This window comes from Rhineura floridana, chromosome 2 (genome assembly GCF_030035675.1).
Source record: "Rhineura floridana isolate rRhiFlo1 chromosome 2, rRhiFlo1.hap2, whole genome shotgun sequence".
Classification (NCBI taxonomy): domain Eukaryota; kingdom Metazoa; phylum Chordata; class Lepidosauria; order Squamata; family Rhineuridae; genus Rhineura; species Rhineura floridana.
The window spans coordinates 97,254,852-97,367,291 of NC_084481.1; the positions used below are offsets into that span (position 1 = coordinate 97,254,852).

A 112,440-nucleotide genomic window follows, 5' to 3' on the forward strand; every position below is an offset into this window, starting at 1 on the left:
CGAAGTAGGAGCGGAACCACTGCCAAGCAGTGCCCCCGACACCCAACTCCGCGAGTCTCCCCAGAAGGATACCATGGTCGATGGTATCAAACGCCGCTGAGAGATCAAGGAGAATCAACAGAGTCACACTCCCCCTGTCCCTCTCCCGACGAAGGTCATCATACAGGGCGACCAAGGCTGTTTCGGTGCCAAAACCGGGCCTAAAACCGGATTGAAACGGATCTAGATAATCGGTTTCATCCAAGAGCGCCTGGAGCTGGCCGGCAACCACCCGTTCCAAAACCTTGCCCAAAAAAGAGACATTCGCCACCGGTCTATAGTTGTTCAAGTTATCTGGGTTCAAGGAGGGTTTCTTTAAAAGAGGTCTTACTACTGCCTCCTTGAGGCTACCAGGGACTACTCCCTCCCTCAAGGAGGCATTAACCACTTCCTTGGCCCAACCGGTGGTCCCAGCCCTGCCAGCTTTCACTAGCCAAGATGGGCAAGGATCCAGAACAGACGTGGTTGCCCGAACCATTCCAAGCACCTTGTCCACTTCCTCGAGCTGCACCAACTGAAACTCATCCAATAATGAAGGACAAGGCTGTGCTCCGGACACTTCAATGGATTCATCTGTCGCAACATCGGAGTCAAGATCCCTGCGGATACATGCGATCTTATCTTGAAAGTGTCCAGCAATTTCGTTGCAGCGGGCTTCCGATGTTTCCGTAGTATCGTGGGGGCCAGAGTGTAAGAGCCCACGCACGACTTTAAAAAGCTCCGCTGGGCGGCATAGGGATGATCTAATAGAGGCAGCAAAATAAAGCTTCTTTGCTGTCCTTACCGCTTTTGTATACAACTTATTGGTGGCACTTACCAAGGCATGATTGTATCCACTGGGAGTTTTCCTCCATCTGCACTCCAGCCTCCTCCTCTCATGTTTCATCGCTCTCAGCTCCGGGGTATACCACGGAGCTGTATGAGCTCTACAGCGGAGGGGGCGTGTGGGAGCGATCGTGTCAATAGCCCGGGTCATTTCCGTATTCCACAGTGCGACCAGGGCCTCGACAGGAGCACCAGTCCTATCAGCCGGAAAATCTCCCAGAGCCCTCTGAAAACCTGCGGGATCCATCCGGCTCCGGGAGCGGATCAACTTAATAGATCCTCCACCTTTGCAGAGGGAAAGAGCCGCTGTAAGTCTAAATCTCAGCAAGCGGTGATCTGTCCATGACAATGGGGTAGATGAAAAACACCCCACCGCCAGATCACCATCTCCATGTCCAGTAGCGAAGATCAAATCAAGAGTATGTCCCGACACATGCGTTGGGCCAGTAGAAAATTGAGACGGCCCCATTGTTGTCATGGAGGCAATGAAGTCCTGAGCTGCGCCAGATAAGACAGCCTCGGCATGGACGTTGAAATCCCCCAGTACCAAAAGTCTAGGGGATCTCAAGAGCACCTCCAAGACTATCTCTGTCAGCTCAGCTAAGGAAGCTGTTGGGCAGCAAAGTGGACGGTACACCAACAGTATTCCTAGTCTGTCTCCCTGGCCCAATACAAGGTGGAGACATTCCAGACCAGTCGCCATCTGGACAGGGTGCTTGGTGAGAGGGAAAGAACTCCTATAGAACACAGCGACCCCCCCTCCCCGGCCCTCAGATCTACCACAGTGCTGAACCAAATACCCGGGTGGACAAAGCTGGGAAAGAGCAACTCCTCCCTGATCAGCCACCCAGGTTTCGGTTATACATGCCAGGTCGGCACCCTCCTCCAGAATTAAATCATGGACAAGTGAGGTTTTATTATGTACCGACCTGGCATTCAAAAGCAGCACTTGGAGATCCGAGAGCTGGCTGATAGGACAACCAACAAACCTGTGGGTATGAGGAGAACCGGAACAAGGCACAGACACAATTTGTCTGGGACGAGTTCCCCTTACCTGGCCTGTTCTCCTCCTAACGCCATACCTCCCATTACCCGTCACTACGTTAATTGGGGCCCCCGAAAGCCGCCCCACGAAGGATGGAATCTTTTCTCCCAGGCACATGTTAAAAATACACAAACTCACACAGACAAGCAATCATACAATCATTCACCCAACAGTAACGCACACACACACCGAACAAACAACGTTAAAATTAATTAGTCCTCTTCAAACAACAATGGCAGTCTCGGGGCCCCCAGCCAAAAACGAGCCGCCAGCGATGGCACCAGGACAGCAACACAGCCCCAAGCAGCGACAACAGCGCCCACACACGAGCAGAGAAGCGGCGAAGGCAGCGGAGCCGCAGTGGTAATATCCTGGGCAGCGGCACGGTCCTCGGCGATGATGAAAACGCCCGCAACCAGCGGCGGCGATGGCGGCAACACGAGCCACAGTGACGAAGCCCCCGGCAGCAACACGGTCCCAGCAGCAGCGAAAACGCCCCGCGCATGCGCAGGCAAGCGGCGCAGGCCACGGCGCAGAGTCCACCGCAGCGGCACGCCCCACCGCAGCAGCGACAACGCCCGCATGCAAGCGGGCCAACAGCGGCAACGGCGGCGGCGCGGGCCGCGGCGACAGAATCCCCAACAGCGGCACGCCCCCCTGCAGCAGCGACAACGTCCGTATGCAATAGATGGTATCTCTCCTCATAGATGTTCTTGTGGGCTTCTAAAACTGCCGGATGGTCTTCTACTTCTTCCAGCTTCTGCCAGATTTAGTTTAAGATGTAACGGGCGCCTGTAGATGGTCTCTCTCCTCATAGATGTTCTTGTAATCTATAGGTGTCCGTCACTCCCAGGGCCCAGATCTGCAACAGTCAATGAGCATCCGCCAAAGCAGGAAAGTGCAGATACCCCACAGAGTGTCACAGATGCAACTCAGCTAAACACTAGCCGCCACAACACCACAACGTTATTCAATATCAGCTCTCCTGTTGGGCTATATTCAATCAGCATCCTCCTCCACTCAAGACTGTTTGATAGAAATATCTGTTGGCTATAGGTACGTTCTTAAACTGCAAGGCTTTTTGCCTATTAGTGAATTTCTCTGCTTTTTAATCTGGGAGGTAAGAAATGGGAACCTGTGCAAGTTTGCTGAGAATGGATTGATCATTGAGTTCTTACTGAGCATGCCCAATATTATCATTGAGTTCAAGGTAAACTTTCTCAAATTAATTAAAAATCAGCCAGGCATTTTTTTAAACTTTTAAACTGCAGAAGATGAAGGTCAGTGTATGGGGCAAGGTCAGTAATAGGATTACAGGTACTCTGTGACCATGGCTGATTTTTAATTAATTTCAACAAATTATGAGAACTCTGACAGAAAATAGTCCAAAAGGGGTCTGGCTTTTTTCTCTCTTTTTATACTTTGAACTCCAGATTCTCTCTGACTGTTTTCTGTATCACCATGAAAATTTGGAGGGTTGTTAAGCAAGCATTTCTGAGTTCAGGATTATAAATTTTGTAAGGATTTATTTTGAAATGAGCTTATGGGAAGCATCAGAATGGGATGGGAGCATATTTTCAATTTAACATTGTGGAATGCAAACAATCCATGCTGACTATAGTATACACCCACTCTTGTGGCTGTATAATTACTGGCACCCAGATTATGGTACTTCCTCCTGCAAAAGGTTTGGTCCATTCACCCGCTCTTGCAGTTAAGCAAGCTTTCCTCAGTTCAGGACTATAAGTTTTGTAGCATTCTGTTTTGAAATGAACTTATGGGAAGCATCAGAATGGCAAGGAGGGGTATTTTCCATTTAACATTGCGGAATGTGAAAAATCCATGCTGGCTATAGTATACAATCACTCTTGGGGCTATATAATAACGTGGGCTGTTCCTGAAGGGTCAAAGCTGACATGGGATATTCTGTTTGCTTAATGACAGTAGGAACAATAGATCTAGCATAGAAACATTCTGCACCTTTTCCCCTTAGGCTTTGGTTCATCAGTGAGGTATACTCTTATAGTGTTTATTTATTTATTTATTTAATTTCATTTATAAACCGCCCTTAGCCAATGGCTCCCTGGGCGGTGTACAACATACAATAATAACAATAATCAACAACAATCGCAAGATATAAAATACAGATACATAATAAGACTACCTAATGTTAAAGGTAATTAAAACATTAAAATACATAGAAATGAATTAAAATGCCTGGGAGAATAGGAAGGTTTTGGCCTGGCGCCGAAAGGATAACAGCGTAGGCGCCAGGCGTACCTCCTCAGGGATACTATTCCATAATTCAGGGGCCACCACCGAAAAGGCCCTAGATCTTGTCATTACCTCCGAGCTTCTCGATGAGTCGGTACTCGGAGGAGGGCCTTAGATGTCGAACGAAGTGCACGGGTAGGTTCATAGCGGGAGAGGCGTTCCATCTGGTATTGCGGACCCACACCGTGTAAGGCTTTATAGGTCAATACCAGCACCTTGAATCTGGCCCGGAAACAAATCGGCAACCAGTGCAAACGGGCCAGAACAGGTGTAATATGTGAGGACCGATTGGTCCTTGTCAACAGTCTGGCTGCTGCGTTTTGTTTCTTGGCAGTGAATAAGGGCTGAGCAACTCTTACTACAAAATGTACAACTTCCCCGAAGAGCAGCCATGTAGTAGCAAAAACAGCACCCTCAAAAAGATTGTGGCATGAGCTTCTATAGTAGGGGTGGCCACTCTGTGGTTCTCCAGATGCTGCTGGACTACAGTTCCCATCATCCCTGACCATGAGTTGTGTTGGCTGAGACTGATGGGAGCTGTAGTTCAGCAGCATCTGGAGAGCCACAGAGTGGCCACCCCTGTTCTATAGGCAACACACTAATTCACTCAGAACCAATTCTGTAAGCTCGTTCATGTTTAAATAAGCCAGCTCGTAGGATGCAGTTTTGTATTCCCACCATCTTTTATTCTTGGGCTACAAAACCTATGCAACCTACTTAGTACACAAGTTTCTTTGAACTTGGGACTTATTTGCAAGTACATATCTGTAAGACTGGACTATTACCTTGCAAATATGGTATATCATTCTCTGTACCTCAGCTCAGGTATTTATACCTACAGCCTCCTCAAACCAACTTTATACATCTAAGAAGTCAGTGGCTTACAGAACTTCATGTCACATTTAAAACTGTTATATCTCTTAAGTGCCATATCACAACAGTTGCTTATTTCTAATTTTTTTTTTAAAGGAGGGAACAGAAACATAATATGAAAAGTTGCTTTCCATAAGAAACAGGTGCTATTGAGCATATGAAAATATATGCTAAGTGATCATGTGGCTCAATGGTAGAGTATGTGCTTTGCCTGCCACCCAGGTTCAACTCCTGGCATCTCCAGGCAGAACTGAGAGAGACCCCTGACTGAAATGCTGGAAAGCTGTTACCAATGTAGAGTACTGAGCTAGATAAATGAATGGTCTCCCTTGGTATAAGGCAGTTACCTGTGTTCCTAGTTGAAAACAGAATGATGTTAAAAGACTTTGAAAGAAATGGTACTACTATGTATTGAGAGCCAGTGTGGTGTAGTGGTTAGAGAGTTGGACTGGGAACTGGGAGACCCAGGTTCAAATTCCCACTCAGCCATGAAAGTCACAGGGTGACCTTGGGCTGGGCACTGCCTGTCAGCCTAACCTACCTCACAGGGTTGTTGCGAGGATAAAATGGAGATAGGAAAACCATGTACACCACTTTGACCTTGTTGGAGGAAAAGTGGTATCTAAATGTAATTAATAATAATAATTAAAAAACCTTGCGGTTTAAGAACGTACCTACAGCCAACAGATATTTCTGTTTCACTATAGCTCCCCAATTTCCCTGCTTTTTAAAGTTTTAGAAAGATCTGTTGTCTGTAGGTACGTTCTTAAAATCGCAAGGTTTTTTTGCCTATTAGTGAATATCTCTGCTTTTAATCCGGAAGGTAAGAAATGGGAACCTGTGCAAGTTTGCTGACAATGGATTGTTCATTCACATGCTTATTGAGTTCAGTGGGATTTACTCCCCTGCAATCATGCTTAGGATAGGTGAAACTGACCACAGGGGATGTTGTGGGGGGGAGGGGAGGAGGAGGGAGGGGAGGAAGGGCAGAGGGGAGGAGGAGGGGAGGTTTGATCATTTGCATGCTTATTGAGTTCAGTGGGATTTACTACCATGCAATCATGCTTAGGCAAGGTAAAACTGACCATGGGGGAGAAGAGCGAAGGAGGGCAGTCTGGAGTGGGCAGGGAGGAGGAGGAGGAAGGAAGCGGGGAGGGTAGGAAGCGGTAGGAGAAGGGAAGGGGGGAAGGCAGGTCTGATCATTCACATGCTTATTGGGTTCAATGGGATTTACTTCCATACAATCATGGTTAGGATAGGTAAAACACCATGGGGAAGGAGAAGGGGGAGTGGAGTGGATGGAGAAGGAAGAGATTTAAAGAGGAGGGGTAGGGGTGAAAGAATGAGGAGGGAAGGGGCAAAAGGGAGGTAATATTGTTTTTAAGTTGTTGATATATGTTTTTACTTGTATATTGGATGTTTTTATGTTGTGCACCGCCCAGAGAGCTACGGCTATTGGGCGGTATAGAAATGTAATTAATAAAATAAATAAAATAATAATGGAAGGGAGGAGGGGAGGGGAGGTTTGATAATTTCCATGTTTATTGAGTTCAATGAGGTTTACTCCCGTACAATCATGCTTGACATGACAATGGGGGAGGGGATTGGAAGGGGATGGGAGGGATGTGCAAAGGAAGGGAAGGGGAGGGCAGGTTTGATCATTTGCATGCTTTTTGAGTTCGATGGAATTTATTCCTCTGCAATCATGCTTAGGAAAAGTGCAACTGACCTGGGGGAGGGGCAAGAGGAAGAGGGGGAGGAGATTGGGTGGATGAGCACAGGCCAGAGGGGAAGTCCCTTTCCTTTCCTAAAGCAAAACATTGTGAACAGCAGGGCCGGCGCCAAAGGGCAGCCTCCTTAGAGTGTGGTGGTAGTGCTCCCCTTCTGCAATCCTTGGCAGGGTAAACTGTGGACCCTGCCTCAGATCGCAGAGATGAAGCTTCCAGCCGCCGCCCCCACAGAGCATCTGGGCCCACGGCATCCACCTGCTCCACCTAATTCCTTCCTTTTTGTGAATGCTCTGTGCACTGCTTGCACAGCTGCCATCAACCAAGATGGCAGCAGACACTTCTCTAAAGGGCTGATGCCCCTATTGCCATCTTGACTGATGGCAGGCATGTACACGTACACAACGTGTGCACATGCGTGCCATCAATGAAGATTGTGGTGGGCATATCAGCCCTTTAGAGAAGCTTCAAATCTTGGTTAATGGCAGCGACCTGCACACCCAGAGCACAGGAGATTCACAGAGAGAAGAGGTAGGTAGAGCAGTCCCACACAGTCTGTGGGGGGCCTGGGAGCAGAGGGCCCAGGACAGATTGGCACCCAAGGGACCAGTCACACCTGTTGCTGGCCCTGGTCAACAGTATCATTGTTTTTCAGGGTCCCCCCCTTTTTTTCCCTACAGCAGGCACATGTAATCTTCCACCCAAACTTAAACCAAAGTTGTCCAGATCTTTATTCCACTTTAAACTGTAAAGAATCCTGGGAAATGTAGTTAGTGAAGGGTGCTAAGAGTTGCTAGGAGATGCCCTGTTCCTCTCACAGAGCTTCAATCAGAGCAGCTGACTGTTAAACCATGCTGGCCACTGTAGCTCTGTCGGGAATAGAAGTCTCCTCTCAGCACCCTTCACCAGCTCTTACTTCCCAGGATTCTTTAGGGGAAGCCATGACTAAAGTGAAATAAAAGTCTGGTGTGGGTGTGACCCCGATTAGCTAAGCAGCTGTGAGTCTGGGTTTTAGAATACTGACAGCATGCCCAAGCTTATCATTGACTTCAATGCTAAATTTCTTAAATTAATTAAAAATCAGCCAGGCATTTTTTTTAACTTTTAAACTGCAGAAGATGAAGGTCAGAGTATGGGGCAAGGTCAGTAATAGGATTACAGGTACTCTGTGAATATGGCTGATTTTTAATTAATTTCAAAAAATTATGAGAACACTGAGAAAAAGTCCAACATGGGTCTGTTTTTCTCTCTTTGAACTCTCGATTCTCTCTGACTATTTTGTGTATTGCCATGAAAATTTAGAGGGTTGTTAAGGAAGCGTTTATGAGTTTGGGACTATAAATTTTGTAAGGTTTTGTTTTGAAATGAGCTTATGGGGAGCATCAGAATGGCACGGAGGTACTTTCAATTTAACGTTGCAGAATGCAAAAAAAATCCATGCTGGCGATGGTATAGTCGCTGTCGTGTCTGTATAATAATGTTTCAAATGCAACAATGACCTTACAGGTTATCTATCATCCATCTCAATCCCCATATATATATTGCCTCCTTGAAATAACTAGTTCTTGTTCACCTAAGATGTATTTAAAAAAGAGGAACCCTTTCCTTTATTGTGTCTGGTCACTATATATAGTTAGGCAACCCTCACAAATGCAAGCTAAAGTACTTAAATTCTTCCATGGAGACTGCTGCCTGTCAAAAACACAGGGAACATGAAGGCTAGATAAAATAGCCTCTAGGACCAGAGAATAGGCCAGCCATTTGCCTGCCAACATTAGCTATTGTCAAAGCAGTAGCATGGGGTAAGATGCTACAGTTGTGGGGCAACTTGGAAGTAGATGAAACATGCCCCTACTTACTCTTGGCAGCCTATTATGTACATTTCCAGTTAATGGCTTGGGTAAACTTAGCAGACACAAACACAAGGGCCTCAGGAATTTTACATTTTGTGTTGCTTCCAAGTGTGCAAATAGGAATTTGCTGCTGGCTTTAATTGCAAACTTATTTACAGACCCTTGGAGCGCTCCCACTCAATGAGTTCCTAGCATCGCAGGAGATAAGATTCTTCCTTACCAGGTCTCAGCAAAACAATTCAGTGCTTATTCAATTATACCAAAGCAGAAAATGCTGTCTGACTCACAGGTGATTGGAAGATGGCTCTCAAAAGGTTCCCACAGCCATTTTAATGGATGGCAGAGCACCGGTAATCCACGCTAATTGGATCACGGTTCAGTCCCCTAGCTCAAATTAGCTGTCCTGGAAGGAAAAAAAAACCTTCAGGCTGCTTCAACAGTAATGGAGCTAGAAATAAATGCTACCTTCGTACCAATTGCCACCTAGCAGTTAAATCTACAAAAGGTGATGGGCTACAGGGGACTAGAATAATGAAAGAGGGAAAGATAGGAAAGCATAAATAAAAGTGAAGTTTTCAGTGAGAAAGGGGCAAGAGCTATTCCATAGCTGCAAAATTTGGGAGGGATTGAAATCACATGGCCCTCCAAGTGAACAAACCAGACAACAGGATAGACTGAAAGCTCAACTGGGCATGACAGTGGCAGGTGTGTTAAGTATAACATGGCACGCACTCCCCCAATCATGTACAGGAAAGGAGTTCAATGTGAAAAGCAAAAGGAACAAGCACAAGAAATCTTCCCCCACTGGATTGTGGCTTACCTGCCTGCATCAAATATGTCTTCTCCACCATCACCTCTCCCAAAAAGTGATTTTCACGTAGCCAATGTCAGAGCCAAGCTAAGGAGAAAAGCCACAAAAAGGGAAGTGGACTAACCCATGAGCATACAGCACTCTTTACCAATGTGTTCCTTTTGCTTAGACACACCGACACACCTCTTTTTACCCAACTGGAGGGATTATTTGGTTAAATACACTGAACTGCCGCCATCACATCTAGTTTGGCCTTGACACCAATGCAGAACATCACAACTTATTTGCATTTTATATTAAAAAGGGAAATGTGATACTTGGCTTTGATCGCAATCAGAAGGGTTGTTTCTCCATACAGCACTGAGAACTGCAGTAATGCTAAATCTGAAGTTCAAATATTTTAGAATATTGTAAATATCGTGGGAGGGGGAGACATGGAAATATATAAGTACAGAAAGAGATATTCAGTACTAGTACCAGAAAGTCAAACCAGATGTGAATTCAGATGTGACTGGTATCATTGGTTCCATGCAAGTGTCTACATCAATTCACGTCTGCTTCATGTTGGAAAATTCAAATATTCGTATCTTATTGGTGTTCTGCGTATGCAATAAAATTATTCATCTCCTAACTTTAGTATTCCACTTACTGATGGAACTCTAAACCAGAGGAGAGTGGAGGCAATTCCCCTTTCCCCCTGTAGCCTTCAGTGGTGGCACCTCTCTCCCACCCTCCTATGGAGAAACTTGTCAGCAGAACCCCACTCATAGGATGTCTGAATCCAACCCAATATGTGGAAGTTGGAACACAAGGAAAAACATTGAGAACAATATACTGCACTGGATTTTTAATAGGTAAAATCTGTAAATTTTAACCGATTTAACTGAATAAATCAATTTACCTGGGAATAAATCCCATTAAACACAGTGGGGCTTCTGGAGGGAAAAACACTCATGGGATTGAGTTGTCCAGACCAACCAAACTTGGTAACTGATAAGAAAAACTGGTGTAGGAAAGTGAAGGTCAATCTGTTTAAAAGGCAGGTGGTTCACCAACCAAAATTAGGGCAGTAATGTTCAGTCCATTCATTTTAAGCATTTTGACAAAAAGGTGTCTCAGGTGACTTGGGCAGACAACTCAGAAAAACAATCTAACACAAGCATGTATGGCAGATGACATGTCCTCTTAAAAGAGGGACTCCTTCCTGAGTGAGAGAAGGGGGGAAATATGTCCAAAAAGGGATATCTGCTGTATGTGCAAAGTATTTTTCTCTCTAAAATTATTGGGTTTTCATTTACAGATTTAAACTATTAACAAGCTAATGTCATGGTAAATCAGGTGACTGCTCTACCAAAAACTTCTTTGGCTACCCTAATTGAAATGGGTGATATGCAACATTTGAGTATGACTAATGTTAGATATCAAAGTAGACCCATTGAAATAGATAGTTTCAAGTAACTTAAATGCCATTTATTACAATCAGTCTAATTCAAATATAACTTAGTTGGGTATCAGCCTAAAAACATCATCATCCATTTTCTTACTCGGCCTATCTGTCCCTTGCCTGAAACAAGAATGTGTATTTCAACTTGCCTCAGAGGAATGGGATCTACACCCTAACCACCCAGAAGAACCACTTCTGAACAATTATACTTACACTAGCTTTGGAAAATAAAGATTGAAATAAAAGATTAACAGCTTTAACATAAAGAACTACAGAGACCGCCTAAATACTACAGCAAGGGAAAAGTACTCTGTCAGCCACACTCTCAGCAGACAGTTTTAGGATGGATAACTACCTTAAAGCAGCATACTTCAATCATATTTTTTTTCATAGTTCTTGAACACAATAGAGCATTTGTTGTTATATGCCTTCAAGTCAATTATGACTTAATGGCAACCCTATGAATCAGCGACCTTCAATATCATTTGTTATAAACCACCCTGTTCAGATCTTTTAAGTTCAGGTCTGTGGCTTCTCACATTCCATGTTCCTACTATGCACGTCGTACAACTCCAGACTCCCCTTTGCATCTGTGCACATCAGCCTCTGGGCTTCCTTTCGGCTTTGACCCAGCAGCGTCATTAGTCACAGCGCTACTCGTACTTGTCTGTTGTTCTTCCCCAGTAACTTGATTGCCTTCTGACCTGGGGGTCTCATCTTCCAGCACTATCTCGTGTTGCATTTTGGATAGTCTATTCATAGGGCTTTCATGGTAACAGGCATTCAGAGGTGGTTTACCATTGCCTTCCTCTGAGTCTGGATGCATCTTAAGTCTGGTGTCTCAGCTTTGACCATTCCGCCTTGGGTGACCCTGAGAACAGACCATAGAAGCCAGAAAAAACCCAAATATATAAAAATGCTTCTAGATATTCATATTGAGGCCAAATTTGTTTTAGTTAGAGCCAATCCGCGTAACATCACATCAGTTTCAAACCCTTACTCTGAATAAGTAGCCTCTTTTTTCAAGGTTCAGTCTGTTCTGGTTTGGGTCAGAGCAGCGGTGGGAAATCTGTGGCCCTCCAGACATTGCTGGAGTATAACCCCTATAATTCCTGGCCATTGGCCATGCTAGCTGAGGTGATGGGAGTTGGAGTCCAACATCCTGAGGGCCAGAGGTTCCTCGCTCCTGGGTTAAAGCAACAAGTTTCAATTAATTTTTCAAGTTCTATTCTAGTTTGCGAAGGGAAAAAAGTTTGACAGCTCCCAAGTACTCATATAATAGTGGTAGTAGCAGTACAGCCACTAGGAGCTCAGTGTGCATCATTAGAAAATCTAAAACAATTTATATCCTGTACAAAGGTGCAAGTATCTAGCCAGGGAGAAATTAAGTATCAAGTTTCTAAACGTTGCTAGAAGCATACAAGGAGACTGCAGGTCAGCCTAGAAAAAAATAGCAAACTAGAGCAATCAATCATTTATTATGCCACCAAGAGAGAGAGATCTTCTATCATTTGCAGCCTTCAAAATTAGACTAGATGACCTTTCTGAAAGATACACAGCAGTATACATTAAGTGAAATGTCTAAATATTGACAATAGCAAAATCCAGAGTAATTTGGAAAACCTCCAAAAGGATCTCTGTGTTCCAGGACAGGACAAAAGAATTGCAAGTAAGAGTGAAATAAAGAAAAATGCAAGTGAAGTTAGCTTAGTGGTTAAGAGCATGAGCTGCACTAGAAAGTCCCTGGTTCAAATTTCAGCTCAGCCTTGAACTCAGTGAGCAGCCACAATAAGAAAGCCAATCTCTGTCTCTGCACTCCCCTTATAAAACCAGAACGCTGGCTGACCTGAGAGAAGGTAGACTGGCTCACATTTCCATTGTTAGTGTGGTCCTGTACCAGGATACAACACTTTTAGATTAAAGTAGAGATTACTGGACGTATTATCCAGCACCATCTAGTCATTTTTTTAAAAAAAATTGGGCTGTTTTAAATCAAGATTATAATTCCAGAGCTTCAGAAGGATTTAGTTAGCTTCCCTTTACTTCTTATTGCAGATAAATTTCAAACAGCTAAAAGGAGGTGCAGAAAGCCTCCAACAACAGAAAATTGGTACAATGAGATGTGGGAATATTTAATAAAGGACACAATTTTTACACAAATTTTAAGCTTTGATGGACGTTAAGTTTTCAGATACCTTTTTATAAACTAAGTAGGTATAATGAAGTTTATGGCATACAGCAGCTAGGCCATATTGCACGCTAGCTTTGTTGCAAATATGGAGACTTTTAGGAGAGCTTGTCTCCTTTCATGCATAGATGAGGAAGACATATGTGCCCAGCTATTCAGATATAGATTAACATATGTTTTAATTGTAACCTAATAACTGCTTTGGGTTAAGTATATTGAATTGCTGAGATATTTGAGTCCACTAATGATTTGTTTTAGCTCTTAGTAATCCCTTTAATGTATTTTCATTTTTTTAATGTCCAGCAATCCTGTATCAGTCACTTACCTTTTCTGTTTTCCAATTTTACCTGCAGAAATTTGAAAAACTACTTAAAATGTTTTTTAAAAAATAAACATGTGGGTGTGTATTCATGCCATCCTGACCTAGTTAACGCACTTTACGCATTATACATAATTATTTTTCCCAGTGTGAATTATAATGATCTTAAATATACATAAACACAGACTGACGTCTTAATTGGCCGTAACTACTCAGGAAAATAATATGGACTAAAACTTTAAAATGTTACTTGCTAGAAAAAAATAAAAACATAGCAGCTTTCATCACAGTGGCATTGTACAAAAATGTATCACACATGTACATTTAGTGTTGTGTGTGAAGTTCTGGCCACCTCATCAGAAAGGCACAACAGAGCTGTAAAAAAGAAAAAAGGATGAATAAAATTATCACAATGATAGATTACCTTCCTTCCTTGCAAAGAAAGGCTTAATCATCTGAGGATTTTAGGTTAGGGATGGGTGCAGAGGTTGAGATGGGACAAGACTGGTACATCAAGTAGTACAGGAATAAATGCTGAAAACTTGCCCACTCTAAAATTATGTGAGTTCATAGTTATCCATTAGAATATATAAATAGCTGGTTTTAAGACAAATAAAAAGTACTCAATAGAATGCATAATTAGAACACAGAACATACTGCAATGGCCAACAGCATAAATTGCTTTGTAAAATGAAATACAAATGTTAATCATGGGAGTTGCCATTTTGGCTAACAATACAGGATGCAAGAGATGAAACATTAGATTTCAACACCATGTCCTCCTTATGAGTTTCCCAATGGGTTTTTCCTCTGTGTAGGGTAGGGGATACACCTTTGATTTGGCCCAGCATGTCAGTTATAATCTTAATAAAGAGGTAGGTGAATTCTATGGGCTGAGGCAAGAGGTCCAATTCAGTTGTTATTAGTCCCTTCTCATTTTAAAACTACTCATGAATTCCCAGAGAGCCATTTGCAGAGCAGCATCCCTGCCAAGGAAAGAGCCATCAGCAATCCAAGACCAGCCCAAATCCAGCACTATTCCTTCTGTATACACAGTCTCATACATGCCTCCATATTGGTCGATATAAGAAGATCATCCAAATAGAGACGGAAAAAGAAGCTTCCTACAAGGTTCTTTCCTCTTTAAGGAAAAACTAGGCACAAGAGAAGCTCTCGCTTTTTTTGTTTTTTTGAGAGTGCCAGTGGCATCTATTCACAAGCTCAGGGACCAGACACCATCCCAAGTGTTAATATTGGCTATGCTCAAGGACACCGTTATTACTGATGGAGTCTCTTCCACTGCCAGACCTCATCTCTATTGATTGCTTAGTTGCATTAGCCAAGTCCCATCAGCACACAATGGTCCTTTAAACACAATTAGTGCAGCTGCTAATGGAAGATACTACAGCTAAGCCCCTTGCCCAAGACATAAGATGCAGGTCCCAGAGTCCTACAGAAAAATCATCAGCACAGGTTGCACACAGAGGTATTTCCCTGCTGCTGAAGCAGCTCTGTTTTGATTTTCTTCTTCACATGTCTCAGTGTTAGAAAATGTTTCCCATTTCTGTAGACACTACAAAAAACAAGTCCCGTCCAAATTAACTTGATTTTTATTAAATCAGTTAGCCACGACAAACAGAAATGCATAGAGAATATTTAGAAGAAGAAAAAGAAAGAACACCAACTGAATCTGACCAGGGAAGCTGCAGTGTCCTAGCTTCCAACTGCGTGCCACATACCACTGGGCCTGCCATCTTACAGCGCATCTACAACAACATAAAGGCAGAAAAAGGGGGGTGATTGGCTTTCTCTGTCCTCTCTTTTTTCATACAACCCCTTCTCTTCAGATGGGATAACTGGCCCTTACTACTACCTGCAGTACTGGAAGGGAGAACGAGTGAAGCATGGTAGGTACTCCTTTGCGGTGCCAGCTGTCCAGCCTACTTGCCTGGAATAATGTCCACTCAGCCTCACCTCAACAATATAACAACCACAACACCTGTAAGAAGGGTAGGGAACTGGGGTGTTTGTGTGAGTGCTTCTTGTTAATCAGAGCCAGATCCAGACTCTGCTGAGCTTGGGGGGGTGCTGGCGATCTCCTCCTCATCAGAGTCCTGGAAAAAGTAACACAGGGATTGTTAAGAGGAGGAAAAAGATTCAAGATTAGCTGCATGCCTTACAGAGACTACACTAACAGAATCATTTCCGGAAAGAGGAGCTAGGTAATTGATCAGATCAATTAAGCCTCAGCTCAGCAGCCAACTGCAATAAAAAAAGCAAGCAGGATGTTTAAGCTGCATGAAGACAAGGAGATCCACAAAAATGTGCAATGTGCTTATATGGCTCAATTCTTTTACTACACTAGAAGCACACTTCTGTTCACAACACAACCAGAATGGACAGGGCTCAGCAAGTGTCAGTGAACAGACAAGAAAACCTGAAGAAACTAGAAAGGATTGGAAATCATATGATGTATGATTAAAGCAAGATTGTTCCCCAGCTGGTGCACTAAAAGCATCAGCATTTGCTAGGTATTCTTCACGGTTGCAGAGCATAGCAAAACAAATGCATGGGCACAAATGTATATTCCAAAGGCTCAGAAAACAAGGGAGCTTTAAGTAGGCATTTAAAGTTTTCAGAGGTGAGACTTTTACAGACACCGGAAGCCCTTATTCCTCCAATGGTTCCCTATCCATCTTTGCTGCCCCAATATCTTTCCTAATACTTGTCTCCTGACATTGCCCTATAAAACTGCAGACCTTGCAATGTGCTCTCAGTCCTGTAAAATATGAAATACATGTTCAGCAAATTAAACACATAAAGCAATGCAATGTCTCAATAAAAGCAGAAGGATTATGCACTGCTGCGTTCAGGGCTAGAGGTTACTCATCCACTTTTAGGGATTACAAAAGGATCATCTTATACCGTGTGAAGAAAATATAGTAGGGAAACTGGCAGCTCCTCTGTAGCAAGAAGAACTGAACAGGATTCTGACGTGCGTGGAGCATATATTTCTCTCCCTCCTCTCCAGTTCACTGGAAGAGTGTCACTGCCACCACAAAGAACCCACCTCCTTCTTGTCCTCGCCTGAGGAGCTATCATCACTGGAGACAAACTCCTTGCTCTTGAAACTCTCGCCAAGTTGTTTAGAAGGGCTCTTGCTAGCAGAGGTCTTGGCAGGTGCAGTCACCTTCTTCTCTGGTTTGCCTTTCCCTGGCTTCTCTGGCTTTTTCTTCTTCTTGGATTTTTCCCTACCCATTTGGGAGGAAAAAACAAAACAAGCTGCAATGGCAGAATTGGCAGAACCCTTTTGGGGCAGCAGAAGCATTATGGAAATGTAAGTAAGGGAGCCTGCGTTCTTTTTTTGGGGGGGGGAAGGCTGCTACGCACTTCTTGGAGCTGTCCAACTTGCTCCCCTCACTGTAGTCCTTCATGGCCTTCTCATAGTCCCTCCTGGCATCTTCAGCTTTGCGGTCCCATTCCTACATCCAAAAACAGCAAGCTCTACTCATCACTCGCATAAGCCGCATATCCCACAATACGAACACGCCATGCACCATTTCTGCTAACACAAAAGCCAAAACCACGTGTACCCATATTCAAGAGAAACTGAAACCCAAAAACTTAAGCAGTGCAGAATCTTGAGATTTTGTATTAAGTCAACTGTTCTCTTCTTACAGGTCAAGGTTGAAAATCCAGAATGGATTTGGTGATCTAGCGGAAATACACAACAATCAGGAAAAGATTACTGAGCCCTTAAAAAGGATGGCCTTTAACTGTCTGAGAACATTAGGGAGGTCCTGCTGGATCAGACCAAGAATCAATCTGGTTCAGCAACCACTTCCCACAAACAGGAACATAGGAATCTGTCTTATATCAAGACAGACCATTGGTTCATCTATCTAAATATTGTCTACAATTACCGGCGACAGATCTCCAGGATTTCAGGCAGGAATCTTTTCCAATCCCACCTACAGATGGTGGGAACTGAATCCTGACCTCTGGCCTGCAGAACATGTGCTCCACTACTCAACAACAACCCTTCCAAGATGCTTCTGGGAAGGTCACAAACACAGCATGAAGGTAATAATCTAATCCCACTGTTTGCCCTCCAGCAGCTGGCAGTCACATGAACAATTCATAAACCTTTATTTTGTCTTCCCACCCACCCCTCCTTCTGCTGTAGCCTTTTTTCTAAAGCAGACAACTCCAAACATTCATAGGCACATTGCATAAAAGTATGTAACTTTATATTAAAGTAGTCAAAATTTTGATTTGTGGTACAATCTACCTAGCATCCTCATTCAAGACCCTTTCCAGAGAACACATAACCTACACTCCCTCACCTACACAAAGTATCACCCACCTCTTTCTTCTCTTTTGACATCCCTTTCCAGAGTTCTCCAGCCTTCTTGGACACATCAGTGACACTCATGCCAGGACTATCTGACCTGATCTTGTCACGATTAGCATTGAGCCAGAGCATGTAGGCAGATAAAGGCCTCTTTGGGGCATTGGGGTCTTTCCCTTTCTTACTCTGTGGAGCGGGAATGGGGGAGGGGGAGAAGAGAGAAAAAACAAAACACTCCATCTTATGATAAAGACAAGCTCTGTCCTGTACATCCCACAGATTCCTCCACAGAAATCCCTCTTGCCTTCTAATGCCATGTGCATAAAGACCTAACTTGATTTTTGGCTACAAATAAGAGATTGGGATAGAGAGCCACAGGCCAATCTGTCACTCTCCAAATTGCCATACATTGCTTTTGATCCATGTCCACCTCTACTGGCTGGGGAAAATAGAACGATAGAGTTTCTAAGAAGTGCTGATAGAGCAAAACCTAGGAAAGCAAAATCAACATTGGGAACTTGGGTGTGCCCCTTTTTTCCTTATGTTCCCAAGACCAGGTTTCATTTTCACTCCACTAAGAAGCACTGACCAACTCGGCCCCCCATCCCACAGCAGCTCCTGTGTGAGCAGATTCTCAGGGACAAGGCCCCTTTAACCTCTCCCTACCATCAGCATGTGAACAGAGGTTTTGGCAGAGCCCTCTCCTTAGGTACCCTCAACAGCTCTACCAAAGTCCATCACTGTTTGTATGGGCATGAGTGTCTTAAAACAGTCCTTGCCCCTGTCTCAGCTAGCATAGAAGAAAGTTAATGCTGGTGGTCCTGATCCAGTTCAAAATATGCCCGCTGTTAACCATCAACCGCTGATGATAGCTGAGGAGTGTAGAAGACTAAGGCAGAGATCTAAAGAGACCCCTTTAAGCATACAGTATGCAAGAGCATGCCCAAGCAATTGCAGTCCACTGTTCTTTTCTTCCAGTACCTTGCACTGTTTTGGAGGCAGCCTATCTCGTCTGAGAGCGGCTTCTGGAAATGGATGGGGAAAGAGGCACAGAAGCCTTTCTGAGTGCATAGAAATCACCTTTGAATTGGGGGTCAATGTGTGTGCCTGTGTATGCTTGCAAAGTAAGGACAGGAGAAAGGTGGGGGGGGGAGAGAGAAGGAGAACTGGCATGACTAAAAAGGGAGGCATGTCTGCATGTGCAAGTACAAGTACTTGCAGGTGTGTGGGTACATCCTGCTGGCCAATTTAGAACTGGCCATGTGGCTCCCAATGATGAGGTTTCATAGTCCTGTTATATATGTCTATTATAATTCTTGATCATGGTTCTGAAGGCCCCAGAAAATTAAAGCTCACCATATTCTATGCAGTCTGTTCCAAAGGTTAATCACCCTCACAAAAATAAAATATTCAGTAATACTGGAATGTGTTCAGTTATAGTTTCTAGTCATTACATTTTGACTAGGGAGCTTCTATCTTCATCCAACTAATCTTGCTGATGTTAAGCACAACAGACTCCTTTAAAACCCCAGAAAGACAATGCTAAAGCCATTCTCTGAAGCCACATACAGGAAAGTTACAACATCAAGCCAAACAATCAACTTGGGAGAGCCACACATGAAGGTTCCCCTAAGAACAGGTGATGACAGCTCACACACAAAGTGGCTCTTGGTAGGTTTCTGAGCAATGGAAGAATATATTCCCCAGTACAACATAACACCAGTTCTACTGGCACTACTGGATGATCTTGCACAACACAGATACAGATGCCTTTCCAGTTGTAAGCAGCTCCTTGCATGCCGTGATGCACCTGCGCAAGGCACTTTTAAAAATAGTTTACTTGTTTGCCTTCTCTCAGGCACTCCCAGACCTAACTGGAAGACCTAAGAATGCTCTCCCCGTGCCCTAAAAAGGCAGGAAGAGAGGGGCCTTGAATCCATCAGTCTCCAGGTCCTGGTTGCCCTCACCTCAGACTGCTTCTTGCGGGGCTTGCGTTCTTTCACAATTTTGGCTTTTTTGGCAGGTTTCTTCTTCTCATCACTGTCTCCTTCATTGCTAGATGAGCTGGCTGAGGCATTACTGTCAAACCTGTCCCAAGGAAAAGACACTCAGGAGAGGTGGGTTCACAGCTTCATAGCCCCAACCAGTTTGTAAATAAGTATATACACACACACACACACAAGCTGGAGAAATATCCTTTATCACATTTCTTGTGTCTAACTCCCATACCTTCCAAGACTGACTTTTATACCACAGGTTCATTAAATCAAGAACAAAAATAATAAATATACTAGACTAAATTAGTAAGCATTAAACTTACAAGCATTGGAAGCCCTACCCCGACTGCTAATATTTGTTAGACATACAACATGGGACCAAGATAAACAGCTGTATAGATCTTGTCACAAATCATTTTAGCAAGAGCACACTGAGCAGGAGGTATTAATCAACGGTTAACCATTACATGCAAAGATTAAAAAATGAACAACTGGCTTTTGTAGTCTTCATCCGTCCAACTTGCCTAAACATTCATACTTCAAAGGCCAACAGACAAGCCTCTTAAATAAGCTGAAGTTCACAAACATTCAAGATAGAATGGGTCCATTGTCATGATTGCTCCCTTGAAGGTGTTCTCCAACAGTTTAAGTGAAAGCATGCCCAGATTACTAGCTCCCAACATTTTCCCAAAGACTTAATTCTCTGTGTTCACTATTAGCCTGATGCAAGGACAGCATTATTTCACAGATGAAAATGAAAAGCATAAGACAGTCAGAGTGAGCCACAAAGTGGCACCTTAATTTTAAGGCTGGCATTTCCCCAATCATTTTAATAACCAGTGGGTGCATCCATTGGTGCCGCTACACAAATGGAAAAGACTTTCCACTTATGCAACAGGACTCCCCCCACACACAATGTCTGATGGCACACCCTCAAAATCTGCTCCATGGGGTTCAGGGACCCTCCTGAGCAGATTTTGGGCCTGCACAAGGGAGAAAACAGGAAGTCCTGCCACCCGAGTGAAAATCTGCTCATGCAGCACTGAATACAAATCCAGCTTTCCAGTTCCCCCGGCTGATCCTCACAACATTGCTGCTCTCCTTAATCCTGTTACTGCAATCACTCCAATATACATATCTAACTTTCTTCTGTTGGAAGTCTCCTATTCCTGTTGTTTGCCTGCTTCCACACAACCATATTCAAGACTCCAAGAGATCCAGTCACACAGTGCTCCAGATTTTATTGCAAGCTTCAATGTTATACCAGTCCCCTCCAAGAGCACAGCTTTTCTTAGCTTTTATAAAAAATATTGAAATTCTGCCTTTTGAATCCTCATAGGGCTCTCAATACCATATTCAACTACAGTGGATTGTATTCACTTAGTGCTAAGGTAAATGTTCCATCAATGCAAGGCTTTCTCCTTGCGCAACAAAACTTTCTCTCCCCCCCACCTTTCTCCCCCTAAATCTGTTCTGGGGGTCCTCCCAACCCTCTGGAGCAGAACCGGTCCACGTTGGGGAGGAGAAGGGGAATCCCATTGCGCTAGCACAAGTATGTTGCTGAATATTGCCCAGTATCTCTAGCAGACTAAAACATTTTACTTACTCTTCTGCCACATCCTCTTCCTCTTCCACAGGATTGAATGATTCATCTGGAAAAAGAAAATCCTCATTTCTAACCCAAAGATACGAGGGAAAATGCAAAACAGGGGAGGTAAGTGGGAATAGGCTTGGCTGCAAACCAAGAGCATTTTGGAAGAATATCTCCAGGCTGGAGAAAATGGCTCACCTGTCTCCTCTCCAGAGTCTTCACTGCTGTCATTTGCATGCTCCTCACGGATCTTGCCCTCCTCCTTCATACGCTCCAAGTAGGCATCATGTGAGTCCTCATCCGAACCGGCATAGTCATCATAGGGCACACTCTTCATTCCCTAGAAACACAAAGAAGGGATCCCACAGGAGTTGGCACAAGACTTCCCAACTGCAGTACTTGAGCAGAGTCTCTCTCAAGTTTCCACACCCAAAGCATACAGAGATTCTAAAACTACAACTCCCAGCATGCTCCACAGCACACATACTGCACAGAAAAGGTTTCTCACATACATATACACACACAGCAGATTCCTCGAGAACCAAGTACATGCTGTCTTTCAGGTCTTCTAGAACACACTTTCTCTCCCCACGGGAAAGGAGGAACCATGCTAGTAACTTTAAGGTGGATTAGGTGTAAGTCACTTCTTAAGCAAAGCAGGCTACTGTCTTTCCCTGTGGTTCATGCAAGGTTATACTATGGTGATTAGGAATGTTCACTGCAGCCATGCAGAGGAGACCTGAACCAGGAGGAGGAGGAGGAAGAGGAGGGGACAATCGCACAGACCTTTTTCTTCTACAAGGAGAGAACAGAAATTGAGAAGGAAGAAAGCTCTGGAGAGAGAGAGAAACCCCCATCCCACCCTAGTAAATCAGGAATAGGACTAGACAGTAACTGCCTTTCCCTGTCCCCTCTTGTGCCCACCCTCCTGTAACTGGTACCTCCTTGAGTCCTCGGTTCTTGATGTTCAGCTTCTTGGTATTTACAAAGTCAAACAGTTTGCCATATTCTTCTCTGCAGGGAAGAGAAGCCATAGATAGAATCATCTAGCAAAGACCAATATTCACTTGCCTATGGCAAAACTTAGTAGGATAGCAGTGACCCTGCTGCCCTGAGGGAAAATAGGTCTACGACCTGGGAGACCAGGGTTCGAATCCCCACATAGCCATGAAACTCACTGGGTGACCTTGGGCCAGTCACTGCCTCTCAGCCTCATGAAAACCCTGTTAATAGGGTCGCCATAAGTCGGAATCGACTTGAAGGCAGTACATTTTTTTTATTATTGTGGTAGGAGATAGTGGAGAGGAGGAACTGGAGGACAGAATATTTAACAGGATCAGGGCAAGATAAGGATATAAAAATGAAAAACATCTAGACGTTACAGGTCACAAGTAGGCAGACAGCATAGAGCTATATTTTAGAATGAAAAAGGTTCAAAGGTGGTGGCAGTTCTGCCCCCTTCCACCACAATGGAAGATGCTCTACATTCAAAGCGCTGGGATGGATGGATGGTTGGCGAGCACACATGAGCTTCCCTGGTTCTGCTAGGTTTGGTTCACTCACCTCTCTATGCTGCTGAAAGTGTATTGCGTTCCCTGCTTAGTTTCTATTTCAAAGTCAAAGGAGCGTGTCGTCGTGGTCCCACGGGCAAAGTTTACAAAAGCAATCTCATCAAAGCGAATGTGAACGGGTGGCTTATGTACATAGATGAAACCGCGCTCCAAAGGATACAGGAGCCCTGAACTGGCCTTGTAGGAACAAGTAATGCACTGTGCCCCGGAATGCCTGTAATAGGAAAAGAAACATCATGCTAACCTCCTTCATCCTTCTTCTCATTCATGCCCCAGTCAAACAATGGTTTATGATTTCTCTAACCCAGCATCGAGGCATTCCTCACCCCTGGAAGTTGCCAGGCACTGTGATCTTGCGGTTGACAAGAGCTTTCATGACACGACTGACCATTTCATACAGGGAGCCAGACATATTCTTGGTGAGCCGACCCTCAAAGCGCTTCTCTACCTCATCCCTGTAAACAAAGAGAATCCAAGTCAAAACAGAGTCAGACTCCAATACGTTTGTAATCCGCAAACAGGGTACTGTTATTTGACTTTCCATAATTTTAATTTTTCCCCATGGTTCTTGTTTGTGGGTTTTTTGTTTATTTTTTCAACAAAAAAGCTTTCCAAAAACAGACAGGGCCAAATTCCTGGGGCCATTAAGATGGTTGATGTTTTGTGTGTGCACGTGCAAGGGGGAGTTGGGGAAGGTGACAAAAGGGAGTAGGTGAAGACACTTGTCAGTCTTAAGGTTTAAACGTTGCACTTGAATCCAGTTCAGGAACTCAACAGTCACCTTGTGCAAGCCAGTCTCTTTCTCTCTCCATGCATGCTGACTGAACAAGTCTGACAGAAATGGAAATGCAAGGGCCTCCAAAGTTTATTACAACACCAATAACTTGCAACAGCCTGTGGAACTGGGACCTGTCGATATCTCTAGAAAATAAAGCACTTGGACATGGCCACGAGAGTCAAGCTTAGAAGCTGGAACTGGAAGGCATCTGGTGGAGTCAGATACATTGTAATGAATATAATATAGTGAACAATACACACTCATTCATGTTGAGGGTCAAGGAGATGTCCTCATCCTTTGAGAAGAGTAGGATAAGAAAGTGGTAGCGTGTTTGGCCTTGCTTTATAGGAGGGTCTAAGCTGATCTGGAAGGAAGCAGAGACAATCATCATCTTCAGCATGAGCCCGGATCCAGAAGCACCATTCCCACAGCACCCAACGACAATGATGACAACACCACCACCAAACACGCACTTCCTTTCTCATAAGGGACAGCCTACCCATCACACAGTCCTTCTGCTCCAAGTTAGTAACAGAAATCCAGATTTCATCTTAGACACAGCAGCTATCTCCAGAGACTCAACTGGGAGAATACTTCACTTATTTTAAGCAATCTACAACTTTGGATTGATACATCAAGCTGAGTATAGTTCTCACACATCCTTTCAAAAATGTTAAAAGCTAAATTGTATTTTTCAGAAAAAAACTCAGATACATAGAACGTCGCTATACTAGCCTCACCACAAACAGCATGATCTAGATTTAGAAATCGCCACTCCCCTAGAGCTGCAGCTGCTCACAGCTCAACGTATCAGTGGCAAATCTGCCCAAGCTGTATATGCAGCTGCTCTGCTCCCAAGAGCATATCAGACCTTTGCACTACCATGCCAGGCTGGACATGCAAGCTCTTCCTTCTGCCTTAAGGGCCAGTGGCCCTCTCAAGGAACAAGAACATGGCCAAGCATGCAGTCTGGCATGGCAGTCACCAGTACAAGCATGCAGCCACCGGATCATCTTGCTGCTTTATAAGAAGAATGACTGTACTTTCTCTCCATCTGATAGGAAGGGAAGAATGGGCAAGTTAGCTATGCAACATTGAGGGAGAGGCTCTTACATCTCTCCCCTCACTTTCCACAGATAGAACGAAGAGACACACAAGGCCAAACACCTTTACACAGTGCTGAAGCAACAGGCCAGCTCCTCCATGCTTGAAACACTCACAAGGAGGGAGGAGCTGAGGCAGAGAATAACAGGAAGGAGCAGGATAGAGAACAACCCCTGAAATATTATCTGGAACGCTGACCTGATATATAGGGGAAGATCACTTCTAGATTCTTCTCTCCCAGTTGTAGCATAACATGGATAAATTGCTTTACTTCTGGTTTTCAAATTAGCATCATAAAAGTTAAAGCTACTGACCTCTTTCATAAAGCACAAGGGGAGAAGGAGTAAAGACCTATGAATTGAGCCTTCCGCAAGGAACAACCCATAACTATTACTCCTAACAGGAAACCCGCTCCCAAAGACTTCGCAGCTGCTCACCACGAAGAACATCTGGCGTTGGTCTTTATGGGGCAGCAGGAAAAGTCGCAGAACGGTGGTATAAGGGATCTTATAGTCAAACGTCTTGCCGTGGAGATGCAGAAAGGTGGGGTAGATGCGGATGTCATATCGACCACGAGGTGTCAAGCACTGCAGCTCTCGGAAGATGCAGATGGCATCTCCAGTAGCCTGGATAACGTCTGCCTTAGATAGCACATTTTGGGCAAATGCCTGCAGGAAATATTGGAATGAGTTTATATGAACTAATGCTCCCTCTCCCCATTCACCACCATCACCTCTACTCAACCCACACTCACCTCCACAGGGTCCACGCCATCTTCTTGAGTGGGCGGCACGTAGAAGCGCACCTCCATAAGCGACACCTCAGCATCATCATTCTGGTGGAACTCCAGCGTCACTTCATTCTTGCCAGTTGTACACTGGGACACGTTACTGAGTGGGATCTCAAAAACTGGCTGCTCTCCAATGTCAAAAGAGAGGAGCTGCCCTGCAAAAGATCAACATAGTATCTTCTGAGAGACAATAACAATATACTCTCACAGATCATCTCTCCCCAAAGGAAAAGAGCCTCCTTCATTCCTTTATACTAGCTCAGCCTCCTAGACTCCAGTTCCATGTGAAAGTTTCCCATAGGATACTATCCACCCCACTCAAACTTACCTCCAAACTTCACTGTGCCCCAGTTCCACCCCTTCACACACAAGTCTTTTTCGGCAAGCTCTAAGTGGTAGTGGGTCTTGAAGAAATCTGAGAGTTTGTCAAACTCCTAAGGAAAGAAAATGCTTCATCAGGGACAAGACAAGCAACTAACTAGTAAGACGATGGCATACAGAGTAGCCATTTACTGTGCACCTGGAAAGAACTATTTAAACTACGCCCTGGTTATTAAAACAAGTCACACACCACAGACCAAAGGAAAATAAGTGCAACACTAACAAGCATTTTTTTAAAAAGCAAGTGAACCATAAAAACCATTAAGAATTGCATGCCTTGCCAGCATCGCTTCCTACAATAGATGCATGACACTAGAAACTCAGTATAGAACTAGCAGCTCCTCTGTAAGAACCTGAAACTAAAACAAGCCATGAACACAAGGAAAAAGCCACATCTGCATGATCGACCTGGATATGCACCTGTGGAATTTCAGACAACAACACACACTCAATGGCAGCTTCCATAAGGTATCAAGCTGCCTTGATGCTTAGTACTAGAAACTGTTCACCCCATCAAGTCCTGAAGAAGGCTCTACTGAATCATGTTCAGAAGCACACTGATACCAAAAGAGATCTTACCGTCTCTCTGAACCCATCATATTTGTAGACATGCCCATTCTTTGTAAGTAGTTTGAGACCATGGCCCAATGCCACTCTCCGCCAGATGCCCTCTGCCAACTCCGAGGCCTGAATATTGTCCACTTTCCCTGTTTTGCTGTTCTTGAAAATCACACCTTGACGGCTCAGTCGCAGACGACCATCATTCTAACAAAAAAAGAGACAAAGAATGCTAGCAACAAAGCAATGGGTGCTTGAGCACCATGGCCTCTAATCTAACAAAAGAAGATAATTCCAAAGAAAACATTGCATAGAAAAGGCAGAAACCCTGAAAACATGAACGCTTGATGGGCTCTTCTATACATTTTCATTCATTCATCCAATCACCAAATGCCCTTTTAAAATACCATTCAGAATCACTTGGACAACACGTATGAAGTGGTGTTCATAGCAGCTGTCCTATGACAATAGGAATTCCTTGACCTAGCATTGTTGTTTCTTCCCAAACATTTGGGATGGGCAGGCTACAAGTCCAAATACTTTTCATATCTAGTTACATACTCATGATCCCATTTGGACTGAACACAGAGCAGCTAGCACCCAGTTGAAACCCAGGTTGTAGAAAGGTATTACCCACTGCTGAGTTAACTATCAGGCTCAGCAATCTTTGTCAACCAGGTGCCCTTCAGATGTTTTGGACTACAACTCCAAGTCATGTAATTTTGTCCTGTTAAAAGTATTTAAAAAGCCCTTCTTTTCCAACAACTTGACATGAGTAAAGGTTTACATTCTCTCTGGTTGTATCCCACCTTAATGCTTGTAACCTCTTTTTTGACCTTCTACATCATAGCCCTCTCACTTCCATCTAAAACGCCAAAATCATTCTTCTCTCTCATCATACGTACCCTGGGATATCCCTTTTAAAAAAACAACAGGGTTCCTGTTCACTCCCAGATGCAGCACAAACTTCTCATCCTTACTTTGAAAGTCCTTTGTGGCCTAATCTTGCCCCCCCCCCATTTCTCTGCCATCGCATCCCAGGATATTATCGCCTACAACTTTCACACTCAGCCATCTGAAGATTTCCTGCTCTCTTAAACAACTCTGTCCTTTCTCCCTTGTTACCCCTTATGTCTGCGATTGTTTTTCCACAACTATTATGCAAGATCACCTCCACATTTTTAGATGCCTCCTTGAAATTCTTCTGTGAAGCCTTTGGCATAACCCTTTAGTCCTCATCCCCTACTAAACTAAGCATGTGTAAGTTAATGCATACTCTCCCTCTATTAATTTGTCTTTCATCTTGTTTTTGTCCCCTCTCTTGCCTCCACCCATTTCAAATTTGGGAGGTAACCTCAGAGTAGGGACCCATCTTACTGTTATTCTGTAAGGCACCATACATACTGATGTTGCTATATAAACAGGCATTTTCCTGTTTCATCAAACATTTCCTGTATAACTGTATGGGCACGTGCCCGTCAGTTCACCTCCATTCTCCAGATTAGTAATAAATGTGTTCAGGATTAAGGAGAGTAAGAATACTATGGTGGCAGAGCAACATTTAGGATTAAAGTTAATGAGCAGGAAATCACATTAACACCAGAACTGCAATAGAGAGACAGAAAACACAAATCACCCAGTAAAGCAGTGGTGAGGAACTTTCAGCCCACAGACCTACTTAGGCCCACCAGGCCTCCCCATTTGGCCTCCAAGGCCATTTCAGTCCACCTGCCCTACACCTGAAGATATGACATCAGGTATGGGGAAGGTAAAGTCACAACTGTGCTGAAAGGGGGCTTGCAGGCACCAACAATCATTGGTGCCTAAAAAGCCCTGTGCTTTGCAAACGTGGAGGATCAGCTGATCATCAGACCTTGCACAGTGCTGTGCCTTTGCCCACAAGGTCTGCTCCACGAGCTAGAGGGAGCCCCAGCTGACAAAGCGTCAAGGCGAGTTAAGCAGCAGAGCAAGTTCGGCAGCAGGGCGAGGAGGCCAGGGCCCCCCACTCTGCCCGTCTGTTCCCTGACCTCAACTAAACCGCAGTCTCCAACCCATTGACATAATAAACCTTAAACAAAACTATGCAGGTAAGAAGCCAGCAGGGGTGTGGGGGCTTTCCAGTGTTTTGCACCGCCTGCAGCATGTACGACTATCTGCCTGTTGGACAGAAGTCGTGGGTGTGCTCTCGGTGCAATGAGCTCCTGGCTCTCCGGGAACGACTTCATTTCCTTGAGGCCAAGGTGGCGGACCTGGAAAAGCTGAGAGAGGCAGAGAGGTGTGTGGAGGAGGCCTTCAGGGATGTTATAGCTGTGTCCCACTCCAACGATGATAGCTCTCCTGCTATCATGGAGAACGATGGTCTCGGGGAAGGAGAGCATCCAGCTGAGGAAGAGGGAAACGATCCCTTAGAAGGGACCCATTCCTTGGGGGATGAACAGCTATCCTCTCGTGCCGAGGATATATCTCCAGGGGCTGGAGGGATCCTTGTAGTGGGTGATTTGATCATTAGGAACATAGACAGTGGGGTGTGTGATGGGCGTGTAGACCGCAAGGTGTTTTGCCTGCCTGGTGCGAAGGTTGCGGATATCACCCGTCGTTTAGATAGTTTGGTAGACAGTGCTGGGAAGGAGTCAGTGGTCGTCGTGCACGTTGGCACCAAAGACATGGGGAAATGCAGCCGTGAGGTCCTGGAAGCAAAATTTAGGTTGCTAGGTAGGATGCTGAAAGCCAGGACCTCCAAGGTGGCTTTCTCTGAAATGCTACCGGTTCCACACGCAGGCCCAGCCAGACAGGCCCAGCTTCGCAGTCTCAATGCGTGGATGAGACAATGGTGTCGGGTAGAAGGGTTTGGATTTGTTAGGCACTGGGGAACTTTTTGGGACAAGCCGGGCCTGTACAAAAGGGACAGGCTCCACTTGAACCAGAATGGAACCAGACTGCTGGCACTTAAAATTAAAAAGGTAGCAGAGCAGCTTTTAAACTGACTGAGGGGGGAAACCCGACAGGAGCTGAGAAAGGTCCGGTTCGGAATAAACCTCCCCCCTGGGATAAAAACCAAGGAAATGATGAAATTTTAAAAGGGGTAGGCCTAGAAGTAGGCATTGTGAGAGCAGGGGCACAGGATATAAATTCAGAAGAGCAAAATTACCACAGGCCTAACCACAAGTGCCAAAGACACTTGAAGAGAGACACTGCTTACAAGTGCCTGTATGCTAATGCTAGGAGCCTGCGAACCAAGATGGGAGAACTGGAGTGCTTGGTCTTAGAGGAGAGCATTGATATAGTGAGCATAACGGAGACCTGGTGGAATGGAGAAAACCAGTGGGATACGGTTATCCCTGGATATAAACTATATCGGAAGGACAGGGAAGGACGTATTGGTGGCGGAGTCGCTCTATACGTGAAAGAAGGCATTGAATCCAGCAAGCTCGAAACCCCAAAAGAGGCAGACTCCTCCACAGAATCGTTGTGGGTGGTGATACCATGCCCCAGGAGGGACTTAATACTGGGAACGATCTATCGTCCCCCTGATCAAAATGCTCAGGGAGACCTGGAGATGAGATATGAAATTGAGGAAGCATCCAAACTAGGAAATGTGGTAGTAATGGGTGACTTCAACTACCCGGACATAGACTGGCTGCATATGTGTTCCAGTCATGACAAAGAAGCAAAGTTTCTAGATATTCTAAATGACTATTCCCTAGACCAGTTGGTCATGGAACCGACCAGAGGGACGGCAACCCTGGACTTAATCCTCAGTGGGGACCGGGACCTGGTGCAAGATGTAAGTGTTGTTGAACCGATTGGGAGCAGTGACCACAGTGCTATTAAATTAAACATACATGTAACTGGCCAATTGCCAAGAAAATCCAACACGGTCACATTTGACTTCAAAAGAGGAAACTTCACAAAAATGAGGGGATTGGTAAAAAGAAAGCTGAAAAACAAAGTCCAGAGGGTCACATCACTCAAAAATGCTTGGAAGTTGTTTAAAAACACTATATTAGAAGCTCAACTGGAGTGCATACCGCAGATCAGAAAAGGTACCGCCAGGGCCAAGAAGATGCCAGCATGGTTAACGAGCAAAGTCAAGGAAGCTCTTAGAGGCAAAAAGTCTTCCTTCAAAAAATGGAAGTCTTGTCCAAATGAAGAAAATAAAAAAGAACACAAACTCTGGCAAAAGAAATGTAAGAAGACAATAAGGGATGCTAAAAAAGAATTTGAGGAGCACATTGCTAAGAACATAAAAACCAACAACAAAAAATTCTATAAATACATTCAAAGCAGGAGACCATCTAGGGAGACGATTGGACCCTTGGATGATAAGGGAGTCAAAGGTGTACTAAAGAACGATAAGGAGATTGCAGAGAAGCTAAATGAATTCTTTGCATCTGTCTTCACAGTGGAAGATATAGGGCAGATCCCTGAACCTGAACTAACATTTGCAGGAAGGGATTCTGAGGAACTGAGACAAATAGTGGTAACGAGAGAGGAAGTTCTAAGCTTAATGGACAATATAAAAACTGACAAATCACCGGGCCCGGATGGCATCCACCCGAGAGTTCTCAAAGAACTCAAAGGTGAAATTGCTGATCTGCTAACTAAAATATGTAACTTGTCCCTTGGGTCCTCCTCCGTGCCTGAGGACTGGAAAGTGGCAAATGTAACGCCAATCTTCAAAAAGGGATCCAGAGGGGATCCCGGAAATTACAGGCCAGTTAGCTTAACTTCTGTCCCTGGAAAACTGGTAGAAAGTATTATTAAAGCTAGATTCACTAAGCACATAGAAGAACAAGCCTTGCTGAAGCAGAGCCAGCATGGCTTCTGCAAGGGAAAGTCCTGTCTCAGTAACCTATTAGAATTCTTTGAGAGTGTCAACAAGCATATAGATCGAGGTGATCCAGTGGACATAGTGTACTTAGACTTTCAAAAAGCGTTTGACAAGGTACCTCACCAAAGGCTTCTGAGGAAGCTTAGCAGTCATGGAATAAGAGGAGAGATCCTCTTGTGGATAAGAAATTGGTTAAGAAGCAGAAAGCAGAGAGTAGGAATAAACGGACAGTTCTCCCAATGGAGGGCTGTAGAAAGTGGAGTCCCTCAAGGATCGGTATTGGGACCTGTACTTTTCAACTTGTTCATTAATGACCTAGAATTAGGAGTGAGCAGTGAAGTGGCCAAGTTTGCTGATGACACTAAATTGTTCAGGGTTGTAAAAACAAAAAGGGATTGCGAAGAGCTCCAAAAAGACCTCTCCAAACTGAGTGAATGGGCAGAAAAATGGCAAATGCAATTCAATATAAACAAGTGTAAAATTATGCATATTGGAGCAAAAAATCTTAATTTCACATATACGCTCATGGGGTCTGAACTGGCGGTGACCGACCAGGAGAGAGACCTCGGGGTTGTAGTGGACAGCACGATGAAAATGTTGACCCAGTGTGCGGCAGCTGTGAAAAAGGCAAATTCCATGCTAGCGATAATTAGGAAAGGTATTGAAAATAAAACAGCCGATATCATAATGCCGTTGTATAAATCTATGGTGCGGCCGCATTTGGAATACTGTGTACAGTTCTGGTCGCCTCATCTCAAAAAGAATATTATAGAGTTGGAAAAGGTTCAGAAGAGGGCAACCAGAATGATCAAGGGGATGGAGCGACTCCCTTACGAGGAAAGGTTGCAGCATTTGGAGCTTTTTAGTTTAGAGAAAAGGCGGGTCAGAGGAGACATGATAGAAGTGTATAAAATTATGCATGGCATTGAGAAAGTGGATAGAGAAAAGTTCTTCTCCCTCTCTCATAATACTAGAACTCGTGGACATTCAAAGAAGCTGAATGTTGGAAGATTCAGGACAGACAAAAGGAAGTACTTCTTTACTCAGCGCATAGTTAAACTATGGAATTTGCTCCCACAAGATGCAGTAATGGCCACCAGCTTGGACAGCTTTAAAAGAAGATTAGACGAATTCATGGAGGACAGGGCTATCAATGGCTACTAGCCGCGATGTCTGTGCTCTGCCACCCTAGTCAGAGGCAGCATGCTTCTGAAAACCAGTTGCCGGAAGCCTCAGGAGGGGAGAGTGTTCTTGCACTCGGGTCCTGCTTGCGGGCTTCCCCCAGGCACCTGGTTGGCCACTGTGAGAACAGGATGCTGGACTAGATGGGCCACTGGCCTGATCCAGCAGGCTCTTCTTATGTTCTTATGTTCTTAAGCAATGCAGGCAAACACAGGTTATCTGACATCATTGTAATGTCAAGTGACTGACAGGTGGGGTGGTTCTGTCCACCTGTCAAACTTGGCCCACGGAGTTGGGGAAGATTAGGATCTGGTCTGCCAGTTGAATGCAGTTCCCCACTCTCGCAGTAACGCCTCCAGACACTTGGCTTTCTAAGGTGTTTTACAGCAGAATCATAACCATTTTTACTCAGAAGTAAAGCCCTACTTAATTCAGTGGGCCTTACTCCCATGTAAATGGGGTTAAGAGGACTGCAGCCTTACAAGCTTACATCACATTCAGCTGCAGATTAAGCAAAGATACATACTTAGAAATAAGGTGTCACACATATAGATCTCTTTCACGCGTTTGATAAAATGGATGTAGCCTATAAAAGCTGATACCATAATGTATTTGTTAGTCTTTAAGGTGCCACAAGAGTCTTTTTTTCATCCAGAAATAGTCCCAAGTGATATACAACCAGCCTGCTAAGTAATTCGCCCCCAGTGGCACTAACAACACTGAATAATAAAAAGGCTTGAAAGCAAATTTCATGTCCAGCTGAAGTCAGAAGAATTTGCTACCCCAGAAAAGTTATGTCTCCAAAATCCTAAACACTCCAAAGAAATAAGGTGGGCTTCAAAGATTTGTGCTTCAAAAAAAAAATCCCTTTGCATTTTTTAACCCAAATAATCTATTCTCAGAGGCCCACAGCTCTTTAACCTTAAGTAGTCAGCCCACTGAATCCTTAAGAAGCAGGAAACTATTATTTCTTACTCTCTTTTAAAATATGGGACACCAGAAGACCACAATGAATCTGTGGTAGAACACTCGGGTCCTCTCCGTTTTCTAAAGTGGCAAGCTAGCATCCTATCTAGCAGGCCAACTCTCCCCCAACCATACAGCTTCTTCCCTGCACAGCACTGTAACACATACTTTACATTTCTCCTTTGAAATTTCCGACTCCCCCTCCCAGTCACTCACCATAGATCCTTTCACCTCCTGATATATTTCATTGAATTCCAACGTATCTGCCATGTTGACAGCTCCTCCCAACCCCTCACCCCACTGCAGCAGGGGTCGAGGACACACCAGCCAAAGGTGCTGTAGTAGGAAGTTTTGTGGTGTTCTGGAAAGTTTTCTGAACAAAAGCAGACAGGAAAACAAGATGTCTTAATCCTTCCTTGAACGCGATATAGTCTCCATCTAGTTCCAACAGAAGCTAAAGTGACACCGAGAATAAGAAACACTCGAAAAGAACCTGGGAACAAATCAGAAAGACAAAACATTTACACAGAGAGACACTTCACAAGCTGCGAGACAAGGGTCTGCTGTTTACCCAACGCGACACAGCAAACCCAGACCCAAGCTGCCTACCGAGTACCCCAGGTGGGGGGGGTGTATCTCAGAACGGCTTCACACAGGAGCCCCCAGCCAACATCATGCTCGATCCTACCACAACAAACTGCATGCACGCGTTGTCTACCTGAGGGAGCCAAAACTCACCTCCTTAAGAAGTCAAGACAGACAGAGGCAGACACACCAGTTACCACCACTAGAGTCATCCATACTCCCACCTCTGGTTCGTTTCTCCAGCCACGCTTAAACCGTCGTTTCCCCACCCCCTTACCCTCACCCCCTTACCCTCACCCCTCTCACCAGATACTTTCCCGCCTGCGCAACACGAGTCACATCTCCCCGGAAGCCCAACCTCACTTCCTCCTTCCGAGACCGGTTGTGCACAGAGAGAAAGAGAACAAAAAACTTGGCGCTTCCTCCACTCTCCGTTTTAAAAAAAATGGAAGGCATAACTCTGAATATAGAGTAGCGCCGCTCTGTCGCATAGCACCTCTATGGTGGAACTCATATGCTTTGCATGGAAAGTTAGCGTGGAAAACGCGCTCAATAACAGCCCGGAAATGCTGATAAGGGCGTGCGGTGGAACGGGGGGGGGCGTGCGGTGGAACGGGGGGGGCGTGCGGTGGGGGTTAAGGAGAAGTAGATGTGAGGAGTTTTGGATTTCTTTGTAAGTGCTTGGAAAGGGCCGACCTTTCCTCTCCCCATCTCTATGGCTGGGTGGGGCGACTGGGACTTGATTGGTTAACGCAGGCTAGGATGTGATGTTCTGAGTCCAGAGTCTGGGGGCTGTAGCTGAAATATGCTTTTGCTTATGAAAGCTCGAGTCGCAGTGCAGGCTGCTTGCTATTCAAAGGTATAAGGAGGACCTGGGCTAGCAGATCCATTATCACCAGGCTTCTTGCGCATGTTTGTTTTCCCTTCCTCGTGTACAGAGTTAAAAGTATCAGCTGTCCATACAAAAAAGAAAGGCGAAATCTAATGTCGCCCAAACACATCCAAGAAAGTGGAAGTAAAGATGGAAATGTACGCTTTTCCGCGCTCGGGTCTATACTCACTCTTGGGAAATGTGCATTTATTTATTTAATTAGTTTGTTAGTGGGGGTTATGTCTTGTTAGTGTTTCCTGCACTAGGAGGAAGGTATTAACTATTCAATATTCTTTTCCCCATAGAAACCCTAGAGAGCCATTCGTTGTCAGGCACAGCCGACGATGGGCTAGATGGACTAATGGACTTGATCGTTATGTTGTATTATCACCACGGATGTTGTTGAAATATAATCTGTTCATCAGGTGTTTTTCTGAATTCTGTTTGACTCTGTGGGGATTAGAAAAGTGGTAATCTCAGAACCAACACATTTGGAGAGTGAGAAACACTTAAAAGCCCAAGAACTTCGTCTTTAGAGTCCATAAAGTCCCATGTTCCAAAATACTGCTATAATTTACTAATGAGAGTTCTTCCCAATTCAGTTGATCAATAATAGTAATTAAAAATCATGATGTCAAATATAACCACTCAATTGGAGGTTGGCTCCACCCAGTCAGAATAGCTTCAGCTATGTACACATTACCATCTTAAAATGCAACTGGGTTATTTTTTTCCAGTTCAGATTAAAGCTGGTTCAGGGATAAATGCATCAAAACACAGCATTTCATAAGAAACAATTTGATAGATAAGGATTGTGGCTAATGTGAGTAAACCACTTCCCAAGCCAGCACTCTGGATGCAGAGTAAATGGGAATGTGTACACAGCCTTCGTTATAGTGATTTAATTCTAAAACGTTTTGTGTCTATTTTTCTTATACATTTCAATACCACTCCAGTAAAAGATGTCTCCTTGTATATTTTCACTTTGGGTATATATCCTTTCTAATTTACAGTGCAGTGCTATACATATTAATTGGACATAAGTGCGTTCAGTGGAGCTAGTGAGTATGTTTTGGATTGCAGCCTTTGTGGAAGACCAAGTTATTTGATATGATTTTGTGGGTTTGTGGTGATTTAAGGTGCAATTCTGTAGCCAGGATCTTCCGCCTGAGAGGCAGCAGAAGTCCTGTTTCAGTGGTAGAATGCCAGATATGCCACTACAGTGATATATATGCCAGCAGAACATATCAGATAAGGCAGTGGAATGGCTAAAGTAGAGCAGAGAGAAGCACATACTTTACCCTTTTAATCATGCCCACACTCTTGTCAACAGTACAGCTTTATACCAGCTCCCCTAGCCCTGGTGCAAGAAATTTCCTCTCGTTGACTTCGATTGGGGAGGGAGCTAAAAAATAGTTGTCCTGCATCAATGATCTCTCCCTCCACAACAGAGCATGCACATAGGACTGGGCCCCTGGGCACCGGCCTGCCCCAGGCCCATGGTGCTGTAGCCCAACCAGCTTCCATACAAGCAGCGCAGGGCCAATAAACCCATGCGCACATCTCACCTACCTTTCATGTTGTGTGAATGATGTGCACACATAGCATGCATGCCTGCCATCCGCCAAGATGGCGGTGGGGGCATTAGCGCTTTAGGGAAACCCCTGCTGCCATCTTTGGTGAGGGCAGGCATGCACACACAGCATTCACACTGACAGGAGAGGTAAGTGGGACGTTTGGGCAGGCTTATTGAAGCCCATGTTGTCTATACTGGGGGGTGTCTGAGAGCTCCCTCTTTGTGATCCATGGCAGGGTCAGGTTGCAGGACCCAATGCTTCTGTGGACCATGGAATGGGAGCACCACCCTCCCACCCTGAGGAGGGGTCCTTCAGGGGCCCTCAGCCATGGTCCAACCCGGCCGCCCTCTGGTGCCAGCCCTGTATACACAATATGGTGTAACTCAACACCCAGTATCAGCATACCAGAAGCAGTATATAATCTACACACACAAGGAGGCAACACTTTGCATGTGCAGCCTACCCCCAGAACTTGACCTCATTCCTGGCACGTTTTATTTTTTTTTAATTTTATTTATTTAACAAAATGTATATACTGCTTGAATGTAAAGACCTCCAAATGGTTCATACAAAACACTTATCAATAATTCTTTGCTTAGAACCCTACAAGGTCCCTTTCTTGGGATCTCAGACACAAACATCCAACACCAGAGTGCACTCCTTACAAGTGGAGGTCTCAGGACAAAGAGGGCTTTTTCAGTAGTGGCCCCCACCCTGTGGAACTCTCTCCCAAATGATCTCCGCCATGCCCCTTCTATGATGAGCTTCCGCTGGGCCTTGAAGACCTGGCTCTTCAGGCAGGCTTTTGGGGTGGGTTAGGTTTTTACTGTTATGGTTTTAAATTTTAACGTTTTAATGTATTGTTTTTTATCTTGTACGTCACCCAGAGTGGCTGGACAACCAGCCAGATGGGCGACTAATAAATTTAATAAATAAAATAAATAAATCCTACGAAGGTAAGCAAGGGAAGAGGAAACATGGTGTAATGCTAGAGTTGCCAACATGGTACCTCTGAGTTTACCCACACCGCTCATTGCTATTTTCATCATGAAGTGGTGAGAGTGGTTCCTCCCCCCCCCCCCAAAAAAAAGTCCTTAAGCTGAAGGAGGAAACTGGAAAAGTGAAGCTCTTTTCCACTTCCTCTGTCCCTCCAATGCTTTTCAAGGCTCAGATCAGCACGTGAGCAGTTGAACTGCAAGTGGAGCAACTGAGAGGGCAGGAGGAGAAGGGAGGTGATCTGGGAAACTGAGGCTTCATACACGTCATTCATGTAAAGCACTTCAATCCCTCCCCCAAAAAACTGGCACCTGTAGTTTACCCCCTCACAGAGCTACAATTCCCAGCACCCTTAACAAGCTACAGTTCCCAGGATTATTTGGGGGGTATGCATTCTAATGGGAGAAAAATAGAGCAACTGGAGGAAATAAAGTGGGGAGAGAGGAGATACACATTCACAGAATGGTATCCTTCTGGGGAGACTGAGTTGGGTATTGAGGGTACCACATTGTGGTGGTTCCATTCCTATTTGCATGGCTAGCCCCAGAAGGTGCTTCTTGGGGGGGGGGACACTGGTCAGCTTCATGGGTTCTCCAGTATGGGGTTCTGCAGGTGTCGGTTCTGTCCTCCATTTTGTTTAACATCGACATGAAACTACTGAGTTGGGGTCATACAGAGTTATAGAGTGGTTTGTCATCGGTAGAAGACAATAGAACAGCATTTATTTCATTAGTCTGTAGACCATAGCAGAATAAAACAAGGTACACAAACTTTCAGCAAAAAAAAGTAGTCACAAAATTAACATTAATAAAATTAGTACATAATATATACCTATATACATATCAAAATAGGCCTTTGCTTATAAAACAAGAAAAGCTTACTGAGAGTGACATTAGAAGATTATGTCAGGATACATTTAATACACTCATATCTCCACGACAATTTAGAAAAACAGAATCCAGGAACTTTTTCCTGCATTTGGCAGCCTTTACTACAAGCAAAGCAACCCTCCAAATCACATACTGGTTTGTTGCTTATAGCAGAAAGCCCAATTTTTCATTTGCCAGTACTTCATTCTCTTTAAAATGCCAGTATGTAACTCGAGGATGTAATGAGCCAAATCCTCCAGTATTGGCTATCCGCAGACACACCTACTTTCTTGGACTGATAATGCCATTAAATCTCCCAAATTGCATCATTGATTCCATTTGTTCAAAACATAATTCAACAAAAACTTTCTAATATTCCATTGTCATGGGAAATAAGTATTTTTCATATTGGTGCTGAAGTTTTACATCTAGTAGCCATTTTGCTGTACTTTAGGATATGAGGGCAGTTATGTCAATTTGTACTCCTTCTAAAACCCTCCATTTAAAAATGTTTCTAGTGACATTTCCCTGTGGATTCAATGCCTATAAAGAGAATCCAAAATATGGAAGTAGCTTTGAGAATTTTTGTAACCAAACCTTCTGTTCCTCTAAACAGATCTTAGGAAACCTGTCATCTGACAGCTGATTTATTCTACACTAATAATTTATCATCCTGAAATAAATTAGACCAGAAATCTTTTCCATATCCAGCTCTGCTCTAAGTAAGCTGGGGTGGATTTTGAAACCCCCAGAATCATATGCAAAAAGTGTCTCTGAACTCTTGATTTTAGTAAGGTCTGCAAAGCTCCACCTTTGCTTTAAAAATATTTAAGATTGGATGTATTGTCCCTGGATATCTAAAATTCAGCAGTCTGCTTAAAGATTGTAAACTGGCAAATGATTTCAATTCATTTTTCTTTATTTGTAAAACCCAAGATTCTGAGGCTGAAAAGATTATGCCATGACACATTACCTGGTTTAACACTTTAGAATTAATAAACCATTTGTGCAGTGTTTTCCTTCTGGCAAAACTTATTACTTTGGATTTGGCATTATTAATAACTAAACAATTTTCTCAGACCGACTTGAGCTGTTCAAAGTAGAATCATGTCATTCACATGAAGTAGTATATTTACTGGTTAATTTAGGATTTGGGGCATATGATAATTCTGGTTGTTCAGAGATACAACAATAACATTAATATAAAAATTAAAAGGAAATGGAGCTAAAATACAGCCTTGACGTACGCCTTTATGTGTCAGAGTCACGTCTGAAAGAGCAAAATTTAAGCCCATTCTGACCTTCAAACCGGTTTCTGAGTAACGAACTTTCGTTAAAAACAAAAGTCTCAGGTCTATATTTGTATTTAGCAGTTTATCCCACAGTCACTGTCTATTTATAGAAACAAAACCTGCACTAAACCAATAAAAGCAGCCCAAAGCTGTCCTTTGACTTCATGCTTAGTTATGAAATGGGATAGCATATAGCAGTTATCTCTAATAGATCTTCCTCTCCTAAATCGAGCCTGTTCTTCAGCTAATATGGAATTTTATTCCACCCAGTTCTCTAATTTTTGCAGAAGATACTTGGCATAAATTTTGGCTGGAATATCAATCAAGCTGATTGGTCTATAATTCCTAGGACTTTGCCGGTTACTTTTCTTAAATGTCAGCATCTGTGGATCTCATATGCATACTCCGACTAATTCACAAACGGTAGTCCAATTCCTTAGCTTTTCTCTTCTTCTTCCCTCTGTGTTTATTAAGCTTCCCAAACCTCTTCTTCTAATTTGTTGTTACTCCAAACAAGAACAAGGGCAAACCATATGATAAAATGAGGGATGGAAAATAATGTGGAGAATGATAAGAGCCGGTATTTTGCAGTAAAGCAGTCTTGGCAGTTTTGCTTTTCAGTAGTTAATAAAAGAAGAAAATAATAAAATACTATTAATAAAAATAGCTGCAAGTAAGCGTTTGCACAAATAGCTATAAATAACTGTGGAGCTCCAAACAAACGCTTCTTAATATGGCACCATCTATGCTGATGGCACGCAGCTCTATACCTCCTTTTTGTCTTCTGTAGGTGAGGAAGTGGATGTGCTGAAACAGTGCTTGGTTGTAATAATGGAGTGAATAAGGGCCAATAATCCAACTTAATCCAGACAAGACTGAGCTGCTGTTGGCGAGTGGTTCATCCATCTGGTTAAGTGGTATGCAGCCTGCTCTAGAAGGGGTCACACTCCCTTTGAAGGAGTGGATTTGTAGTGTGAAGGTTCTCCTTCATCCATTGCTATCACTTGAGGTGCAAATGGCCTTGGTGGCACCGGGTGCCTTCCATCAGTTTAGGCTGGAGGCCCAATTACAACCCTATCTGGACAGGGATAACTTGGCTACAGTAATTTATGCTCTGGGAGCCTCAAGATTGGACTACTGCAATATGCTTTACATGAGGCTGCCTTTGAAAACTGCTTGGAAGCTTCAATTAGTGCAGAATGTGGCTGCCTGATAGTATTGATAGGTTCAAGGCAAACAGATCATATAACACCAATACTGTTACAGTTACACTTGCTACCCAGACACTTCCGAGCCGAATTCAGAGTGCTGGTTTTGATCTGTAAAGCTCTTTATACAATTCAGGACCCCAATATCTTCTGGAATGCCTCTCCTCATATGAACCTACCTAGACCCTCGGATCTTCTCCTGAGGCCTTTCTCCAGGTCCCCCACTGATAGAGGCTTGGAGGGTATGACTAGAGAAGAGGGCCTTTTCAATTGTGACTCCCCTGTCTGTGGAATGCTCTCCCCAGTGTGGTCCACCTTATGCCTTTGCTGACATCTTTTCAGTGCCAGGTAAAGACTTCCCTTTTTTCTGAGGCTTTTGATTGACTGACATGATGTTGTTTTGTTAGTGACATGATAGTGTGCTGCCAAGCTTCCTATGGCTATTATTTGGATCATTTATATGAATAGTAAGTGTTTTGGATGCATTCTTTAAATGGTATAATGTATGAAGAGCCAGTGTGGTATAAAGGGTTAGAGTGTCAGGACTGGGACCTAGGAGACCAGTTCAAATCCCCATTCAGCCATGAAGCTCAGTGGGTAACCTTGGGCCAGTCATGGTCTCTTAGCCTAATCTACTTCACAGGGTTGTTGTGAGCATAAAATCAGGAGGGGGAGAAGCATGTTTGTATGCCACTTTGAGCTCCTTGGAGGAAGGGTGGGATATAAATGTAATAATAAATAAATAATAATAATGCACACATGTCGGATCTAGAAAAATTGATCTGTTTGAAACTATACTATTTTTTCAGTGGGTGACCTGCCCAACCACTATTAAATCAGGTTTCTTTATTTATTTATTTATTATTTGATTTATATCCCACTCTTCCTCCCAGCAGGAGCCCAGGGCGGGATAATATCTGTCTCCTTTGAATCATAAGAACATAAGAAGAGCCTGCTGGATCAGGCCAGTGGCCCATCTAGTCCAGCATCCTGTTCTCACAGTGGCCAACCAGGTGCCTGGGGGAAGCCCACAAGCAGGACCCGAGTGCAAGAACACTCTCCCCTCCTGAGGCTTCGGGCAACTGGTTTTCAGAAGCATGCTGCCTCTGACTAGGGTGGCACAGCACAGCCATCATGGCTAGTAGCCATTGATAGCCCTGTCCTCCATGAATTTGTCTAATCTTCTTTTAAAGCCATCCAAGCTGGTGGCCATTACTGCATCTTGTGGGAGCAAATTCCATAGTTTAACTATGCGCTGAGTAAAGAAGTACTTCCTTTTGTCTGTCCTGAATCTTCCAACATTCAGCTTCTTTGAATGTCCACGAGTTCTAGTATTATGAGAGAGGGAGAAGAACTTTTCTCTATCCACTTTCTCAATGCCATGCATAATTTTATACACTTCTATCATGTCTCCTCTGACCCGCCTTTTCTCTAAACTAAAAAGCCCCAAATGCTGCAACCTTTCCTCATAAGGGAGTCGCTCCATCCCCTTGATCATTCTGGTTGCCCTCTTCTGAACCTTTTCCAACTCTAGAATATCCTTTTTGAGATGAGGCGACCAGAACTGTACACAGTATTCCAAATGCGGCCGCACCATAGATTTATACAACGGCATTATGATATCGGCTGTTTTATTTTCAATACCTTTCCTAATTATCGCTAGCATGGAATTTGCCTTTTTCACAGCTGCCGCACACTGGGTCGACATTTTCATCGTGCTGTCCACTACAACCCCGAGGTCTCTCTCCTGGTCGGTCACCGCCAGTTCAGACCCCATGAGCGTATATGTGAAATTAAGATTTTTTGCTCCAATATGCATAATTTTACACTTGTTTATATTGAATTGCATTTGCCATTTTTCCGCCCATTCACTCAGTTTGGAGAGGTCTTTTTGGAGCTCTTCGCAATCCCTTTTTGTTTTAACAACCCTGAACAATTTAGTGTCGTCAGCAAACTTGGCCACTTCACTGCTCACTCCTAATTCTAGGTCATTAATGAACAAGTTGAAAAGTACAGGTCCCAATACCGATCCTTGAGGGACTCCACTTTCTACAGCCCTTCATTGGGAGAACTGTCCGTTGATTCCTACTCTCTGCTTTCTGCTTCTTAACCAAGCCCTTATCCACAAGAGGACCTCTCCTCTTATTCCATGACTGCTAAGCTTCCTCAGAAGCCTTTGGTGAGGTACCTTGTCAAACGCTTTTTGAAAGTCTAAGTACACTATGTCCACTGGATCACCTCGATCTATATGCTTGTTGACACTCTCAAAGAATTCTAATAGGTTACTGAGACAGGACTTTCCCTTGCAGAAGCCATGCTGGCTCTGCTTCAGCAAGGCTTGTTCTTCTATGTGCTTAGTGAATCTAGCTTTAATAATACTTTCTACCAGTTTTCCAGGGACAGAAGTTAAGCTAACTGGCCTGTAATTTCCGGGATCCCCTCTGGATCCCTTTTTGAAGATTGGCGTTACATTTGCCACTTTCCAGTCCTCAGGCACGGAGGAGGACCCGAGGGACAAGTTACATATTTTAGTTAGCAGATCAGCAATTTCACCTTTGAGTTCTTTGAGAACTCTCGGGTGGATGCCATCCGGGCCCGGTGATTTGTCAGTTTTTATATTGTCCATTAAGCTTAGAACTTCCTCTCTCGTTACCACTATTTGTCTCAGTTCCTCAGAATCCCTTCCTGCAAATGTTAGTTCAGGTTCAGGGATCTGCCCTATATCTTCCACTGTGAAGACAGATGCAAAGAATTCATTTAGCTTCTCTGCAATCTCCTTATCGTTCTTTAGTACACCTTTGACTCCCTTATCATCCAAGGGTCCAATTGTCTCCCTAGATTGTCTCCTGCTTTGAATGTATTTATAGAATTTTTTGTTGTTGGTTTTTATGTTCTTAGCAATGTGCTCCTCAAATTCTTTTTTAGCATCCCTTATTGTCTTCTTGCATTTCTTTTGCCAGAGTTTGTGTTCTTTTTTATTTTCTTCATTCGGACAAGACTTCCATTTTCTGAAGGAAGACTTTTTGCCTCTAAGAGCTTCCTTGACTTTGCTCGTTAACCATGCTGGCATCTTCTTGGCCCTGGCGGTACCTTTTCTGATCTGCGGTATGCACTCCAGTTGAGCTTCTAATATAGTGTTTTTAAACAACTTCCAAGCATTTTCGAGTGATGTGACCCTCTGGACTTTGTTTTTCAGCTTTCTTTTTACCAATCCCCTCATTTTTGTGAAGTTTCCTCTTTTGAAGTCAAATGTGACCGTGTTGGATTTTCTTGGCAATTGGCCAGTTACATGTATGTTTAATTTAATAGCACTGTGGTCACTGCTCCCAATCGGTTCAACAACACTTACATCTCGCACCAGGTCCCAGTCCCCACTGAGGATTAAGTCCAGGGTTGCCGTCCCTCTGGTCGGTTCCATGACCAACTGGTCTAGGGAATAGTCATTTAGAATATCTAGAAACTTTGCTTCTTTGTCATGACTGGAACACATATGCAGCCAGTCTATGTCCGGGTAGTTGAAGTCACCCATTACTACCACATTTCCTAGTTTGGATGCTTCCTCAATTTCATATCTCATCTCAAGGTCTCCCTGAGCATTTTGATCAGGGGGACGATAGATCGTTCCCAGTATTAAGTCCCTCCTGGGGCACGGTATCACCACCCACAACGATTCTGTGGAGGAGTCTGCCTCTTTTGGGGTTTCGAGCTTGCTGGATTCAATGCCTTCTTTCACGTATAGAGCGACTCCGCCACCAATACGTCCTTCCCTGTCCTTCTGATATAGTTTATATCCAGGGATAACCGTATCCCACTGGTTTTCTCCATTCCACCAGGTCTCGGTTATGCTCACTATATCAATGCCCTTCTCTAAGACCAAGCACTCCAGTTCTCCCATCTTGGTTCGGAGGCTCCTAGCATTAGCGTACAGGCACTTGTAAGCAGTCTCTCTCTTCAAGTGTCTTTGGCACTTGTGGTTAGGCCTGTGGTAATTTTGCTCTTCTGAATTTATATCCTGTGCCCCTGCTCTCACAATGCCTACTTCTAGGCCTACCCCTTTTAAAATTTCATCATTTCCTTGGTTTTTATCCCAGGGGGGAGGTTTATTCTGAACCAGACCTTTCTCAGCTCCTGTCGGGTTTCCCCCCTTAGTCAGTTTAAAAGCTGCTCTGCTACCTTTTTAATTTTAAGTGCCAGCAGTCTGGTTCCATTCTGGTTCAAGTGGAGCCCGTCCCTTTTGTACAGGCCCAGCTTGTCCCAAAATGTTCCCCAGTGCCTAACAAATCCGAACCCTTCCACCCAACACCATTGTCTCATCCACGCATTGAGACTGCGAAGCTGGGCCTGTCTGGCTGGTCCTGCGCGTGGAACTGGTAGCATTTCAGAGAAAGCCACCTTGGAGGTCCTGGCTTTCAGCATCCTACCTAGCAACCTAAACACTGTTCTGATCCTTTCTGGCACTGCCATGACACAGAACATGGATTGGAGGCACATATCATTGTGAATGCTCACAATTTTTATGTGTGCTTTCTCTCTTTCTGTTGGGGGGGGGAATGACCTGGTGGCATGGGGAGAGAAGCAACCAGGGTGCACTCCCAAAATTCCAAATATCCCAATGGTCCCCAAAAATGTGGCAACATCTATTATGATATTTCACTGCTGCAACACTCCCCCATGTCTCTCCCCCCTAACTCCCTTTGCTGTATGTGAATACTGTGTTTTGCCTGAACAGTATTGCTCCAACACTCTCCCCTCCCCCACTGGCATGGGGGGAGCAATATCCCCCATACAGGGAAGGGACTTGTTCACACATGCAGCTAAGCTCTCTTTTGGCAAAGGCCAGGCATTACTACTCTAACCATGGTTGCTGCAGTCTCCACCTCTCCGTAGTGGCTGATGCATGAGTGCTGGATTTTTTATTTTATTTTTCCAAAATCTCCCATCAATTCTGATGAGAAATCGTGCTATCACATTGAGAAATTACTATACTACTAAGCTTGGGTCCTAAATGTCCCTTCCGCAAATGGAAGGGCTCCTCCCATTCATGGAAGGCTTGTGACCCAACAGAGGATCCCACTGGCAGAAAGGGACAAAACTTTTGCCCATTTCCCCCACCCCCTGCACCCCTCCCTTGCTTTGGATGGATCCCAGAGCAGGTTTTTAGGGGGTGCACAGAGTTGCAGGAGGAAGGAGGTATTGGCAAAGGTGGCCTTCCCCCACCGCCCACAAGTGTCAATGTCCTGTGAGTGGAACTTAGGCTGTGAGCACACTAGTCACCTACATTGGCCACATCTGGAGGGACAACGGGTTAATCTCCTGATCGGTTGCAAAATCTGTCTGAAGTCAATTTTTAAAAACCTGCACTCATTCTAAACCCACCAAGTTGTACAGTAAAAAGGGGCAGGTTTGACTAGTGTTGTGTGCCCCTGTTTTTAGAAAAGAAAGGTGGAGACACATTGGAACCGGCAGAACAGTGAGTGTGTCTCTACCCTTAGTTCACCGGGTGCTCCCACTAGCAGAAGGGAACACAAGATCCCTTTGTATATAGCGAACTGGTGCAGTCTTACATTATGCGTCGTGTACATCTCTGTATTGTCTCTGAATCTAGAATATCACTTAAGCAAAGCAATGGGCAATAAATAACTTATCTCTGGAGGAGCTGAATACGGACAAGGCTTTTTCCAAGTATTATTCTATGCAAAGTCATTCCGTCACCCTGTAGTTTGCCCTTTTCCAGCCCAGAACTTCCCTTTAATCTTAACTTTCCACACAGGGTCCTGTTCGGGGTATTTAAAACTGTGTATATCACTCTTTTCCTTTTCTCTGGGGCAGTAGTACTCCCCATGTTGTGTGGCATGAGAGAAGTGGGCGCGTGCTGTGAGGAAAGGACAACAAAAGGCTTCTGGGAGCCCAAAGTGCCTGTACTAACATCCGCACCAGACATTTATTCCACTTTAAACAGTCATGGCTTCCCCCAAAGAATCCTGGGAAATGTGGTTTGTGATGGGTGCTGAGAGTTGTCAGGAGATGCCCTATTCCCCTGATAGAGCTCCAGTGGCCAGAGTGGTTTAACAGTCAGCCTCTCTACCCAAGGAATTCTGGGAATTGGAGCTGTGTGAGGGGAATAGGGTGTCTCCTAGCAACTCCCAGCAGCCTTCACAAACTACACTTCCCAAGATTCTTTGGGGGAAACCATGGCTGTTTAATGTGAAATAAATGGACTTGCTGCCTTCCATTCAGGGGAAACATCCAGAACACTGACTTCTTGGGGGGTACTATGCTTTATTTCTGGTCATTCTAAGAATAAATCTTCTTAAGTGTAGCAGTCGAGTGAGCTATGAGAAATTTGGGAAACATGGAGTGAGCAGAAAGTAGATTGAGATCTGCTAGTAGATCTCTGGGTGATTTGTAGTAGATCATCAAGGGTTTCTGAGTCCCAGTTTGTAGAGCAGAGGGCATTTTTTGCCAGTCAAGCTGATCATGCAAGGGTGTAAAAAAGAAAAACTTGGGCATTTGCTGAAATTCTCTTTCCTACACAACTGTTAATGTGAAGGAGCTTCTGTTCTCCTTTGAATCTGGTACATGCCCTCTCTCCCTGTGCTTCTTTAATCTTGCAGAAGAAAACCACAAAGAACAACAACATGAAAGGAAAGTGGCGGTGGTGCAACTGTTTGATCCACCTTTCGTCTGAGTCTCATTCTGACCCACTAGCTGAAAGTGAATACTTTTTAGCCCAACCTTCCTGAAAAAAAGAGACAGCAATAGTTAGCATTTTAGGTTACACCACAGCCACAGTCCCTGATCTTTTTCTGCCCTTATAATAGGAACTACTGGTCTTGAACTCAGGGGCTTCTAGACTTTATGCTAGTGCCTCCCCTGAGGAACTGCCCATGGGCACGATAATGTAGGGATTGCTTCATGTCTTTCCTATGTCTTCTCCGCCTTGGGAATTGGCAAGCAATAAAGGACTCATCTGTTTGCCCTTCCATATGAATAACAGCTACCCAGGTCTCTTTGCACAACAAGCCCCCAGCGGGTTGTTACGGTGATTCCAGCAAATGACTTTGATCCTCTGAGATAACTTCATACTGGCATATAAGAAATCAGACCATTGGTCCATCCAGCTCAGTATTGTTTGCACTAAGCGGCTGCAGCATTCTACGGTTTCACACAGGGGTCTCTCGCAGTCCTACCCGGAGATGCTAGGGACTGAACCTGGGGTCTAGGACGCAGCTCTGAATGGCTACTAGCCATGGTGGCTATGTTCAGTCTTCCCTGTTGGAGGCCATATTTTTCTGAATACTAGATGCTGGAAACAGTAGGAGGGGAGAGTCCTGTTGTACTCAACTCCTGCATCCAGGCTTCCCATAGGCATCTGGTTAGCCACTGTGAGAACAAGATGTTGGACTAGATGGGCCACTGGCCTGATCCAGCAGGTGTCATGCCTCCTTCGGAGGACTCAACAGAAGGGAAGTGGGAGACCTCAGGCCCAGGGAAAGCAGAGAGGCAGCTCAAGACCCTTTGCCATCAGACAAGAACCAGGACCTTGCTGGAACTCTCAAATTCAGGGAGCAACCAGGAAGCTATTTTGATCCTAGCAAAGAGGAGACTCCAATGGATGTTGGAACAACGGAGACAATCAGCCCATTTAAGAACCACAAGCTCTAGAAAGAGGGAAGGCTGATTGCAAACACCTGGCCTCAGACACAGAACTTAAAAGGCCATGAGTGGCTTGGGCTCTTGCTGGAAACAACATTGGACCTCCATGTCAGATCATCTCCAGCCCTGCTCATGATCCCATGCCTTCAACCCTCCCTGCCCAATTGGATCTTTGGTACTTTGACTCCGGAGTGCCCCAAAGACTTGTCTGTACTTTACTATCTTGGCTCAACCAAATCAGTATCCACACTTGCTGTGTTTGCTGGTCACACCTCCTCAATTCAAGCCTGACAGATTTACTGCCCGGCCACTGGCCATTATCGAAAAATTACTTTACTGCAGCTATGAATATTTCAACTCAGCCTGTAGAGACTGACATGTACAAGCTTCTGCATGCAAAGTAGGCACTGTACCACAGAGCTACGTTCCTTTGTTCACTGCCTGCTTGAGCTTGGGCCTGCTCTTATGCTTCTAGCTCTGCCAGGTTTTGTTCTGAAGAGCCACAGGTGATGGGCACTCTGCACTCTACCACAGGGCTGGAGAACCTGTGGCCCTCCAGATGTTGGAGTCCCAACTCCCATCTGTCCCAGCCAGTATCACCAGTGGTCAGGGATGATGGGAGATATAACCCAGCAATATCTGGAGGGCCACATTTTCCCCAGCCCTGCTCTAAGCACATAGCTGCCTTGAGAAATGTCCCCATGTCTTTCTTTGAATAGGTGAATGGGCTTTGGTAAATGAACTTGAACTGTGTGCCTAATAATCCAAAGGGATCTTCTCCAGGAACTTCCTTTTGCGGTTGCTCACACTGTCACTGATTTGGGGTTAGTGGCGGACAGCATATTGTCAGAATGTCCCAATGACACCTCCAAAGGATGATATTCAGCCATCTCCTCCCCCTTCTGATCTCTTCTCCTCCCCACCCTCTTGTCTGATGGTGCAAAGACCTAACGCTGCAGGAGTGTTTTCTGTAGGGCCAGAACACCACTCAAAGGAAATGCAGCAGTTGCGGATTCATTATTTAATGCCAAGATCTCTTCCATCTATGCACTCACTAGAATCCAATTTGTAATTGATGAGCTGGAAAGCCCCTCCTTTCTCTGACTGCATCACCATAGTGTTGGTCGGGGGGGGGAGAAGATCTTATTAAAAGGGGTCTCTGCACTTCATGCTTTCTCAGAGCAGCAGGAGAGAACAACAGGAGGCAGCTCAATGCCTTTCTTAGAAAGCAGCTCCTTGGTGTTCTCTTACTGCAAATCACACCTCAGTGTCTGTCACTCCTAGACCCATCACAGCACCCTTGACGTTCGCCTCTGGTTTGCAGACCATCCTGGATTTGCTTCCTCAGTGCCCAGGCTTTCCTCCAGCATGAACTGTGTGGCAAACTTCTTCACCTATGAAACCACCAAATCTGTGGTGGTGAAGAGTTGGACCATCGGCGTGATCAACCGGGCTGTCCAGTTGCTCATCATTTCCTACTTCATTGGGTGAGGAAAGGCAGGTGAATGGGGAAAATATATCCTCACTTGAAGCGGGGGGGGGGGCTGCCGGGGGAAACCAGGTAAGTGTTTGAACCCCACAAGTCCTATTCATTGGAGAGGTGACAACACAGTGGTGTTGGTAGAAGGGAATGGGGCAAGGAGGATGGTGGGGAGGGGTGGGGAAATGACTGAGTGTTGCTTGTCTGTCTTAAAAATCTAACATTGTTGGGTGTGAGGGGCCAGGTAGGAGAGGCTGCTAAGTGAATGGTTATAAATGCAACTTTTCCTCTTAGGTCTATCTTGAGATACATTAAGATTTACATCTGGATTCTCCAAATTTGGAAAGGTCTGTAAAAAAAAAAACCCGCACATCAAGATACCCATCATTGTCAGCTCTGAAAAAGGAACCTGCAAGTTACACATGGCAGGAAGGGTTGTGTGGTCCCATGGGATGGCAGGCGGTATCTCTTCCTGCTGGTAGGAGCTGGGTAACAGGTAGAAAATTATTCCGTTCTCTCACAGGTCTGTGGTGCTGACACTGGGAAGCTCTTTGGAGAGGCAGAAAAATTGGATTTAGGGCCACATCAAACTGCGAATCCAGTGTTTCCTCATTCCAATGGAGTGGTGTGATAATTCTTGTTTCTTATAGTTATCTCAAAGGAAACCACTTTGGTAGGCAAAGAAGAACTATATATATACTGTGCAGGTTCTTTACTATTTAGCGATTGTGCCATTTGTCTGAGTAGCTGAATGCATATAGGGTCCCACAAGAGACTTTGGACGTTTAATTATGTAGGCAAGTTTGTTCACGTAGTCATCTCTTCTTGCAAAGGAAGATAGGAATTTGGATGGATTCAGATGACTTGTTGCCCTTGAAATCTAAACTGTAGCATCCAGCCACACGAGTGAGGCAAACTTTACCACACCTCCCCTACAAAGGCATGTTAAAATTTGCTTCACCACATGGCCAGATGCTCCTTGTAGTCATTTGAATCCACTCTGCATGTGACTTTCAGGGATGGGTGTTCATGTGGACATGAGCAAAGAAGAGAGATGCTTGCATGTTTGAACCGACAGAAGTGGAAGAACTGTGTATCATTCCTGGAAAAGTAATTGTGGCAGCAGATGAATGTATTGAATGTGGGAGATTTGTATGAATAACTGAACCAAGGTTGTGACTCATAACGCAGTGGTAGAACGCATGATTTGCCTGCAGGAAGTCCCCGGCTCCATCTCTGCACATCTCCAGTTAAAAGGATTAGGTAGCAGGCGATGTAAAAGATCTCCACTTGAAATGAGGCAGAGCCACTGCTAGTCTGACAGGACAATACTGGGGTTGATGGACAAAACCCTCTGACCTGATGTAAGGCAGCTTCCTGTGTTTCACAGAGGAGTTGGGATGGCTTGGGAAATAGAAGCCAATGACAGTTCACTGCTATGGCTTTGGAATGGGTTCTGTGTTTTGTTTTTCCTCCTCAGACCATTTATACCCAAATAGTCTCATTGATTCCAGTCCTGGCAGATCACTTCAAATAAAGCAGTTTCAGGATCTTAGCATACAAAATAAAATTGTATTAGGAGATTACATGCATGGGAAGGAGGGGCAACAATGTGGGGATGACTGAATGGGATGGCGACTCTATAAGAACTGAAGACACATTAGTGGATTGTGAGCAACTTGACCAGCTTTTAACTACCTCAGCTGGAGGCTGTGCATGAGAGAGAGCGGAGGTGTTTATGCACATGGATATAATAGCTGTGGGAAAGAACTATAAGGGTAGTGATCATGAGTAGGGAGGACCTTTGAAAGCCAGCAGCTACCTAGGAGAGGTGACAGTGGCAGTGAAGGCCATCTTGTAGCATAAAAAAGTAACTTGGAAACTGCCATTGCTGCACAGGAGGAATGGGGCATGGAGCATCATTGCTGGGCATCCAAGTGTCCTGGGCTTTACTATATTGATTACTGTTAAAAAGGTCCATCGCTATGGTTTTGCCTTGCGTACAAAAGAATGTTAATGTCTCATAATGGCCAATGGAAGTCTCTTTACAGGAGCTAATTGTTAGAGGATGGTTTCTTGATAACATCTGTCTGGAACAAGAAAGCCCTCTGAGTTGGGGGAAGGCAGTAAACCCTCAGTCCCACCAGGCAAAGGGAGGGGGCTGTTGTACGAGTGTGTGTGTAATAATGAAATAAGCAGATTGATTGACTGAATGAATTTCTATCCTGCCCTTCCTCCCAGAAGGTAGCCTAGTGCGACAAACAAGGGACAAAACTCTGAAAACATCTTAAAAAGAAAACATCTTTAAAAAAAATAAACATCTTGAAAAGCAATTCTAGCAAGCACAGTGGATAAAACAAGGGAACCAGTATCTCTCATTATATATGGGGAAAATAAAAAACATTTGTCATCTAGCAGTAACTTCCTAAAATGTTGGTTTCATTTGGAAAGCTTTGGGACAAAAATAGGACATACTGCTGTGAGACAGCTGGAAGCCTTTTGAGGTGCAGGGTGTCTTGAGATCTGGTGTGAGAACAGGATGCTGGAGTAGATGTGCCACTGGCCATGGGCAGTGCATAGTAACATGTGGGAGCTGCACCAGTGGTTGCTTCCAGATAACCTGTTTGTTGAGCGTTCAGCTTGATTTGTTTGCAGGGAAATTAGATGATGTCAGCTGTTTATTGGGCATTCATTCTGATTTGTTTGTGGGTAGGTTAGATGACATTGCATCAAGCAAATGTTATCCCACACTTTCCAATGCATTTTCCAGAGCTTGGAAGTAATTCGTTACTTGTAATTCATTACTTTTTGAGGAACGAGTGGGTAATTCCTTTACATTTTGATTATAATAGAACTAGGAGTAATTTTATTACTTTTGTGGAGTAATTGTAATGTTTCCAGCATTACCTTTGGGCGTAACTGGGGAAGGGGAAACGGGAAGTTTTCTTCTCTGCTTCGTGGATGAAAATCATGTGCCTCAAACTGGGCTTCTGTGCAGCATCGCTCTTCCCTCGTGCTCTGTGGGTGGGTAGGAGGTGATGGGGGAAGGAGGTGGAGAGTGAGACGGGATGGAGCGGAGAAGACAATTGTTTAAAAAAATGGATGGCGGTGGTGAAGAATGGAGGGGAGGGGAAAAGGAGCCAGAGGACAAGAACATGGATAAAGGTGGAGGAGGAGGCAGCAGCAGAATGGAGATAAAGAAGTGTGGAGGTGGAAGATGACAACATGTGTGTGTGTGCGTGCGTGTGTGCGTGCGTGCACTTGGCCTCCACCACCCTCTCTGGCTGCTGTGCTGCATTTGCAGTATTTTAACTTTTTTGCATCTTAGGGGAAAATGTTTGCTTGGGTGAGTGTCCCTTAGTGGGTGGCAGGGCAGGGTCCGGGAGGTGGTTAAGTAAGAGAGATTATGCTTGCTGGCTGAGTAAGGGTGCGAGGTGGCACTTGGTTTGACATGCAAAGATCTGAGTAGTGGCCTCTGCCTCCCTCCCCACCTCCCTTACCAGCGTAGAGACCACCACTGCTATCTTATGGATAAAAAGAATTATTCTACTACCTCTGTGTGTGTTTATTTTTAATGTTGTTTTAGGCTACTTAGATGTGCAGCAGCCAAGGCCAGCACCTTGTAGGCGTTTTTTTTTAAAAAGTAGCTGAAATGTAATTGTCGTGATTACTTTTGAGGAAAAGTAAAGTAATCGGTTACTTTCAGAGCAATTGTAATTGTGACAGCAATTACTGCTTTTTTGGGCCATGTAATCATAACTGCAATTTATTAGTTTTTTAAAGTAATCTTCCAAGCTCTGGCATTTTCCTATCACTTTTCTTGTTCCAAAAAGTCCCAATTGTGGGGGAGAAGTGGGTTTGTTGTGCAAGATCCCAAATCCACTTTAAATGTGCAACCTGAATTTTCCGATGTATGATTGAATCCCACCTGAAAATAGGCAGTCTGGAAGTGCCCAGTGTCAGAAGAATGGTGAAAGTTCATTTGCTTAAGTAGGTACAGACTTGCTTCCTGGGCATTGTTCCAGAGGATTATGGATTGAGGGGGCTGGTGGCAGGAAATGGTTGCTGCCCTGGCCCCCATTACTCTCCCCCAGCTCTGCTTAAGTGCTTGGACTGAGTGCCCCCCCATCACTGCCTTGATGTTGTTAACCATAGTTCCATTAGTTACTCCCCACCACCCACATACGCCCCTCTTCAAGGGGCATCACAACTTCTTCTCCAGTGCGGCACTGCTGGGGAGATTTATGCTGTAAATCTTGTCTTCCCTCTCTGCTCCCAGGGATCTAATTAATGTTTCAATTCTTCTCCGGGCAATTATTTGACAGTGCAATAAATGTGCAGGCCCCAATTCATCTGAAGTTATCCATGGCTAAGGCTGCAGTCCTAAATACAATTACTAGGGAGTAAGCACCATTCAACACAAGTGCGGCTTACCTCTGATTGAGTAAATATGCATAAAGACCAAGGTGAAACTGTTGAAACTCCCTTCTTGTTTTTGCTACTGTGTTACTACAGGTATAGGATTAACATGTTTTGTTGTATGCTGTCACATTTGTTATTATGCTGCTGTTTTATTATTGCTGTTATGAAATTATTCTTGCAAATGCTGATTTTGATGTATTGCTGTTCTCACTCTAACAGATGTTGCCTCCCCATTAGTCTTCTAGGGGAGGCTTCCCAAAGCCCTAGCTTTGGGGCTCAGCGCAGAGAATAGAGCAAGCCTCTCTGTGTCTTTCCAGCTCCCAGGTCCACACCAGCCTAACACAAACTACCTCCTGCCTCAACCAGGTGAGGGGGGAGGGCTACCCTTGTTCCTATGGCACCACGTTGCTCTCCACTAAGTCTTCAGAAATGTTCATCGACTGAACAGAGACTGGCTTGACCACAACTATTAACTTATGAAAGAAACTGGTGTAACCAGGTCCAGCAGGTCTCTTCAATACAAACCACATCTCTACAGTTGAAAAAAAAAACAGTATGGAAGGGGACCCAAAGACATCATCCAGACCAACCCCTCAATCTTATAACAATACAAATAAAGTGGTGGTGGTGATTAGATTGTGAGGCCGATCTCACTGAAAGCAATGTGGCCTCAATCAGAAGTTGTCTCTTCCACTGGTTTCAATAGGGCTAAGGCTGCAATCCTATGTACACTACTTGGGAGTAGGCCCGTTTAACTCAGTAGGATTTACTTCCGATAAACATACATATGATTGGACTATTAGACATGACTTGCTGTAGTGAGATCAGGGCCATAATATTTTACCCATATGATGTGTGGAGTCCTTGAGAATGCATATCTTCCAAGTACTTAAACTGCAGTACAGTAGGACTCCGCTTAACAGCACTTCGCTTTACGGTGTTTCGCTAGTGTGGCTGTCTCAGTTAGATGCAATTAGACTAAAGCCCCACTCATATGGCGCTTGTTCTGCTTTTACAGTGGTTTTTGGGCATTGTGCGCCATTCTATTCAGTGAGCTCCTCTTTTCAGCAGTTTTTGCTTTTTGGCGGGGGTCCGGAATGTAACCCGCCGTATGAGTGGGGACCTACTGTATGTGGTCACTGGTAAAAAATTTATCCACACACACAGAGTTGTAGCCAGTATTAGCCCTACTCAGAGTATACCCACTGAAATTAATGGGCATGAGTAACTTAAGTCTATTGATTTCAGTGGGTCTACTCTGAGTAAAATTTAATCAACTACAACCCAGTTAGCACAGTTATGGGTCTTGTTGGATTGCGCCTGAAATCTTTCAAGCGGCAAGCAACATAACCATCCTGTTTATTTCTGTGCTGTATTGCAAGTGTTGGACTGCAGATGGTTTATGGGGGGAGGAGGCTCCCAGAGAAGTGAGGACAGTTTGAAAGATAAGTTTCTGCCTTTTACGTGGTTCTCATCCCACTTTCACATGTAGAAATGGGTTTGGGATAGTTTTCTTTGTACTGAAGAGCCCCTTGTTTGTGGCATTTTGATTTGACTGATCTACTTTCACAAGTCACCTTCTCACTATGCCTTTTTAGCTTGGCCTAGCCTTTTAAGCTGGTCTTCAGTTTATCCATATAGTTCAGCTTTCTGAGCCAGAAAGCTCAAAAGCATTCCTTTACTGGAAGAGGAATGCATCAGCAACACAAACCTAAGTGATGCTGCCTTTGACTAATTAATGTACAGAATGGACACGTGCAGACATACAAACACCCTTGACTGCAAGATAAAAGTACTGTTTGTAACAGACTGATCTAACACTGTTTCAGAATTCTGTTACATCCCCTAACAAGGTTAATTGTCTTGCTAGTCTCCTTTGGGATGGTTGATATAGGTCATTGTTGCCCTGATACCCCAAAGTAATAAATACAAATATATATAGATAGATATAGAAAGATATATATAGAAGTGGACTGCCTTCAAGTGGATTCCGACTTATGGCGACCCTATGAATAGGGTTTTCATGGTAAGTGGTATTCAGAGGGGGTTTACCGTTGCCTTCTTCTGAGGATGAGAGGCAGTGACTGGCCCAAGGTCACCCAGTGAGCTTCATGCCTGTGTGGGGATTTGAGCCCTGGTCTCCCAGGTCGTAGTCCAACACTCTAACCACTATGCCACACTGGCTCTCAATAAATACAAAATGTATGTATTATTATGTATTTATTATATTTATATCCCACCTTTGCTCCAAGGAGCTCAGAGTGGCATACATGGTTCTCCACTTCCCAATTTTCTCCTCACAATAACCCCATGAGGTGGGTTAGACTAAAAGTGACTGGCCCAAGTTCATCTGGTGAGCTTCCTCACTGACTGGAGATTTGAACAGGGTCATTCAGGTCCTAGTCCAACAGTCTTACCACTATGTAATTTATCTTACTGGGGCAACATCTGTTGATAGAACATGTGCACTTTGAGGTTACATGTAGCTCTTCATCAGGCCCCATGAACAAAAGTGAAGCAGAGGGGAAACTCAGAGGAGCACAGTTCCAGGTCATTTTTCATGGCAGGATTGATGATATTCACTAATTTAAAAAACCTTGCAGTTTAAGAACATACCTATAGTCAACAGATATTTCTATCAAACTTTTAAAAGCAGGAAAATTGAGCAACTATAGTGAATGCAGCAGGGGAGCAGCAGACCTGACCACTTCTCTGAGATATTGTACTGCCGTACAAATTGGTCAAAATGCAAACACAATTTAGGTTGGTCTTTCACAGTCCAATCCACTTCCTGTGTTGCTTGGAAGAATTTGGTAACTTTTGCCTCTGAGGATATGGTGAGTGGCGGCAACACCTGAAATCAGAAACAAACAAGACGTACTGTGCTGATCTTGTTTTAGCAGCGAGAAAGTAACAATATCATGACAGTTGATATAGTTCAGATAGTCACTTTAAATATGTTTGATTTACTTTGTAATTTTAGTAAAGTTTCTGTTTGGTTTAAAAATGAAATAGGAACATTATGTAGTCCTATTTCATAGCAGAAGTATTTAGTAACAACAGCGGGTTTTGAGAATCAACCAGCCCACCTTTCCCTCAGACACAAATAACAGCAGACACAGTCTTCTTAGGTCAAAAGAGATAAAGAATATTTACTCATGACCTTTCCTATGTTCAGGAAACATAGGCTCTAGCTTAGATGAAAAAGTAGGAGTCTTAGTCCATTTAGGCTTTGGTGATGATGCTCCTGGAAGAGCATCTGCCATGCTGCCTCTGCTAGAGGTTAAAGCTCAATAATGGTGGATATGCAAGAATCTACTAATCCCTTTTACAAAGGAAAGAGGAACAGAAGCCAGGTAACCCCACCCTTTAGGAAGTTACATCATGGTAAACAGATACATAAAGATATTCCCCAAATATTAGTTAGAGGGAACATCTCCCTGTCAAAGAGGCAGCATGCAAGCTACTAGTCGTGATGGCTGTGCTCTGCCACCCTAGTCAGAGGCAGCATGCTTCTGAAAACCAGTTGCCGGAAGCCTCAGGAGGGGAGAGTGTTCTTGCACTCGGGTCCTGCTTGCGGGCTTCCCCCAGGCACCTGGTTGGCCACTGTGAGAACAGGATGCTGGACTAGATGGGCCACTGGCCTGATACAGCAGGCTCTTCTTATGTTTAAGCTTGCTTAAATGCAACAATTTCCTAAGGTAAATTATTTTCCTTTGCATCTGTTTCTGTGAATATGTGAAGTACAGCAACACTTTGCAAAATTTACACTAAAAAAACTTCCAAAAACAATTGCTGAATAATGGCCCTGACTATTCTGCAGAATAGTCTCCAGTGGGCATGAAGAGTGTCTCAGTTTGCACAAGATAAAACAGTGGAAGGTGAAATATATTCTAGTAAATTTATAGGAGTTGTCTGTGTTTTTAATTGACCATGCCCACGCTTCCTGAAGTAGGGTGGTTTAAGCATAGCAAGCTAAACTCATGTATCTTAGACAGGCCAAGTTTGTTTTTTCCAACAGCTAGAGTCATTGCTTAAGTAGCAACATATTGTAATCAGTCTGATTTCACATCAAACTGTAGTTTCAGATTCAGCTGTTAATGCATCCAAAATAGAAATAGGACATAACCTCCAGTTTGAAACACAAAAGGCTGTCCTCACTGTCATATGACATTGACCAATAAAAATGCTTTGAAATTAATAAAAATTAATTTTACATATATTTCTAAGGTGAATAATGAGTAAAAAATAATTTTGTAGGTTAGATTCTCTGTAGAAACACTAGTAATGCAGGAAAGAAGCAAAGTAAGAACACCAACAAACATACAAAAATGTAGTTCATCTTTGGAGATGGCAGGTTTTGCCACCACTCACCATATGCTCAGAGGTACATGTTAACAATTTCGTCCAAGCTACACAGGAAGTGGATTGGATTGTGAAAGACCAGTCTAGAGGGGCAGGACTTCTGATATGCAGCCACTGAGCCTTTCCCCACAGTCCCCTACCCAAACAGATCTAGTCCTTTCCAAGGAAAGGGGATCAAAGTATTTTGCCTCGTGCTAAAGATGTAAATCAGGAGACCTCTCAAACAGGGCAGTGTACAACTAAATAAATGGAACAACTTCTGCTTGAGGGAATTCTGGAACTGATTGGGGGGGGTGCAGGGGAAGGAGAGGGGAAGAATGTTCCATTGTGCAAGGAGAAATCTTTTTGCTGATGGAACGCTCACCTTAGCACTCCCCAGTGAGTTTAAGTATGTAGACACTTGAAAGCACTATTCTCATATTGGATCTGATCCCGCACCAGTAGGATGACAACCCTCCACCACATAATGGAGATGGGATACCTTAGTTGCCACAGAAGGGACAAACATTTGTTACTTTTAGGGGATGAAGGTAGAAACAAGCCAGGGCAAAGGAAAGTACATGGTCTTCCTAAAACAAAGTTCATAACACTGCAGAATATTATTGGAGGGTGATGGTATAACCCATCCTTCCCCAACCTGGTGCCCTTCAGTTGTTTTGGACTACAACTATCAGCTTCAGTCATCATGCAGCTGCTGCAGTGGAAGGAAAGTGATCCATTAAAGATGGATATTCAGCTATCCCTTGAGCTTCTGCACATGACCATCTACACAGCCTGTGCTGACTAGGGCTAATGGGAATTAAGGTCTAAAACATCTGGAGAACACCAGGTTGAAGAAGGCTCATGTAACCTCTCTGATGTTTGACTCTTTTCTTTTCAAGTAGATGTCTGTTGCTGCACTGAAGTGGTGTGCTAGGGTTGTTCTTAGCCTCTAAACGTGTGATCCCAAATAATAAAGTATGAGAAATTATAAAATGGTGTTGGCATAGCAGAGGAGGAGTTGTGTGGCTCACCAGTAGTGACCCCCAAACTGGCAAGGCACATTCCACGCAGTGCTTGCAAATATTAGCAACAGACATCCTTACTGTGGGAATAGCTACTTTTTCCCAATGACAAAATGGGCAGTTTGAGCGCTGGAGAAATGCAACATCCCTTCAACAAAAGCTCTTCCTTAAGAGTTCTGAATCCTGTATTCCTGTGCAATAACAACTACTGTGCATTTGTTACATACAACAACAAAACAAATTCCCAATCTTTGGCAAAGGCTACAGGAGTGCTGTGAGACAGAGTAACACTTTCTACTTCTTTGGTGTTGATCAAATGGAAGGAAATAGATGGAGCATTTAACTGAACTGGCAGCTTCATTTCCAAATGACTGTGCTTAATGTTGTTAGCATTTTACCAAGTTCTAAATGGGCTTGGAAGGGGGAAATACATAATTTAATTAGATCCATTAGTAGCTTCCAGACTTGAATGTTGGCATCTGATATTTCACGGGGTGGGGTTGTTTTTTTGGTCCTCCTTTATGATATTCATTCCAGTATCATTCCAGTACAGATTGCATAGCATCAGCTGTGCCTTGCTCACATTGTCTTCCTGAGCACGGGAAGTGATGAACAGGGAAGTTATGTCTCATAGTGCAGACAGTGTTTTAATCTCTAGGCAAACAGAGAGAGATCCAGCAGTGAGCATGAATCCCTCAGACTGGAAATTACGTGCAAATATTTAACAGGAAAGGTAATTGGCAGTTGGAACAGTTTGACAATGGATGTGCTTGATTCAAGACTACATGTCTGAAATTTTGTAAAAGCTATAGGTTCTGTCTAAGAATTTATGGGGAAATGATGTATTCATGCTGCTGTATTCAGAAAATCAGACTAATGATAGAAGGGCCCTTTACAATCTGTGCTTCACTCGGAAATTAGACAAATTACAGATTGCACTCTTAAGCACATGCTCTTACTTGGGAGCAAGCATAATTGAAATCAGTGGGACATACTTCCAAGTAAATGTGTTCAAGTGACACTTCTGCATAAGGCAAGTAATGATTATCTGCCTGGCTGCATTCTTGGTAAAGTCAATGCTGTCAGATCCATCAGCTCTATAAATATACTATACTATAAATATATACTACCCTGAACACATCAGATCTCGGAAGCTAAGCAGGGTCAGGCCTGGTAAGTACTTGGATGGGAGACCACCTGGGAATACCAGGTGCCGTAGGCTTAGAGGAAGGCAATGGTAAACCACCTGTGAATACCTCTTAACATGAAATCCCTATGAATATATCCAAAAAGATTCATAGGGTCACCATAAGTTGTAATCAACTTGAAGGCATATAAAAACAATATCTATAGTTAAAATAAATCAAGATAAGTCCAAGTACTAGAGGGCAGCATCTAACAATAAGTGAGAGAGGAAACAAGAATTTGTTGTAAATTGGTTAGGAGATGGACTTTTTTTTAATGACCTCTGGTTGTCATTGATTGGCAAGCAGAGAGGAATGTGGGGAACATTTGGAAGCAATGACTAGGAGGGATTTACCTGTCTTAGCATTGCTATGGGGTAGGGGCCTGTTTGGTATAATGGAGTGGTGAAACTAGAAAATAGGGTGGTTTATGGCTCAAACCTCAACTCAGATATCAGTTCACTAGATGGGCTTAAACTAGCAAGGAGTGCAACAAAATAACATATATAAAGGACTCTGAACACTTAAAACCTGTTTGCAAATACTATTAAATATTACTGTATTTTGCTTAGGAAACTATAAAGATGTAAAGCAGCTACAAATTAACAAAAAGTAATCCCCCCCCCCAAAGCTAGATGTCAATGGTCTGAGTTAAATACATCTTACAGAACAATACTAACTGACAGATCGCTCGGCTGGCTGGTTAGAATGAGGCAGAGATGCATCTTCACTGAGGGGGATGGACATCCATCATGGCCCCTGCTATGCTTGTGAAACCCTCTCCCTCCCTGGAAATAGATCTTCTCCCAGCTCCGTTTCCATCAACAGACCCCTCCCCTCAAAAGGGGCATTCTGAGAGCAGAGCAGAGCCAACTTGTATGTGCTAGCTCCAGAGTTCCTGAATTCCCCTGAGCAGTTTGGAGCTAACATGAGTCATTTTCACCATCACCACCGTTGGTTTCAACAAGACTGATTTTATTCTTTGTTTATTAAAAGACAAGACCCACTGGGGCAAACATTAAGAACCACATTGCCCTCCCCACCTCCCATCCTGGAATTGGGAAGTAGCAGATACCCAATACATTCCCCTACACTTAGGATTGTTCTGCCTGCAAGGCACTTCTTGGGGAATACAGGGTTACAGCCTGTCAAGCCAAGTTTGTTGTTGCTATATGCCTTCAAGTCGATTTTGACTTATGGCGACCGTATGAAACAGTGACCTCCAATAGCATTTGTTATAAACCACCCTGTTCAGATCTTGAAAGTTCAGGTCTGTGGCTTCCTTTATGGAATCAATCCATCTCTTGTTTGGCCTTCCTCTTTTTCTACTCCCTTCTGTTGTTCCCAGCATTACGGTCTTTTCTAGTGAATCATGTCTTGTCATTATGTGTCCAAAGTATGATAACCTCAGTTTCATCATTTTAGCTTCTAGTGATAGTTCTGGTTAAATTCGTTCTAACACCCAGTTGTTATTTTTTTTTTTGCAGCTCTCCACCCAACACCACATTTCAAATGAGTTGATTTTTCTCTTATCTGCTTTTTTCACTGTCCAACTTTCACATCCATACATAGAGATTGGGAATACCATGGTCTGAATGATCCTGACTTTAGTGTTCAGTGATACATCTTGGCATTTGAGGACCTTTTCTAGTTCTCTCACAGCTGCCCTCCCCAGTCCTAACCTTCTTCTGATTTCTTGACTATTGTCTCCATTTTAGTTATTGACTCTGCCAAGGTATTGATCCTTGACGTTCAATGTCCTCATTGTCAACTTTAAAGTTACATAAATCTTCTGTTGTCATTACTTTAGTCTTCTTGACGTTCAGCTGTACTCCTGCTTTTGTGCTTTCCTCTTTAACTTTCATCAGCATTTGTTTCAAATCATTACTGGTTTCTGCTAGTAGTATGGTATCGTCTGCATATCTGAAATTATTGATATTTCTCCCTCCAATTTTCACACCTTCATTATTATTATTATTATTATCTTTATTTATACCCCACCCTTTTTCCAAACTGGAACTCAAGGCAGCTTCCAGATAAAAACAAGTACACATCATTAAGAACCTATAAAAATATAAAACATAAAAACATATAAAATCAGCATTAAAACAGGTTTAAACTATTAAGATGTTAAAACCAATTACTCTTAAAATACTGCAACCCAGTTTAGCAAAACAATAACATACAGCATCCTCTTCAGTCGTTACCCTTAAAACCTTCAGTTCCAAAGAAGTCTTGGTCCAATCCCACTTTCTGTATGATATGTTCTGCATATAGATTGTTTATCACAGGTAAAAAGTAAAGGTGTCCCCACACTTGTAGTGCAAGTCATTTCTGACTCTTAGGGTGACGTCTTGCGACATTTACTAGGCAGACCGTATATATAGGGTGGGATTGCCAGTTCCTTCCCCGGCCTTTCTTTACCCCCCCCCACATATGCCGGGTACTCATTTTACCGACCACGGATGGATGGAAGGCTGAGTGGACCTCTACCCCTTTTACTGGAGATTCGACTTCCTCCTTCCGTTGGAATCGAACTCCGGCCGTGAGCAGAGCTTTCGGCTGTGTTACCGCCGTTTACCACTCTGCGCCACGGAGGTAGGGTGATAAAATACACCCCTGTCTCACACCCTTTCCGATTGGGAACCAATTGGTTTCTCCAAATTCTGTCTTTATAGTAGTCTCTTGTCCAGAGTATGGGTTGCGCATCAGGACAATCAGATGGTGTGGCACCCCCATTTCTATTAAAGCATTCCATAGTTTCTCATGATCTACACAATCAAAGGCTTTGCTGTAATCTATAAAGGACAGGGTGATTTCCTTCTGAAATTCCTTGGTCCATTCCACTATCCAAAGTATGTTTGTGATATGATCTCTGGTGCCTCTTCCCTTTCTAAATCCAGTTTGAACATCTGGCATTTCTCGCTCCATATATGGTGAGAGCCTTTGTTGTAGAATCTTGAGCATTACTTTACTTGCATAGGATATTAAGGCAATAGTTTGATAATTACTGCATTCCCTGGAATCTCCTTTCTTTGGAATTGGGATATATATTGAACACTTTCTGTCTGTGGGCCATTGTTTAGTTTTGTTCATGCATTTTTGTCAAAATTTGGATAGATTCAGTCTCAGTAGCTTGTAGCAACTCTATTGGTATGACATCTGTTCCTGGTGATTTGTTTCTTCCAAGAATTTTAAGAGCAGCTTTCACTTCACATTTAAAATTTCTGGTTCTTTATCAGACAGTTCCTCCATGAATGAATCTGTCATCCTGTCGTCTCTTGTATAGAGTTCTTTAGTATATTGCTTCCATCTTCCTTTTATTTAATCTCAGTCAGTCATTGTGTTCCCTTGTTGATTATTCAACATCCCTACCTTTGATTTAAATTTCCCTTTAATGTCTGTAATATTTTGGAAAAGGGCTCTTGTTCTTCCCTTTTTGTTGTCCTCTTCTATTTCTATACAGTAACTATTGTAATAGTTCTCTTTGTCTCTATGTACTAGTCGCTGTATTGTTGCATTTAGGGTTCTAACCGTGTTTCTATCTCCTTTTGCTTTTGCTTTCCTTCTCTCTTTAACCATTTTAAGAGTTTCATCAGTCATCCATTGAGGTCTTTCTTTTTAACTGGAGCTATTGTCTTTCTGCATTCTTCCCTGATAATGTCTCTGACTTCATTCCATAGTTCTTCTGGTTCTCTGACAGCCTCAAATCTGTTCCTTATTTGATCTTTATATTCTTCTGGGATGTTATTTAAGTTGTATTTTGGCATTATGATTGGTTTGTTGTTCTTCTTTAGCTTTACTCCAATTTTCGATACAACCAGTTCACGATCTATACTGCTCCTAGTCTTGTTTTTGCAGAAAGTATGGAACTTCTCCATCTTCTGCTACCAATTATATAATCAATTTGATTCCTATATTGACCATTTGGTGATGTCCATGTATACAGTCATCTTTTCAGTTGCTCAAAAAATGTGTTTGTGAGAAACAAATTATTGGCTTCACGGCATTCATTTCTATCTCCTAGGCCCCATTTTGCCAAAATTTCTGATTCTTCTCTGTTCCCTACTTTTGCATTCCAGTCCCCAATGGTTATCAGCACATCTTGTTTTGGTGTGTGATCAATTTCTGCGTATAATTTCTCCAAGGAGAGGATATTATGTTTGTTGGTGCCATTACTGAGAAGGCTGCACTCTGGGTACTCTTCCAATGTATCTCCTGTAGGCAAAGAACTCTGAACAAAGCCTCTAGGTTGGCCACAGCACACATGGATCCTCATATAGGAGAGAATGTTCCCTAAGGTATGCAGGGCCCAGATGCAGTATTAGAGAGCCTGGTGCCCTCCAGATGTTTTCAATTACAGCTTCCATCAGCCCCAGTCAGCAGAGGTTGATGAAGGAAGGCAAGTATAAGGCTTTAAAACTAGCAAGGATTGGATTGCAACAAAATAACATATATAAAGGACTCTGAACTCTTAAAACCTGTTGGCATATACTATTAAGTACAGTAGGGCCCTGCTTTACAGCGCCTCGCTTTACAGCAATTCGTTAATGCAGCAGTCTCAGTTAGATGCAATTAGACTAAAGCCTCACTCATATGGCGCTTGTTCTGCTTTTATGGTGGATTTCGGTCATTGTGCACCATTCTATTCAATGGGTTCCGCTTTACAGCTGTTTTCGCTTTACAGTGGGGGTCCGGAGCGTAACCCGCTGTATGAGTGGGGCCCTACTGTATTACCATTTTTTGCTTAGGAAACTATAGCCAGAACCCAGAGCAATAACTGCCACAAATATCACAATGGAGGGTACTTGGGAGGTGCCATGATAGACATGCCCTGAAGGAGAATCTGAAAATGCAGGCAGCTGCATAATGAAAATGTACTACAAAAAGTAAGGAAGAAATGCTACTCTTTGAGGCTTGGCAGCACATCTGGGCATCTAAAAAACTGTTCTGGGCACCACAAAATACTAATTTCATTGGGGAGGGGGAATGGCAGAATCCTCTGCCTAGAACAGGCAAAACACCTCTGTACATACCCCAAAACAAATAAAACACAGACCAAGAAAGCAGGCAAACCCCTCCTGCAAACCACCACCACCACTACAAAAACCAACAATTAAAAAAAACAGGAAGGATAGGGGTTGAGAACACTGTGGTACCCATGGGCACCACCATGTTGGAGATCTCAGGACCGGTCTTTCAAGAAGTCCTGTGACATCATGAAGATTAAGCTTTGTTGGAGCATGACTGGAATTCTTTACATAGTTACCGGGAAGTAATCCCCATTCAAGTTTTGTTTACTTCTGACTGCAAAGGCTAAACTTGCAAGACACATTGAGCTTTTACAGAAGATCTTCAGCCAGCAGCAATGAGCTTTTAATCAGAACTGCAAACAAGGCAGCAAAGACTTGCTACTATTTAAACTGCTAGTTTGAAGCAGAAGCCCCATCAAAGAAAGTGATCTGAAAGCCTCTTTATCACTTCCTTCACTTGCCAAAGGAAGGAGAAATTGTAAAATCACCCTGGTGCTCCAGCAGATGACCTCATCACTCCTGCTCTGAAGAAAGAAAAGAGAAGCCCTTGGTTCTCACACCAGAAGGCTTCTAAACTGCTGAATAAATCAATAACATCTGTGCCCCTTTACTGCAATAAAAAATTATTATACCCATTGGGAAAGAGGGAGCTGATGACCTCCGAATGGGAAAGCTAAATGACAGCAGCTATGATAATTGATAGGTGAGACCTTGCTACCCATAGGGCTAGGCAGAAGCATGAAGAGAACTGCTAGACCCCCAGATTTAGTACATATCAGCAGCCATTTTGTTAAGGATGCTAGTGCTTAGGGCACCAAAACAGGGATAACCAATGTGGTGTCCTCATGATGTTGTCGGGCCCCAGCTTCCATCATCCCTTACCACTGGCCATACTGCATGGGACTGATGGGAACTGGAGTTGAACAACATTTGGAGGGTATGTTGGCTAACCCTGTGTGAAAAGATTGGGGGGAGGGTTGCTCCTGTAAATTAATCCAGCATTATCTTTTTGTGTCCTGCCATTATATACAAAGCATGGCTTCCTGGCTAGCCCCAGAGGATGTGCTAAACTAGGATTGTTCTTCTGTTCCATAGATGGGTGTTCCTGCACGAGAAGGCCTACCAGATAAGAGACACCTCCATTGAGTCCTCTGTGGTGACAAAGGTGAAGGGCTTTGGCAAGTACAGCAACCGGGTTATGGACACAGCTGATTACGTTACACCTCCGCAGGTACTCCTCACAAATATCTGGGGGTGGGGGGATGTATTGCAAGGATATGGAAGTCTCATGTGGCTAAATGGTGTTTAGGAGGTGTTTAGGATTGGGCTTTACAAGGCTTGTTTTATTGTTTTATATTATTATTTGTATTATTTTAAATTGTTTTTAGATTTTAAGTGCCTTTTAAGGTTTTAAGGTTGTGCATTGTTTAATTGTATTTTAATTGTATGTTTTTCTATGTTTTTAACTGCATGTAGTTTTATTTGTAAGCCGCCCTGAGTTCCAGTTTGGAAAAAGGGCAGGGTAAAAATAAAGTTTCATTCATAAATGGCCAGTGAGCTGTTTAGTGTATTGATGTGTAGATAAATAGACTATCATCATTATAAATAATAATAATTTCATTTAATTAATTGCTTTCTATGTAAGCAGGCTCTAAACGATGTTAAAGAGCATAAAGCATAACATAAAATCAGAAAAAAGAACAATACATTATATTACAAGCCATACAATAACCCATAGAACAGACCCAATAAAATAACAGCAAATGCTTCAGCAGCAGAATATATGGCTACAGCAATAACTTGGGGAGGGGGGCTACGTAGGTAATGTGGGCAAAAAAAAAAGATTCCCCCGCTGCTCTAGGGCTCAGTTTGCACATGCTTGTACCGTACATCACTCTGTCTAAAACTGATTGCTGCGCACCGATTGCTCACAACTGAATGTATAAACTCACTGACTTCATTGAAAAGCATTGCATGTGAGGTGATGTGAAACTTCTTATTTGTAGTATTTATATCTGGGATGACCCATTTGCTCATGCAAGCCATCCCCTGTGTTGCAGCCATCAAGTGCTTTTAAATGTTTTGTTTTGCTTTTAAATGTTTTTACATTGCTGTACACACTCTCTCTCTCTCTCTCTCTCTCTCTCTCTCTCTTTCTCTCTGATGTTTTGCAAGAGTGTGGTATATAAATACTTTTATTATTAAACAAATAAATCAAGTGATAAATACGCAAGTGTGAACCAGACTTGAGATTTATGTATGTAATATTTTAATTGTGCATATGTGTATTTTTAGCCCCTTGTCTATTTACAATGCACAGAAGCAATCATTTAAAAAAGATCAGGGCCTGTCCTGTCTGTATTTTAAAGGGACAAACAGGTATACATGGGTGCACAATTCCAAATGCTCATTTGCAAGTATTTTGTGCTCTGGTTAATCACACCTGAGTACAAAGCCTTATTTAAAGCAGCTCTAAATGTCTCCTCAGTTAAATAGTGTGTTAATGATCTCATGATTGCTTGCTTGTCATGGCACACAGTACCATAAAGTAAAATTATTGGGAGCAATACAGTACAGATGGAGGTATGAGGAGCCTTTCTTGTGGACCTAAGGAGCAACTGTAGATAAATGTTCAATAAATGTACAATAATAAACATTAAAAAATTAGAATACTTGGCGTGAGTGAATTCAAATGGACGGGAAAGGGACATTTTCAATCAGACAACTACAAAATATTTTATGCAGGAAATGAGAAATTAAGAAGAAATGGGGTTGCTTTAATAGCGAGAAGTGATGTAGCAAGAGCAATTAGGAGCTACAATGCAAGGTCTGAGCGAGTGATATCAAGGAGATTAAACGGGAAACCTATTAACATAAGCATCATCCAAGTCTCTGCTCCAACGGCAAATGCAGAAGAAGAGGAATTGGAGAGATTTTACACAGAAGTACAGGAGGAAATTGATCACACACCAAAACAAGATATGATATGATAATCATGGGGGACTGGAATGCAAAAGTAGGGAACAGAGAAGAACTAGGAATTGTGGGGAAATGGGACTTAGGAGACAGAAGTGAAGCAGGAGAAAGACTTACTGAATTCTGTGAAGCCAATAATTTGTTTCTTGCGAACACATTTTTTGAACAACCAAAAAGAAGACTGCACACATGGACATCACCAAATGGTCAATATAGGAATTAAATTGATTATATAATTGGTAGCAGAAGATGGAGAAGTTCCATGGAATGCTGATTGTCCTGATGCTCAATCTGGATTAGAGGTTACTATAAGGACAGAATATGGAGAAACCAATTGGTTCCCAATCAGAAACGGTGTGAGACGGATGTATTTTATCAACCTATTTGTTTAATCTATACGCAGAACATATCATACGGAAAGCGGGATTGAACCAAAATGAAGGTGGTGTGAAAACTGGAGGGAGAAATATAAATAATTTAAGATATGCAGACGATACCATATTACTAGCAGAAACCATGCTGATGAAAGGCTGGTCCTCTCTGCATGTGAGATGGAGGGGGAATAGATGTGCCCTGCGTGAAAGATATTGAGTGGTCTGACTGTTCCCAATTCTCTCAGAAGCCTACTGGGATAACTGGTTCAGGTAGGTTTTGTTGGTGGGCTCTTGTTGGGTCCATATCAGGTGTTTAGGAGAAGTCTTAGTAAGGAGGAACATGGGTGACACCACCCCAGTTTCAGTGATCAGTTTCAGTAGAGAGAGGTATATCAATGGGGAGGTGGTAAACTACCATAGAAGACAAGGGTAAGGCTATTTACACCTTGTTCCTCGCTCCCACTTCTCTCATGGACTGGTTCCTTGTTGCTCATCTGCTGTGCCCACTGGTCTGGGGGTGCTTAACACTGGATTGGTGCACAGTAAGACCACATTTATGCATGATTTGATTGTGGATGAAGGTACCAATTTGGTGTGTATTACTGAGACCTGGGTGGGTGAGCTGGGAGGAGTTGATCTGACCCAGCTTTGCCCACTTGGATACTCGGTGCAACACCAGCACAGGCTGCAGGGATGGGAGAGAGGAGTTGCTGTGGTCTACAGAACTTCCATCTTTGCCACTAGGAAACCACTCTGTCTTGGAGCTGGTTGTGAGGGCCTGTACCAGGTGTCAGGCCAAGGAGACAGGAAACTAGGGTTGCTGCTGGTGTACCTTCCACTCTGCTGCCCGGCAGCTTCTCTGACTGAGCTGGCAGAGGCCATCTCAGCTGTGGTATTGGAGGAGCCCAGAACGATAGTCCATGCTGAGACTGCCTCTACTGTTCCAGCTCGGGACTTCATGGCCTCCATGACAACCATGGGACTGTCTCAAATTGTCACCGGCCCGATGCATAGGGTAGGGCACACCCTCAACTTGGTTTTTGCTCCAGATGGAGGAAGGAGTGGTCTGGAGATGGGGGAGTAGATGTCACCCCATTGTCATGGTCGGACCAGGTGAAGTTTAGACTTATGGCTGTGATCCTCCCCTGCAGGGGTGGTGGACAGATTAAGATCCGCACCCTGAGACTAATGGAATCCACTGGATTCCTGAATGCCCTGTGGGAGTTTCCAGTAGATAGAGCAGATGACCCTGTTGAAGCCCTTGTCATGATGTGTAACAGCAAGACATGAGGGGCTCTTGACATGGTTGCCCCTGAGCACTGTCTCTGGAATTGTGGAGCTCAGTTTGCACCTTGGTACACCTGTGAGCTAAGGGCAATGAAACAGGCTGATGACTGCTAGAGTGCAAGTGGTGAAAGACGTGCTGCGAGGTTGATCGGGCATGCATTAAACATAACCATGCCTACTGTGTTGTGGTGTGGGCGGCGAAGAAGGCCCACTTCTCTCCCACCATCGCACCCTCAAGCAGCCATCCAGCGGAGCTTTTCTGTATTGTCAGGGGTCTGTTGACATCAACTCCAGGAAATGGAGTCTAAGACCCTTCGGAGGCCCACTATGAATTGTTTGCAAGGCACTTTGAGGGTAAAGTTGCTTGCCTCCGTAGCAGTCTTGATGCTCCATCCACATCTACTGTAGTCCCCAATGAGGTGTCCAGTGCAACGTTTGCTGCAACTTCTTGGGAATGGTTTCAGTTGATGCGGCCTGATGGTGTGGACGAGGTACTTGCAACAATGGGGCCAGCAACATGTCCTATCGACCCTTGCCTTTCTTGGCTTATTAAAGCTTGCTGGGGGGGGGGGATGTTGACTGTGTGGATCCAAGATGTAATCAGCATGTCATTGCAGGAGGCAGTGTTTCCAGCCATCCTGAAAGAGGCAGTGATCTGACTGCTCCTGAAAAAGCCCACCCTGGACCCATTGGTTTGTGACAACTACTGTCCAGTTGCAAATACCCTTTTTAGGGAAGGTGATCAAGAGGGTTGTGGCGCAGCAATTGCAAGTACTCTTGGATAAAACAGATTATCTTGACCCATTCCAGTCTGGGTTCAGGACTGGTAATGGGACTGAATCTGCCTTGGTTGACCTTATGGATGACCTCTGTCGGGAGAAGGACTTGATTGCTTGATGGCTTTTGCTACCATTGACCATGGTATTCTTCTGGTCTGACTTGGTGAAATGGGTATTGGAGGCACTGTTTTACAGTGGTTCCTATCCTATCTCCAGGGTTGTTTTCAGAGAATAACATTGGGTGATTATCTTTCAGCCCCCTGGCAGTTGTGCTGTGGGGTGCCGCAGGGTACCATTTTGTCACCCATACTATTTAACAACTATATGAAGCCCTTGGGAGTGGTCATCAGGAAATTTGGGGCAAGGTGTCAGCACCATGCTGACAATACCCAACTTTATTTTTCTGTAACATCTGAACTGGGAGAGGCTGTGCAAGCCGTGGACCACTGCCTGTACTTGGTGGTGGGCTGGATGAGGGCCAATAAACTGAGTCTGACTCATAGCAAGACAGAGGTGGTGTGGGTTGGTGGTTCCCGAGTTCAGATAATTGGTCAGTTGCCTGCTTTGGGGGTCGTACTCCCTCTGAAAGAGCCAGTCCATAGTCTAGGGGTGCTCCTGGATCCATCTTTGTTGCTAGAGGCCCAGGTAACCTCAGTGGCTAGGAGTGCCTTTTACCAGCTTCAGCTGGTAAGATAGCTGTGGCCATTTCTGGACCAGAAGAGCCTGGCTGCTGTTGTCCATGCACTGGTAACCTCCAGGCTGGATTTACTGTAATGTGCTCTATGTGGGGCTGCCCTTGAGGTTGATCCGGAAGCTGCAGCTGGTACAAAATGCAGCGGCAAGACTGCTCACTGGGGCAGGGTATCACCAACGTCACCCCGCTGCTGAAAGAATTGCACTGGCTTACTTATTAGCTACTAGGCCAAGTTCAAGGTCTGGTTTTGGTATATAAAGCCCTATAGAGCTTGGGATCAGGATACCTGAAAGACCGTCTTACCCCTTATATACCCAGTCAATCACTGCGCTCTGCAGGTTAGGGCCTTCTGCAGATACCATCTTATCAGGAGGTCCATTCTGCACAACATAGGAAGCAGATCTTTAGTGTAGTGGCACCTACCCTTTGGAATTCCCTCCCCTTAAATTGTTAGACAGGCACCATCTTTGTTATCTTTTCAGCACCTGCTGAAGACCTTCCTCTTTCAACAAGTCTTTTAAGTAGAGACCTTATCCCAGTCTGTGTCTGTGTTGGAATTGCTCTTTAATATTTTTAAACCTTTTTTAAAAAATTGTTTTCAAAGAAGTTTTGTTTTAATGTGTTTTTAAGGATGTTTTGTTGTAATATATATTAAAGTCTGTTTTTATGATGTTTTAGAGTGTTTTTAGTACTTTTGTTTGCTGCCCTGGGCTCTTACTGGGAGGAAGAGCAGGATATAAATGTAATAAAATAATGATTGCTGCATGTTCCAGCAAAACAGATAGATGTGCTGGAATCCAAGAGTAATGCTTGATCAAGGCTATGCCATCCTGAGCTTTCTGCGAGCTTTAGCAAGTGGGCTGAACCTGGTTAGTAGAATGTGTGGTGTATCTCCATCAGAGATGACAGAATAGTGTTGTCAGTTTGTGTGGCTTGATCGCTGTGAGTAAGCTTTCAGGAGTCTTAACAAAGACATGTCAATTAATTATTTAATTTAAACATTTCTAAGCCGCCCTTCATCCAGACAAATCCCAGGGTGGTATACAATAATAAAAACAATATGCAATAAAAGCAAAATAGAATTCATCGTAATTAAAGACCTTAAAAAATCCCACCCCGTTACACCCCACACCCCACAAATACAACTCCTTTTAAATGCCTGGGCAAACAAGACTGTTGTAACATATGGCACTGAAGAAAGTAAAATGTCAAACTATTTGGGGGGAAAATGTAATGTCAAATATTTGGGTCCCAAGCTATTTATGGCCTTAAAGATAAGCACCAGCACTCAGGGCCAGCTCCAAAGGGCAGCCAGGTGGGGCCCTGGCCAAGGGCCCCACAGCCCACAGGGGCCCCTGAAGCACCCATTGTTATGGTAGGGGAGTAGCACTCCCCTTCCCACGGATCACAAAGAGGGAGCTGCCCGCCCGCTCCACTCCTGTTCACTCCCTCCTTCGCCCTCCGCCCCTGCCGGCTCCCTCGCCCTGTCCTGGACTGGGATTGCCAAATGAACAGGAAGGAAAAACAGCCTGACCTGCTACTGTGCCTTTTAACAGTATCTTGGTCAGTAGAAATCAGCAAGTGAAGCCTATTGTGTTATTAAGAGAATCACGATCACCTCTTAGACCACATTCCCACCATACATTTATTTCACTATTATTCCACTTTAGACAGTCCTTCCCCCAAAGAATCCTGGGAAGGGTAGTTTATGAAAGGTGCTGAGAGTTGTTGGGAGACCCCTGTTCCCCTCACAGAGCTACAATTGTCAGAATGGTTTAACAATCAGTCCCTCTTCCCAGGGCACTCTGGGAACTGTACCTCTGTGAGGGGAATAGGAGTCTCCTAACAACTTTCAGCACCCTTCACAAACTACACTTCCCAGGATTCTTTGAGGGAAGCCATGACTGTTTAAAGTGGGATAACAGTGGAATAAATGTATGGTAGGAATGTGGCTTTAATGTCTGCACATCAAGCTATTGATAAAGGCAGCTATTTAGTCTTTCTGAAGTTTAAAGGTAGTGGGTTGGATCCAGAGCGTCCCAGCCACAAACAGAAGCAGAAGGGATTTTTCTGTTCACAGAAGGGACTGAGAGCCAAGGGAGACTCCCATAGGGTAAAGCGAGAGGGGAATTGTTTTCTCCTGACTTCCCTGCTGAACCCCCCAGCACCAACCAGAGCAGAACAGCTTTTCAGAGAATGGCAGGGGGGAGGGAGAATAAGCAAAAATCACTTCCCCACCCCTTCTTTGCGTAAAAGCATCCCATAAGCAGAGTTCTGTTCATAGGAAGCCCTATGTTGGTTTATTTATTTTGCTTGCTCAAAACTGCAACAAGGGAGGGGAAACTATGAGTAATCTTTCTTCATTGGCCAACATGAGTAAATTGTGGTGCAGAGATGGAGAGGAATTTCCCACTTAGTAATTCCTAGCAGGGGACAGAACCCAGCTCTAAGTCCATCTTCCTGCCCAGTCCTGTGTCAGACACTTGGAAATGAATGCTCCCTTTGCTCTGAGAGTTGTGGCTAGGATTCTCCTCATTTCCAGGCTTGACATTTCAGAACATAAGGGCTGCTCTGTGCCTTGTGTCAAGGCTGAACCTTGTTTCAGGATCACTTCATACAGCAATGTCGTTATTTCATTTTAATCCACCTTTTCTCTGAGCAGCTGAAGGTAGTGTGCATGGTTTCCTTCCCTATTTTGTCCTCTCAACAACAGTCTTAGGAGGTAGGTTAGGAGCGTGTGACTGGCCCAAGGGCTCCTGGTAAGTTTTGTCGAGGTGGTGGTGGATTTGAATTCCAGTCTCCCCAGTTCAACTCCAAAACTGTAACCACTACACCACATTGGCTCTCTTGCTTTCGTTGGTCTGTCCATGGAAGCATTGAGAGGAGGCGTCATCTCAGCTCCTAGTGCATGTGTCTGTGTGATACGTGCCATTCCAAACATTCTTTGTTATCACATGTACACTGTTAGCCGTTTAGGTGCACGTGTAAAATATTTTATTGGTGCACCTTAACAGATAATGCAGGAATGAAACAACTTCGGACAGTACACTGCCTAAAGTGTAGCCAACAACCAGTGTAGGGTAGTGGTTAGAGTACGGGTAGAGAACCTTTTTCAGACAGAGGGTTCCATACTCATCTGAGCAACATTCTGGAGACCATCTGGCAGGGCCAGAGGAAAAACAACAAATGCAAATTTCACCTATACACAGTAGATTAGTTTCTACATACGCTCTCACACACTCCTCTATCTTCCATCCGGGTAACCAAGAAGCATTATTAGAGTTCAAGGGCACATTCCACCCAGGCAAGCACACTCAAGGAGGGTGCAAATCAGGACTTCTAAGGGGTACGACTGAGGAGAGGACTGAGGGCTGCATTTGCCTGAGGTTTGCTTCCTCTTCACCCCTGGGTTAGAGTGTTGAACTAGGACTTGGGGGACCACAGTTTAAATTCCCATTCAGCCAGGAAGCTCTCTGGTGACCTTGGGCCAGTCAGTATCTCTCAGCCTAACCTACCTCACAGGGTTGTTGTGACAATAAAATGGGGAGGAGGAGAACCACATACATTGAGCTCCTTGGAGGAAAGGTGGGATGTAAATGTAAATACATGCAGAAAATGTTTGTTACTTGCCAATTCAGCTTCTGACACTTCTTGATATCATGTGTAGTGAAACTCATATAGAGGGAAGACATAAAGGCTGAAGACATAAGGTTTCCTGCACAAGTTTCCTTTCAAATGTTGCATTAAGTGCCATTAAGTGGAATGTGGAAGTGATTGCAGGTATGATTAGCAGAGCTTAAAATTGGAAGTCACCTTGCGAGTTGAACAGAGAAACAGCAGGATAGAAGAAAGCAGGTTAACCTTTTCCACTGAAAATTGTCTCCCTAGCAGTTTGTCTTCTATGTGATGGGAGGGAATACCCAGATTTTTTCACCACTGGTGGAAAAGCAGCTATGGAGTGAGAACTCAAGGAGGGAGAGGGTGGCTAAAAGTTCTGTTGAAGCTCTCATATTTCTTTTCTTTTTTTTAATCTCATGGTGTTTTTTTAAAAGATAAACATAATTGCCTGTTCTTTCCATTTTGTTGCCTCAGGGTCTTATTTTTAAAATTCTAATCAATTGTAAAAATAGTCACAGACCCGGTAACCTGAATGGTGAGCTTCTGTAAACTTTTCGAAAGTTGGTTCTACTTTTTTTCAGGTAACACTTGACTGATATTGGTGCCTGTGGACCGGCAGGCTAGGAAAAAAAATTATTGTTTGTGAACATGTTTGTCCCAGTTCATTAGTCCTCACTCTGATCCCTGCCCTGGTGTTTTCTGATTCCCTCCCACTCAATCATTCACTTTTCACATTTTTGTTTCATTAACTTGCCATTTGATTTTAATTGTGTATTTAATTTTATTGACCTGTGACCATAATAAATAATTCACATATTCTTATTACACTGTGCCCTTACATTCAACAACCTGAACTCTCTTTTTTTTTTCCCTCTCTCTTTTCTCATCCCCTTCCTGCCCACTCCCAGGGAACCTCAGTCTTTGTTATCATCACTAAACTCATTGTGACTGAGAACCAGGTACAAGGCTTCTGCCCTGAGGTAAGCAGAGGGAGGCATGATGTGACATGATCTGGGGATGTGGTTTCTCCTGCCTTGTGCAGAGTGGCTCATGGAGAAGCTGTTTTTTAGATTCAGGACAGACAAAAGAAAGTACTTCATCACACTGCGCAAAAAATTAATTAAGGAATTCACTCCCACAGGAGGTAGTGATGGCCACCAACTCGGACAGCTTTAAAAGAGATTTAGGCAAATTCATGGACAATGAGATGATTGATGGCTACTGGTCATGATGGCTATGTTCTGTTTCCACTATCAGAAACAGTATGCTTCTGAATGCCAATTGCTGGGAATCAGAAGTGGAGAGAGTGTTGTTGCACTCCTGCTTCCAGGCTTCCCATGGGCATCTGACTGGCCACTGTGAAAACAGTATGGTGGACTAGATGGGCCACTGGCCTGATCCAACAGGCCTCTTCTTATGTTCAGCATTGGGGGCAGTGCTTGAGAGTAAAAGCGGCTCAGCCTTTTGTGCAATCCTCCTTAGTTACTCCAAGCTATGATTGGTGGGGAGGAGTGGAGAGAATGATTTGCAGTAACAGTCAGTGTGGTGGGCCAGAGCTTCAGAGCCTCTCCCCCGACACTGGCGACACTCTAGCTTGCCTGAGGGGGATGTTGCAGGGCAGGGCTGCATGGATGCACTAGCAGAGTCAATCTGGTGTCCTTGCTGATGCAGCCCCACCCTTGCCACCACCCTGCCCCAGCCCAACCCCAGGAAGGAAAGCTGCAGGAACACCAGTGTCAGAATGACACCTCTGGCCCACTACACCAACTGCTACTGATGATTTGCCTACAATCGGGACATGCCACTGGTTATCATTTAGCTCAGTACTGCCTATGGTAGTGGTTCCCAAACATTTTTCCCCACGGACCACTTGAAAATTGCTGACCACCTCATGATTTTTCTTTCTGTTGTAGTAATTGTAACGCGCTGTGGTAGAGGCTGTATGATTTTAAATTTCATGTTTCCAAACACTCCGTGGACCACCTGAATGAAGATTGCAGACCACCAGTGGTCCACAGTTGGGGAACCTCTGGTGTGCGCTAACTAGCAGTAGCAATCCAGGGTTTCAGGCGGGGCCCTTCCTGGCCCTTCCTAGAAATGCCAGGGATTGAACCTGGGACCTTTTGCATGCAAAGCAGATGCTCTACCCCTGAGCTATGGTCATGTCATTGGTGGCAGATTTCATTAATGGTCCCTTTACCCTCCCTTCCCCCCAATGTTAAGCACTGATTGTGGATGACACAAGATTGGGGGGAAGACATTCTGCTCCTCAGGAGTCTAAGCATTTCGGAACAGCAAGAGGAGCAAGATAGCATAGGAACACATACTGAAATATTAGAGGTTTATTCTCTTTTCTTTCCTGTTTCAGAATCAGCCAGTGTACAAATGCAAGTTGGACAAAGATTGCAAGAAGCCTGGCCCCACCGCTACAGGAGCAGGTAAGCAAGTTATGCCACCGGACGAAAGAGTTGCAGTCCAGACAAGGGGAAGGCTTGTCTTGACACTTGTCACTGTAAAACATATTAGCTTTGGCTCATCCTTGACGTAACCACTGAAACACCGTTAACATGCTTTCTTCGCTGTGATGTGTGATCGGAGGGTTCAGGAATGATGCTGTCACAGTGGGAAAAAGCCACAGAGGGGACGGGTTTGGAGATTGGAGAGGGTCTGGGAAGCCTCAGGCAAGCCCTCTTAGGCTCTGCTAGCTAGCCATGATGATGACAGATTCGTGTTTTAGGCCAGGTGTGGAGAAAAAAAATTTAAGGGCTACATTCTGCCCGCCCTGTCACTGTTGTGTCAGTGGCTGGCAGGGCTGAAGCCAGTGGTGGGTGGGTCAGGGCCCAGAGCCAAAAGTGGGAAGGTCTTTCCTTTTTCTCTCTGTTTCTGGCACCACATGGAATTAGGCTAAGGGCTGCAGGTTGCTCCCCCCCATTTTAGAAAACGGGACACATATGAACTACTGTAAAACAGGTGTGGGTGGAGCAGAGAAAAATGATGTCATGCACTGGAGGGGAAAGTGGGCTGCTTTTCTCCTGTGCAGATGCAGTACTATTATCAGTAGTAGTAGTACTTTTGTTAATGAAACTGCTTTCCATGAGGCATGCCAAAGCAATTTACAATATAATAAAAAGTTACATATATAAAAACAGTTAAAACAATTGCACCTATAACAACAGTCTGAAACAACAACACATACAAAAAAATCAATTAAATCCAGAACAGATTCCAGCTAGATTAATGTCATGTTACTCATGAGATTGTCCCTTATGTGCTTATTCGTTCTTTATTAAATAGCACTTCACATTTGGCAAAAACGAATAAAGCACCAGATTAGGATCATTGCATGGGGGAGATGATAGAGTGGGCTGTTGTCTCAAAGGAGTGTGGGAAATCCCACTATGGGAAGTGGAGGGGGGGGGAAATCCAACAAACCTTGATTCCTAAGGGGACTTGCCTGATTCAATATCTGAACTAGGCTTCAGAATGCTGAACACTTTGCATAGCTACCATTCAAGTCCCGCTGTGGCTGCAACCCCATGCCCACTTATGAAGGGGTTAGCCTCTCTGAACTCAGCAGGACTTATTTCTGAGTAGGCATGTAAGTCTGTGCTCATAAAACATAGCTACTTATACATTGTTCAGAATTTGCCAGTTTAACATGTTTGTTCACAAGTACACATTCTGGCTAGAAGTAGTCAGGGCTGCTCTGTACAGTATTTTATTTTTAGAACAATTTATGGGATGTTGGGAAGTATAAGTCTTTGGGATGTGTGCAACTTTTCACCATATGTTTTTCAGTTGAAAAAAAGTTAGTGGGCAATCACCAGCACAGGAAAAAAATACAGTTTAAAATAATTATGTGAGTTTACAGTTTATGAGAGCCAGTGTGGTGTAGTGGTTAAGGTGCTGGACTACAGCCTGGCAGACCAGGATTCAAATCCCCACACAGCCATGAAGCTCACTGGGTGACCCTGGGTCAGTCACTGCCTCGCAGCCTCAGAGGAAGACAATGGTAAATCCCCTCTGAATACTGCTTACCATGAAAACCCTATTCATAGGGTCGCCATAAGTCGGAATCAACTTGAAGACAGTACACAACACAACAGTTTATCTTTATGCTTTGAGTTTTTAAAAATGATAACTTATCCCGAGTCGGTCAAATAGGTTGAGATAGGAAAGCCAGCATAGTTCAGACATAGTGTTGAACTTGGATCTGGGAGATGGATGTTCAAACCCCATCTTCACTTTTATGCATTGTCTGGCCTTGAGCTGATTGTGCTCTTTCATCTTTAAAGCTGGGGGCAGGGGAGGGGATTGAGCTCTCTCACAGGCATATCATGAGAGAAGTCATCAAGTTTTTGAAGAACTTTCCAAATTATAAAGGCCATATAAATTATACCCTTGCTCTGATCAGCAAATTCAAACAGAGCTGACAAAAAAAAACCTAACAGTCAACTAAAACTTGATAACAGTATCCTTAACAAGCTCCAATGGTCTAGGCTGAAATTGGTGTGGGCAGATCTGTTCAGCCCCAAGGACTACATTGGACACAGTATTGTTATAAGATTGTGGGGTTGGTCTGGATGATGTTTTTTGGTCCCCTTCCAGTCTGTGATTTTGAATCTATATGTAGCAGAGAAACCTGAAGTACTAGTCAAGCCAGTTTCATTGTTAAGTTAATGGGTCTGTCAAGTACACAATCTCCATGTCTAATGACTTGGTCAAGTAAAGATGTATTGCCATAGGCACAACTAGGGCAGGCCTCCCCCCCTCATCCTAGGGCCAAGAATTATGATTATCATTTATTACCAGCCCTTCACCCAAAGGTCCCAGGGTGTGTCAAAACAATTTTAAAATACAACATTAAAAACAATTAAAAACAACTTAAAATCACAAATTATGGTGGGTCCTAAAAAGAAAGCCTCAGGTGACAAAGGCCAGGGTAAAGAGGCGTGTCTTCAGCATTTGCCTAAAGCTGTATAATGAACTTGCCAGATACACCTCGGTGGGGAGGTTGTTCCACAATTTAAGGGCCAGAACAGAGAGAATACTTTCTCCCAGGCTGCCATCCCCCCCCCCGAGCTTCTGAGGGTGGCAGAACTACTAAAAGGGCCCTTTGGCTGATCTCAACACCTGTGAGGGTCTGTAGGGATATACCTCTGTGTTTCTGGGTCTGATGTGAAGCTGGGATCTAAGACGCAAATACGTTTGCTTTGCTTGCTGTGCTGAATCCAAAACTATGGCTTTGGGAGGCCTCCCCTAGAAGCCAAGTGGAGAAGCAACATCTGTTGAAGTGTTAATGCTGAGAACCCTTCCATCTTATGCTCAGGTTGTATATATGTGTAAATAAAACCACATATCCATATATCCTTCATTCCAAGGAAACTGAACTGTGGGTAAGCACTGGAACCTCTGGAGAACCTCTCTCACCACTTGGAGATGGGGTGCACACAACAGTATAAATGAGCTAGAGCAGGGGTTCCCAAACTGTGGTCCATGGACCACCAATGTATTTTATTCAATTACAATTTGAATTCTATGGAATGCAGATTATATTACAATATAAGACATAAAAGAAGCAATAAAAATACATTTAAAAATCAAGCAGTATCTAGCACAGTGCTTTACGATTGCTACAACAGGCAAAAAATAAAAAAATTAAGTGGTCTGCTAAGACCCTCCACAAATTTGGGAGCCACTGAGCTAGAGAGTTCCATCCAGTATTGCTATTTGAGTTGGACACAGATTCCTTAGGGTTTGAGTGAAGAGGAAGCTTCATGTCTTGCTGAGTTTTGGTTTGATACGATTATGTTTTCATGATGGAATGTTTCCTTTTGCAGGTATTCTGACGGGCCGATGTGTTAATTACAATTCCACTTTCCAGACCTGTCAGATCCAGGGTTGGTGCCCAGCAGAGGTGGACAATGTAGATGTGTAAGTGCTTGGACAGCCCAGCTCGTGATTATTTCAGAAAGGACCACGGACCATATTGTGAATCTTCAGTTAGAGTTGGGGCACTAGTCCAATTGACCCACCAATTTTTGTCAGTAGTCAAATATATTTTATTTTTTTCAATTACCTAGGGGAGGTGGTGGGCTCTCCGACACTGGAGGCATTCAAGAGGCAGCTGGACAGTAATCTGTCAGGTGTGCTTTAACTTGGATTCCTACATTAAGCAGGGGGTTGGACTCGATGGCCTTATAGGCCCCTTCCAACTCTACTCTTCTATGATTCTGTGAAAGCCAAGCCTTGTGTAGGCAATGGCTTATGTTTTTATTTCATTGTTGTCTAATTTGATATGGAAAGCAGGATGATTATTGGACAATTAACCCAGTGCTTTCACAGTAGCAATACTTCCAGCTTCAGCTTTGACTTGAGCATCACCACTAGACTGTGGAAACCAAGCCGCAGCTGCTGGATCCATGAAACACCTTGCGCCTCACAGACAAGTATAGTCCTGTTTCTGATTACGAATAGGAGATCCCATCCCATTTGGGCATTGTAACAAAAAATATTGCACTGGCTTCACCATTAGCTATATTATCACTATCAGTGACGGTTACTTCATCTGATTATAAGATGACATGGCCTATAGATTGGTTGCCCATTTTGTGTGAAATACATATCCCAGAAAATTGGTAGTTGGAAGTGTCATCACGTTAAATCCTTTCTAACTCCATTATATTATCGTAGACACTAGAGAGAGCCTCAGAGCACAAATCACTAATGTGCTGACATAGGCCTTCCTTGGTACCCACAGAATCCCTTCCTCCCACTGAAATTAAGCTTGAAAGAAGCATTCTATTGCAGCCAAAAGAACAGGTTGCTGTTTGTGTGATGCCCATGACAATTTATCTGATTTGCAAACATACCCACAGACCCCACCCCCAAAAATTCACAACCTCCAGCTGTGAGGATGGTTAAAGAACCAGTGACATAGTCTACTGTTAAAGCCAAGCAGGTCTGGACTTGCAAGCTGTCTGGATGGGAGACTGCCTGGGAAGCACATATGTCGCCCTGCAGTCTTTAAAGGAAGAGTAATGTGTAAGTGTAATGAATATTAATATTGGATCTGTGGTTCTTGAGGTGAAAGGCACTTGAAAGGGGGTTGCAAAGTCCCAAGAAGGCTTAGATCAGGCAGGTGAAGCCTCCATTCTCTCAGCATCTTGGGATTTTTGAATGGCTCCTGGCAGAGAACTCTCACTGATGATCCATGTTGGACTTGTGGGGGAGACTGCATTCCAAATGTCCAATCATCCCAACCTGGTTTGGGGAGAAGGAAGTACAGGCAGAACTTCTGCTTTGTTCTAATGATGGTTTTAGAAGTCAGTTTATTATCTGTTGTCAGATCCATACCATAGTCCACAGATCTTCTTGTGCAGCAGCAGGGTTCATGGAGCAGTGCATGAGATACCCCACTCCACATGTTCATAAATTATATGTGTTGGATTACAGGGGCACAAAGCAAAGGGAGTTATGAAGAGGGACATGTTCACAGAATTTGAAAAACATTAGGCGAAAGACCTTGTTTTGTTCTGGGTTCCCATTGAACTGGAGGGATGGGATGTATTGCTTTTTGCAAAAGGTTACCAGGTGTGCCTCATTCTGAAAATTACCCTCTATTCCATAGAATGAGAATTCCAAATTGAATCATATTTCATGCAATAGGAATTGCATGATTAAAAAAAATAGGCCCAGTACAGATGGGGACCCTGATAGGGAAGTAGGGTTTTTAACTTTTTGCCACTTCCTATGGTTCCAATTTAGAGCAGAGTTCCCACCCCATGCCTGCTATTTTCATTAAGGGGAAAAGCTCCTTTTCCACCCACTGCAAATAATAGCAGGTGTGGGGACCCGCCTCCACATTGGGATTGCAGTGGCAGACAAAGGGCTCAAGTCCCCTAACCCCCTCCACCAAGCCCCTGTCCACACCTACTATTTACTTTTTAAGTCACACAGCTGTAATTTCCATGAATGACTTCATTTAGTCTGGCCCACTAAACAATGCAGGGGCCGTTTCTAATTTTCACTCGTTACTATTCCACAGAGAAATTTTGGCTGTGAGCCCACTAGTCGCCTACAAAGCATTTCCATTAGCCACACCTGGAGGGGGAACAGGTTGATCTGCCAATCAGTTGCGAAATCTCTTTAAAGCTGTTTTTTTTAAAAAATGCACTCAAGCTGCTCCCTCCAGGTTTTATAGGAAAAAAGGGTGTGGTTTGACTAGCGATGTGTGAGCCCATTTTCAGAAGAGAGAGGTGGAGACGCACTAGAACTGGCACAAAAGTGAGTGTGTTTTCTACCCTTCGAAAATTCAGACACTACATTTCCAAGTATCCCCTCCTTTTTTAAAAAAAGAATTTTGATCCAGCACTTACCTTGCAGCTTCCAGTATTTTTTAAATGCCCTTTGTCAGGTAGGGCATTTAATAGTTCTTCTTACTCATGTATATACATCTTAACTAAGTAAAAATGGACCTCACCAGGTCAGAGACCAATTATTTAGAGGGGTCACTCTGCTATTGTTCACACCCTAGAATTCAAGGCCAGCCCAAGACATTTTGTTGCCTGAGCTGAAAGACAGGATTGCGCCCCCTCCCCACTGTTTACCCAGAAGCTGGATGGATCAGCAGCTGAATCTCAATGCCATGCCAGTGATGGGGTCATGTCCACCACATCGGAGGTAGCAAGGCATCTTTAGGGATGTCAGGGAACATGCCACATTGAATACGCAGCTCTTATCCTCCAACAGAGGGGAATGGCCTGGGGGGGCCTAGGAGTAACAGCCAGGGGACTGTTGCTTTTGCTCCCTCTCCCCAGCATCTGCCACCTGAGATAGTTACTACACTTTAGCTAATGGTAGGGCCGGCCCTGCTGCGTTCACCCCTGTTCCAGAAGCCTGATTTCAGTAATTTTTTTCCTACCTACAGACCTGTCATGCTAGAAGCAGAAAACTTCACCCTCTTCATTAAGAACAGCATCCGCTTCCCCCTGTTCAATTTTGAAAAGTGAGTAAGAGGGCTCTAACCCATCAGCCTGAGATTGCACAGTTTATAGGAATGTGGTTCCCCCTTGACTTAGAGTTGGATTGAAAGCTGAAAATTTCTCAAGTGCAGATAGTTTCCCCAGCCTGCTGTAAACCTGGTATGTGGTGGTTGCAGGAGGGCTCTGTGCAAAGGGTGAGAAATGGTGGCACTGTGATAGTGCAATGACAGTGACTGTGCTACAACAGGCCTCCTGGGCCATAAAGCCAGTATATAGCATAAGGCAGGGAAGGGGAACCTGTGGCCAGCGGAGGCTGGTGGCTCTGATGTCACTGGGGCAGTGAATCTGCTCCAGGTTTTAATCCGAACTTTCAAGGAGTTGAAAGCTCCTTGGCAGCTCCTTAGAAGTTGAGACTAAAACCTGAAGCAAATTCACTGCCCCACTGACATCAGAGCCACCAGCCTCCACTGCCTGAGGCCTTCCAGGTGTTCTTCAATTCCATCTCCCATCAATCCCAACCAGCATGGCCAATAGTCAGAGATGATGGGATTTTTAGTCCAACCAATACCTGGAGGGCCACCGGTTCCCTGCCTCCAGCATAGCGCATAGCTGAGCCAGTCTTGGGTGATATGTGAGTATGTTAACTCCCTGTGAGATAAGTTCTGATGCAGACCTCCCAGTTATCTATATTGGCCTTCCACAATCTAGTGCCCTCCGGATATTTTGCAGTACAATTTCCATCCTTAGGGCTGATGGGCTTTGTAGTCCAGAACACCTGGAAGGCACCAGGTTGGGGAAAGTTAGCCTACACTGCAGGCAGGGAAGTCTGCAGAACCAATGTAGTGGATACAGGCTGCGCATCAGCAGAGCAGGTTCTCCCACACCATGTTATTTCCCACCCCTGGCGACCTAGAAGTTCCATTTTTTTTAAGTCAATGAGAATGTGAAATGTGCTAATGAGCAGAATGAGCCGCAAGCCGAGGTCCCCCTAGATGGGCTCCAAGCAATCCATGTTGACTCTACATTCCCATTGGCCACTGGGGAAAGTCATGGGTTGCTGCTCCATCTTCAATCAAGTGACACCACAAAAGTGGGTTGGGTGGGTTCAGAGAGCAGCTTCTGCATCCCCTAACAAATTTTGCAGCTCGTTCAGCCAGCCTCCTTCACGTTACGATGGCTGTGGTTCTATTGTCATCTCAGTTAGTTCTAGATTAAGGGACAGGTAAGATAGACTCCTCAATCCGAGTTGTATTGTGCCAAGCTCAGGCTTCTTTTGCCTCTGTCTCTCTTCTCCTCCCCATCTCTATTTGGAACTCAGCAATTTTCTGGTTTCCTTTGCCTTCTTCCCAGAGGAAACCTCTTACCCAACCTTACAGCTGAAGAGATTAAGAGTTGCCGCTTCAACCCGGTGGAGCAACCCTTTTGCCCCATCCTGCGCCTTGGAGACATAGTGAAATTTGCCGGGCAAGACTTTGCCTCATTGGCTCACACGGTGAGAATGTCTACTGCCAATATGTGACACTGGAATGGGTGCTCTGTGGCCATGGTGGGATAGTGGCCAGTATTGAACATTTGAGTGTTTGAAGCCTGATTTCCAAGTTGAATCTCCCTCTCAGCTGTGGTGGTTTTTCAGTGGCCTTAGGAACTCACCAATACTCAAGCTAGCCTACCTTGCAAGGTTGTTGGAACTCTAAAGTGCTGCTCTGACCTAGTTAGAGAAAGGGCAGAAATATAAATGTACATCAAACAGTTAAATAAATGATGCAATGGTGGTGCTATTTACCAGTGTGATGCCAGGATGAAAGCATTTGCAGATGGAGATAGCAGGGACCGCAGGCATGGGGTTAGGGTGGATTACTTTACTGGTGACATACATAACATTACACCCTATACTTTGGAGATGTCAGTCTCCAGCATCTCCAGGTAGGGGTGGAAATGTCCCCTGTTTGAAACCCCAGAGAGTTATTTTCAGTAGTTGTTGACAAAACTGCAGCAGATGGACCAAATGGTCTCTGATTATAAGGCAGCATCCTGTAGTCCTAATTCACCCAGAATAACTACCACTCAGTCACAAACAATCAGTAGCATGGATTAGAACTCCCACTCCACATGTAAGCACAAATTAAAAAGATGGGAGGACACAGCTTTGTACTATGTTGCAGAGACCCTGATTGTATGATAAAATGATTAAAGAGCACTCAAGGGTAACTTAATTTGTATTCAGTGATCATGAGCCATGCACCTTTTGAATTATACAGCCCTGAGAGTGGCTGTATGCTATAGCCAGCATGGATTTTTCACATTCTGCAATGTTAAATTGAAAATACCTTCCCATGCCATTCTGATGCTTCCCATAAGGTCAATTCAAAACAAAACCTTACAAAACTTATAGTCCTGAACTCAGAAATGCTTGCTTAACAACCCTCTCAATTTTCATGGCAATACACAAAACAGTCAGAGAGAATAGAGAGTTCAAAGTCTAAAAAGAGAGAGAAACCCAGAGCCCTTTTGGATTTTTTTCTGTCAGAGTTCTCATACTCTGTTGAAATTCATTAAAAATCAGCCATGTTCACAGAGTACCTGTAAACCTATTACTGACCTTGCCCCATACTCTGACCTTCATCTTCTGCAGTTTAAAGGTATAAAAAATGCCTGGGTGATTTTTAATTAATTTAAGAAATTTTGGCTGGAACTCAATGATAATGTTGGGCATGCTCAGTAAGAACCAACTGCAGTGTTCTAAAAGCCAGAATCCCAGTTTCTGGGCTTGCCTAATCAGGGGGCCACACCCACACCAGTCTTTGATTTCACTTTAGACAGTCATGGCTTCCCCCAAAGAATCCTGGGAAGTGTAGTTTGTGAAGGGTGCTGAGAGGAGACTCCTATTCCACTGACAGAACTCCAGTGGCCAGACTGGTTTAACAGTAAGCCACTCTAATTGAAGTTCTGTGAGGGAAACAGGGCGTCTCCTAGCAACTCTCAGCACCCTTCACTACACTTCCCAGGATTCTTTGAGAGAAGCCATGACTATGTAAAGATAAATAAAGGCCTGGTGTGGATGTGGCCAGGGACAGCTTTGGTTTAAATTTGGGTGGGAGGCTACATATGCCTGCTGTAGAATAAAAAGATGGGGGAAATGCTGAAAAGCAATGATACTGTTCACAATGTTTTTCTTCTGGAAAGGAAAGGGGCTTTCCCTCTGCCCTGTGCCCACCCACCCAATCTCCTCCCCTCCCTCTCCTCCTCCAGGTCAGTGTTGGACTACAACCTAGGAGACAGGGTTTGAATCCTCACACAGCTATGAAGCTCACTGGGTGACCTTGGGCCAGTCACTGCTTCTCAGCCTCAGAGGAAGGCAATGGTAAACCCCCTCTGAATCCTGCTTACCTTGAGGCACGTTACCAAATTCTTCCAAGCTTCACAGGAAGTGGATTGGACTGTGAAAGACCAACCCAAATTGTGTTTGCATTTTGACAACTTTGTAGGGCAGTCCCATATCTCAGAGAGAAGGTCAGGTCTCCTGCTCACCTGGTGCATTCAGTATAGCTGCCTAACTTCCCTGCTTTTTAAAATTGGATAGAAATATCTGTGGGCTATAGGTACATTCTTAAACCGCAAGGTTTTTCCCCTATTAGTGAACTGGCTTTGTGTATCTGAAGTTCTTCCCTTTTCCTTAGTGGCTGAGAACTCCCTCCGCTCTGTGTATGGAGGTTTTTCTAAAGGTGTGTTTTTCTGTGCAGGGTGGGGTAATCGGGATTAAGATTGGATGGGTGTGTGACCTGGATCTTTCTTGGGATCGCTGCGTCCCCAGCTATTCTTTTAACCGGCTTGACAGAGTCTCTGAAAAAAACAAAGTCTCTCCTGGATACAATTTCAGGTAAGTCCAGACCTTCAGTCGTAAATCAATACTCTGAAATCCTTCCTTCCTAATAACTTTGTAAACAATTATTCCTTTCCACATTTCCGACCTCACTCTGGCTTGTGAACATACTGTCCCTTGTACTGCCGCACTCACCCACACATTTTCCACCTGCATAGTCCATTTTCTTCTGTACAAACACACCAGAGAGATCTGTCATTGTATACAAGTCATCAACTGCAGAACTCGTCTCACACATATGACACATCTGTTATGTGCATAAATAAATGCCCTCACTCTGCCATCCATATACAGAGAATGGAGGGGATGGATGGACATTCAGCAGCAGAGTACATAATCTGCATACAGAACGTGACCAACTCTAGGTAAATGATGAGGTAGGTGATAGGAAAGTTCCCTGTTTGAGAGTCTGGAGAGCTGCTGTCAGTCAGAGAAAACCAATAGTCTTCAAGCTTTTCAGACTTGGGATCTACCTTTAAACCCAAGCATGTATTTGGAGACCCTTTATTTATTTATTTATTTATTTATTCATTCATTCATTTACCATGTATTTGTATGGTGCTAGTACTGCTGTCGTGGCCCATCCTGGATCAAGCTACAACCCAGTAGTGGGTCCCAATGTACCCATTGAAGACCAGTGAAAAAGACAATACTGAGCTAATGGACCAGTGGTCTGGCTCGTTTTAGCTCAACTTCCTGTGTATTTTTGAGTTGCAGGAATTATTTAATTATTCCATTTACTTCCCATGATGCATTAGGAGGTTTCATCACTATGCGGTAGTGTGTTTAGACACACAGGGTTGTATCCAATGAAGTTGTCCTGTTTGCACAAAGATTTCTGCTTGTGCAGTGGAGCTTCCTTTCTGTCTCCTTCCCTTGCACGCTTGTCAAATCTGTTCAGGGGAGGGGTGTCCTCCAATCCTCCAGAGAAGATTTGGGGGTATGGGGGAGGGGAGAGGGAAGTTCCATTGTGCAAGCAGAAGTCCTTATGTGAACTGGGTGGCTTTTTTGGACACAACCCACAGTATGCAAATGACTGCCTTAGTGTAATCTAGCCACAAGCTGGTAAGTCAGGAGGCAGCTATTACATGTTCACAGCTTGCTAGCTCTTTTTGTACTGTTTCAGCAAAATCAGATCTCCCCAGAGCATCTCTCCATTACCTTTCATGTTGCAAGGATGTGTCTATGTGTACAATCAATCATATATTTGGTGTCAGCATAAACAGGCCTATGTGTGTATACCTTTCCCTCACCCACAGATATGCCAAGTACTACAAGCAAGATAATGGCACAGAGTTCCGCACACTGATGAAGGCATATGGCATTCGCTTTGATGTTCTGGTTTATGGGAATGTGAGTAGGGCAGGGCAACTATGCAAACAGAGAGCAATGGCTGGACAGAGGCCTGATGAGATATGGTGGGAGAAAATTAAATCTTAAATAATATCCAGAGGATCAAAAGCCCAGGTTCCTTATGCTTTCACAAAAGTAGTAAGTCTTGCAAGGCACATTTATAGTGCAATCCTATGCATGTCTGTCCAGAATAAGCCTCATGGAAATCAATGGGACATACTTCCAGGTAAGTATGTAAAGGGTTTTAGTTTAAAGAAGAGGATTCATTGGCTCCAGTCTGAGACTGCAATCCTAACCATGTCTGCTCAGAAGTAAGCCCTATTGAATTCAGTGGGACTTACTTTCAGGTAATTGGAGTAAGGACTGAAGCCTAAATTTGGCTGCAATTAGGTCCTGTCCCACTGAAAAAAGTGGAACAAGTTTGTTGTGACTCAAGTGCTATTTATTTTGATGGGTTCTAAAGTGCAGCTGACAGTCTGGATTCAGATCTATATTTCTGAAAGAAGTTAACCTCATATTCCTGTGACCTTAAAAAGAAAAGCCAGGGAAATTATACATATTTATAATCTCAAAATAATACCACATTCATAATTGCAACAAAGCAAAGGAAGTATAATATTGACTATTGTCCTGAAAGGGTTTGAAAATAAAGCTGCTGATATCAAAATGCCATTCTGTAAATCTATGGTGCTACTGCACTTGGAAATGGCGTACAGTTCTGGTTGTCTCTCCTCAAAAATGACATTGTAGAGCTAGAAAGGGTTCAGAAAAAGACAGAGCGTGAAAAAGTTACTTTTTTTGAACTACAACTCCCATCAGCTCCAGCCAGTATGGCCACTGGATTGGGCTGATGGGAGTTGTAGTTCAAAAAAAGTAACTTTTCCAAGCTGTGGAAAAAGGGCAACCAAAATGATCAAGGGTCTGGAACACCTCCCCTTTGAGGAAAGGTTACAACATTTGGGCATCTTTTAAGAGTAAGAGGAGGCATGATAACTTTACTTAGCACATAGTTAAACTATGGAATTCTGGTGACGTCCACCAACTTGGTTGGCTTTAAAAGAGGATTGGACAGATTCATGGAGGATAATGTACTACCTCCACTGTCAGAGGCAGTATGCCCCTGAATACCTGTTGCTGGGAATCTCAGGTGGGAAGAGTGCTGTTCTGGTTGGCCACTGCGAGAACAGGATACTGGGCCAGATGAGTCTCTGGCCTAATCCAGCAGGGCTTTTCTGATGTTATTCTAAAACACTACAAATAAAACCATCTTTTAACAAATTTATTCATCTGCTGCTAGATATTCTTCTGTAATATGTTAATTTAGATTATATTATTATATTCCATATTCTATTATACCATTTCAGAATTGGAGGAGCACTATTTTTCTTCCATTTTACTGCAGTACAGATCTTGGCAGTTAGATAAAAATTAAGCACCAAGTCCACATCAATAATTAATTCCTTTAAATAACTTAATAGTAATATGTTTGAATCTGATGATAACAGATATCCAGAGAAGGCTTTTGATCTTCGTTGTGATGTTGGGGGCTTGCTGTCGTTTGCTAGCTACCTGCATATCCTAGACTCCAATTTTATACATGGAGGAAGGAATTGTCAGCCTCCTTCCTGGGCCAATAGAAGACTGCAGCAGGAGGCAAAGGTTAGAGCTCCATTCATTGGCACCGTGGTCCAGATCTAGGTTGGGCTTCTCAGAGCTCTTTAGTAAACAGAAAACAAGTATGCAAGGACCAGTCCTGTGGCTGGATGCTAGACTAGATGGGCCATTGGTCTAATCCAGCAGGCGTTTCTTTTGTTACAGTATCTAGTTTGACCTTTAGAGACACATTGCTGAATATGTATAATTATTATTAATTTGGTCACTCTTTGAAGCAGCTTCACACAGTCTTGCTGTCCTTCAATATGTCTTCACTGTGGGAGGCTGTGCAGATCCAGACTTGGCCTCCACAGCCACTTACGGACCCACTATTCAAGACCTTATCTTGGAAGACAATCTTACTCGGCCACAAGTGATCGCCAGTGAATGAATGAATGAAATGAATGAATGCTTTTTAAAAACACATGACTAATCTAATATGCAGTGTGTCCTATAAATATCCTGTACTTACCTATACTTAAAACTCTCTACTTTAATTTTAGATGAGACTTGGAGGCATCTCCAAATCATAAGGCCAAAAGTGAAAAGATATCAATCATTAAATGCCCATTTTGGGTGATGGCAGCTGTTAACCAGGCAACCATCTGAGGCTGCAGGGTCTAAGTTGGTAAAACCCTTTGTTTATCTTTGGGTTTTCTACCTATCTTATATTGTTTCAAACCTTCCATCAGGGAAATGGGTACAAGTACACAAGTTCCATCTTAGCTAACCTCACATTGTTTCTATCTGTGAGGAGTCAGGGCTTCTGTTCTCTCAGGCTGTATATATTGGAATTCTGTTGAGTTGCGTAGCAGAGATGCGTAGCACTGCGGAACGGAGAGTATTGAGCAAGTTTAGTGTGTGTGTGTGTGTTTGAATCTTTGCTAAGATTCTACCTTCCCTGCAAATTAGTCAGACAGAGACTTTAAGCTTTAAAATAAGAAACTACTACTTTATTCTGGAAGTACATGCTTGATAGGAAAGAGTTCTATATCTAGCTAACTGGCTATGCTGGAGCAGCCTGCACTGGTCCCAGTGCTGGCCCTCATCCTGGTTGAGAGGAGAGAGATAAAGAGAAGATGTCTGCTCCCCTCTCGAGAGAAAGAGAACACTGAGAAAGGCGGGAAGGAACTGGGATCAACATTCCTTTGCTTATCAGCCTAGCAGGAAGGGGAGAGGCAGCAGGATCAAAGGGATAGGTATAGCCTCAACCAGCAAGAGGTCTAGCTCTCTAGCTACCCTTATTAACCCCAATGCAGCCTCAACCCACCAAGTTGGAGTTGAACTTCATACATTCCAATACCCCTTCTCAACGAGAACTTCGTTCATTCTGCAAGGTGCATCTTGCCTCGTAGTTTCTGGTGTCGGACTTTGCCCAATGGTATGGTCAAGGCATCAGCTGTCATCTCTTCTGTTGGACAGTACGTCATCTCTAGAAGTCCTTTCTCCCTTGTGTCCTTTAGGTAGTGGAACTTCACATCAATGTGCTTAATGTGAGAACTTTGCCGTTCTGATTCTGCAAGTCTTATGCAGGCTTGATTGTCCCCAAGTATTCTGATAGGCTCTGGTTCAGATATGCCCAAGTCTCCCAGAAGCTTGCGTAGCCACAGCATTTCCTTGCATGCCTCATCAGCTGACATGTATTCAGCCTCAGTAGATGAGTGTGCTACAGTCTCTTGCTTTCGACTTGTCCAGCGGATAAGTGACTGCCCATAGTAGAACAAGTTTCCACTGGTTGACTTACGATCTTTGGTGTCTCCAGCCCAGTCAGCATCAGCATATCCTAGAAGTTTAGGATCTTGAGTAGCTGATAGCTTTAGTTTTAAGTTTGCAGTGCCTTTCAGATATCTTGCCACTCTGTTGACTGCTTCCCAGTCTTTCTTGTTTGGCAAGCTGGTTTTTCTGCAAAGGTATCCCACTGCTACCGCCACATCTGGTCTGGTTTTTGTGCTGATGTACAGGAGTTTTCCCTATAGTTTGTCTGTACCTTTCGTTGTCTTCCCAGGGTTGATTGTTCTGGTCTGGTTTCAAGTATCCTCCTTCCATTGGTGTAGGTGCTGGATGTGCATCCTTCAGTCCTAGACTCTCAAGTAGGTCTTGAATCTTTTGTTTTTGGTTTAGAAGAAAGGATCCATCGTCCTCTCTTTCAATTTGTATTCCAAGGTAGTATGTGATGTTGCCTAGACATTTCACTTCAACTTCCTTGCTTAGATTATTTACTAACTCTTGCTTGTCTTGTGGATTCTCATAAGCCAGTAGTAAATCATCTACATAAATCAAAATATAAGTCCATTTGTTGTTCTTGAATCTGCTATATAGGCATTGGTCTGCTTCGCCTCTTTTATAGCCTTGTTTCAAGAGCATTTGGTTCAGTTTGTCATTCCATGCTCTTGCTGCTTGTTTCAGTCCATAGATGCTCTTTTGCAGTTTGCATACTGGGGTTTCCTTTCCTTGTATTTCAAAACCTGGTGGTTGTTGCATGTACATTTCCTCTTCTACTTCCCCATGCAAGAACGCTGTTTTTATATCCATGTGTTCCACCTGCATTTTCTTGTTAGCAGCAACACTTCGTAGAGTTCTGATTGTTGTATGTTTGACTACAGGAGCAAAGGGTTCATGGTAGTCTTGTCCATACTTTTGAGAGTATCCTTTGGCCACTAGTCTTGCCTTGTATCTCTCAATGTTCCCTTCAGCATCTGGCTTTTTCTTGAATACCCACTTGCAACCTACAGCTTTCCTTCCTTGAGGAAGCTTGGTCAGTGTCCAAGTTTTGTTCTTGTGTAGAGCTTCCAGCTCTTCCTTGGCTGCCTGCCTCCACCTCTCAGCTTCAGCTTTGGGTAAGGCTTCAATATCTTTCCAGGTCTCAGGCTCTGGAAGTTCATCAGCTGTTGCCCGGTAGGACAGTCTCAGTGGAGGTACACCTCTGTTGGTGCAGTTAGAGCGTCTTGGTACAGGACTCTCTGCTGCCCCTTCTGGCTGTGCAGGTTCCCCTTCTTGCTTTAATTCCTCACTGACCTCCAGTGCTGGCATGTTGCTGTAATCTGTAGTGCTGTATGGTATTTCTACTTCATCTTCTTCACTGTTGTGGTCTTGGAATGGTGCCCCTTCTGGTTGGAATGCACCATGACCTTCATCAAAGTAGACAGCTCTTTGGATTTCAATCCTTTCTGTTTTGGGATTTAGGATTCTGTATCCCTTTTGTTTTGAAGAATATCCAATGAAGATTCCTTCCTTTGTAGTTTTGTCCAATTTGGTTCTCTTCTGGTGTGGAATGTGACCATACACTTTCGATCCAAACACCTTTATATGAGCCAAACTGGGTATGCGCCCATACCATAATTTGAACGGAGTCTTGTTGCCATTCACCTTTGTTGGCAAACAATTTTGTAGATAGGTGGCAGTATACACTGCCTCTCCCCAATGCTTCTGTGGGAGATTGGCATCTTCTAGCATGGATCTCACCATCTCAATAAGGGTTCTGAATTTTCTCTCCGAGACTCCGTTCTGCTCTGGGTTGTGGGGTACAGTGGTTTGATGCTCAATCCCATTTTCAAGCAGAAACTGCTGGGTAGCATGTGACATGTACTCTCCCCCATTATCAGAATGTAGAATCTGTGGTTTTTTCTGAAATTTAGTGGTCACCATTGCCACATATTCTTTGAGTTTCTGAAGCATTTGACCCTTCTCCTTCAACATATAGGTTACAGTGAATCCTGAAAAATCATCAATAAAGCTCACAATATATTTATTTCCGCCATGTGAATGAATTGGCATTTCACAATGTCACTGTGAATCAACTCTAGGGGCGCTTAGTCTTCCTTTCACTCTGCTCAGGAAAACTGGGTCGGGTCCCTTTTGCTTTAACACAGCATGTGCATCTCCCCTTTTCTTGGCAGGGTTCAATTTTCATGCCTCTTACTAAATTATTATTTTGAAGGGGTTTAATCTTTTCAATATCTCTATGCCCTAATCTTTTATGCCTTAAATGTAAACTAGACTTGTTACAGCATTCTTTCACAACATTAGCTTGTGGACTTTGTTGATCCACTTCATACATTCCCTTTCGCTTAGTAGCTGTGCATAAAATTTCACCATCTCTAGAAATTATGCAAGAATCTTGTTCAAATAACACGGAGCACCCATTGTTTGTAGCTTCATTAACAGAAATTAAATTGTTTGAGATTCCTGGGGTCGAGAGCCCATTCCTGAGATAAATTTCCTCAGTGCCGCTTGGAGTCTGGCAAAACAGCTTAGCATCTCCCTGCACCTTTATGGGGAGGACTCTCGAGTCAGCCAATTTAACTGTGCCTTCATATGAGGTTAAATCTTCAAACAAAGCTTTTTCATTTATTAGATGAGCACTTGCTCCTGAATCAATATAGAATTTATTGTCATAACATTTTTCAACATGAGTTACTTGAAAGCCCTTTGCACTTTTCTGTCCCTTTAAATTCTTTATTTCTTTCAGGCTTCCCTTTCTTGTCACATTGGTCTTCAATGTGTTTTTCTGAATTGCATAGATAGCAACCCTTGGCTTTCACACCTTTGGATTCCCTTTGTTCTTGAAATCTGCATCTGACTGGCTGTCGGTTAGAAGCTTGGCCAGTTTGTTTACTTAAGAAAGAGGAGACTCCGTCTTCTCTTGCATCAGTTTTTCCCTTGTTCTTCTGAAAGAACTGCACTCTAACTTCAGAAATAATCTCGTTTAGAGTTTTGTTTTGTTGTTGCATTATAACTACAAAAGTCTCCATATATTTTGGAAGTGAGTCCAGAAATAAAGCTATTTGAACTGGCCCTTCCAAAACTGTGCCTGCTTCCTCTATCCCTTGGACTAGCACCATGAATTTTGTAAGATGTTCCTCAAAAAAATCATCCCTCATTTGTAAATTAATAAGACTTCTTAACACTGCAGTCAGATGTCCCTGGCTTTTCGGATTATGATGGGATTCAAGAGTTTTCCACATCTCTCTGGTGTTTTTAGAATTCATAATCAGGGGAATCTGAGAGCCACTTACACATTTAGTGATGAGGTCTTATACTTTCTTTCTCAGTCCAAATTCTTTGTTCCTCCCGAGAAGCACCTTCTCCTGGCTCCAATCCTGTAATTACTTCCAACAGCTTCTGTTGCTTCAGGTGTTTTTGCATGCGAAATTCCCACAGTTTCCATCCTCTGGGTTCCAGTCTGTGGAGACCTAGCCACTCAGTCATGCTGGCCATCCTAAGTAAAAGCCTCAACTCTTCACTGACTAAAACTCTGAAGGTCTCTAATAGCTTCCTTGATTCAAACACAATAGCTCCTTTAATTGCTCAAATCTCCATTTGCATGGCTGGTGCCCATAACCTATTGGAATTCTATTGAGTTGCATAGCAGAGTTGCGTAGCATACATTCCAATAGCATACACAGCATACATATAAAGCACAACTTCCAAGAATCCTGGGAACTGTAATTTATCCCACGCAGAGCTAGAATTCTCAGCACCCTCATCAGACTACAGATCCCAGTATTATTTGTGGAATATCCTTTATGACTTAGGTAAGCACAGGGTATCCTTTAAATGTATGGTGTTGTATACACAGCCTCATTCTGATCAACTGGAGGTATACAGTGAAGTAACCTGCCCCTAAGTACCACTTGTGGTATTATGGTACTATGGATTCTTGACAATCAAAGTGACATCCATGCCCACTGCAAAGATGGTAACCTGGAATGATTAAGGTGGTGCCATCCACCACTGTGGCCGTTCCACAGAGAGACACGAGCTAACAGAGTGGTGGTTTCATGAATAGCCAAAGAAGCCATTTCATAGCAATAGGAAGAGTTAGTTTGGTGCCATAATATTTTGCTCACGTTTGTCCCAACCCTCTGATTCTTTGAGGGAAAGCTAACTGTGCCTTGTATCTCCTCAGGCTGGAAAATTCAACATCATCCCAACTCTCATCAATACCGTGGCAGCTTTCACATCTGTTGGGGTGGTAAGCATTTTGGTTTGCCAAAGGTTTTGTCACATCTTCTATGTTTTCATTGTCTGTTCCACAGAGCTGGTAAGGTCTGAGAGAAAGAGACTTGCCCACCATTCATTGGCCTTAGTTCTCAAACCTTGGCACATCTCCTTAGGGCAAAGTTCCCTTGAGCAGGGCTTGGGAACCTTTTCCAGTCCATGGGCTGCATTGGGGGATGCCATAGCTCAGTGGCAGACCAGAAGGTCCCAGGTTCAATTCCCAGCATGTCCAGGTAGGGCTGGGAGAGACTCCTGAAACCCTGGAGAGCTAGATGGACCAATACTGAGCTAGATGGTCTGACTAGGTATAAGGCAGCTTCCTATGTTCCTTCTGGGACACCTTCCATGGGCCACATGCTAGTAGTGGGCAGGGCCAGGAGCAAAAGTTGGTGGAGGAAAAAAATTGAATTTCACCTTTGTACAGTAGGCTAGTTTATATACACACACATACTTGTACCCCCTCTCTAGCTTCCATCCATCAGTGGCATTATCAGAGCTCAAGGATTCATTCCAGCCAGGCAAGAACACTCAAGGAGAGTGCAAAGCAGGGACCAGTAAGGAGTGTGGACTTGGGAAAGACCTGAAGGGCCATGTTTTGCCCCTGGGGTTGAGGTTTCCCCATCCATGCCTTAGAGCAGCCTTTCCCAACCGGTGTGCCTCCAGATGTTGTTGGACCACAACTCCCATCAGCCTCAGCCAGCATTGCCAATGGCTGAGGCTGATGGGAGTTGTGGTCCAACAACATCTGGAGGCACACCGGTTGGGAAAGGCTGCCTTAGAGCTTACTTATGGTGAAACAAAGCTATATGGCATATCTAGTGTATGCCTTTCCAGGGCAGTGTTAACAGTCCAAGGCCATCAGAGTGGAGAAGCGTCATCTTCCTGGTATATCCAAGATGGCACCTTTCTGATGGAATTGTGGAAGTTCAGGAATCCACACGTAGTCTCCAAGTCTTGCTGATGGAATGACCTGTTTGTTAAGGGGCTTGGATCACACAACTTTCACTTCAGCATATCTGGTCATCCTGTTTCTTTCCTAAGTATTCCTTCATTAGGAGTCTGTAGTCTCTTGGCTGGTTTAAATGACAATAAACTTGCTTGTTTATGAATAGCTTCCCATAAAACATCCCATAGCAATTAACAATAAAACATCAACATGAAAATATTAGATGTCAGAAAAGCCCAGATATTTATAGCTAATTATCCTGACAGCTCCCTGTAGAAGGGGTTTTATATTTTTGTTTTTGTATTGTTTTAAAAGTAGTTTTTAAAAACTTGAATGTAGAAAGGTAGAATAGAATTTTTTAAAAAGCACAATAAAAACACCAGGTACCCCTTTTCCTTCCAAAGGTACCAAAACTGAGATCATGAGGAAGGGATTGCACAGAGCTATCCATGCCCACTCCAAGAACCCCCTCCAGTGGCAGCTCCTCTTCACCCACTTGGAGTCTCTGGCTGGGGAGGATGAGGGAGTTCTGGGTTTTAGAGAGCTCCAGAGGGTCAACAATTGAGCCCCATTTTGGACAGGAAATTGTTGGGGGGGTTATCTGAAATTTTGGTTGATGTATCAATCAGCAGTTATGCTCAGAGTTACTTCTTCTGCTGTACCATTTTGCCTGCCCATTTCTCCCATAAAAGGCCATCTCATCTGTTCTTTTTCCACTTCAGGGGACGGTCCTGTGTGACATCATTCTCCTCAACTTCCTGAAGGGAGCAGATCAATACAAGGCCAAGAAATTTGAACAGGTGAGTTTCTGCAGTACACAGTTACATTTACTGTTCCATCTCTGCCCACAAAAGGCATCCATCCCTATGGCATGATTTCATCCACTGGCTCTGAACCTCTTCAGACCTGGACCCACTTTTGGTCCAGGCAGGCATTTGGGGGGCATACTTCTTATTTTTTTATGGGGGTAGTGGTGCTGTTGTAACCCATCTTATGTCAAGTTATGACCCAGTAGTGCATCCTGGTCCTCCAGCTGAAGACCAATAATTGTAATGTGTGCTCAGTATGGGAAGACTCACCTCTACTCCTCATTTTACCTCCCCTCCCCCACAGCCTCATTTGCACATAACACTAAACCAAACAATGGCTGAGCATGAATCAGCAAGCATGCTGGTGCAGTTAGAAATTGCAGGTGTTTCATTCCTACTATTGTGCTACTAGGAGCTAAACAATGGTTTGGCTTAGCATTATGTGTAAACCTAGGCTGTGGTTTGTCTCACTCTAAACAATCCATGAACTGTAACCAGATTCTTGTTCTTGGTGAGCTTGGGTTCACATGTAATGCTAAGACAAACCACAGTAGTATGGCAACAACAGAAGCTGAGGAGGAGCAAAACAGCCACAACTTTCTAACTGTGCACCAAAATGTTTCCTTGTTTGTGTTAAGCCATAGTTTGGCTTAGCATTACATGTAAACATGACCCATAAGAGGCTGTGATTTCCCTTGGGACAGCCAGGATTGTTTTCAGCTTGCAGTAAAACCTTTCCCCTTAAACATTTGACTTACCCTATTCCCCCCCCCCCAATTTGCTTCTCCCTTACCCTGTCTTTCTGTCTGGCTTGATATTCCTGGATCCAGTTCTGATTCATCGCTGTCTCTCATCTGATCTGGCAAAGCAGTACACAGTGAGAATAAAACCATGATAAAATATCAATCAAATCAACTCTTTCTTTAAAACTGCAAATCAACAGTTAATGTAGCAAAAGAGAGCATATAGCAGCTAAAATAGCACAGAATCAACACTCCAAATTTTTCAGGTAAGTTCAAACCAAAAAGCACAATGAAATGGATAGCTTGTTACTACTCCCCTCCAAAAGTCGGAGGGATGGAGTGTGCAAACCTAACCTCAAGGGGGAGGGAATCTCACTGTTGAGGGCCTGTTCATTGTAGACTTGACCCTGCCAAGATCTGCTTCCCCAATCCTGAGATTGCAAATACTATTAATTTTTTTGTTAGCCTCTGACAGATGTTGGGAGTACAGCGCCAATGCATGTAACAAGCAACCTGAACTGGTGGGGAATAGACAGAAAGGCAATCTATTCCTCCTCTGTAGTATTTGTTGCTTTTTGTAGACTTTGCTCCTCCCTCTTCTCTCTTCTCTTCCTGTCATTGTTCTCAGTTAGTTAGTAATGGCTCCCTGACTACAAGCAGCATGGCTGCTTCATGACTTGATCTCACTGCAGTAGTAAACCTTATTTTTTATTATTTCAACTACCAGTCATGACAGATCAGTTATATCTGCACTCCACTGCAATATTTATCTAACAGAAAGGGTTTATTACCCAGGAATGGAATTGCTGCATGGTGATTTTATGGCCTCCAGTTCTTCCCATTCACTCTCTGCTGCCCACTTACTTCTGTTCTGACCCTCCCCTTACAGCCTGATCTAAGCAGAGCACCTGCATTCCTACCCCAAACTCCAGGTTGCCAGTAATACGTTAAATGTAGCAGACCACAACCTGTCAGTGGGCAGACTTTCATAGGTTACCGTATCACTACTTGCTGCCCAAAGAATTTCAAATACTATTCACTAATAGGCAAAAAACCTCACGATTTAAAAACTTACCTATAGCCAACAAATATTTCTATCAAACTTTAAAAAGCAGGGACATTGGGCAGCTATAGTGAATGCACCAGGGGAGCAGGAGACCTGACCTCCTGTCTGAGATATTGTACTGCCCTACAAATTTGTCAAAATGCAAACACAATTTCGGTTGGTCTTTCACAGTCCATTCCACTTACTGTGTAACTTGGAAGAATTTGGTAACGTGTGCCTCTGAGCATATGGTGAGTGGTGGCAGCACCTGCCATCTCCAAAGATGTAGAATTACATTTTTGTATGTTTGTTGGTGTTCTTACTTTGCTTCTTTTCTGTGTTACTACTGTTTTTACAGAGAATCTAACCTAGCCAATTCTATTTCTCTCATTCATCCTAGAAACCTGTGTCAAATTTATTTTTATTAATTTCAAAGCATTTTTTTGGTCAATGTCATATGATGGTGAAGACAGCCTTTTGTGTTTCAAACTGGAGGTTATGTTCTATTTCTGTTTTGGGCACATTAACAATTGAATCTGAAACTGCACTTTGATGTAAAATCAGACTGATTACAATATGTTGCTACTTAAGCAATGACTCTAGCTGTTGGAAGAAACAAACTTGGCCTGCCCAAGATGCATGTTTTCAGTCTGCTATGCTTAAACTACTCCACTTAAGGAAAGGTGGGCATGGTCAATTAAAAACATAGAGCACACCTAGAATTTTGCTAGAATATATTTCACCTTCCACTGTTTTGTGCAAACTGAGACACTCCTCATGTCCATTGGAAATTATTCTGCAGAACAGTCAGTGCCATTATTCCACAATTGCTTTTGGAACTTTTTGTCAGTGTTGCAAAGTGTTGCTGTACTTCCCATATTCACAGAAAGAAAAGCAAAAGAAAATGATTTACTATAGGAAACTTCACTAAAATTACAAAGGAAACATATTTAAAGTGACTATTTGAACTATATCAACTGTTTTAATATTGTTGCTTCCACCCTGCAAAAACAATACCAGCAGAGCACATATCTTGTTTGTTATTTGGGCTGATTGCAGGTGTTGCCACCACTCGTTATATGCTCAGAGGCACGTTACCAAATTTTTCCAAGCTACCCTTTACTAACTACAATTCCCAGGATTCTTTGGGAGAAGCCATGACTGTCTAAAGTGAAATAAAGGTCTGGTGTGGATATGGCCAGCGACAGCTTTGGTGTAAATTTGGGTGGGAGGCTAAATTTCAATGCTAAATTTCTTAAATTAATTAACAATCAGCCAGGCATTTTTTAAACTTTTAAAATGCAGAAGATGAAGGTCAGAGTATGCGGCAAGGTCAGCAGGACTCTGGGGAGTTTTCCGGCTGATAGGGCTGGCGCTCCTGTCAAAACCCTGGTTGAACTGTGGAATACAGAAATGACCCGGGCAGTTGACATGATCGCTCCTATGCGCCCTCTCCTGTGTAGAGCTCATACAGCTCCATGGTATACTCTGGAGCTGAGAGCGATGAAGCAATATAGGAGACGGCTTGAGTGCAGATGGAGACGAACTCCTGACGGATGCAATCATGCACTGGTAAGTGCCTATACTAAGCTGTATTCAGGGGCAGTGAGAGCAGCAAAAAAGCAATATTTTGCTGCCACTGTTACATCATCTATCTGCCGCCCAGCTGAGCTTTTCAAAATTGTCCAAGGACTATTACATTCTGGTCCTAGGGACATGGTCAAACCATCTGAGGCCCGCTGCAATGCATTTGCTAGACACTTCCAGAAAAAAATCTTTTGCATCCGCCGGGACTTGGACTCCAATGTTATCACAGTTGAATCAAATGAGGTATCCAGAACACAGTCTTGTCCTGATTTTTTGGATGAATTTCAGTTCGTACAGCTTGAGGACGTTGACAGGGTGCTTGGACGGGTGCGTGCAACCACTTCTGTATTGGATCCTTGCCCCTCTTGGCTAATAAAAGCTAGCAGGGATGGAACAGCCGACTGGGCCAGGGAAGTGATTAATGCCTCATTACGAGAGGGAGTGGTCCCTGAATGCCTAAAAGAGGCGGTGGTGAGACCACTTCTGAAGAAATCTTCCCTGGATCCGGAAAATTTTAATAACTACAGGCCGGTAGCAAATGTTCCATTCCTGGGCAAGGTTCTGGAACGAGTGGTTGCGGACCAGCTCCAGACACTCTTGGATGAGACCGATTATCTGGATCAATTTTCAATCGGGTTTCAGGCCCGGGTTTGGCACAGAGACAGCCTTGGTATGATGACCTTTGCCGGGAGAAAGACAGGGGGAGTGTAACTCTGTTGATTCTCCTTGACTTATCAGCGGCCTTTGATACCATCGACCATGGTATCCTTCTGGGGAGACTCGCTGATTTGGGAGTTGGAGGTACTGCTTGGCAGTGGTTCTGTTCCTACTTGGCGGGTCGTCTCCAGAGGGTAGTGCATGGGGAGTACTGCTCGGCACCCTGGGCTCTCCAGTATGGAGTTCCGCAGGGGTCAGTTCTATCCCCCAAGCTTTTTAACATCTACATGAAGCCACTGGGTGCGGTCATCAGGAGTTTTGGAGTGCGTTGTCACCAGTATGCTGATGACACGCAACTCTACTTCTTTTTCATCTTTTTCAGGTGAGGCTGTCAATGTGCTGAACCGGTGCCTGGTCGCGACAATGGACTGGATGAGAGCTAATAAACTGAAGCTCAATCCAGACAAGACTGAAATGCTGTTAGTGGGTGGTTCTTCTGACCAGATGGTGGATGTTTATCCTGTCCTGGATGGGGTTGCACTCCCCCTGAAGGAGCAGGTTCGTAGTTTGGGCATTGTTTTAGATCCATCTCTGTCACTTGAGTCTCAGGTAGCCTCGGTGGCACGGAACGCTTTCTACCAACTTCGGTTGGTGGCCCAGCTACACCCCTATCTGGACAGAGAGAACCCCGCTTCAGTTGTTCATGCTCTGGTAACCTCTAAATTAGATTACTGTAATGCGCTCTACGTGGGGCTGCCTTTGAAGACGGTTCGGAAACTGCAGCTCGTGCAAAATGCAGCGGACAGATTGTTAACAGGGACCAGGCAGTCCGAACATATAACACCAATTCTGGCCCGCTTGCACTGGCTGCCTATATGTTTCCGGGCTCGATTCAAGGTGCTGGTTTTAACCTATAAAGCCTTACACGGCTTGGGACCACAATACCTGTTGGAACGCCTCTCCCGATATGAACCTACCCGTACACTTCGTTCAACATCGAAGGCCCTCCTTCGGGTGCCTACTCAGAGGGAAGCTCGGAGGATGGCAACAAGAAAAAGGGCCTTCTCAGTGGTGGCCCCCGAACTGTGGAACGATCTCCCTGTTGAGGTACGCCTGGCGCCAACATTACTATCTTTTCGGCGCCAGGTTAAAACCTTCCTCTTCTCCCAGGCATTTTAACATTTTAACATTTTTAACATTTTAACATCTATGTTTTAACTTTTTAGCATTTTAATTTAGCATTTTAGTATACTAGTATTTTTGTAGTTTAGTATGTTTAAATAGTTTTCTTTATGCTTATTGTATATTGAAGTTTTACTGTTGTGAACCGCCCAGAGAGCTTCAGCTATGGGGCGGTATAGAAATTGAATAAAATAAATAAATAAATAAATAATAGGGATACAGGTACTCTGTGGACATGGCTGATTTTTAATGAATTTCAACAAATTATGAGAACACTTGACAGAAAAAGGTCCAAAAGGGGTCTTTTTTCCCCCTCTCTCTTTTTAGAATTTGAACTCTCTATTCTCTCTGACTTCGGAGGTCGCTGATTCATAGGGTTGCCATAAGTCGTAATCGACTTGAAGTCATATAACAACAACATTCTCTCTGACTGTTTTGTGTATCACTATGAAGATTTAGAGGGTTGTTAAGCAAGTGTTTCTGAGTTTAGAACTATAAGTTTTGTAAGGTTTTGTTTTGAAATGCACTTATGGGAAGCATCAGAATGGCCTGGGGGGTATTTTCAATTTAACATTGCGGAAGGCGAAAAATCCCTGCTGACTCTTGTGGCTGTATAATAAGAAAGTTGAATTTTTTAAAATAAAACAGGGTAAGCTAGTACAAAGTAAGCAATTTGCTTAAGTTGTATTCATTTTGAACATTGAATACGAGAGTTTCCTCAGAGCAGAACTCTGATTTGAAGGACAGAGGTGGCACAGAGCTATAGGCTGCATTCAGACATGGGGTTTATTATATTAGTTTTACTGACTGTACTGGTAGTGCTTCTGTCCCAGTTTGTAACATTACTTTCACACTGCAGTATCTGTGGCATTATGGAACTGTGGCTTTTTGACTGAAATACCTCCATGTTGTGCTAAATTTCATCCACACAGGTGGGTGTGGTTTGACACAACAGTGAGTATCATTGAACATGTTGCTATTGCTTCACCTTTCCTGCACATGCACACTTCTGTTCCCCCAGGAAATCCCCCATGAAAACAGTGGGAAAGAATTGTATGCTGGTGTATACTGTCCCTAATTTCATCACTTTACTCCTGCAATTTGGGGGGCAATGGAGTTGCAAGCAGATTTTTTCCTGGAAATAATTAACACAGAAATGACCACTAAACTTCCACTAGATTTCCAGAAGTGGCTTTTACATTGTGTGAAAGATCAGATAAAATACAGAAACTATCAGGAAAGGAAACATCAGTGAAAACGGAATAAACTGCTGTCGAATGCAACCATAGATAATGCACAAATTGCAGGCTAAAGAGGATCAGACTAAGATAAAAAGGGTTAAGATAAGGATAAAAATGGGGAAGGGGAAGAAATAGGTCTGGTACCCTTAGCTCCTTAGAGAAGGATGGGTGGGATTTTAATGTGAACTAAACTTAAAACAGTGGAATGCTGCTGGTACACAGTCTGCGCAGGAGAGTGAGAGAAGAAATGGTCAGATGGTTCAGCCAGTGTGGTATAGTGATTAGAGTGTTGGACTAAGACCTAGGAGATCCACGTTCAAATCCCCACTTGGCCATGAAGCTCTCATTGGGTAACTTTGGCCAGTCACTCTCTCTTAGCTTAAATTACAGGGTTGTTGTAAGGAGAACTAAGTATGCCACCTTGAGTTCCTTGGAGGAAAGGTGGGGTGTAAAGGTAATCACAATGATTCCTCCACAAAGGTAACAGATTTCTGTCTCTCTCCAGGTGTCCGAGAAAGTGTTGCATCCAGGCACTTCCAGCAGTCCCATGTACCAGAGCAACCAGACACTGGGAGGTCGTTGTGAGGAGAAGCAGTCAACTGATTCAGGCGCTTACTCAATTGGGCTCTAACAAACACAGAAATGTGAAGAGGACATTAAGAAGTTCCCCATGTTGCTCTTCTGTCATGGGAGCTGCCCTCCACACCTGCACATCAGTTTGGATCCTTCTATCTTATTGTACCACTGAAGGAGCTGGCTGGTTCAGTAAAAGCTGGTCCACTAGGGCAAATGGGGCAGTGCCCCACCAATCGTAGTCTGCCCCTGGCCACCCCATCGTATCTGCTGGCCTTTTTACTTATAACCAGGCCAGGGCCTGGCCCTGTCTATCTGTTTTCTCCTTGTTAATCTCAGGTTTGCCTTTGTGGAACTCAGCAGGGAGGAGGATGGGGACAAAACTAGAATTAGTTGGCTCCACCTATCATTGGCGTTGGCTTGGTCTATTGTTTCCCCGCAATCCACCCTTCCAGTCTCAATGGGCACCAGCCACCACTGGGTTGGTTGGTTTACTTAATGCTTCCCATTTTTATTCCCCCCTCCCCACTGGCTTTTTTCTTAAGGAAGGCCTACCTCAAGTCTTCTCAACCCAGTAACTCTTATTCCCTTCCTTGAGAAAATGGCCACAACAAAAAGTGATAGTTTTAAAAGGGGAGATCTCTAGGTCCCCAAAATCTAAATACTAAAATGTGTGCACTAAAATGGGGGGGGGGGGATGGAGGTGGGGAATGCTCATCCAAAGAAACTCCAGGAGACTACCACTAAAAACTAGAAAATGTATAATTAAAAACTGCTTTTCACACTGAAAACATGAATCTCAGATTGCCTAAATGGTTCTCATTGGCAGTGGGATGTGGTGACAGTGACAGCAGCATCACATCACCACCTCCACCACATGAGGTGAACCATGTGGTGACAGTATTTAAGAGCCCTTCTGTGTCAGACCAAAATCCCAATCAGAGCAGCATCCTGCTCTCACAGTGGCCAATCAGATGCCAATGGGAAACCCATAACCAGGCCCTAAGTGCAACAGCCCTCTCCCCACTTGGGATTCCTAGCAACTGGCTGGCAGGGGCATACTGCCTCAGACAATGGAGGGAGAACATAGCCACTGTGGATAGCATCCATTGGTAGCCTCACCCTCTTTTACAGCCATCCAGCTTGGTATTCATCATTGCATCTAGTGGGAGCAAATTCTATAGGTTAACTACATATTGAGTGAAGAAGTTCTTCCTTTTTTTTCCTCATGCATTTTCCAACATTCAGCTTCATTGGATGGCTCTGGTTTTTAGTGTTATGAGAAAGGGAGAAAAGCTTCTGCATATCCACAAAGAATACTGCCATATGGAGCACAGCAAAAGTTATGCGAGATTGGGTGAAGCAATCTTTGACCGCTCCCTTGCCTATCAAATGGGTAGGTCTTTTAGGCAAAGTGATAGCTGTTTCTGAACAAAAATAAAAATGCATACATAACCTATGAGACTAGAAAACATGGAAGTGCTGTTAAATAATGGTGGTTTGGGTTTCCCCCCCTCATTCTCTGACAGCCTAGTCCATGAGCCGTGAAGAGACAGTGCTTACACACCTTTGGATGAGAGAACCAGAGACTTATGTCTTCTTTGCAAATATACCAGCAGAGCCCAACTGAAGAAAGTAGACCCATGCAGCAGGCACCATAACTACTAACCTTTCCTCAGGTTCCCCGAAGGAATGTAAGAAGCTGCCTTACGCTGACCACTAGGCGATCTAGTTCAGAACTGTCTACATTGATTGGCAGCAGCTCTCCAGGGTTTTCAGGCGAGAATCTCTCCCAGCCCTTCCTGGAGATGCTAGGAATTGAAACTGGGACCTTCTGTGTGGAAAGGAGATGCTCTACCACAGAGCTTAGGCCCTTCCCCAAAGCAGCAGCATAGACCACTGTAGCCTCTCATGCTGCTTCCAGTCCAACTAGACTCAGCCCAGCCTACCCCAGATTCAAAAGTGCCAGCTGCTTTTTCTCCTCATCTCTTGTCCCCAAGCACTGCTCTCAGACCCCACTCTGGGGTGAGCTGCCCTTTGAAGAAAAATATCTGCTGTTACCTTCCACTGAGGAAATATCCACTAGTTATTTCATACTGTTAGCAAACACTCCATGTGGTAAAGGGTAGTCATCCAGCAGCCGTGTCATAATGGATTTATGATGTAAATTCTTTTGGAAGGTTCATAGCTTGATCCAGTGACAGCAAAGTGTGTATCCCCCTGCTGGATTGAAAACCATGTCATGCATGCGTTGTCGTTGCCGCTTTATCCTTGAATGTAGCAATCAAGGCTGTGCATGCAATTCTCAATGCTAGATTAGAACTTCACATGAAGTGAGGAAGAAAATAGTGGGATATTGTCTTTTTTGACCTTGCCAATCACCTATTTCGGAGGGGGGGAGCCCTGTTGGAATAGGCACTTTATTTTGTGTTCTAGACTCCTTTAGGTTGTCTGACTCATAGGCCCTAGACTCCTCCTTTATGAGAGGTAGCCACACAGGCAGAGGCTTCAGATGGCACCAGTTTGCCCCTTTACTTAGGTGGCAACATTATGATGGAGGCAATGATGCATATTTTCCCATGTTGCTGGTACAAGCTTATACAGTAGGGCCCTGCTAATACGGCGGGTTAGGGACCAGGCCCCCGCCATAAAGCGGAAATCACCGTAAAGCGGGGCTCCATAGACTATAATGGGCTGCGTTGCACGAAAATGACATCAAAATGGCATGCGATGGAAAAAACCTGCTGTATTAGCAGAACAAGTGCTGTAAGCGCAGGGCCTTTCCCTAACTGAAAACCGCCACATGAACGAAGCGCCGTAAAGCGGGACCCTACTTTAGTTCAGGCTACACATTAAATTACATAGCTTGCAGGATGAGCTTGCAGGAAACGATCATCAGCTCAGAGAATGATTATAAATATTCTGAAGTGGTTAGCTTGAGCCAGAAATACGCACATAACCAAACAGTCTTTAAAAGTAAAATCAAAGTTCAAAAGCTGAGAGAGACATTGTTCCTGGCAGTCTTAAGAAATAGCTATTGGAAGACTTCATCAGTGCTTGGAAATGCTCCTGTTTTTCATGCAGTAGTTTCAACAGTCTGAGAAACTTTTGCAAGAATACCTTGAAAATACCTCTTCAACAGAGAGTAAGAGCTTGACTATTTCAACCAGCCTTCAGCTTATGAATATAAACAGACTCAAAGCACTAGTGTTCTCTAAGCCTTCTCAACAAGCTTAACTAAAAACCATTGGCTTTCAGTCTCACTGAAGCCATCCGCGTCAGGAGAACACAGAGTCCCTGATTAATAAATACAATATGAATGCGAGGTTTAAAAAAGATATACATCCAGATCCATAATCCTACAAATCCATCAGGCCCATCCATCTCCTTCCTTGTCTTGGATTCAAATTCCCACTCCACCATAAGCCTCTCTAAACAGGGATCAGTCTTGTTTTAATTGAGAGATCACTGCTCATTGGTTTATTTCATTACATCCCACAATTTTCCCATCATGGAACTCAAGGTGGTAAATGTGGTTCCTGGGGAGTCACCCTTCCAGGCACTTACCAGAACCAGACCTGCTTAGCTTCAGCAAGGTGGCAGCTTCAGGTGCCTTCAGACTGTATACTGGTTACAATTTGCTTGCATCTGTATGTATGCAACAGCTCATAGATAGCCCAGAGCTAGGCACACATATCTGCATTAAAACACTCATGCAATTAGATATTTTGGTCTTGACATTTAAATGGTTATAAACTTCTGTTAAAATCCTGTATCAAAGTTTAAAACAGGATAGTGGTGGCCTTCTGCACAAATGGGGGAAAATACAAACGGCCAAGTTTTATAGTTGTGGAGCTTTTCTAACTTTATTACTACCAAGTTTTTGTGAAGCCATAAGGTTTCCTAGCTGACAGCCTACTGGGTAAGGTCATCATTTTTGGAATTTTTTATTCCAGTAACCTTTACAGCAACCATTTAGGTTGCTGTATCCACCACCACTGCAGAGTTGAGGGCAGAGATAAAGGAGCTGAGGCTATTTAATTCATGCACAGACAGGAACCAGGGATTTCCGGATGTATCTTACACACTATGCTGTACTAGCTTACAAAGCTGAGGCTAATTTAAAAGTCAAGTATGTGGCCCAGTCCTATCTATTTTTACGCAGAATTAAATCCCATTGATTTCCCACAGAACATATACTCAAGTAAGGTTACAATCCTATGCTCACATAGATGGAAGTAAACTTCAGTGAAACAGAATGAACTGAGTAGGCACGCGAAGGATCTGATTGTGAGTGTAGGGTAGTGAAAGATTATAAGCTCAGTAGAGTACATTCTTTGCATGCAAAAGGTTCATTTCCCATCATCTCCAGGTAGGGCTGGAACACAACTCTGCCTGAATCTTGGAGAGCAGCTGCCAGTCAGTGTAGAGAATACTTTGCTAGATGGACCAGTGATCTGACTCAATTTAAGTCAGCTTCCTTTGAAGACAGAATTGCACCCTTAATCACGTTAATAGTATGCTTGGATGGGTAGGTAGAATGAGAGCAGGAAATTCTAGCAGGAAATGAGTCGGTGGGAGTTTTCTGGGTCACATAGAGAAAAGGGGCTTTCCATCTCTCAGGGCAGGTTCTAAATCATCTCCCCATCTCCATTATATACCAACCACTCACTGAGGCATACAACATATTTAGCACATACTGTTCTTCTCTCTGGTCTCCCTGTTGCGACTTGTAGTTGTCACATCTCACTCCTTTACATGGTACAAGTGAATTCACACTATCTGGTTATTCAATTATGATTAAAATGATCACATATAACTTGGTCATCTGTACCTTTTACCACAGTGTTTTTCACTGAGAATCGCAGAGCTGAATGGGGTGTTGTAGGCCATCTGGTCCATCCCTCTTCTCAGAGCTCTCTCAATATATTCTGCTGAGGTTGAACCACAAATGGTGTCCTTCCCCCTCCCAGTCAAGGTGCTTAATATTCAAGGCTAACAAAGTGATTGTGGCACATTTTGGCGGTAAAAATAGAGTAATAAAGGCAGCATGTTGTAATAGTTAGATGCTATACTAGGACCTTGGAGACCAAGGTTCAAATGCAGACTCCACCATGACATTCATTAGGTGAAGTAGCCTAACTTGCAGGGCTGTTATGAAGACAAAATGGGAAGGAGAACCATGTATGCTCCTTGGAGGAAAGATGGGATATAAATGCAATAAAGCAACAATCAATTTCCTTTCATAACACCTAAAATCAGCTACCTGAGACACCTGCCTCTACCTAGTGGTAGGGCTTGTCCTTCCCCTTCTCAGTGCAGTGGATTAGACAACTGCTCATAAGAACAGTGTATGATGTCTAGGATGGAAATGGGTTGTCAATCTAGCCAGTGTACAGCCACAATGAGCACCACCCTACAGCACCTGGTACACTACTGGTCCTGTTAAACACTATAGAGCAAGTCAATGAAGCTTGGAGTGAACATGTCTGTAGAAATGTTAGCAATACCAAAATTCTCACTATGGGGCAAGGGACATAAAAGGGGACTCCATGTGTATGTAAGATCACTTTTTTTAAAAAGGTGTGTTTGGGAGAGAACCTGCATCTTATGCAAGTTGAACAACATGGCAAAGATCTTGTTCCCAGTCCAGTCAGTCCTACTCTCATTTATGACTTCTGCTTCTTGCTTTGTTGATCATAGATCATGGTGGCAACATTTCTAGCCCCCTATTTCCTGCAATGAAGTGTTCCCACCTGTTTCCAAATTGAAAGCCAGAATTCCTCTCAATGCACAAAAGAATGAAAATACTGTTTCACTATTTTTGGAATTCCCTCCCCACAGAGGTGCATCTGGCCCCTTCAATGTGCAGTTTCTATTGTATGCTGAAGATGTACCTCTTTACTCTGGCGTTCCACACATGAAACATATATTTTAGGACCCACCTTATTCTCTTGACTGTAGTTTGTTTTAAACCAATTTTAATTTTGTATTTTTAATTGCTGTAATCTGCCCTGGG

General features: G+C 43.8%; 2 protein-coding genes across 7 annotated transcripts; one reads left to right on the top strand and one right to left on the bottom strand.

Moving 5' to 3' along the window:
• Positions 1–14,990: 14,990 nt before the first annotated feature.
• SSRP1 (structure specific recognition protein 1) lies at positions 14,991–34,522 on the bottom strand. Of its 2 annotated transcripts, none has more exons than XM_061609615.1 (17): positions 34,390–34,522; positions 33,715–33,991; positions 26,541–26,726; positions 25,909–26,014; positions 25,545–25,735; positions 25,228–25,458; positions 23,947–24,050; positions 23,235–23,363; positions 22,901–23,122; positions 22,279–22,351; positions 21,536–21,677; positions 21,353–21,398; positions 19,717–19,837; positions 17,765–17,935; positions 16,789–16,880; positions 16,469–16,649; positions 14,991–15,512 (listed from the first exon to the last, which is right to left on the bottom strand). In XM_061609615.1, the coding sequence occupies exons 2-17, from the start codon at positions 33,766–33,768 to the stop codon at positions 15,444–15,446; spliced, it is 2,118 nt and encodes a 705-aa protein (XP_061465599.1). In that variant the 5' UTR covers positions 33,769–33,991; positions 34,390–34,522; the 3' UTR covers positions 14,991–15,443. The 2 variants fall into 2 exon arrangements, with proteins under 2 accessions (XP_061465599.1, XP_061465600.1); XM_061609616.1 differs by lacking the exon at positions 34,390–34,522 and adding an exon at positions 34,237–34,341.
• Positions 34,523–34,721: 199 nt separating this feature from the next.
• On the top strand, positions 34,722–107,110 carry P2RX3 (purinergic receptor P2X 3). Of its 5 annotated transcripts, none has more exons than XM_061609621.1 (13): positions 34,722–34,756; positions 35,260–35,379; positions 67,136–67,271; positions 76,677–76,748; positions 78,137–78,206; positions 81,609–81,702; positions 84,698–84,775; positions 86,103–86,244; positions 88,493–88,629; positions 89,892–89,985; positions 97,547–97,612; positions 99,307–99,384; positions 106,354–107,110. In XM_061609621.1, the coding sequence occupies exons 2-13, from the start codon at positions 35,351–35,353 to the stop codon at positions 106,477–106,479; spliced, it is 1,122 nt and encodes a 373-aa protein (XP_061465605.1). In that variant the 5' UTR covers positions 34,722–34,756; positions 35,260–35,350; the 3' UTR covers positions 106,480–107,110. The 5 variants fall into 5 exon arrangements, with proteins under 5 accessions (XP_061465605.1, XP_061465603.1, XP_061465604.1 ...); XM_061609619.1 differs by lacking the exon at positions 34,722–34,756 and adding an exon at positions 34,775–35,112; XM_061609620.1 differs by lacking the exon at positions 34,722–34,756 and adding an exon at positions 34,775–34,942.
• The last annotated feature ends 5,330 nt before the right edge of the window (positions 107,111–112,440 follow it).

What these genes read in the sequence shown, in the direction of transcription:
- P2RX3 (XM_061609617.1), top strand. Translation starts at nt 34,889, where the DNA reads ATGCTTTTGCTTATGAAAGCTCGAGTCGCAGTGCAGGCTGCTTGCTAT. An exon ending in AGGCTGCTTGCTATTCAAAG is followed by an intron (nt 34,943 to 49,836) that starts GTATAAGGAGGA and finishes TGTCACTCCTAG; the next exon opens with ACCCATCACAGCACCCTTGA. An exon ending in CTTTCACATCTGTTGGGGTG is followed by an intron (nt 97,613 to 99,306) that starts GTAAGCATTTTG and finishes TTTCCACTTCAG; the next exon opens with GGGACGGTCCTGTGTGACAT.
- SSRP1 (XM_061609615.1), bottom strand. Translation starts at nt 33,768, where the DNA reads ATGGCAGATACGTTGGAATTCAATGAAATATATCAGGAGGTGAAAGGA. An exon ending in CCCGCAAGAAGCAGTCTGAG is followed by an intron (nt 17,936 to 19,716) that starts GTGAGGGCAACC and finishes CCCGCTCCACAG; the next exon opens with AGTAAGAAAGGGAAAGACCC. An exon ending in AAGTTGGACAGCTCCAAGAA is followed by an intron (nt 16,650 to 16,788) that starts GTGCGTAGCAGC and finishes CCAAATGGGTAG; the next exon opens with GGAAAAATCCAAGAAGAAGA.